This window comes from Pygocentrus nattereri, chromosome 7 (genome assembly GCF_015220715.1).
Source record: "Pygocentrus nattereri isolate fPygNat1 chromosome 7, fPygNat1.pri, whole genome shotgun sequence".
Lineage (NCBI taxonomy): Eukaryota > Metazoa > Chordata > Actinopteri > Characiformes > Serrasalmidae > Pygocentrus > Pygocentrus nattereri.
In genome coordinates, this window is record NC_051217.1 from 22992135 (window position 1) to 23136313 (window position 144179).

Genomic DNA, 144179 nt, shown 5'->3' on the forward strand with positions numbered 1-144179 from the left:
TCTCTTTCCATCTTTTTTCCCTTTCTCCCTCTCTTTTTCCTCTCTTTCCCTCTCCCTCACTTTTTTCTTCTCTTCCCCTCTTTTTCTTTCTCCTCTTTTTCCCTCTCTCTTTACCACTTTTTCTTTCTGTCTCCCTTTCTCTCTCTTCCCCTCCTTTATTTTTTCTTTCTCCCCCTTTCTTCCTTTCTCTATCTCTTTCCATCTTTTGTCCCTTTCTTCCTCTCTCTTTTCCTCTCTTTCCCTCTCTTTTTCTCTTTTCCTCTCTTTTATTCTTTCTTCCTCCCTTTCTCTCTCTCTTTCCAACATTTCTCCCTTTCTCCCGCTCACTCTTTTCCTCTTTCCCTCTCCCTCTCTCTCTCTTTTCTTCTCTTCCCCTCTTTTTCTTACTCCTCTTTTTCCCTCTCTCTCTTTCCCACTTTTTGTTTTTGTCTCCCTTTCTCTCTTCCTGTCTTTCTCTCTTTTCCCCTCTTCCCTCTCTTTATTTTTCTTCCTCTCTTTCACTCTCTCTTTCTCTCTCTCCTCTCTCTCTCTCTCTCTCTCTCTTACTAACAGTTTGTCTTTTTATTATCTTTCCTTTTATGATGCTGAAAAGCACATTTTCTGTTACATTTTATAACATTTCCATTTTAATTATGATTGGAGGTCTTCTCCTTTTTCTTTTCACAGAAATGATGAATTGGAGTTTTAATACTTTATAATTCAATCACCTAACAGCAGCGCAAAGGAAGAGTCACGGCAGTTCAGAGTGTCTCACCCTCCTTTAGACTCTTGTAAATCGCGCGGTCTGCACTTCCTTCTCTGATGAGGGCGAGGAGACACTGTCGCTAAGCTTTGTATTGAATTTCTTCATTCATTGAAGAAGTTAAAGGACTTACGGCCTCCTTTAACACACACAGCACCTAAAATACTGAATCTGCATCACCTTTCCTGTGAAGCACTGACACACTTTACTGTTCATTTTTAGAACAATGCAGCTTCTGCAACAAGACAACTTCAAATAACCAGGATTTTCTCGCCATGATAGCTGGGAATTGTGTTAGAGGGGGTGCAACATGATATCACTGGTTAATGTTATTTGGCCCAAAAGGGCAAAAGTCATTATATTTAGATAGAAGTTTAGAGGAAAACATTTTTTTCTTTGAAAAATTAAATAAATGTTCCTTAATTAACCTCTTAAAATTTCAGATTATTCAGTAACTCCATGGACTTCAGTGGTATTATAACAAGGTGGAAATGATTGGGAATGATAGCAACTCAGCCACGAAGTGGTCGGTCACGTAAAATGACAGAGCGTGGTCAGCGGATGCTGAGGGGCATAGTGCACAGTGAATTCCAGCGTGGTACCGTGATCGGACACCACCTGTGCAACAAGTCCAGTCGTGAAATTTCCTCACTACTAAATATTCCACAGTCAACTGTCAGTGGGATTATAACAAAGTGGGAGCGATTGGGAACGACAGCAACTCAGCCACGAGGTGGTCGGCTGGATGATGAGGCGCATAGTGCACAGAGGTCACCACCTTTCTGCAGAGTCAATCACTACAGACCTCCAAATTTCATGTGGCCTTCAGATCAGCTCAAGAACAGTGTAAAGAGCTTCATGGAATAGGTTTGCATGCCCGAGCAGCTGCATCCAAGCTGTACATCACCAAGTGCAATGCAAAGCATGCAGTTGCGTAAAGCACCTCCACTGGACACTAGAGCAGTGGAGATGTGTTTGCTGGAGTGACTAATCGCAGTTCTCTGTCTGGGAATATAATGGACGAGTCTGGGTTTAGTGGTTGCCAGAAAACGATACTTGTCTGACTGCATTGTGCCAAGTGTAAAGTTTGGTGGAGGGGGGATTATGGTGTGGGGTTCTTTTTCAGGAGTTGAAAAACAGAGTTCCAGTAAAAGGAACTCTTAATGCTTCAGCACCAAGAGATTTTGGACAATTTCATCTTCAACTTTGTGGGAACAGTTTGGGGATGGCCCCTTCCTGTTCCAACATGACTACGCACCAGTGCACAAAGCAGGTCCATAAAGACATGGATGAGCGAGTTTGGTGTGGAAGAACTTGACTGGCCTGCACAGAATCCTGACCTCAACCCGATAGAACACATTTGGGATGAATTAGTGCAGAGACTGCGAGCCAGGCCTTCTGGTCCAACATCAGTGTCTGACCCCACAAATGTGCTTCTGGAAGAACGGTCAAAAATTCCCATAAACACACTCCTAACCCTTGTGGAAAGCCTTCCCTGCAAAGCTGCAAATAGCTGCAAAGGGTGGGCCAACATCATAATAAACCCTATGGATTAAGAATGGGATGTCACTGAAATTCACAAGCGTGTGAAGCCAGACGAGCAAATACTTTTGGAAATATAGTGTTTGTGAGGAATGAAAGACCAACATTGAGAGGCCATTTGATGCTTGCACCACATAAAAATTGCAGGTTTGGTCTCTGACCAAAAGCTTGAACATTCATTTTTGCACAGTTTTGAGCGAATGCTTTTGATGCAGTGTCTAATTATGAGTACTAAAATAGAATTAACTCTTCTTCAGAATTTGCACCAATGCCTGGAATATTCTGGTGTATTTTTGTTGCACTCAATATTACAGGCACAACAGCATTCTCCAGTACTGCACCTAGCAGAGGATGTAAGCTCGCTGAGTGACAGCGCAGTCTTGACAATTTGACAACTATGCCCTCAACTGAAGCTGACAAACATGAATAGATTATACAAACACAGACATATACTTCGTTAATTACTCACATAGCTGATTTCTAGGTAGAGCAGTTTCCAGAAAAGGCCTGCAGCCACATAGTTGGCAGGCAAGAATGAACTTTAAGTATACTATTTAAAGAATACTAATGCTGAAGTGGTGCTAGATTGCAAAATAACTTGTTAAAGATAGCAAAAAATTATACAGAATGTGATGATACTATAGGGAAGGAGGGACAGCATGAAGGAAGACCACACCAGAGGTCCAACAGAAGCAAATATGCATGCTGTGATGTATCGAGTCACAACAGTTTGGGCTCCGGCTGAGTGACTGACTCTCGCTCTGCTCAGCCTTGTACACCAGACATGCATATTTAACCAGAAACTGATTAAAACCCTCCACTCTCATTAGCCAGCTATAACAGCAGCAACCCATCGGCTCCCCTGAACCTCAACCACACACGGACATACGCGCAGAAGCGATGCACTGTCATTTTGAGCTGCAGGGTGGTTCACTGTTTAGACATTTACTCTTACAAGCTCTCAAGGAGGCATTTGCCGTGAGATGAGAGACGACAGCCTGCAGGGAGCTTCATTTAGCAAAGGTGAGGGTAGTAAATTAAAGAGGCCATGTTCTATATTATTTCCTTGTACTTTACTTTTGTTTCTCTGAAGCTTGTTTACAGTGTTTGTTTGGGTTTATGCAACAAAAACAGGCATATTTATGGCATTGACCACATTCAGTGGGTATTAGGAGCTAGGCCTTCAGTTCAGGCCATAAACGTCCAAACACCTCTGCGATAATGTTAGTTTCTGCTAGCACACCTATGGGAATCTAGTGGTGTGTTAACATGATTTAAACTGCTATTTTCTAACATTTGAGTGTATACTGTATGTTACGGCTCCAACACACATGGACGCCACTTCCCAGAATCCTGTTGGAGATCACATGCCTGTTGAACTTCCTCAACTGTCTAATCAGTCTTCACAATCACCAGAATACTGATGTTTTGTTCTATGTGTCAGACGACCAGTCAGGTTTAGTTTAAAAGCCCAGCCTTTTAGATTAGGTTAGTTGTGAGGTTTTGCTTCTCATTGTAGAGCTACTGAGTGTTTTCTGTTTGCCATTTTTGTGTATTAGACCCTGCCCTTTACAAGTAAAGCCTCATTTCTTGATTTTATTGCGAGTGTCTGACTGGCTCAGTCACGTTACAGTATATTACAAAAGCAATCTTGTGAAAATAAGTCATTTTTTCGCCCTAATGAGTCACAGTTTGAACATCTTACTTCTAGAAATAGACTTTAATACAAGGGGCAGGTGAGCCAAAGACATGGTAATATTACACTGGTCATATGTTAATTGTGAGTTGCACCTGTGTTCATTTGCTTGGAAGTCCTTAGAAGAAGTAAAAGAGCAAAATTTGCTCCTGCCATCAGCATAAAGTGTCAGTATGCATTACTGTTGGTAATGAGTGCCTATCTTAATAAATTAGCCCCATTTTTCAGACGCTGGGAGGAGCGACTCTGCCTCAAAATAAGCCCGTTTGACCTGTTGCGTGATTATGATATATTGCTGGAACTTCAACAATGAGTGCATTTACTTCATACCACTTCAAACTTAAGGCCAATCTTTCTTTTTGGTCCCACTTTATATTAAGGGTCTCTAATAACTGTGTGGTTATATGTGAACAACATATGCAACAAGAATGTAACTACTAATGATTTAGTAACTGTTAGAGATGGATTACAGAAGTACAGTAAAAGGAAGTGTGTAATAATGTACATTAAGGCATTATTATACTGTATCTGCCAGCTTTCCTAACATTTAGCCAGCATTTATGTTGCTATTGCTGAGACACTGTAACCAGTTTCAGCTGTAAACCAGTCTGTAATGTGACGGTACAGCAGATGTCCTCTTAAATTAAAATGCATCTTTTATAACATTCATTAAATGTGTTGCATTAAACTATGTCATTAAAGCAATGTCTATATTACCACTTCTTTATTACACAGTAACTACATAACAACTACACAGGAGCTGTCCACTTATTATAAAGTGTAACTTTAACACTGCATTACAGGAAAGTTCCTCTGTGGAAGATAAACTTGTATAAGTACATGGGCTGTACTGCTGTAATCTATCTATAACACTGGCTAAATCTTCAGTAGTTACAGTGTTGTTGCATATGTTCTTCATGTGTAATTACACAGTTAATCGAGACACTTAATATAAAGTGGGACCTTTTAAAAAAAAACGTGCTACTTTACCTGAAAATATGAACGTACATTATCTAGAAGATGAAGAATATTTAAATCCTTCATGTCGCTGAGATTGTAGTTGGTTTCATTATTGAAACAATAGTGTTTTGCTGCATCTCACAGTGTACCCCCATCTATTTTCACACATGCTCAGACTGAGAAATCTGACACAAATCAGAGTAAAAGTTTACAGCACTGAGAAATCTGAAAGAAATCAGAGTAAGAGTTCACAGCACTGAAAAATCTGAAAGAAATCAGAGTAAGAGTTCACAGCACTGAGAAATCTGAAAGAAATCAGAGTAAGAGTTCACAGCACTGAGAAATCTGAAAGAAATCAGAGTAAGAGTTCACAGCACTGAGAAATCTGAAAGAAATCAGAGTAAGAGTTCACAGCACTGAGAAATCTGAAAGTAATCAGAGTAAGAGTTCACAGCACTGAAAAATCTGAAAGAAATCAGAGTAAGAGTTCACAGCACTGAGAAATCTGAAAGAAATCAGAGTAAGAGTTCACAGCACTGAGAAATCTGAAAGAAATCAGAGTAAGAGTTCACAGCACTGAGAAATCTGAAAGAAATCAGAGTAAGAGTTCACAGCACTGAGAAATCTGAAAGAAATCAGAGTAAGAGTTCACAGCACTGAGAAATCTGAAAGAAATCAGAGTAAGAGTTCACAGCACTGAGAAATCTGAAAGAAATCAGAGTAAGAGTTCACAGCACTGAGAAATCTGAAAGAAATCAGAGTAAGAGTTCACAGCACTGAGAAATCTGAAAGAAATCAGAGTAAGAGTTCACAGCACTGAGAAATCTGAAAGAAATCAGAGTAAGAGTTCACAGCACTGAGAAATCTGAAAGAAATCAGAGTAAGAGTTCACAGCACTGAGAAATCTGATTGCTGAGCTGAAATCCAGCCTCTTTCTCAGATTTCTTAATCAGATTTTTAGATCAGAGTGAGCTGTTCACATGGCTATTTGCATAAACAGATAACTGCAGAAATCTAATTATGATCAGAATATTGAGTGCATGTGAACACATTCAATGTTTAAGTCTTTTATCTCAACAAAGGAAGGAAAAGGAGTCGGGCCCTTCAAGATCTGTGCCGTATCCTTATCCCTAACCTCTGCAGTGTTAGCACTAGACAAAACATGCAGCTGTTGAAAAATATGCACATTAAAGCTTCACACTTCTTTCTGTCACTCAAGTAAAAAACCAGCTCAGAGTTCTTGTGTTTTCTGACACTTTGGGGAAAGGCCTCAGGGTTTTTATCTCCCTCACTGAGGTAAAGGCGCTTTAGCAAAGTTACAGTGGAGGGAGGTGAGTTCAGACTGGGGGGAAAGATAAAAGTTCTCAGTTTTCACTGCTACATTGATGAGTGCAGAACCAAATCTCAGATACGAGCGTATAAGAACACACAAGACTTTGACGTCTCTCCAAAACTCTGCTTTTGCCTGAAATACTCGCATTAAAATGGATCTCAGATCAAGTTCTACCAGGTCCTTCAGTACTGGAACTGTATTGACTGTAAGCTTTGACTCATCAAAACCTATGAACATGTCTTGGGTGATCAATGGAGAACCATCAAAGCCTTCAAGGCCTTCAGATAAGAACATTTCTGGAAGCTAAAAAATAATGTCTTATTTTCTCAAGAAAAATGATTATGTTGAAATAACAGCTTATTTTGGGATTCTGTTAACATAATGTCTTGTTTTCTTAAGATTTTGACTGATTATGCTGCAATAATGTTTACATTTTTGAGATTATAACTGATTATTCCAAAACAACGTCTCATTTTCTCACATTCTGACTATTATCTTGAAATTAATTATGAGTTACCTCATTATCTCAAGATAACCACTTTGTTGTCTTGAGATCACAATATAATCAACTTTATCTCAAGATAACAGCTTTATCTTGAGATTAAAAGACAATTAACTTGCTATCTCAAACTACCATTTTAATCTTAAGATCAGAAGATAATGACTGATTATCTCAAGATGACAATCCAGAAAATTATAAATCATTTCATGGCCTCTCCGGACTTCCATACTTTTGACTGTTTATTTTCTTGAGATTTTAAAAACTTCGTAATAATAGCTCGTTATTTTGAGGTTTCGATTGATCATATTGAATAAATGGTTTTATGGCCTTAAAATTATGATGTATCCGTGCTGGTGCGCAGTAATGTTGGAACAGGAAGGGGCCATCCCCAAACTGTTGCCACAAAGTTGGGAGCATGAAATTGTCCAAAATCTCTTGGTGCTGAAGCATTAAGAGTTCCTTTCACTGGAACTAAGGGGCCGAGCCCAACTCCTGAAAAACAACCCCACACCATAATCCCCCCTCCATCAAACTTTACACTTGGCACAATGCAGTCAGACAAGTACCATTCTCCTGGCAACTGCCAAACCCAGACTCATCCATCAGAATTCCAGATGGAGAAGCGTGATTGGTCACTCCAGAGAACATGTCTCCACAGCTCTAGAGTCCAGTGGTGGCACTTTACACTACTGCATTCCACACTTTGCATTGTACTTGGTGATGTAAGGCTTGGATGCAGCTGCTCGACCATGGAAACCCATTCCATGAAGCTCTCTATGCTGTTCTTGAGCTGATCTGAAGTCCACATGGAGTTTGGAGGTCTGTAGTGATTGACTCTGCAGAATGTTGGTGACCTCTGCGCACTATGCGCCTCAGCATCCAGCCGACCATTTCGTGGCTGAGTTGCTGTCGTTCCCAATCGCTCCCACTTTGTTATAATCCCACTGACAGTTGACTGTGGAATATTTAGTAGTGAGGAAATTTCACGACTGGACTTGTTGCACAGGTGGCGTCTGATCACAGTACCACGCTGGAATTCACTGAGCTCCTGAGAGCGACCCATTCTTTCACTGATGTCTGTAGAAGCAGTCTGTAGGCCTAGGGGCTTGGGTTTATACACCTGTGGTCATGGAAGTGATTGGAACACCTGAACTCAATGATTTGGATGGGTGAGCGGATACTTTTGGCAATATAGTGTACCATGATCGTGTATATGTTGACCAGTATTCAGGTCAGAGCCACTTTGTTTGTAAGTCTTACGGCTTTGCACACAGACGGCTGAAGTCTGGAACATGAGTTGAATTGTGGGAAGCAAAGACATATTGCACTGCTGTGAATTAATCATCTTCATTCTGTTGTCTTAGGGGGAACCTGAAGCATCCGCATGCTGTGTATGTTGTTGCGTGAATGTGTTTGTTTATTTGCTCAGGTTTCCTGCCTGTGCGTTTACGCCGGTTGGGACATTTTGTTCCCTCCGACTTGAGTTAAGTAGTACAGGATGTTTATGATGGAGAATAACAGGCGTACAGATTGTGTAGATGGCCTTCACAGAAACTCATTAGCACAGAGGAAGAAACTAGGGACCCCGTTCAAAGAGTTTGGATTTGTTTACGATTCTAAAACATGCCGATCAATAACTTCGCAACACGTGGAAAATCAATATGGATCTTCATGGAATGTCTGTTTCATATCAAATAATACGAAATAATTTATCATGTTCTTTAACATTCTTTAACGTGTCAACAGTGGTGGGCAGAATACTTTGGAAAAGTAGTGATGGCAAAATACTGAAGATACTGTCCGAAATTTATTCAGTAATGTTTTAATAAAATAATATAATACATAAAAATGTAACATATCGCTGTTGTCGGAAGAAAACCTTATATCTCCAACATGAACTTTACAGGAGAAGGAAAAAACCTACTTTAATTTTAATGTAAGTCATTTTCCAAGTCATTTTGGGCCATTTCCTTTGCTCCATTCATCACGAAATTTACACATGATGTAAAGGACAACAGGTGTTTTCAGATTATGTCAAAAAACTGAAAAATGCCAAAAATGGAGATACAAGGTTTTCTTCCAACAGCATCGATATTCAGAATACATTTGGAATGCATATTGTTAAAGCATGTGGGAAAACTCTGCTGTTTCATTTTTATTCAATTCAAGCTGTTATTGTAGTTTTCTTCTTCTGTTAATATGCTTGTTATGGTGTTACCATAAGGTAGCGTATTAAAAGGCCCCAAAAGCAGCACTACGACAATAACTCCATCTGCAGGTGCCAAAAATGCTCAGTTTATTAAAACCAAACACAGAAATATTTACACTGGCGAGAACAAAAAAGAAGTAAAAGAACGTAAACAGTTGAAGAAAAACCTATTTGAGACCATTATTGGACAAAGGAACTAATCAAGATCTCCAAGTCTGGGGCTGCGAAGCCACATAGAGCTCTCACCATCAAGAACTAACTGGAACTCATCTAATATCCCTTTTTAACAGATTTGCTCCTCCCACCTACGATCTGGGCCAACCCATGTTTAGACTCTGGGTCACATGAGCATATAATAAAAGGCATAATCATACTCATACAATACAGCCACATTCCTGCATCAGATGAATGAATGTATGAACAGATGTCATGGTACCATTCGATTATACTACCAGATCCACACGCTTTTATCTTTACACGTGTGTCTGTCTTCACAGGTTACCATTCCCATGGATCACTATGGGCTCTTCCAAAGCCAGAAAAGAACAAGCTCACCTGGGCTCCCACTCCTATAGTGTCCTTTCATCAGGTAAGGAACATGTATGCCTTACAATGTCTGTTTTTCTGATACATACTGCTATGATAGTATTCAATAGTCTCTATCTGACATCATCACAATGTTTCATTAAACATTCACCTCGGAATTTCACTCTCAATAGTGCTTTAGCTCAAAACAGGAAACAATTTGCCTTGTCCTAATAACAGAATCTGACTACAAAGTGGGCAGATATCTCATTTGGAGTTAATAATGTATGTAACCTGCAGTGAAGACATGCACGAGTCCAGTACAACAACAATGTTGAGCCTATTAGTTGTGAAGTTCAACCATCTCTCAAAAAACTAGTACTCCTGAGACTAATAACCAATCACATTGATTTATCAGTCTACTCAGGCTTTAGCAGAGCTCAGTGACACTGAGATTAATAGCTGATCACATTGATTTATCAGTCTACTCAGGCTTTAGCACAGCTCAGTGACACTGAGATTAATAGCTGATCACACTGATTTATCAGTCTACTCAGGCTTTAGCAGAGCTCAGTGACACTGAGATTAATAGCTGATCACACTGATTTATCAGTCTACTCAGGCTTTAGTGGAGCTCAGTGACCCTGAGACTAATAACTGATCACACTGATTTATCAGTCTACTCAGGCTTTAGCAGAGCTCAGTGACACTGAGATTAATAGCTGATCACATTGATTTATCAGTCTACTCAGGCTTTAGCAGAGCTCAGTAACGCTGAGACTAATAACTGATCACACTGATTTATCAGTCTACTCAGGCTTTAGCAGAGCTCAGTGACACTGAGATTAATAGCTGATCACATTGATTTATCAGTCTACTCAGGCTTTAGCAGAGCTCAGTAACGCTGAGACTAATAACTGATCACATTGATTTATCAGTCTACTCAGGCTTTAGGAGAGCTCAGTTACACTGAGATTAATAGCTGATCACACTGATTTATCAGTCTACTCAGGCTTTAGCAGAGCTCAGTAACACTGAGACTAATAACTGATCACACTGATTTATCAGTCTACTCAGGCTTTAGCAGAGCTCAGTGACACTGAGATTAATAGCTGATCACATTGATTTATCAGTCTACTCAGGCTTTAGCAGAGCTCAGTAACGCTGATACTAATAACTGATCACATTGATTTATCAGTCTACTCAGGCTTTAGCAGAGCTCAATAACACTGAGACTAATAGCTGATCACACTGATTTATCAGTCTACTCAGGCTTTAGCAGAGCTCAGTAACACTGAGACTAATAACTGATCACACTGATTTATCAGTCTACTCAGGCTTTAGCAGAGCTCAGTAACACTGAGACTAATAACTGATCACACTGATTTATCAGTCTACTCAGGCTTTAGCAGAGCTCAGTAACACTGAGACTAATAACTGATCACACTGATTTATCAGTCTACTCAGGCTTTAGCAGAGCTCACTAACACTGAGACTAATAACTGATCACACTGATTTATCAGTCTACTCAGGCTTTAGCAGAGCTCAGTAACACTGAGACTAATAACTGATCACACTGATTTATCAGTCTACTCAGGCTTTAGCAGAGCTCACTAACACTGAGACTAATAACTGATCACACTGATTTATCAGTCTACTCAGCCTTTAGCAGAGCTCAGTAACACTGAGACTAATAACTGATCACACTGATTTATCAGTCTACTCAGGCTTTAGCAGAGCTCAGTGACACTGAGATTAATAGCTGATCACACTGATTTATCATTCTACTCAGGCTTTAGCAGAGCTCAGTAACACTGAGACTAATAACTGATCACACTGATTTATCAGTCTACTCAGGCTTTAGCAGAGCTCAGTAACACTGAGATTAATAGCTGATCACATTGATTTATCAGTCTACTCAGGCTTTATCAGAACTTCACAAGCTGTGCACTGAGTTTAAAGTAGTACATGAACAAGCATTGTGTTTATTTTGAAAAAAATAGTACATTTGTATACTGAGTGGGTCAATATACTGTTACTGTCTTCTGAATACTGCCTTTACAAAATGAAACTAAAAGTGAATACAGATACTTCATTTTCTATAAATAAACATGGACAAAAGCATTTCATGCTTTAGTGATGCTGCTTCAGTGAGTATGTTATGTACTATAGTTCATGTTTATTGATATAGTGTCCGAAACCACATAATGAAGTCTATGAGAGATACTGAATAAATACACACAGTTTGAAATGATTTAACAGTAGCATTTATATCATATGATACCCTGTTTTGGGGGGCCCTCAGTTGAACTAATTGAACTATCCATCCATCCATCCATCCATCCATTTTCTAAGCCGCTTCTCCGTCAGGGTCGCGGGGGGGTGCTGGAGCCTATCCCAGCAGTCTTCGGGCGGAAGGCAGGATACACCCCAGACGGGTCGCCAGTCCATCGCAGGGCCTAATTGAACTAGCAGTTTTTATTTAATAATGTTGTTGGAACATACAGTCATCCGCAAAATGATGATGGAGGTTCTGTTGATTTTCTGAGTGAGAAAATCACTCAGACAATGTTTCCCACAAGTACGTTGGTAGACACCTCCATGGACATCTGCTCACAACGGCCGCGGGCCCAGAGGTTTACCCAGCCTTCATCTACACAGTTAGGAAGAGGCGAATTGGCGTATTATAACCTTCCATCACTACATAAGCTACATTATCCTCGTTGCTCCAGTGCATTTTCAGGTGCTAAACATGCCGTGGCTGATCGACTCCATTTGGGGCATAAATACTGGGTGTAAATTGGATTTTCCACCATTTTGAACACCCATCACACTGCATGGAAGAACGTCTAGATATTCATGTGCTAGTCAGAGCCTGAGAGGTGTGTGGTTAAGGTGTAGGCAGAGGAACAGTTTTTTTAACATGACGAGCACCAGAAACTTCAAAAACAAAAACATGAGAGCCGATCCGCGTCTGTCTGAATGTGAGGAACTTTGCCAGGAGCAACAATCCTCACATAGAAGTTCAAACAGGAGACACAGAAATTTCTTTGCCTGTGTGCGAAAAAAGCAACATGACTGTCTCTGGCTTGTGTCGAGTCAATTTTGGAGAGTCGGACTGGTTCACAGAGCATCTCCTTTCTCTTTGTGAAGTCTTGCACGTTATGGTGTCATCTCAATCTCACATTCAGAAACAGATGATGCGTCAGGTCACAAAGCTAACGAAACAAAGCATAACTTTGCCTACCCAGCAATTAGCCAGGTACGAGAAAGCCACTGTGGCTGGGATGTGGAAATATACTCGACTCATAAACCTTTGTAGTTGAGCTAGGTTGCCAGTTCCAACAGGTAACAGATTCAGATGAATTCTGTATGTGAAAAGGTGCAACCACAAGTTTTACAAATGAGTGTGAAACTCACTTTTGGGAGCAGGTTTTCCACTTTTGGGAGCAGATTTGAGCATCTGGTTACACATATAGCTGTTTTTTCACTCAATTTTGAGAAGAGATGGGATCAACAACATGGAACATTAAATAAAGTTCCTTTATGAATTGCGAAATACCCTTCCTGGCCACTTTATCAGAAACCCCTCTCTTGTAGCTTCACCTTGTTGATGTATAGTTGGGGACTGTAGATCATCTATTGATACCTTATTTGTGTCAGCCATTCTAGTAGAATGGTCACCAAACTTGGTCTTGGAGATCAACATTCCTGCAGAGTGTAGTCTCAACCACAATCTACCACACCTGCTCCAGTATTTCATGTGCTGTTGGTGTAAAAAATAATAGCATATGAAATACTGCAGGTCTGATAAATGCTGGGCTACAGTCTGCTACTGTACAAAGTGTACCTGCATGGTGGGTGTTTCTGATAAAATGGCCGAGTATGAGTATTTCATGTGATGTTTGTATGATTAAGCCATTCAGATTGTATTTGTATTAAAGTAATACTATGTCATTTTAGGGCCATTTTGAGGCAAAGTATACAGAGAAACAGGCGAACTATAGAGAGTAGACCTATGCAGTGCACTTGAAAGGGACAATGAGCGTAGAAACACACACACATCTTCTAAACTGCTTCTTCTTCTGGGTCACAGGGGGAAGCAATTTAGCATGTCTAAACAGCCTGACTGCATGTCTTTAGACTGTGGGAGGAAACCCACACAGACACAGAGAGAACATGCAAACTCCACACTGAAAGTACCCTGGTCACCCGGCCGACTCGACTCGAACCCAGGCCCTCCTTGCTGTGAGGCGACAGCGCTACCCATCACGCTATCGTGCTGCCCACCGTAGAAACAATACAGGTGTAATTATTGGAGTAGCCAGTCCATATATATATATATATATATATATATATATATACACTATATGGCCAAAAGTATGTGGACATATGACCATTCATATTAAAGCAAAACTGTGTAAGTTTGTGGCTGTTTTGAGGCTGAGGAAAATGTCCAAGCCAATTTTATATGCTCTTGTAGTAAAGGGGAAAAGAGTAAACAAAAGTAAAACCCAAACAACGTATGTGCTGACATGTTTTTACACAGGAAAAGTATCTCATCTAGTCACACTGAACTGCATTTCAGTGAAAAATGTAAACTAAATCGGCCTAAAAGTTAATCCAGATACAATACAAATATGTTAACGCAGAGTGTTGTGAGTACCTTGTCACAATGCTGTATATCCATTTTAACAGTTTAAAATATAACAGGTTTTTAAAAAGAAAAACAGCTGACTTATATTGTAAGATACAGTTTTATTTCTCTAACCAGGGTGGTATTAATCATAATATAGCCCTGATATTTCTGGTATGTGAAGCTCACCCCAGCAATGTATATTATAAAATGACATTTTTTGTGAAAGTGGACCACAATGCGTTTTCCAGTGAGCCCTTCATTCATTTCTGAATCTGACTTTTTTAGATTTCCATTACAGGCTTTTCAATTCATCCCTGTCCTTCACTTCCTCCAGCTTCTGCATAGTTTGATTCATCCCTTTCACTCCTTCTTTTGAGCTTTCGCTCATTCCCTCCCCTCACTTTTTTCGTCCTTACTAACGTTCCAGCTTTTACCTAAAAGTCTCCTGCTCTGTCTCTCTCTTTAGCTTTAGAGAAAGAGAAAAGCAAAGGACTTGGGCTCCTTTTGAGCCTCACGCTCTGAAGAACAGACTCTAATTCCAGCGAGAGGAAGTCCTTCAACTGCAGTTCTCTATTTTGAGGAAGAGAAATGAAAACATGTTGGATAGTTAACCAGTACCATGGATGTGGAACCTTATTAGAGTGATTCAGGGGAGCCACGTTTGCCAAACTGGGCAACACTGAGGTGATTATTTTCCAGCTTTCTGAGAAACTCAGGACTAGATTAAGCAGCAATGGTCCTAGTGAAATAAGTTGATAGCCTCCATTCCGAGAAGAAGAACAAAGATTGTTGAGGCTCTTTGGTGGGGAAGCATGTGACCACATGGAGAGGTCAGGAAATTAAATGATTCTATTCTGTTTGTATCTGCAGTACGTCTTCACTTCTGTATCAATTCCTGAACAATACTTTGTTCAATATATGCGTTCTCAGCACTGCAGTAACACTGACGTGGTGGTGGTGGTGTGTTAGTATGTTGTGCTGGTCTGAGTGGATCAGACACAGCAGTGATGCTGGAGTTTTTAAACACCTCAGTGTCGCTGCTGGACTGAGAATAGTCCACCAACCAAGAACATCCAGTCAACAGTGTCCTGTGGGCAGCGTCCTGTGACCACTGATGAAGGACTAGAGGATGACCAACACAAACTGTGCAGCAGATGAGCGATCGTCTCTGACTTCACATCTATAAGGTGGACTGACAAGGTCAGCAGCACTGCTGTGTCTGATCCACTCGCATCAGTGCAAAACACATTAACACACCACCACCACGTCAGAGTTACTGCAGTGCTGAGAATGACCAACCGCCCAAATAATACCTGCTCTGTGAGGGTCCATGGGGGTCCTAACCACTGAAGAACAAGGTAACAAAGTATCAGAGAAACAGATGGACTACAGTCTGTAACTGTAGAACTACAAAGTGCAGCTATACAGTAAATGGAGCTGATAAAATGGACAATGAGCGTAGAAACAATATAGGTGTAGTTAATGAAGTAGTCTGTCGATATGTATATACACACTATTTGGCCAAATGTATGTGGACACCTGACTACCATACCTATACGAGCTTGCAGGACATCTTATTCCAAAACTATGAGCATAATATGGAGCTGGTTCCCTTTGTGGCTATAAAATTCTCTATTTGAGTCATTGTTTCACTACAGTAATGACACTTTTATTCGAATATGGGCTCAGATAGCTCTTTTCACCTCTTCTGAATGACTGGAAAAAGTTAAACCTTCATATAATTGATTGCTTTTAATAACTTGAGGTGACAAATTACCTCCAATGTTTTGAATAAAGTTAAAATGTACAGTGTTGGCTCACTGTCACCGAGACTCTTTAGGTATTAAAATTTGATTTTGAATGAGAGATTTTGTCGCTGCTTGGTTATTCGGTCGGTACTATAAAAGCACTGAGTGTTGATCCCCAGCTGGGCCCTGCAGAGAGTTTAACGCTCCCTTGCTATCCCTCAACACACTCTACTGTTCAAAGCTCAGGGATTTAGAAAGCTATCGCTGCACTTTCTTTAGAGATTAGCTGGGTGGAGGAGGTTGCTTTGGTTTGGTTGGGTTGCTGCTGATGTTCTGCCAATGTAATAAAAAAGAAAATTTCTGAAATACAAAAAAACATTCACTGTTTAATACAGAGAGATACTCACACTGGCTGTGTTTACATGCAATTACACATTAAGACTGAGGTTTTTATTTTCATTCTACTCAACAATCTTACTGTTTGTAAGATGTAAATGCTTACTACAAATAATCCGATCCAGAATGACACGTGGAGAACCACTTAGAGCAGCGGTCACTAATAGGTGGAACACAGTCAGAGTCCAGACCCAGATGCTGTCCTACGCAGACCTGGACCTGTAACCACGAAACTATGGAGAATTATTCCATTTTGATGGGGTGGTCATATTTTAGCTGGCTTTTCTATTTTTATGGTCCCGGTATAACGGCATGGGAATCTCACAGACCAATCACATGCATTGTAAATATCACACGTGACACTACTCAGCCAATCAGAGAGATGAGCATCAGTGAGCAGTGCTTGTGTTTTTAATTGCTTTAAGATTACGTCAGACTCAGGAAAACGTCCTTCACACGTCCTTATTAAAGAAGGCTGAGAGGAAGATGTCGTGTTCTGAGACACATAAGCTGAACGTCCGTCCCACCGCCGTCTTTTAAAGATCAGAGCATGAACTTCGTCTCCTCTGCAGACCAGTTTCTGCTCCGCCGTGTTGAACGGTATAAACCCTCACTATGACGTGACGCACATGTAGAACGGACTTAAACTTTCCGATAGGGAATGTAATCAGATACAGGCGTTTACATGGATATTATTCTTATATTCAACAGATTATTTACAGGATTACCCACCTCATTCAATCAGATAGAAATTGTATTCCGAATGGCCTCAATCGGACTAGACTATTCTATGAGGTGTACAGATGGCGTATTCAATTCCAATTGAGCTATTAGTCAGATTATTAATGGATATGGATTATTAGGCTGCATATAAAGAGAAAGAGAGAGAGAAATTGAGGTGCAGAAGAGCTTTTCAGCCGAAGACGTGAACGAGGTCTGAAGTTTGCTTCTTTAATTTTGCACTGGAGCTGTGAGGCTAATGTAGCTGACAAGTACTGTAGGCTTATGTACAATTAGCACTTCAAACTGTGGGGAGCTGTTGAGTATCTCTAATGACGTGATTTTGTGGTTTCTGACACTGTAGGACTCCTTGTTCTCTCTAAACATGGACTAATATGTTTCATGTTTTCAGCAATTCAATATTCATTCCCCTCTGCTTCTATTTGTTTATGGATAAACTTTATTGTTGTTGTTTATCTGTTTTTCAAACACAAGAACTTCATTTACATTGCTAATTACAGCATCACACCAACAATTATCCTCATATTCAAAGCAGATGTGCGGAAACAGCAAGCAATTAAAATCCAGCTCGTTACTGAGGGTTACTGAAGAGCAACCCCGCTGCACTTCCGAACCGGAGGTAACGAGGTATGAAACGACTTCTAATAATCTCCATTTTGACCTTTTGTGTCTTACTGTTTCGGAGCTTATCTGCAGAGCTGGCACTCAGACCTCTGGACCTGTTGTATTCTTTTATTTGATGAACATCAAAGACGAGAAAACTGCATCAAATCGTTTGATTAATGACATGGAGGAATTCTTAACGGCTCAGGAAAGCTGCTCACGCCTACGGCTGAACCTCAAAACAGGCTGCGCTTCTTATTATACATAAGCACGATCAATAGATATGTAGCTTGAAAGCTAGAAATCAATGAACTTTAGCTTTGAACAAATCACATTTTTGTTTCTCTCAGAGATTCGGCTATAATGTTAACCTCTTCACACTGTAAAACATGAGAGGCATCTGTAATCTGACCAGTCCACCAAAAGAATCTCAATAAGGTACATTTTCACTTCATTTTATCGCCCTGTTAGAGAGTGAATTTTACGAGACTGTGCGACTTAAAAATGACTGGCAAGCCACTTTGAAACCATTTGTTGTACTTCCAGCAGTGACCACTTTATTAGAAACACCTACCAAAATATTTGTGAGTGTGTGACACTGTTAGTTTTGTCCATTCTAAAGGCAGCTGCCTAACTAGACACTGCCTCTCTCTTATTGGGCAGCACTTTAACTAAAAAAGAACCTTAGCAGGCATCACATTCAGAACTAAGCTTCAGAGCCATTACACATCATAACTTTCACTGCGCTGTACACATACAATCTGTTTTGGTTCTCTATAATCGTGCTCTAGTGTAGGGAAAAGTGATTAGGGGGCATTTTGAACACAACCCCTAAGACTGAGGGGAGAACAGTAGGTATGATCTCACTGACAGTAGAGCGAGCACCGTGATACAAACACAAAGATGGAGATGAGACCCGAGCGGAGGCCGAGGAGAGGCCAAACGCAGGAATGAAAGGAGAGCAGACAGAGGAAGGCAAGTTGGAAGTGCCTGTGCGGAGCTGTGCCTGTTTCAGCCCCACTGCTGTGAATACAAATGAAAACAGTGGGAAAGCTCAGGGGACTACAACTCCACCACGCCACGCTTCAAAGTCACATCAAACCGTGCTCAAACACTTCCGCTGTGCGTTTGTTCCACTGTGTGCTTTCCCCAAAACAGAGAGGGGAAGCAGATGGCAGAGAAAAAAAGTTAAAAATCAGGAAAAAGGTTTATGTAATGATAATCTCGTTATTCAGATCCATTCAGCTTGTTAGAGTAACATAATGCAATAAGAGAGATCTACAACACTGACTCACCTCAGATAAACACCAATAACACCAACAAAAATACTGAAAAATCTGCAGATACATGTTTCAGTTTTTTCTACTGTCAGTTTATTATTAGTTTATCTTGAAGTGCTTTGTGTTTGTTTTTTTTGAGGGTTTAGAGCTCTTTGACAAAGAAGTTGAGATGTGTTCTCCTCTTCTATATTTCTATAAATTGGTATTTTTACTCTTTTGATAATTTGAGCCATTGCGATTAAAGCATAGACCTTTTATATTTTTTAATTGTAAAAAATTATTTTAGAATATTTAATTATATGCAGGGTTGGTATAGCTACTGAAAAATTAGTAGGTAGCTACTTTGTAACTAATTTCCCAAAATTTGTAGCTGCTGCTTTTTAGCTACTTTTAGAAAAGTAGTGCACTACTTTTTAGCTCCTTTTTTAAAAGTAGTGGCTACTTTTAGTTACTTTTCCAGAAAGAGTAGTCACTACTTTTTAGCTACGTTTTGAAAAATAGTACACTACTTTTTAACTACTTTTTCAAAAGTAGTGGCTACTTTTTTGTTGCTTTTTAAAAGTAATGTGCTACTTTTTAGATACTTTTTGAAAAGTAGTGTGCTACTTTTTATATATGTTTTGAACAGTATTGGCTACTTTTTAACAGTTTTTTTTTAAAGAAGTGGCTACTTTTTAACTATTTTTTTAAAAGTAGTGGCTACTTTTTAGCTACATTTTGAAAAGTAGTGTGCTACTTTTTGAAAAGTAGTGGTTACTTTTCGGCTACGTTTTAAAAGTAGTGGCTACTTTTTAGTTACTTTTCCATAAAGAGTAGTGGCTATTTTTAGCTATTTTTAGAAAAGTAGTGCACTACTTTTTAGCTACTTTTTGAAAAGCAGTGCGCTACATTTTAGCTACTTTTTGAAAAGTAGTGCGCTACTTTTTAGTTACTTTTCCAGAAAGAGTAGTGGCTACTTTTTAGCTACTTTTTGAAAAGTAGTGGCTACTTTTTAGCTACTTTTCCAGAAAGAGTATTCACTACATTTTAGCTACATTTTGAAAAGTAGTGCCCTATTTTTTAACTACTTTATGAAAAGTAGTGCCTACATTTTAGCTATTTTTTTAAAAGTAGTAGCTACTTTTTAGCTATTTTTTAAAAGTATTGGCTGCTTTTTAGCTATTTTTTGAAAAGTATTGCCTGCCTTTTAGCTACTTTTTTAAAAGGAGTGCGCTACTTTTTAGCTACTTTTTGAAAAGTATTGGCTATGTTTAGCTATTTTTTGAAAAGTATTGCCTGCTTTTTAGCTACTTTTTTAAAAGGAGTGTGCTACTTTTTAGCTACTTTTTGAAAAGTATTGGCTATGTTTTAGCTACTTTTTGAAAAGTAGTGGCTACTTTTTATCTACTTTTGAAAAGTCATGGCTATGTTTTAGTTACTTTTTGAAATGGGGTGGCTGCTTTTTAGCTACATTTTGAAAAGTAGTGCGCTACTTTTTAGTTACTTTTCCAGAAAGAGTAGTGGCTACTTTTTAGCTACTTTTTGAAAAGTAGTGGCTACTTTTTAGCTACTTTTCCAGAAAGAGTATTCACTACATTTTAGCTACATTTTGAAAAGTAGTGCCCTATTTTTTAACTACTTTATGAAAAGTAGTGCCTACATTTTAGCTATTTTTTTAAAAGTAGTAGCTACTTTTTAGCTATTTTTTAAAAGTATTGGCTGCTTTTTAGCTATTTTTTGAAAAGTATTGCCTGCCTTTTAGCTACTTTTTTAAAAGGAGTGCGCTACTTTTTAGCTACTTTTTGAAAAGTATTGGCTATGTTTAGCTATTTTTTGAAAAGTATTGCCTGCTTTTTAGCTACTTTTTTAAAAGGAGTGTTCTACTTTTTAGCTACTTTTTGAAAAGTATTGGCTATGTTTTAGCTACTTTTTGAAAAGTAGTGGTTACTTTTTATCTACTTTTGAAAAGTCATGGCTATGTTTTAGGTACTTTTTGAAATGGGGTGGCTGCTTTTTAGCTACATTTTGAAAAGTAGTGCGCTTCTTTTTAGCTACTTTTTGAAAAGGAGAAGATGCTTTTTAGCTACTTCTTGAAAAGGAGTGGCTACTTTTTATCTTCTTTTTGAAAAATAGTCGCTACGTTTTTGCTACTTTTTGAAAAGGAGTGGCTGCTTTTTAGCTACTTTATGAAAATTAGTGGCTACTTTTTATCTACTTTTTGAAAAGTAGTGGCTACATTTTAGCTACTTTTTGAAAATAGTCACTATGTTTTTGCTACTTTTTGAAAAGTAGTGGATGTAGAGGAAAGCACTGAAAAGAGAAAGAGATAACTGAGAACAACAGACTGAGGGAGAGAAAAAAAGATAAACGGGGGGAGAGAAGACAGGAAATGAGCAGAGAAGAAGAGAGATAAACAAGCCAAGAGAGGGAAAGATGAAAAAGAGAGAGAAAAAAAGAAGAGATAGAAAGATGTCAAGATGGAAAGAAAGAAACAGAGAGCTGAGCAAAGAGAAGACCCTCACACAGCTGGTCCTGACGTTGAGTTCACTAACACTGTTACCCAGTGGACACTGGACCAGCCTGTGATTCACACCAAACCAAATTATAATAGTCCCAAAAAGGGGCAGTCGTGGGCTGGCGGTTAGGGAACTGGCCCTGTGACCCGACGGTTACTTGTTCGATCCCCCAGAGCTGACAATCCATGACTGAGGTATCCTTGAGCAAGACACCTAACCCCCAACTGCTCTGCGGGCGCTGCAGATAGGGCTGCCCACCACTCTTGGCAAGTGTGCTCACTGTGTGTGTGTGTGTGTGTGTGTGTGTGTGTGTGTGTGTGTGTGTGTGTGTGTGTGTGTGTGTGTGTGTGTGTGTGTGAGAGAGAGACAGACAGAATAACCTCCACACAGAGTTTGGAGGTGAAATTTCCCTGTTGTGGGACTAATAAGGGTCACTTAATCTAATCTTAAAACAAAACTGCATCACCCACTGGAGGACACATGCACAATGAAGTGCTGTCTGGCCCTAAAACCACAGTACACTGTAGCAAAATACCTGAACACAGAACCACCCTGTCAAAGTACAGACTCAGTGACCACAGCCTGGCCGTGCAGACCGGCCGCTATAAGAGATCCTGGCTGCCTAAAGAGCTGAGACTCTGCCAGCAGTGTGACAGTAACACTGTAGAGATGGAGCTGCACTTCCTCACTGAGTGTGATAAATACAAACAATTATGGGAAATTTAATTTCATAAATTTGAGAAGATTCAAGATCCAATTTAGCCCATCCTGCTAGGTGAGAAGAAAGAGAGCAGCACCTTATCAGCGCAGTACACACCTGCCTGCCACAACATGAGGGACAGCAAGTGACCACACACACACACACACACACACACACACACACACACACACATACACACACACAAAAGATATCAAAAACTGCCCTGCTTGTAATCTTATGTATCTATTTAAATTTCTATTGTTTATTATTTTTTCCTCTTAATTTTCTTTACAACTTAATTCCAAACCACCATTCTTACTGTTCTTTAATCTGACCCTTTCATAATTATTATTTTTTATATACCAAATAAAATGAAGAGTTCTTATACTCTTAAATGTTCTAAATGTTCTTTTTTCTTTTCTTTTCTTCCTTTCTGATGACACTTTGGCAAAACTGTAACTGAATATGGTCATGCCAATAAAGTTTATTGAACTGAACTGAGAGAGAGGGAGAGAGAGAATGAAGGAGTGAGAGAGAGGGGGAGGGAGAGAGAGAGAGAGTGAGAGAATGAAGGAGGGGGGGGTAGAGGGGAGAGAGAATCCCCAGTCAACCGCCACCCCCCCCCCCCCCACCCCCCTGCTCTCTCTCTCGCTCTATCTGTCTTGCATTCACTCAGCAGATTCAGCTGCTGTGAGACCTCTCGGCCTCCAGGGGTCACTGTGGACATCTAATGAGCAATTAGAGGCAGCAAGAGAGACAGGACAGTGTTTCTAATGAAAGCACCCACGTGCAGAAGACAGAAGAAGGCCTTTCGAGGTTTTCACCCTTTTTGTAAATAAGACGTGTGACGGTGAAAAGCCTTTTTTACATGTAAAGGACTTTCACTTAATGCAAATGTTGCATACTATTCAAAGGTTTTTGATAAAACAGTGCATCCAAGCCAGGAAGCACTGATGACCTTAATCTTTAAAGAGGAATTCCAGTTTTTCAAAATTTCTCTGCAGTTTAATCATTGAGATATGAACAAAATCATTCAGACTGGTTTGGTGTGAAATGATTGATTTATAGAGACTCTTAACAATGGTGGTGATAGGAACCAGGGGTCGCCATGACTACAACACAAATATAGACATTTTAGTTACTATTCAAAACCACCAGTGAACGTACACAAGTCTTCGAAGTTTATATGTGGAATGTAGACAATGGTAAAATACTCATAAACCTGAAACAAATAACTTTTCTTTGGGAACTTATTTGCCCCACAACACCCTGCATGCATCCCTCCACCATGAATGGATCTTTTAAAGGCCAAAAGCAGTGCATTCATTCTTTATTCTTCAGACATCTGGGTCCTATCACTACCACTGTGAACACCTCTGACTCTAAGTTTTCACATCAAATCTATGATAAACCAGCGTCTCAGAGATCAGACAGATTATTCATAACCATTTAATGCAATAACTTTCTGTGAGGGGCATTAAACTCTTCAGACGTCTGGTTCCATTCACCACCACTATGAATAGTTCACAATAGTGTGAATGATTTTGTTTACATCTTGACCATTTACATATGCAGAAATTTTTTTTAAAAATTGGAGGAATTCTCCTGTAGCCTGCCCGGCAATGGACTGGCAACCTGTCCTGGGTGTATCCTGCCTTCTGCCCGATGACTGCTGGGATTGGCTCCAGCTCCCCCCACAACGGGAGGGAGAAGGAATGTGTGTGTGTGTCTCCTGTAGCCTCTTAAACTCCTTGGAACCATCGGTGGTTCCAAAATGCACTTCGCCATATTCTTCATAACTTTCATATTTCACAAGCTACATTCGGAAGCTGGGCGTCGTATGAGGCTGTAACTCTTCTCTCCAGTCAAGTAGATGGTGATGTCATTTTAAACCCTTATAATAAAAGAAGCTGAACTCAGTTTGTTTTTCTACTGAAAGTCGACCCGTTTTTCCCCAAATCTGGGCTATAAACTATAAACAGACGGCGTCTCTTCAGTGATTCTGCTCTGTAAACATTACTTTTATAAAATAACACAAAGAGTGTCTGAGATTTTTGGCTTTCAGCACTAAATTGTGAGCTTATAGTGACGTGTGTAGATCATAAAACACATGTTCTGTTAATTATAGGGCAGATTTTACAAAAATAAATAAATAAATAAATGCATTTATTTCATGCAGTTACTGAATAATTTTCCTTATGATTTGGTCACGAAAATTCAGATGGACAAACCAAAATATACCCTGGAGAACAAGAGGTTAAGAGTGAGCTCGGTTAGTGTTACATCTGACCATTGAGTCAACTGCGGCAACAAACACACACGGCCACCTTTTGACAAGACGCTCTCTAGCATGTTTTCTTGTCTCCTTGATGGCTGTCTTGTGTCGTCCTTGTACTTGCCTGACACATTTCAAGTTTTTTTTTTGGTATGGAGCTGTCTGTTGCACTCTCTCTCTCTCTCTCTCTCTCTCTCTCTCTCTCTTTCTCTCTCTCATGTTTGAACTTGCTGGGGTTTCAGTGTCTGGCAAATCGTGGCCTCCTTGGACTTCTTGTAGGACTTTTAAAAGTCAGCATGCAATGGCAACGTCTCCTGGGGCCTCGAACATCAATAATAACCCCACAGAATCTCGCTCAAAGTCCCATCACTATCTCCATAGGACCTGAGGGAAAAGAGGAGAAGACAAAAAAAAAAAACACAAAGAGAAAATCTTGACTCGAGCCTTGTTTTTCTTTTCTCTTACTCTCTGTCTCCATATACAAGTACAAACATAAAAGTGATCAAAGTGTCTGGATTGTCAAAAGCGAGGGACCAGGCGGACGTGGAGAGAAGGGCTGATGAGCTGATGGACGGCGTCTCCGTTATCATCCACATGAGTCGGGAGTAATTATTAGGGTCCGCGACTGGACTGATAACCAATTCGTCTGTCAATCAGTTCTTTTGACTGATTTTCTGAAATGAAAGGGTTTGCTGTGGTATGTAAACAGTTCATATCTTACATTCTTAAAGGGGGCCAAGAGGGCATTTGACCAGTTTCTAAAGCACGGGGACGACGATCCACCACTATCTGACTGAGTTCAGGATGATGATGATCAAATTAGAAACATCCACTTTCCCTAAACTGTGTGGAGCGCTGACCCCCGGGAACAGACAAAGTAAAGTTCAGCATCAAAACCAATTAGAATCTCCCTTTCAGCTGAGGGACAGGACATTTCTCAAACGGTAGCTGTGTCTCAGTTCAGGGGCTGCATCCTTCACAGGGCTGGTTGATAAAATAATGGTAATTATCACGATATAACTTTCCACGATAGAGCAATAAGAAAGGTTTGATAAATTTTCTATGTAATACACCACTCTCACACTTCCACGTGCTAGAGAAAGCACTGGTGGCATTTTCTACTGCAAGGAAAGCAACACAACTCTATTTTCACCAAGGGGGGGGCACTTCCGAGGTTTTCGACATGACTGGGGGGCGACAAGTAGAAGAAGTCGCCAAATATACTTTAGCAACGTTTGAAACATGGAGTTATACATTCCGTGTTTGAGTGGAGCGACCAGCGATCTGTTCTCCAGTGGCCGAGTGTGAGTGGCGAGATCAGCGATGTAACTATACTGTCCTACAGCGAGGTCACTTCTTTCTGTACCTCCTAACAAGCTTTACCAGCGTTAAATCATGCCTGCTTCTCACAACTAAAGTGCTGTTACAGTCATATTTTAGTATTAGTGCATTCCCAAACAGTGAAAGTGAAAGAAAGCAGTGAGTTCATGCAGTTACAGCTTGATCTAAAAGAAAGTAAACTGAGGAAGCTGTGAGGTATTAGAGAGCGGGAGAGCGCTGTCTTCCCAGGCTGGCTGTTTTTAGCAGCTGGCTCACACTCGATCACTCACACAACAAGGCGAACTGATGGCACTGGAGATCAAACAAGATGCTAAACCACCGCTTTCAGTTTAAACGTAGCTAAAAGGAGGACTCTGTCTGTCTGGTGTTGATATATTGCAGTTCACCCCTCAAACACTATGGTAGAGTAGAGAAACCCAGTCGTCTGCTAGCTGGTGTCTGAGTACTGTGATAGGCTCTGACATCAATATGGTAGGAGTGACGGCAGTGAGGCGGTGTGACCCACCACTGACGTACCGAGCCAGCTAATGTTTGCTGTTCGCACTAAGTTGACGTTGTTGAGAAATTAAACAGTTTAGCTGTTGTTGGCCACTTGTTTAGTGTTTGTAACGGGACAGCCAAGCGCTCGTCACCAGACTTTCTTAAATTATGACTATTATAAAATCTGCAGCTGTGCTTTTCCAGCTGGTAAAAACAGCTAATCAGACACTTTCTCCCACTGTCCCATGACAGATCTGTGAAACGTTCCACTGTTTGGTGAGTGTTTGTCATGTTCTGGCCATAAAATGCAGTTTAAAACAGCAACTGACCACTCAGGAGCAAAAAATCAGTCTTCAAACTCGAAAATAATAATTTCACATTTATGACGGTATGTATTGATATCGAACGATAAGAAATTTTTTATCGTGTTAAGATTTTTGGCCAGCTCTAATCATTCAAAAGACACAATCTACAAAGGCGGCGTAGACCCGCGAATGCTGAACAGCTTTTTTTAGTTTGTGTCACAGCACCTCTGTTCCTGCTCATACCACTGCATCAAACGTCGCTCCTGTCAAGTTCTTTAAAGGCAGAGCCACAAACTTTGATTTAACTTATTTTATTTTTTCATTCAATACAGCTGGAGAAGCTTCTCGCTGTCTACTCTTTGCTCCCTGAAACAAAACATAACATTAGCATAAGTTTAGCTTCAGACCACGTTGGCTTTTTTTAATAACATTTGTATCATTAGCTTTTCGACTCAGTTTAAACCCAATATATTTAAAAGTGAACTCGTCGGCCAACGTTCGCTCCTCTGCTGACACCACCAAGTTCTCGAATCCTTGCCTTGAACCTCAGGATATGTTGGCTGGCGAAGGATCCACCCATTGGACACGTTTCTCAGCCGCATATGAAGGAGCCTTCGAAATGTGGCACAGTCAGCCTTCAAATGCAGCCTCTGCATTGGGACACAGCTTATAAGGCCTTTGTGGGTTGGTGCGCAGTTGGAGCTGCACTAGTCCAGTGAAAATGCTTTTTACTGCAGTACACAAGTCACGGTTTATGCTACTGCAGAGCACATTTTTGGCTAAGCAAACAACCTGGTTGGTCCCATTTAAATTGGTAAACCAATCCTCCTGATCCAAAGTGGCACCGTGCTAGCGGCAGCCGATTGCAGCAGCTCCATCCTGAGTGGTATTATTTTTAACTTATAGATCTGCTACTTTTCTTTTAGCTTGTTTTTAGTCCATTTATCTGTTTTATTCGTTTTTTCCTTTTATTTCTTAGTTTTATCTTATTTACTGGACAATACATCACACCGCCTACATGAGCTACTGGTCAGACAGTGGAACACCTTCAGAAATAGACTCATTCAGGTCCACTGTAGTGAGGAAGAGGAGTACCAACAGTGATCACACTGTCCAACACCTCATCACTGTGCTGGGACATTATTGTATACTGAGCCACTGACAGGACAGGCTCACTGGGCACCAGCTGGACATTACATTATATCACACATACACACATTTTCTAAGCTGCTTCTCCCTCAGGGTCACGGGGGGTGCTGGAGCCTATCCCAGCCGTCATCGGGCAGAAGGCAGAATACACCCTGGACAGGTTGCCAGTCCATCGCAGGGCAATTACATTATATCTCTCTGCTCATTGTACTATGCACTGCCACTTTGTTTATGTATCTCTTGCATATGAATTCAGAACCATTGGCCAATGTTGTTTGTACACAGAGGAATTTGTCCATGCCCATCTGTGGAGTGAAAAACCCACATACATACATTAGTGAACACACACATACACTACAGGCAGTCAGCACACTTGCCCGTAGTGCTGGGCAGCCCTATCCATGGCTCCCACGGAGCAGTTGGGGGTTAGGTGCCTTGCTCAAGGTCCTGTCAGCTCAGGATATCAAACTGGTGACCTTCTGGTCACAGGGCCGGTTCCCTAAACTCCAGCCCACAACTGCAGTGCCACATTGTTTATACATGCATAAATATTTCATATTACACTGCCTAGTCACTCGGTTCAGTCACTGGAGGGGACACGCACCACTGCATTGTAAACTGCACAGTATTTATTCGATTTTACTACTTATGTTTGTACCTCGCATTCCGTTTTATATTGTGTTGTCGTTTTAGTATAATTTATTGTTTATCTTCTTCCATTTATGCTTCTGTAAATGTATTCTGGTGTGCTGCAATACTTTTGCTCCTGTTTTGCTCTTTACTGTACTGCTCTGGGTTTAATAATATGATCTATCTACAAAGACGCTGATGTCAGGTGAGGTGTATTACAACTGCTGATTGTAATAAACATAGACAACAACCTTCTCTATTTTCTGTTCTTATGGTGGCAAATGTGAGCGCTTGCTGGGTTATAAACAGCCTGACATTCTTCAGAGATGTTATCTAGCTGAGTTTACCATCTGAGACTGAACCCAGTGAAGCCCAGATTTAAAGCAAACACTGACCCTATCCATGAATAGTTTTATAGAGACATGTTTTAAGATGAAGTTAAAGGTACTTTAAGTCAGTGACCTGGCATTTGTTCACTTAGCCAACCACGTTGTTTTCCTTTTCGGAAGTCCACGTATAGCATTTGTGAAGTTTTATGGACCAAAAATGTCTTTTCCAACCTCTTTAGGCCCCAGAATGAAATGGGCTATTTCTGTTACTGTGCCTTTAAGCCTGATGCATGGAAATGATTGGTTGCTCTGTACAGCACCTCATTCAGAAAGCAGTCCAGGCTGAAACACTTCATATGTCAATTTTTTTCATGACAATAATAATAATTGCAGATCAGTTTCGATATATGGACTGTATGAACTGGAGTGTCAGTGGTTTTAAACTCTTACAATGTTTAAATTCAATAAAATTCTTTTATTGCAAATAAGTCATTTTCAAAATCTAATGGATTTAAAAGGAAAACTTTATAAGCCAAATCCTTCTCAAAACTGTCATGAAACAATATTTTAGACATCAGGCAGGAAAATTCACAACCAATATCTTCCTCTTAGGGAGCTCTTAGAAACTTTAGCTATTTAATTATGCTGAAATGTAAAAAATTGGGTGGAATCCACCTGGAAGTACATGCAACTGAGTAATTGAAAGTAGTTACCAGCCACAGACACTCAAGCTGACATGAGCAATCTTCTCCAGGTGTGCACCGTCGAAATCACGCCTGACTGTCCTTGTCTCAGTCTCTGTTCTCTCACCTGAGAACGTGAGCTGTGTCGAGCGTCCCGTACGTAATTTAGATCAGACAGGAACGATTGTGGCACCTTGTCGAGTCGGATCCCTTCACAGACCATTACACACACTCGCGAGGAACGCTCTGTCACCACGAGCGGCAGCCAAAACTCATAAATGTGTGATAGATGAAGGCGAGGTGAGGTCGGTGTTGCTTTTATGCTTGCACGCCACAGCAGAAGCTATTAGGATCAGGATCGATGCAGATGCTGTGCAGACAGCTGTTGAAGTACATTATTGATTAAACAGTGACACCGACTCATGTAAGGAGCCATAATTTGATAGACACTCCAGGTCAAACATGAGAAAGAGAGAGAATGACATACATTTCAGAAGCTCTTAAAGGCTCCTGAAGGCCATAGCTGTAGCATGCAAGCTAATTATCTCTTTGGGATGATTTAGCAGCGTAATAACGGTTCTTAGGCTAATGATGGTCCATTAAATCTTCCTTTATTTGGCTGTTTGTGACTTTTCAGAAAGGAATTTGTATTTTATTGTTGACTTCATTCCTCACTTCTTCCTGAAGTGGAGCAACGTTTCCCTCTAGTGGTACATCACTGTAACAGCAGAGGGAGCATTTTCCATGGCTGTACAGTATGCTGCGAAGTCTGCTGTCCTAGCTGTAGGCCTTAAAGACAACAACTGACACCATCATGCTTTCAGATTGCAGGGGAATTCTGCCAATTTCTCAAAATTCCTGTACAATTAAATCATTCATGTGTAAACAGAGTCGTTCACAGTGGTTTGGTGTGAAACGCTCTGTTCTAGAGAAACTTACAGTCAGAATTGTTCACAGTGATATTGATAGGAACCAGACGTCCGCCTCTAAAAGTTCCCTCACTGAAAGTTACTACATGACATTGTTGTACGATAGTTTTGCGCTAAAGTTTTGGCTTAAAATGTATTTTAATTCATTCATGGTGGAGAGACACACAAAAGGTGTTGTGAGGCAAAATAGTCATCAAAAAAAACTTTTTTGTTTAGATTTATCAGTATTTTCCCATCATCAACAAACTGAGAAGACACGTGTAGGTTCACTGGTGGTTTTGGATGGTAAATGTCTATATTTGTGTTGTAGACCTGGTGACCCCTGGTTCCTATCACCACCTCTGTAAAGACATCTGAGTGTCTACAATCGACCATTTCACCCCAAAGCGCTCTGAATGACTGTGTTTACCTGAAAAATACGCTGTCCTTCCCTCTCTATCCACACACTGATATTCTGCATAAAATCACTGTCAGACCAATAGAAGTGCTCCAAAATAAAACTGGGGAAAAAAATCTTTTTCCATTAACTTCTATTCAAAGTTAAGTATGTTTTTTCCATCTGATCACCACATTAAAATCATTCTCCTTTGATCAACCAAAGAGGGTGCTGCTCATTACCAGGCATAATAATAATAGTAATTCTTATTATTATTATTATTATTGTTGTTGTTTTTGAGGACACATGCCCTTTAACAAGCCGGTGGCAGGTTGACCTGAATTTCAATTTTGCAGTTAGTCTGAAAAGCAGATAGATAGATAGATAGATAGATAGATAGATAGATAGATAGATAGATAGATAGATAGATAGATAGATAGATAGATAGATAGATAGATAGATAGGTAGATAGATAGATAGATAGATAATGTGGTATAGTATGCTGTTTTAGACACATATTGATATTTAGATCACAAGTCTAACCTTGTGAAATACAGGGCTGAGGTCAGCTGGAAGGACACTGCTGCACCCACACTGCAAAAAAACAAAATCTCATTTCTCATTTCTGTGACAAATTTCACCAAGAACTGTGAGTGTAAGATTATTTTGTCTATTTTAAGAACAATTAACCTTGATCACTCTCACTTTTTGACTTTACGGCACAAAACAAGCACAAAGAGTCACTGATCAAGTTGTGATTACTGTGTCAATAGTGGTGATGTTTAAGGGTCCATATCCTACATGTTTCTTGCTACTCTTTTCCTTTGAGGTCCACATGTCTGTGGTTGTATGTACCAAAACTAGTCAAATTTAATTTTTACATCACCATTTTAGGGCTATTTTTGTTACTGTAACTTTAACCTGTACGCCTCACTGAAAAAGTAGTCTGGGCTGAAACATTCCTTATACCTTCAGCATGAAAGCTGATGTAGGCTAAATAGGCAGATATCTGTGACTTCATTCAGCCAATGAGCTGCTCAGCTCGCCAACCAAAGCACTCAGAGCTGGGACACTCCTTGTAACTTCAACGTGAGTGGGCAGGGCTACACTGTAGCAGGCAAAATGTCTTTTGCAGTGTGGATATATGTAAATGAGTCACCTCCTATGACATCGCAGAAAATTCAATTAATTCAAAAAAGGGACTGTTTTGCACTTTCCATACATGTAGACTGCATGGTCTGAGGAGTGAGCAACCCAAATGTTAAGAAGAGCCATTTTGTCCTTTCAACAAAAATCAAACCACAACATTTTACTATCTTGGCTGTAGGTCTCAGTATAAGCTGATGTCCTAGTATAGGATAAAAATAACCTACAAATGAAAACGCGGACTCACTTTGCTCTGCTTTAAGCTTTAGTTCAGCTGCTTTTCTCGCATCTCCAGCAGGAAACTTCTCCAAAAGTAGAACAGTTTCTTGTAAACGTCTCTCAACGTTTGATTTTTTACGAGGCTGAAATCGCTTCTTATTCGCCAGCTTCTTGTTCAAATTTTCCCGTTCCACCGTAAATGGTGCCTGAGGCGGCAGAATGTAACAGCAGCACCACTTAAGGCGGAAACGAGAAGCTGGCGAATGAGAAGTGACTTCAGCTTCACAATTTTTTAGTGCTTGTCCATTTCTCATTGCAGATTAAACGTATCAGGAAACCAGCTGGACTGATTATAAACACTAATCAGTCCATTCGTCTCCAAATTATCGATGTTCGTCTTAAATCGCTCTCTTTGTCGTTTCGTAGCTACTAGCTGGGCGAGACTGTCTGTGTTGCTATGGTGACCAGCAGTCTGCGCTGATCGTCAGGGTTAAAGGGTGAATCAGCAGTTCTACCTTATCTCCAGCGTTTAAGACCATTTACTGTTAAACTGTGTTGAATGATCAGCAGAGCTTTATTTTCCTGTAAAGGAGGATTATTTTATTATTAAACTACTAATCGAATTCAGCTGTGGAGCCACAACAGGGCAGTAAAAGACGTGTTTCTCAGCCTTGATGGGGAGTGAGTGATGTGTTTTAAAACTTTAACAATGTTTGCATATAAAACTTCAAACCATTTTTAGTATGGTGCTTTTTATGGTTTTCCATGATTTGGGCCCTATAAATTAGGGATTGTTCACCTTGTTTTCTTTTAAACATTTTAAACAGTATTTGATGTGATTCGAACACCTCGAAAAATTCACAAAAATGAGAAAAAAATCTATTGAAATGAAATGTAAACGCTTATAAGAAGCAAAAATCTTCCAAAATGATAACCAATATTAACTTAGTAAGTTGGTTTAAAATAAGCAGTGACATCTAGATCATCACATTGCTTCAGAATTGATGAGAGAAAAAGACTTTTTGAGTCTGTGTTTCTGATTTTCAGGGGAAACAGAATCTTTGATGCGTATGTCATGTTTACAATGTACCCAAAAAAAGTTTTAAAAAGTAAAAAGTTTAAAAAAACTCATACACATAAGTCGTGTTTTGTTGATTTTCTAAGGGATAGTGAGTTAACATGGGCGGCAAGGTGGTGTGGTGTGGTGGGTAGTGCTGTCACAGTGCCGTGAGGAGGGCCTGGGTTCGATTCCCTGGCTGGGTGACTTCTCTGTGTGGAGTTTGCATGTTCCCCCTGTGACTGCATCCAAAGACATGCAGTCAGGCCACTTGGATATGCTAATCACCCCTGGGTGTGAGTGACTGTCTGTGTCTGTCTACCCTGCGATGGACTGGTGACGTGTCCAGGGTGTATTCTGCCTTCCGCCCGATAACTGCTGGGATAGGCTCCAGCACTCCCCCCGTGACCCTGAGGGAGAAGTGGCTTAGAAAATGGATGGATGGTGAGTTAACACATCTTCTACAGAGAAAACACTCAAATATGATATTTTTCTGAAAGTTTTTGGGAACAATTTCAATTTATTGGAGTTAAACACAACCTTGGCACAGGCCACATTTTACGTTTCATTGTTTCTCCCCACAATATGTCAAATTATAAAAATGTACAGTATTTTTGTATTAAAAGGTGCAGAGGTGTGTTCTCTGTAGAGGATGTGTTTCCTGATTTACGCTTAGAAAATCAGCAAAAGATCAATTTTATCTGGCCCAAACTATTGAGAACAAATGTGTATTTATATATTTTCATCCTGACTTAAAGATATTTATGATGATCTCAGCGTGGATTCATAAAGAACCTCTTTAACTCAAATATGATTCAGGATTATTCAATAACTACTATGAACATGCATTAAGGGGAATTCCACCATTTCTCAAAGTGTCCCCATAATTGAGTGGTTGAGATGTAAACAGAGAGATTCAGAGTGGTTTGGTGTGAAATAGTTCAGGTGCCTTTACAGTGGTGGTGATGGGAACCAGGGGTCGCCATGGCTACAACACACATATAGATATTTTATTTACCATCCAGAACCACCAGAGAACCTACACGAGTCTTCTGAGTTTATATGGAATGTTGATGATGGGAAAACCGATTAGTCTGAAAAGGTACGTTTTTTGGGGGACTATTTAAAATGCAGAAATTTGACATATGGATTTTAAAAATCTGTTTCAGGACAAAATCTTCTGAAAACTGTCATAAAATCGTGTGAGACATCAGGCAGTGAATTCATAACCATTTACTGTAGGAACTTTCTGTGAGGGAGCTTTTAGAGGTGGACGTCTGGTTCCTATCACCACCACTGTGAGCAGTTGTGACTCTGTTAGTTTCTCTAGAACAGAGCGTTTCCCACCGAGCCGCTCTGAATGATTCTGTTTAGATTTCAACCTGTTATTTAAGAAGAAATTTAGAAACATTGGTGAAATTACCCTTTAAGTCTACAATGTATGTGACGGTGTTGGCCACTAGATGGCGGTGCAGTGCTTCCTCCTCACTGCGGCTCAGGCTGAACCGCTCTCTGTGATGTAGGAAAGAAAACAGATCATCACGGGCTGGTAAAGAGACAGTGCAGAACTCAGGAGGCTTCATTCAGATTTAAAGCTACAGAGCCGTAAACAAACATGGTTCACTGCCCTATTTGGACACCGGACAGTGAAAAACTCATGTAAGGACAAAAGCTGCTCCGAAAAGAGCCAATTTAACTCAACGTGACACAGAATTTGATCATTTTTACCTCAGAAATGTCACAAGTTTAGCACAGCTCAATAAATAGGCTATGACTGTGGCCAATGATGTCAATGAAATGATCATATCTTGATCTATATTTGTGCCGAAGCTCAGCAACTCATATATGAATAAACATGAAGTGATTTAGAAGCATGAATATAAATTACATTAGATATCAGCGCTCAGTAGCAGTAATGCCAGCCAATCAGCGCTCAGTAGCAGTAATGCCAGCCAATCAGCGCTCAGTATCAGTACTGCTAACGCTCTACTGCCTAAAATCCGTTTGCTATAGAAAAAGGGAAAATGCATTTATTTATTTATTTATTTATTTATTTATTTATTTATTTATTAGTGAAATACACTCTTGTGCTGTGTACGTAAGGCACGTCCTGGATAAGCGGCTCTGTTCACCCCTATTCATTTAGGTCTTGCTCGCGTGCGCCCTCTGGCGTTTAGCAGCCGCATTTCTGCTATAACGAGAGAAACGGGAAGTTTTAAACACAGCCGGCCAACGTCACCGCGTGGCGTCCACAACAACAACAACAGCGGCGGCGCGCTAGTGCTGCTGGGATTTGTAGTCCGGTCCGTGTTCCAGTCCAAAAAGTCATTCTGCCTTTTATAACGCCTCTGGTGTGATTTAAGACTATTTTAGCGTGCGTCCATTTGTAAAAACAATGTGTATTTGAAACTATGGGCTGTAAACGGCCGCGTTCATTTATCTAGTTTTTGTTATATTTTACATTTATTTAAACAATCAGGTAAATGCACAGTTCTGATTACATCCTGGAGGAATTAAACAAACAGATTTTATTAAACGTATTCAAATTAGAGCACGAGAGCATATATATATATATATATATATATATATATATATATATATATATATATATATATGTATGTATGTGTGTGTGTGTGTGTGTGTGTGTGTGTGTGTGTGTGTGTGTGTGTGTTAATAAGCTATCATAAACAGTGCAGTATGTCGTGTTAGACGGAGCCCGCGAAAGTGCCTCTGGGAGGTGTAGTTTTCCACGCCTGCCGTGTCCCTCCCCTGCTCGGCTTTGATTGGAGCTCCTCTCGGAGATACTTTGTTGCAGTGACATTTCCTCCCACTGTGTGTTTGCGCCCCCCCTCTTCCCTTCTTCTCTCTCTCTCTCTCTCTCTCTCTCTCTCGTTGCACCCTCCCACCCCTTGGTATCTGCACCATCCCCCACTCTCTCTCTGTTTCCATCCCGCCTGCAAAAAAGAGAAAAAGCCCCCGAGATCACTGGAGCCTGTCGAAGCCGCAGCAACAGCAGCAGCAGCAGCAGCGAGGCTGCCTTCAGACTCGAGCCACAAAGGAGCCGGACACATTCGCCTCTGAATCCAGAGATCGAGACCCAGCTGGTGAGTCAGGCCGTGCACGGTGCTGTTTTTCCTTCCACGACCTTCCTTTCTCTTCCTAAGCCCTACCTTTTTCCAGCTGTCCAGCTCTGGGGAGACGAGGCTGGAGTTTGGCTTCCTATTCGCCAGCTTCTTGTTCGAATTTTCCCGTTCCACCTTAAATGGTGCAGCAGTTACATTGTGGCGCCTGAGGCAGACTTCTGAAGAAAGACCTCGACGTTGGTTTGCTGGTGCTTTGCGCTCTCGTGTGCGCCCTTAACCCCCTGGAAGGTGGCGGAGAGTTTAAGCGTTAAGCGATTTATGAAACGGGCCTTTTGTAGCACCATCAGATGAGCCGTCAGGATGCATGAGAAGGATGCACTTCTCTTTCTCTCCCTCTCCATACAGTTTTCCACTCCATGCAGCATGGAGAGACACTCAAAATGGTGTCTTTTTGGCTTTGGGGGGGTTTAAATGTTGTGAGGCTGAGCTGTTCTGGTCATGGGATCACCAGGCCTGGGTCTAAACGCATGGGATCAGTGGATGAATATGGCATGTAGAGTGGAGGGCCCATCCAGCCAGCTAGGGCTCTGCTCTTCTGCTGAAAGCTCAGCAGCTTTTGTTGGTGCCAGTGTGAGTGGAACTGACCACGGCTCGCTGTAGAGGGACAGCATCACAGGCAGGGGTTAAGGTGGGGGATTTAGGCCTTACGGCATCTGATCTCGGAGAAATTATGGCCCTTGTTTATGTGGCAGAATCTCAGCCAGGAGACAGAAATAGCTCTTTTGTTTTCATTGATTCACTCTGCATTGCATCGCAGCACTTAGACGTCTAGAGCAGGCCGCCTTGTTGCACCGGTCATGCATCTTTCAGCTGTGCATGTGTGATTTTTATATATATAAAATATGGACATTATTTCGTTGGACTACAGTACAGCATATTGTGGCACATATTGTCAGAAGTGTAGAGGAGACTGCATTGTTGGGTGTTTTGCATGTGTATTATGTGTGCTTGTGTGATTTATGTGTGTGTGTGTGTTTGTGTGTTACATATACATTGCATATGCATTACATAATTTAAAGCCCAGATAACTTGCCAAAGATCAATAGCAGGCTGAATTACTGTGTCATTTATGTCTTTATCATTAGTGCATTAAGAACTTGACATTTCTACATTACGTTACTTTGTTTCATGGCACATATAGTAGTCAAATATCTAGAGCAGACTGCATAATTTTACTGTTCATACATCTTTTGGATCTGCATTTGTGTTTTTATATACATAATATGGACTCTGTTCATTCTGCAATGCATTATAGTACAGCATATTGTGGCACATATAATACGTCACACGTGTAGAGCAGACGGCATTGTTGGATTTGTTTTGGATGTGTTTTATTTATATAATATATATCTCACATATATCGACATTTTGGTCGATTTTCAGTTTTTCACAAAATTTGAAAATGCATGTTGGCCTTTATATTGTGTGTAAATTTCATGAAGGATGGACCAAAATAATCAGCCAAAAATGACTTGGGGGGGGGGGGGGGGGTTCCAATGGTTCCATTGGTTCCATTGGTTCCATTGGTTCCATTGACTTACATTGAAAGTAATGCATGTTTTTTCCTTCTTCTGGAAAGTTACCATTTTGGACGTTTTGTTCCGACAGCAGCGAGATATATATATTGTGTGTGTGTGTGTGTGTGTATGTATATATGTATATGTGTGTATGTGTATATATGTATATGTATATGTGTGTGTATGTATATATGTATATGTGTGTGTGTGCATGTATGTATATAATCTCATGTAACTCACAGATAACTTGCTAAATAGCAGGCTGAATTTCTGTATCATTTGTGTTTATCATTTGAGGATGTGCATTAAGAGTTTGTGATGTGTACATAACGTTATAGTGTTACTCTACATTACATTACTGTGCTTTATGGCACATATAGTAGTCAAGTATCTAGAGCAGACCGCATAATTTCACTGTTCATACATCTTTTGGATCTGAAGTTGTGATTTTCACAAATATAATATGGACTCTGTTAACTATACATTGCATTACAGTGCAGCATATTGAGGCACATATAAAACATCAGAAATCTAGAGCAGACTGCATTATTGGATTTGTTTTGGATGCGTTGTGTGTGTTACCTATACATTGCATATACATTACATCATTTTATAGCAGCAATAACTTGCTAAAGATCAACACCAGGCTCACGTACTGTGTTATTACTGTGTTTAGAGGATGTGCTATAAGAGTTTGTGATTTCTACAATACATTAATTATGCATTGCATCACATTACAGCATACTGTGGCACACAGAAAACGTCAGAAATCTAGAGCAGACTGCATTATTGGTTTGTGTTAGGTGTGTGTGTGTGTGTGTGTGTGTGTGTGTGTGTGTGTGTGTGTTAGATACACTATATTTCCAAAAGTATTCACTCGTCTAGCTTCACACGCATATGAACTTGAGTGACATCCCATTCTTAATCCATAGGGTTTAATATGATGTCGGCCCACCCTTTGCAGCTATAACAGCTTCAGCTCTTCTGGGAAGGCTTTCCACAAGGTTTAGGAATGTGTTTATGGGAATTTTTGACCGTTCTTTCAGAAGCACATTTGTGAGGTCAGACACTGATGTTGGACGAGAAGGCCTGGCTTACAGTCTACACTCTAATTCATCCCAGAGGTGTTCTATCGGGTTGAGGTTGCTGAGTTGCTGTCGTTCCCAATCACTTCCACTTTGTTATAATCCCACTGACAGTTGACTGTAGAATATTTAGTAGTGAGGAAATTTCACGACTGGACTTGTTACACAGGTGGCGTCCGATCACGGTACCACGCTGGAATTCACTGAGCTCCTGAGAGTGACCCGTTCTTTCACTAATGTCTGTAGAAGCAGTCTGCAGGCCTAGGGGCTTGGGTTTATATACCTGTGGCCATGGAAGTGAATGGAACACCTGAACTCAATGATTTGGATGAGTGAGTGAATTATTTGGAATTATAGTGTGTATTCAGTATGATAAAAATTATTCTTAGAATGATTAATTGTTGCTGAATGCTTCCCTGACTATATTGTGGTAATCATCAGAACTTCCTAACTACATGCTTGATCACAAAGAAGGCATAATTAATTTAATTGGATGTTTTCACAGTGTGTGAAATGTTGAATATCTCACTATATTCATAATTTTTCATATTATTTTAAAAATATTTTTTAAAATGTCTCTACTTTGTCTGCTTTAACTTATCAGATGTTAAAACTAATGGATATAGTGACCTTGCGTATCGTCAAAACCTCTCAAAGTGTCGTGATATTACATTTTTGCCATACATGCTTGCCTGTATATACATATATAAACACACATTGCAGCCTTAGTCTACTACATTATAGTGTTACTCTAGATTACATTACTAGAGCAGGCTGGATTGTTGCACATGACGAGATTTATCACGATTGTGATAGATTACCCCACAGTACTCTTTCTTGCGTATGTCTTGGGTGTCAGCAGTGGTTAAAGAACACTGACCAACTGCATGTTTCAACACAGGGAGGGTTCCTCTTTTGAATTTAGTGCGGAGCAGCAGGTGGAGCTATGAACACAAACCATTGTTTTCATTGTTTTTTAATAGTATTTTTTGTGGCAACACTGAATTTTTTATTTTTTTTTGTTATTGATGTTGCATACGCTGTCCACAACTACATATACAGCTTTTAGGCCCCTAAGAACATTGGATTTTTAAAATACTGTTATCTGGGAAGTATATTGCTATTATACACACTCATTGCAATTAAAAACAAATAAAATTAGTACATTTAATACAGTTATGTGTTTGTTTATGACCCTTTCCAAAGCTGACCTGTCCTCATAGCAGCCTAGTAAGGACTGCAATTATGTAATGTGTGTGTGTGTGTGTGTGTGTGTGTGTGTGTGTGTGTGTGTGTGTGTGTGTCTCCGATTTTGTCAAGGTTTATTTTTCTCCATCAGTTGTGTTTAACTTTATGTGAAAATTTCATGATGATTAGACCAATAAAAAAAATGGAACCATAAATTTCTGCCAGTTTATGCACATTTTATAAACGTAGATAATGATGCTACATCAGTCTGGATCTATAGAAAGTAACAAAGTAAAGTGAATAAAATACTGGTATTATAGCACAGTAACACAACATGGCTTAATTTGCTTTGCTTTACTATAAACACCATCAAACATTAGTCAAATCTGAGCCAAATCCATTCAGAGAGGATAATGTTTTTAAGTAACATCACTGATACTGTTATAATTCCAATCACATCGATATAATTTGAAATCTGTGAACAGAAATGCAGAGGAGGCCGAGAGTTCCACCTGAATCAGTGTCGCTTGTAGAGTTCCACCTATAGCTGTCAGTGCTGTCGGGGATCAGACGGTTCTCTCTGCTCTCACATGGAATGCATATTCATTTATTAATGCTGAGAAATGCTTGAAATTGTGACTATAATCTGTGGAGCAGGAGAATGTGGGTACTCTTTCTCTCTCTCTCTCTCTCTCTCTCTCTCTCTCTCTCTCTCTCTCTCTCTCTCGCTCGCTCGCTCGCTCGCTCGCTCTCGCTCTCTCTCGCGCTCTCTCTCGCTCTCTCTTGCGCTCGCGCTCTCTCTCGCTCTCGCTCTCTCTCACACTCTCTCGCTCGCTCGCTCGCTCTCTCTTTCTCTTTCTCTCTCTCTCTCTCTCTCTCTCTCTCTCTCTCTCTCTCTCTCTCTCTCTCTCTCTCTCTCTCTCTCTCTCTCTCTCGCCTTGTATAAGCACATCATTTCCCTGTTTTGTCCTCATTGTGTGACCCTGATTGTGTCCAGATTTGCTTACACGCTCTCCTCTTCTTGTTCCCTCCCTTTATTCTCTGTTTCAGCGCGTTTTGTGTGAGTGGGCAGTGTGGTGGTCTCTCTGGGGGCTTTTGTAGTGCCGAGTTTGGCAAAGAGGAATCTCTATAGCTGATCTTATAGCCTCCCTCACAGTAAACAAGACAGGGCAACAAGAGATTCAAAGCTTTTTATTAATGATAATAATAAAAAATATTAGATATTTATTTATTCATAACAAAGCACTTACGTTTTAGCAGTGAAGTGTTTTACACAGGCAGATAAGCTGAAACCGAAGCTATGCCCAAATCATGGAAATCCAAGAATACTTTCACGTGTTATGTAAACTGATAAATTCACAAAGCATTCTGAGTGTGTTTACATGTAATTAGCAGTCTGATAACTGCAGAAAATCAGGTTTTGTCAGTAATCTGATCAACTCGTTTCCATGGACTTGAGTAATCAGATAATGGGGAAATGCCACCGATGATTGATGTATGTATATGTGTTATGTATCATTTTGGAGGTACGAGGTTTTCTCCTGAGGTTTGCTGAGGTTTTCTTTTTCTTTATATATATAAAACACTATATATATATTATATATATATATATATATATATATATATATATATATATATATAAGTGGTGGACGAAGTACACAAATCATGTCCTGGAGTTGAAGTAGAGATACCCAAGGTAAAATATTACTCCAGTAAAAGTAGAAGTCCCTCCCTTTAGACCTCCACTTGAGTAAAAGTACTAAAGTATTTACCTTCAAATGTACTTAAGTATCAAAATAAAAGTACTAAAAGATTAATTCTGGCTCTGATGTCCTGTTATCATTTTTATAACAAGACTCGCTTCATGAACTCATTTTAGGTGAAAATCCTCCAGCATCTCTCTTGGTAAACCAGTCTTTTAATAGAAGGTCATTAATTAGTGACGCTGACGTCTATTAAAATGATCATAAGCACAAAATACTTTCACGAACAGTTTCCATCAGGGAGAACCGAGTGGCTCTGAAATCACTTTTACAAACAAGCAAAGTTGAACCGTCTGCTGCACTGGGTCGGTATGACCAACAGGTCAGAATAAGCTCAGAACAAAGTGACCGCTGTGCCCTGATTGGTGCTCTTGCTTTGCGCTTCTTTCGTTTTTGACATGTTACGTTTTTATACACATAGAAACCAAAAGGAACGACAGATTTCTCAAAATGTAGCAGAGGAAAAATTCTGATATTAGACTTTGAAATGTAGTGGAGTGAAAATAAAAAGTCGCTACTTAAGTACAGAAACTAATTACATTTACTGAGTTACTGTCCACCTCTGAATATAATATAATATTAAAGAATCACGTTGTATCTCCAAAATGGTAGTTTTACAGGAGAAGGAAAAATGGAGCTTTAATGGAGTCAGACGTCTTTCCAGGTAATTTTGGGTCATTTCTTTTTCTCATGAAATTTACACACAATGTAAAGATCAACAGCCATTTTCAAATTATGTCAAAAACTGAAAAACAACAAAACTGGAGATACGAGCAAGATAACGAGACATGAGATAACAGCAATATATACATGTATGCAAACACACACACCTGTTTTTGTCAATTTTTGTTTTTTTAAAACATCAGTTGTCTTTAACTTTGTGAAATGCTCAAAAAAAACACACACATATATAGTGTGTGTGTGTGTGTGTGTGTGTGTGTGTGTGTGTTATTATATGACGTGATGTAAACATACTGTTGTCTGTTTTCGCACATGCTCAGACTGAGAAATCTGAAAGAAATCAGAGTAAGAGTTTACAGCACTGAGAAATCTGATTACTGAGCCAAAATTCGGCCTCTTTACCAGATTTCTGGAACAGAGTGAGCTGTTCACATGACCATTTGAATAATCAGATAACTGCAGAAATCCGATTATGATCATAATATTGAGTGCAGGTAAACGCACTCAGAGTTGTATTCGCTGTGCATGGAGACTGAGCAGCAAGCACAGCCCATTTTGAATTCACTGTTTATGTAATGTAGTAAAAGTTAAACCCCGCCCACTCACACTGAAGTTATAAGGAGTGTTTCAGGCCTGACCGCTTTGCAATTCTGGTCATTTATTTGGTTGCAGCAAACATTTCTCCCTCCAGACATACAGAACTAGACACACACACACACACACACACACACTCTTACCCTGGGGGTGTGTTTGTTTCCCCAGATAAACGAGAAATGTGAGTGGAGGATGCTGTGGGACTCCACATTTCTGCTGTTGGTTTTCGCTTTCATTGTGAGCTGTTTCTGTCTGAAGGCAATTTTTAATGTACTCAGTCCAGACAAGTTTCAGACAAGGATCTTACTCCGTTGGGAGAGGGTGAATTGTTTGAGTGAATTAAATATTTTATGTCTTAACCTCTTAAACTGCAGCCTTATTATTCATTTATTACCCACAACAGTAGCTGAATTATTTGGTTCAGCTACTTTGAAACCAATAGTCTGTGTTGGTTTTGGTATTTGTGGCCAGCTGCTCTGACTTGCGATTGCGTTGGCTTTGTTTCTGTTTGTAACGCACTGTGAGGGGGAAAAAAAGGATTTCATCTTTTAATAAATGTGATAATGTGACATTTTAAAGGCAAATTTATATGTTTTCCTGCATAATTAACTCATTATTACAGTGTCAGCAAAGTCGTTCGTAGCCGCGAGAAATGCAACATTCTGAAGTCTGAATTGTTCACAGTGGTTGCCAATGGAACCAGACGTTCAAAGCCTCCATGGCTCGAACACAAGCCAGGCCCATGACACAGTCCTGTTCAGCCCGCGAAATGATTTAAATGTTTTATTCTTATTAGCCCATTTCACCCCGAGTTGCACTACAGTCCCCATCATCCACTGCAGCACTGTGCGTTCTGACCCCCTTCCCCCAACAATAATCTCTAGGCATGTGGTTACACAAAAAGAAAAGATGCCTGGTGTTTAGTTTAAGCAAATGGGCAGTTAAAAATTATTAAATAACAATTTGTTTTTAAGTGACCCTTATTAGTCCCACAATGGAGAACTTTCAGCTTCGCCTTTAACCCATCCGTGCAGTGAAACACCACATACACACTAGTGAGCACACTTGCCCAGACCAGTGGGCAGCCCTATCCACAGCGCCCAGGGAGCAGTTGGGGGTTAGGTGTCTTGCTCAAGGGCACCGCAGTCATGTACTGTCGCCTCTGGGGATCGAACCAGCAACCTTCTGGTCACAGGGCCAGTTCCTTAACCTGTAGCCCACGACTGCCCCGATGTCTATTTTGCTGTTGCAGTTTTGGCAGATTCTGAGTGAAGGTTAAGTAAAAATGAAATAAACACCCAGCTGGCCCATGAATTTTCTGAGATTTCTTAATATGGCCCTTTTAGTGGTTGAGTTTGACACTCCTGCTCTAAGGCATCAGAAACTTTCGCTCTAGGCTTTGTACTAAACAAATCTTAGTTCTCGGTCCGCTTCCAAATGAATTCTGGTTCAGTTGCGGTCCTGGTTTTGGGGAATATTTGCACCAAAAAAGGATCATCAATCTCAGAGCATGCTTTCCTCTTCTTCCAGCAGCGCATCAGTGCTGTACTGTCCACGTAATTTGTCTGTTTCAACATCTGATTTATAAAAGACACTCATATCATTCTTGCAGCACAAGCTGCTGCTAATAAAGGCAGATCAGCAATTAATTAAAATAGTAGCAAATCAGTCCCTTAGATTTCAGCACACAGATTGCATTCTTGGCCAAGCATCTGAGACACGGTTCGATTCAAATTGACAAACCATTCAGTCTTAAAGATCAATTTAGGTTTGGTTTTATTGGCTCTTTATTGGTAACAGGGTCCTTGTATTTCCGACCAATCAGCGAAAAAAAAACATGTATCATTTTGAACTGCCATGAAGTGATAATGAAACTGATGCACGTCACAAAAACCCCAACTGCTTTTTTTCTGGTCAGAATGTTTGATTTTGAGGTCAAGATTCAGTTTTCTCAATAACAATAATATTCGCAATCTCTAGAGTTTATAGGTGATCTCAGGAAAAAAAGGCATTTGAATGTGGGTGCGTCCATAGAAGAAGCCCAGTCCCCTGCTCCGCCTACTTCACACCCAGATGCCTACATTTGGTCATTAGCCACGTTTACATGCAGGTCGATAATCTGTTAATAATCCAACAAGTTGTTCAGTCAGAATAAAATAGGTCCAGGTTAACACCTCAATCAGAATAGTCTAGTCCTATTGAGGCCATTCAGAATGCAGTTTCTATCTGATTGAACAAAGTGGGTAATCTTGTAAATAATCCGTTAAATAGAAGAATAATATCCGTGTAAATGGCTGTATCTGATTACGTTCCCTATCGGAAAGTTTAAGTCTGTTCTGCATGTGTGTCACGTCATAGTGAGGGTTTATACCGTTCAACAGGAGCAGAAGGTGTGCAGAAACTTCAGGTGGAGCAGAAACTGGTCTGCAGAGGAGACGAAGTTCATGCTCTGATCTTTAAAAGACGGCGGTGGGACGGACATTCAGCTTATGTGTCTCAAAACACGACGTCTTCTTCTTGGCCTTCTTTAAGAAGGATGTGTGAAGGACGTTTTCCTGAGTCTGACGTCATTTTAAAGCAATTAAAAACACAAGCACTGCTCACTGCTGCTCATCTCACTCTGACTGGACTCACGTGATGCTTGTTGTCATGGTAACATCCACACGGAGGCCCAAACCCATTTCTTCTTTTTGCCCCTACCCCTTGTTTTCAAGTGTATTTTTTGTAATCTTACCCTACAAAATGAAGAAAAAAAAAAACCATTATATTGCTTTATTAACAGCTACTAGCGCTGCTCTGTAGATTCTTGTTCGAAGTTTCCCGTTCCACCTTAAATAGAGCAGTAGTTACATTCTGGTGCTTCAGTTGTCAGAACTGCTAGACTATTTAAGGTGGAACGGGAAAGTTAGCTAGCTAGCTACCGAGATATTAGCTTGTTATGAAGAAAACGACCAAAATACACTGAAATGACATTAAACTAATATAATACAGTGGTTAACGTAATTTTTTAATGGAGGAAATACTTACAGGGTTACATACATTACTTATGTTGGTTTCTTTGGTCTCTTGTGCTCCATCTTGCCGGTTTTTCTATTTTTCTCATAACTCTCCGTTTGCAACCTCTGAAAAAGCTCCATTTGGAGGGCCAAACACTTCGCCCTACCCCTCTATCTTAACAACAGTCAGGACACGCAAATGGAGGGCTAAGGGCTGAGTGGTAGGGGTGAGGTGAGAAGTGGGATTGGGCCTTAGTGTTGCTCTATGCATGCACAGAATTTTGGATCAGATTCCTTGTAGTGAGCATGTAAACGGAGATTTTCCATCAGATTGTTGAGTAGAGTGAGAATAAAGACCTCCTGTCTTAATCGATAAGCAGAATGCATTCGATTGAATTGCCAAAAATCTTTGCATGTAAATGTAGCCACTGAGAGAGAAAGACCGATTATTCAAAGATTATTAAACTCATTACACCCTTAATAGTGAATAAGTACCGTCAACTCTAATGAGTAAGTATGTGATGAATATGGTGTGCGGCTAATATGTAATACCACATAGAGCACTCAGATGTCAGATACGTAACTGTTTTAATCAGCACTGCGTGGAGCTGGCATGCGTGTCATGGTTATTCTGGGTGTAGCGTATCGGTGTAAACTCTTTGCTATGTTGGGTTTGCTCAATTGTCCGTGACCTGGTGAAGGTAGCACCTTATCACCACTATGGGCTGAGATATCGCTCTCTCTCTCTCTCTCATTCTCTCTCTCTCATTCTCTCTCTCTCTCTCGCTCTCTCTCATTCTCTCTCTCTCTCGCTCTCTCTCATTCTCTCTCTCTCTCGCTCTCTCTCATTCTCTCTCTCTCTCGCTCTCTCTCATTCTCTCTCTCTCTCTCGCTCTCTCTCATTCTCTCTCTCTCTCGCTCTCTCTCATTCTCTCTCTCTCTCGCTCTCTCTCATTCTCTCTCTCTCTCGCTCTCTCTCATTCTCTCTCTCTCTCGCTCTCTCTCATTCTCGCTCTCTCTCGCTCTCTCTCATTCTCTCTCTCTCGCTCTCTCTCATTCTCTCTCTCTCTCTCGCTCTCTCTCATTCTCTCTCTCTCTCTCGCTCTCTCTCATTCTCTCTCTCTCTCTCTCGCTCTCTCTCATTCTCTCTCTCTCTCTCGCTCTCTCTCATTCTCTCTCTCTCTCGCTCTCTCTCATTCTCTCTCTCTCGCTCGCTCGCTCGCGCACACACACACACACACTCTCTCTCACTCTCTCTCTCTCTCTCTCTCTCTCTCTCTCTCTCTCTCTCTCTCTCTCTCTCTCTCTCGCTCTCTCTCACACACTCTCTCTCTCTCTCTCATTCTCTCTCTCTCACACACTCTCTCTCTCTCTCATTCTCTCTCTCTCACACACTCTCTCTCTCTCTCTCTCTCTCTCTCACTCTCTCTCTCTCTCTCTCTGTCTCTCTCTCTCCCTCCCTCACTCACTGTCTCACTCTCCCTCACTCACTCACTGTCTCACTCTCCCTCACTCACTCACTCACACTCTCCCTCACTCACTCACTCACACTCTCCCTCACTCACTCTCCCTCACACTCTCACTCTCTCTCTCATTCTCTCTCTCTCACTCACACACTCTCACTCACTCACTCTTTAACTCTCTCATTCTCACTCACTCACACTCTCACTCTGTCTCTCATTCTCTGTCACTCTCACTCACTCTCTCATTCTCACTCACTCTCACACTCTCACTCGCTCTCCAACACTCTCACTCACTTTCTCACTCTCACTCTCACTCACTCCCCCACCCCAGGGAATCATAGTAAGTGTTTATTGTGGGGAACGCTGGCGCACTAAAGATCAGCCCCGCAGCTGAACAGGCCCGAGACCGAACCAGTCCGTGGCTGGGGGTATTTTTGGACTGCGTGTGGGCAGACGCTCAAAATCACTTTCTTTTCTTTCTGCTGCAGAGAGAAAAAAAGAAAACCGCCCAGTTGGTTTAGTCACTTTGACCCAGCTGATGCCGTTTCTGTGCCTGCGTGAGGGTTAACCCCTTAAAGCCTGGGGAATTATGGGAATACGTGCACTTTTCAGTCTGAACGTAGATGTGGAAGCACTTTTCAAAACTCCAGTTCAGCAGGTCGGCTCTCGCAGCACAGCTGTCGTATTCCTGATGATGGAAGTGGGATTAACACACTGACTGATAAAAACCTGCTGTCTCTCTGTGGGAAGCACCTGCTTATGCTACACCCATTTTTCGGGGTTAGGCTACACGTATCCATGGTAACACTACACCCATTTCCATGGTTACAGTATACACATTTGCGTAGCTATGCTACTCTAAATTTCTATGGTTACACAGCTCCACAGTTTATTGCAACCCCCCCACCCCAAACTGGAAACCAGCACTACTCCCATAACTGCACACTTAAAAACGTAAAGACAATGGCTCTATATATAACCATGAACACTCGAAGAGCCACTTGCATGCTTAACCCCTTCAATAGTCAGAGCCCTGAAGTTTTTATACACACTTCTATAACCTAAGAACAGTTCAACCAGTTTGCATTTAAGTGCCTGTAGTTACTGAATAATAGGCCTTAGGCCCAATCCTATTTCTTATTTTTATCTCTACCCCTTGCTTTCAGGTATCACATTGCCCCTTAGAACTGAGTTACAGGGCAGTGGTTGAGATCTTCCCTCTGAAATGAGACCCTCAAATAAAGAGCATCACTTCATTAACAGCTACTAGCGCTGCTCTGTAGGCGACCCTGCCCGTCTGCAGTGACAGCAGAGGAGGGGAAAGTTCAGCTCCTCACTGCTGGGCTTTAGTTACTTTTAGGGCATCATGCGCCTTCAAAGAGGGGGCAATTATTTATTATCACCCACCCCTAATTCTTCAGTGATATGAAGCTGAATCAGATATTCACCAGATTCTTGTTCGAATTTTCCCATTCCACCTTAAATGGAGCAGCAGTTACATTCTGGAGCTTATGGCATCAGAACTGCTGGACTATTTAAGGTGGAATGGGAAAGTTAGCTAGCTAGCCACAGAGACGATAGCATGTTTTTTTTTTTGTTTTTTTTTATGCTTGTTATGAAGAAAAAGGACCAAAATCCACTGAAACGACATTAAACTAAGATGATACAGTGGTTAACTTAGTTTTTTAGCAGAGGAAATACATATGTGGGTTTCTTTGGTCTCTTGTTCAGCTTCATGTTTGAATTTAGCTAGCATCCACTGTAATTTTAAGGTGAAGTGGGAAATTTAGCTAGCTAGGTACCGAGACATCAGCATACTACTAGAGATTTGTATGCTTGTTATGAATAAAAGGACCACAATACACTGAAATGACAAACTAAGATAATATAGTGGTTATTATCATTTTTTAACAGTGACAATTCTCACGTTTGTGGGTTTCTTTGGTCTCTTGCACAGCCAACTTGCTGGTTTTTCCTTTTTTTTTCCTGATATCTCTGTTTGGAGTCTGTTAAAAAACTTTGTTTGGAGGGTCATGTAGCCCCAGCAATTCACCCCACCCCCTCTATCTCAACAAGAATCAGGACACCCCACGCATAGACATGAACGCACAAAACAGAGCCGTAGGGCTAAGTGGTAGGGGTGAGGGGCAAAATGGGACTGGGCCTTGGTGTATAATAAGCCTGGGATTTTAAGGGTTTAAATAGTTCTTTGCATGGTGAAATGGCTCTTTAGATGGAGAACGGGTTACATATGGTTCTATACAGGACATTCGTTTGAAAGGGGCTCTATCTAGCACCAAAAAGCATCCTTGTATTGTAGTGATGTTCATGGCTCTATGTCCATGTCCACATTCACAGGGAAAAGAATGCGTGGTTCTGTGGTTCTAAAGGGTTTAAGGTGTAAATCTTCGTAGAGAAGTAGAGAAGGTGCTTCAGTTGGGTCAAAAAAACTATTATTTGAACCATTTGGAATGTAGTGCACACTTTACTGAATATCATTAGAAGCAATTATTATTACTTTGAATTACCACCGTGACTCTCACTGTTAGATCACAGAGATCTACAGTACTGTGCGAAGTCTTAGGCGCCCAAGACACATTTTCAAAATCTATTTATTTGTGTAGTTTGGTTTTTATTTGCTGAGAAAAGTGTTATTTGAATAAACAAAATTTATAAAATATTCATTAATAATGTTAAAAAGCAGCTCCTGGTTTGACCAATCAGTGCGTCAGTAAATTGAGCTCATGATGTAATTGATGATATTAACGAGTCTCTGTGGCGGCTGTGAAGGTGTCGAGGAAAAATATGGACCCAAGAAATTCTTGTTACTTTTTAATGTTTTTATGTTTATTTGAATTATGAATACGACTTTATTCTAATGTATATTGTGTAAAACTCACTGCTGAGGTCAACTGTTTAAAAACCTGCTTAGATGCCGAAAACTTTCACACAGTACTGTGTATATATACCTGACTCGGATGTGTACATCATTTCCACATTAACAAAATATATTAATATGTGATCAACATAATTATTCCCTGAAGTAGCTGCACTGATATGTGCTTGCATTGGAAATGTATTTTATGGGTAAATTCAGAGCATCCCCTCTTTCACCATAGAGGCTGATCTTAATGCACTGAGTCTGTAGCGAGGCCTGCAGTGGGGTGTATGGAGTGTCTGCCGTCTCGGTGGGGGGAGGTTTGTGCTTGTGTATTGTGTGTTGTGTGTTTACTCTCAGGAGTGGGAGTTATTTCACTGCGGGAGTGCTCGGCGTACTACACTCTCACCCTGAGGCAGCACTCACACTCGCACTGACGCTGACTCTGCTGGTAGGTGGGCTGCGTATGATCCAGAATTAGCATGTCCACCAGCTGCCTGTGTGAAAGTGTGGCTGTTCCAGAGGTGATAATGAGGGGCCGTTGCTATGATGAAGGGCAGAAGGACGGCACTTGTTCCTTGCTGGACACAGCTTTACATTTCCACTGCAAACAAGTGCATTTCTGAGCTCTTCACGTTGCTGCTGGACTATGTGGACAAAAGAATACACGGCAGTTACATTGCTTTATATATTGTAATTGCGATATGTTTGTACAGTACATGGAGACTAGGATGGCATTGATTAGGTGCTAACTATCTGGCGGATATCAGCAGAAAATGCTGGATTAAAGTGGGAGGAAACATGCGCACTGATATGGGAATAATGCTGGAATCATGTCGATGTCAGCAGATAATTGCTTTAAATGTATTACAACTAGCATAAAGCACTCAAGACAAAGTAGAGATTCAGGGCAGCTGGCATAGCAACGTACAAGATAGTAGAAGCTTAAAATTCAGCCAAATGGTGTGCCTGTGTGCGTGCGTGGGTGCTGTGTGTGGATGCCAAATGTGCTTTAATTTAGCATCACACTCTGCACTGGAAATGTCCAGCCAGAATTCACTCCATCTCCACCAGCTCAAGGAATGCAGGGGTCTGTCTGTGTTGGGGTGCTGGGGTGATAAGATGATGGGATGCTGGAGTGCTGGAGTGGTTTCAGGTGATGAGGTGTTGGGATGATAATGATGAGGTGATTGGGTACTGGAGTGCTGGGGTTTTGAAGTGCTGGCATGTTGGGGTAATAAGGAGATGGAGTGCTACAATGCTGGAGTGTTGGGGTGATGAGGTGCTGGATGGCTGGGGCATTGGATATTGGAGTGATGAGGTGCTGGAATGCTGGGGCTTTGGAGTAATGGAGTTTTGGTGGAGTGTTGGAGGGCTGAGGTGTTGGATGTTGGAGTGTTTGAGTGTTGGGGTGTTGGGGTAATAAAGTGATGGAGTTCTATAGTGTTGGGGTGATAAGGTGCTGGATGGCTGGAGTGCTGGGTTTTTTGGAGTGTTGAAGTGCTGGGGTGTCGGGGTAATAAGGTGATAGGATGCTATAGTGTTGGAGTGTCTGGTGATGAGGTGCTGGAGTGCAGGGGTATTGGAGTGATGGGGCACTGCGGTGTTGGGATGATAAGGTGCTGGGGTAATGAGATGATGGGATGCTGGAAGACTGGAGTGACTGGATTGTTGAATATTGGAGCGATTGGGTATTGGAGTGATGGGGCGCTGGGGTGTTGGGATGATGATGTGCTGGGGTGATGAGATGATGGGGTGCTGGAAGACTGGAGTGACTGGAGTGTTGAATATTCGAGTGATGAGGTACTGGAGTGCTGGGGTGTTGAAGTGCTGGCATGTTGCAGTAATAAGGTGCTGGAGTGCTACAGTGCTGGAGTGTTGGGGTGATGAGGTGCAGGACGGCTGGGGCATTGGATATTGGAGTGATGAGGTGCTGGGGTTTTGGAGTAATTGTGGAGTTTTGGTGGAGTGATGGGGTGCTGGGATAATAAGGTGATAGGATGCTGTAGTGTTGGAGAGGGGTGATGAGGCACTGGGGTCTTGAAGTGCTGGGGTGTTGGGGTGATAAGGTAATAGGAATCTATAGTGCTGGAGCGGGGTGATGAGGCGTTGGAGTGCTGGGGTTGTTGGGGTTAGGGTTAGGTTATGATGGGCTGCTTGAGTTCTGGGGTGCTGGAGTCCTGAGATTTTGGAGTACTGGGGTATTGGAGTGATGGGGTGTTGGGGTGATGATGGGCTGCTGGAGTGCTGAGGTTTTAGAGTGATGGAGTGCAGACAGATGGGAGGAGAAGAGTTGAGGCAAAGCGTTTGATTCATCTTGAGCTAATCTTGTGCTGCATGTACATGTCGGCATTGACGGAGACGTGATCATGTAAACATCGTCATGGTGATAGTGGTCAGTGATTCAGTGATGAGGCAGCAGTGTTGGGTGCTGTGCTCCTATGAAGTGTTTTAAACCTGCGCACATTTGTCAGTAGATGTAATACTGTAAACTACAGAGGCAGGAGATAAAGATTAGGTCGAAAAACAATTGTTTTCCTTTAAATGTCGAGGCTTATGAATTCAATAATTACTATGAATTATTCAGTAATTACTCCTGTGAATTGTTCAAATAATGCTATTCATTTTTCAGTAACTGCCATGACATAATTCAGTACTTCCTAGGAATAACAGACTATTCTTCTATGAATTATTCATGAACTACTACAGATTATTCTGTACGTCCTGTGGATTATTCAGTAACGCCCACACATAATTAATCTACTACTGTGGATTATTCAGGATCTGCTGTAGATGATTTAGTTATTTTATGTTAATTAATGTCTTTAGTTGACATAAAACATTCTTTAGTTATGAGAATGAGGAACTGAAGTGTCGACCCACTTACAGACCCTCAGGGTTTTAAGGGGTTAACGGTGACCACCAGGGCGTCAATGGAAGGCCTAGGGGGGTCGAGTTCTCTCCTGGCTGCATCTCAGCACACCCATGTTGGTTTTTACCCAATTGTTCAGGGGATAATGGCCCATACAGAGCGGAGGTGGTGTCGTGCTGAAAAGCAGGATTGGAGCCAGAATAGACCTTTTTAGAAGCCGAGAGAAAAAAGCACTCATGGGCCACTTAAAACAATGGCATTTTTAAAGAGAGGGACACTCCCTCTCTCTTTGGGCTTTCACTCGGGTCTGGTGAGGGTGTGCAGGAAGGAGCAGGGTGTATTATGTGCCTGTTGTTTCAAGTGTGTTAATTAAGTGTGTGTGTGTGTGTGTGTGTGTGTGTGCACGTGTGCTTTTGGTTTCCCGTTATTTTGGACAAAATTATGCTGATTTTAGTAAACCTGGAATTGAACTGAAAGAGAAAACCTCCATAATAAACGGTTAAGGTTATAGTTAACACAATATAAGGCACATACAATGTTTTGCGAACGTCAGTGAACGCCCTACATATATTATATTATTTCTGAGAAGATTAGATATGAGACATTTCACTTGGAAGTAGAAGTTGAAAAAACTGGAGTTAAAAAAAAAAAAAAAAAAAAACATATTAAGAGCTGCATAGAAAATGTGGCCCCTAACAACCACCTGGAAGACCTGGTCGACCCCAAAACTGCCTCATCAGATAAACAGCACTTGAAGCTTTGATCTTTGAGAGAGAGGAGAAAATGAAGCTGCTTCAGATCTGAAAACATTCACAGGTGTTTCTGTAATGTTTTTATATATATATATATATATATTGGTTAGTATGTAACTGTGCAGCAGTGAAGGTGAAGCTAGAAGTGAAGGCTTTCTAATAACGTAGTTTAGCCCTACTTTAAAGTTGAACCACAGTGAGGACGTCTGAGGTCATTTACAGTAGAATGTAAAGAGCGCTGTGTGATTTATGAGCTGGATATATTCAACGTTTCTGGCGCAGCTTCCATCCATTCTGTTAAATAAATGTTTTCAGCTCTTTTTTTTTTTAGATGCTGGAAAATGAATAACATGCAGTAATTGGCCGTTCTGACAGGAAATTGAATGAGTGAAAGGAGGAGCTGTCTGACTTTTGCACAGCACTGTATGACCCCATGTCCTGGCATGATACACACACACACACACACACACACACACACACGTTTTTGTGTGTGTGTGTGTGTGTGTGTGTGTGTGTGTGTGTGTGTGTGTGTGTGGTTTAAGTGCACATGCAGCAGTTTTTGAGTATGAATGGAAAGCAGTAAACAGCTGTGAAATGCAGGAATGCTAATTTTGCAGGTGCAAACCTCTTTTAGCCTCTGCGCATGTATTTGAACAGCAAATGATCATGTCTCCAGCACCTGTACTTCACTTTTATGTGCTCTGCACTCACCTAGCCACATTATTTGAAACACCTGCTTTGTACTTGCACTAACTGGCCACTTTTATTAGAAACGCCTACCTTGTACTTCCACTCTCTGGCCACTTTATTGGAAACGCCTACCTTGTACTTCCACTCTCTGGCCACTTTATTGGAAACGCCTACCTTGTGCTTCCACTTACTGGCCACTTTATTGGAAACGTCTACCTTGTGCTTGCACTCACTGGCCACTTTATTGGAAACGCCTACCTTGTACTTCCACTCACTGACCACTTTATTAGAAACCCCAGATTAGTTTGTAGCTGTGCAGCAGTGAAGGTGAAGCTAATAAAGTAGTTTAGCCCTACTTTAAAGTTGAACCACAGTGAAGACGTCTGAGGTCATTTACAGTAGAATGTAAAGAGCGCTGTTTGATTTATGAGCTGGATATGTTCAACGTTTCTGGCGCAGATTTTCTCAGGTCCTAATGTGACCCTGAAATGAGGGGAAGCAGGTGTTTGTGTGGAATGCAGCTGCATAAGGAAGTAAAAGTTCTATATTAATTTCTGGATTCTTATGTAATTAAGGATATTCTGATATTTTCCCTCTGAATGTGACATTATACAGTAGATTCCATCTTCATCTGTCTGTTGACCTTGTTTTCTTTCTTTCTTTTCAGTTTTCCCTCACACACACTCTCTAATTCTTTCACAGATGTAGGTTCCTCTGTCCTCTGAGTTACGCTCTGCCACTTAGATCTCAGACACGGCCTCATTAAAGCCTGGAGAACACCGCCATCATGGACAGTGAGAGAGGGGGGAGGAGACATGGGGGGGGGAGAAGGAGACACAGGGGAGGGGGGGAGAGGGAGAGAGAGGGAGAGAGGGAGAGAGATGGAAAGAAAGGGAACTGGAGAGAGAAGGAGATATGAGAGAGAGAAAGAGAGAGAGAGGGGGAGACTGAAGAGAGAGAAAGACATGGGGAGTGAGGGAGAGATAAGGAGACACAGGGGGGAGAGAGAGAGGAGGGAGAAGGAGATATAGGGAGAGAGGGGGGAGAAGGAGATATGGGGGGAGAGGGAGAGAGGGGGGAGAAGGAGATTATGGGGGGACATGGGGGGGGGGGAGAGAGAGGGAGAGAGAGAAGGAGACACAGGGGAGGGGGGGAGAAAGAGAGAGAGGGAGAGAGAGAGGGAGAGAGATGGAAAGAAAGGGAACTGGAGAGAGAAGGAGATATGAGGGGGGGAGAGGGAGAGAGAGAGAGAGGGAGAGAGATGGAAAGAAAGGGAACTGGAGAGAGAAGGAGATATGAGAGAAAGAGAGAGACAGGGGGAGACTGAAGAGAGAGAAAGACATATGGGGAGTGAGGGAGAGAGAGGGAGAGAGAGAGGGGGGAGAAAGAGAGAGAGGGAGAGAGAGAGGGAGAGAGATGGAAAGAAAGGGAACTGGAGAGAGAAGGAGATATGAGGGGGGGAGAGGGAGAGAGAGAGAGAGGGAGAGAGATGGAAAGAAAGGGAACTGGAGAGAGAAGGAGATATGAGAGAAAGAGAGAGACAGGGGGAGACTGAAGAGAGAGAAAGACATATGGGGAGTGAGGGAGAGAGAAGGAGATATGAGGGGGGGAGAGGGAGAGAGAGAGAGAGGGAGAGAGATGGAAAGAAAGGGAACTGGAGAGAGAAGGAGATATGAGAGAAAGAGAGAGACAGGGGGAGACTGAAGAGAGAGAAAGACATATGGGGAGTGAGGGAGAGAGAGGGAGAGAGAGAGGGGGGAGAAAGAGAGAGAGGGAGAGAGAGAGGGAGAGAGATGGAAAGAAAGGGAACTGGAGAGAGAAGGAGATATGAGGGGGGGAGAGGGAGAGAGAGAGAGAGGGAGAGAGATGGAAAGAAAGGGAACTGGAGAGAGAAGGAGATATGAGAGAAAGAGAGAGACAGGGGGAGACTGAAGAGAGAGAAAGACATATGGGGAGTGAGGGAGAGAGAGGGAGAGAGAGAGGGGGGAGAGAGAGAGGAGGGAGAAGGAGATATAGGGAGAGAGGGGGGAGAAGGAGATATGGGGGGAGAGGGAGAGAGGGGGGAGAAGGAGATATGGGGGGACATGGGGGGAGAGAGAGAGGGAGAGAGAGAAGGAGACACAGGGGAGGGGGGGAGAAAGAGAGAGAGGGAGAGAGAGAGGGAGAGAGATGGGGGGAGAAGGAGATTATGGGGGGACATGGGGGGGAGAGAGAGAGGGAGAGAGAGAAGGAGACACAGGGGAGGGGGGGAGAAAGAGAGAGAGGGAGAGAGAGAGGGAGAGAGATGGAAAGAAAGGGAACTGGAGAGAGAAGGAGATATGAGAGAGAAAGAGGGGGAGACTGAAGAGAGAGAAAGACATATGGGGAGTGAGGGAGAGATAAGGAGACACAGGGGGGAGAGAGAGAGGAGGGAGAAGGAGATATAGGGAGAGAGGGGGGAGAAGGAGATATGGGGGGGGGGGGAGGGGGGGGAAGGAGATATGGGGGGACATGGGGGGGAGAGAGAGAGGGAGAGAGAGAAGGAGACACAGGGGAGGGGGGGAGAGAAAGAGAGAGAGAAAGAGGGGGAGAGAGAGAGGGAGAGAGAGAAGGAGACACAGGGGAGGGGGGGAGAAAGAGAGAGAGGGAGAGAGAGAGGGAGAGAGATGGAAAGAAAGGGAACTGGAGAGAGAAGGAGATATGAGAGAGAAAGAGGGGGAGACTGAAGAGAGAGAAAGACATATGGGGAGTGAGGGAGAGATAAGGAGACACGGGGGGAGAGAGAGAGGAGGGAGAAGGAGATATAGGGAGGGAGTGGGGAGAAGGAGATATGGGGGGGGGGGAGAGGGGGGGAGAAGGAGATATGGGGGGACATGGGGGGGAGAGAGAGAGGGAGAGAGAGAAGGAGACACAGGGGAGGGGGGGAGAGAGAGAAAGAGAGAGAGAAAGAGAGAGAGAAAGAGAGAGAGAGAGAGAAGGAGACACAGGGGAGGGGGGGAGAAAGAGAGAGAGGGGGAGAGAGAGAGGGAGAGAGATGGAAAGAAAGGGAACTGGAGAGAGAAGGAGATATGAGAGAGAGAGAGGGGGAGACTGAAGAGAGGGAAAGACATATGGGGAGTGAGGGAGAGATAAGGAGACACAGGGGGGAGAGAGAGAGGAGGGAGAAGGAGATATAGGGAGAGAGGGGGGAGAAGGAGATATGGGGGGGAGAGGGAGAGAGGGGGGAGAAGGAGATATGGGGGGACATGGGGGGGAGAAGGAGATATGGGGGGATATGGGGGGATATGGGGGGACATGGGGGGGAGAGAGAGAAGGAGACACGGGAGGGGGGAGAGAGAGAAAGAGAGAGAGAGGGAGAGAGAGAAGGAGACACAGGGGAGGGGGGGGAGAAAGAGAGAAGGAGATATAGGGAGAGAGATGGAAAGAAAGGGAACTGGAGAGAGAAGGAGATATGAGAGAAAGAGAGAGGGGGAGACTGAAGAGAGAGAAAGACATATGGGGAGTGAGGGAGAGATAAGGAGACACAGGGGAGAGAGAGAGAGAGAGATATGGTGGGAGAGAGAGAGAGAAGGAGATATGGTGGGAGAGAGAGAGAGAAGGAGATATGGGGGAGAGAGAGAAGAGAGAGAGAGAGAGAGAAGGAGATATGGTGGGAGAGAGAGAGAGAAGATATGGTGGGGGAGAGAGAGGAGAGAATGAGATATAGGGGAGAGAGAAGGAGAGATATGGGGGAGAGGAGAGATATGGGGAGGGGGAGAGAGAAGAAGATATGGTGGGAGAGATAGAGAAGGAGATATGCAGGGAGAGAGGGAGAGAGAAGGAGATATGGGGGAGAGAGAGAGAGGAGGGATATGGGGGAGAGATAGAAGAGGGAGAGGAGAGATATGGGGAGGGGAGAGAGAGGGGGAGAGAGAGAGGGAGAGGAGAGATATGGTGAGGGGGAGAGAGAAGATATGGTGGGAGAGATAGAGAAGGAGATATGCAGGGAGAGAGGGAGAGAGAAGGAGATATGGGGGAGAGAGAAGGAGAGATATGGGGGAGAGGAGAGATATGGGGAGGGGGAGAGAGAGAAGATACGGTGGGAGAGAGAGAGAAGGAGATATGGTGGGAGAGATATGGGGGAGAGGAGAGATATGGTGAGGGGGAGAGAGAAGAAGATATGGTGGGAGAGATAGAGAAGGAGATATGCAGGGAGAGAGGGAGAGAGAAGGAGATATGGGGGAGAGAGAGAGAGGAGGGATATGGGGGAGAGATAGAAGAGGGAGAGGAGAGATATGGGGAGGGGAGAGAGAGGGGGAGAGAGAGAGGGAGAGGAGAGATATGGTGAGGGGGAGAGAGAAGATATGGTGGGAGAGATAGAGAAGGAGATATGCAGGGAGAGAGGGAGAGAGAAGGAGATATGGGGGAGAGAGAGAGGAGGGATATGGGGGAGAGATAGAAGAGGGAGAGGAGAGATATGGTGAGGGGGAGAGAGAGAAGAAGATATGGTGGGAGAGATAGAGAAGGAGATATGCAGGGAGAGAGGGAGAGAGAAGGAGATATGGGGGAGAGAGAGAGAGGAGGGATATGGAGGAGAGATATGCAGGGAGAGAGGGAGAGAGAAGGAGATATGGGGGAGAGAGAGAGGAGGGATATGGGGGAGAGATAGAAGAGGGAGAGGAGAGATATGGTGAGGGGGAGAGAGAGAAGAAGATATGGTGGGAGAGATAGAGAAGGAGATATGCAGGGAGAGAGGGAGAGAGAAGGAGATATGGGGGAGAGAGAGAGGAGGGATATGGGGGAGAGATAGAAGAGGGAGAGGAGAGATATGGTGAGGGGGAGAGAGAGAGAAGAAGATATGGTGGGAGAGATAGAGAAGGAGATATGCAGGGAGAGAGGGAGAGAGAAGGAGATATGGGGGAGAGAGAGAGGAGGGATATGGGGGAGAGATAGAAGAGGGAGAGGAGAGATATGGGGAGGGGAGAGAGAGGGGGAGAGAGAGAGGGAGAGGAGATATATGGTGAGGGGGAGAGAGAAGATATGGTGGGAGAGAGAGAGAAGGAGATATGGGGGAGAGAGAGAGGAGGGATATGGGGGAGAGATAGAAGAGGGAGAGGAGAGATATGGTGAGGGGGAGAGAGAGAAGAAGATATGGTGGGAGAGATAGAGAAGGAGATATGCAGGGAGAGAGGGAGAGAGAGAAGAAGATATGGTGGGAGAGATAGAGAAGGAGATATGCAGGGAGAGAGGGAGAGAGAAGGAGATATGGGGGAGAGAGAGAGGAGGGATATGGGGGAGAGATAGAAGAGGGAGAGGAGAGATATGGTGAGGGGGAGAGAGAGAAGAAGATATGGTGGGAGAGATAGAGAAGGAGATATGCAGGGAGAGAGGGAGAGAGAAGGAGATATGGGGGAGAGAGAGAGGAGGGATATGGGGGAGAGATAGAAGAGGGAGAGGAGAGATATGGTGAGGGGGAGAGAGAGAAGAAGATATGGTGGGAGAGATAGAGAAGGAGATATGCAGGGAGAGAGAAGGAGATATGGGGGGGAGAGAGAGAAGAAGATATGGTGGGAGAGATAGAGAAGGAGATATGCAGGGAGAGAGAAGGAGATATGGGGGAGAGAGAGAGGAGGGATATGGGGGAGAGATAGAAGAGGGAGAGGAGAGATATGGGGAGGGGAGAGAGAGGGGGAGAGAGAGGGGGAGAGAGAGGGGGAGAGAGAGAGGGAGAGGAGAGAGGGAGAGGAGAGATATGGTGAGGGGGAGAGAGAAGATATGGTGGGAGAGATAGAGAAGGAGATATGCAGGGAGAGAGGGAGAGAGAAGGAGATATGGGGGAGAGAGAGAGGAGGGATATGGGGGAGAGATAGAAGAGGGAGAGGAGAGATATGGGGAGGGGAGAGAGAGGGGGAGAGGGAGAGAGAGAAGGAGATATGGTGGGAGAGAGAGAAGGAGATATGGGAGACAGAGAGAGGGAGAGAGAGAGGAGAGATATGGCGGAGAGATAGAAGAGGGAGAGGAGAGATATATGCACTGCAGGTACTGTCCCCCAAATACACCCCCAGATATTTAACAGCCCCCCTCCCTCCACATCAACTCATCTGGATGCATGGGTTCCCCACCCTCCCATTCGCCAACTAAAACTGCTTCACTCTTGATCCAGTTTACTTTTGCAGACAATGAAACCTTAAAATTATTTAAAATTCCAGCTAAAACGTCCACATCAGTCTGGGTACTTGCTATCACAACAAGGTCATCTGTATATGCTGAGAGACACAGAGGAGTAGAACAGCCAGGTATAGACAAACCAGAGATGCAGTGTCTCAGTTTGCCCAACAGGTTCAATGGCTAAAGAGTACAACATGCCAGACAGAGCACATAAACCACCATTAACTTTGAGTACACTGTACAAAACTTTCATGGCTATAAAACCTGGGTTGAAACCGAAGTTCTCCAGAACTTTCCACAGATAGCCATGTTCAGCCTGGTCAAATGCCTTTTCCTGATCCAAAAAATGAGACCAGTCTTTAAGCCCAGTAGTCTGGAGACTCCCAGAACATCACGGATTAGATATACGTTGTCAAAAATTGACCTTCCTGGCACACAGTATGTCTGGTCAAAGTGAACCACCTGCTCCATCACCTTCCCCAGTCTTGAGGCTTTTGAGAGCAGCGCACAATCGGTGCACAACAGAGAGATGGAGGCGCCAGTTCAGTTCAGTTCTTGTGCTGACAAAATACTTTCCCCCTTCTTGGGTAGCAGGGTTAGAACGGCCCTCCAACAGCTCAGCGGAAGCTTCCCTTCTCTTATGCTGTTCTGGAGAACACCCAGCACATCCTGACCCAACACTGACTAAAATGCCTTGTAGAATTCAACGAGGTGACCATCAATGCCTGGCGCCTGACCATTCTCGTTGCCCTGCAGAGTCTCATACAGCTCGCCCAAGAGAGATCTGCATCCAGCACTGCAGCAGACTCTCGTGTGAGCTGGTCATGGAAGAATCCCTCCTCCAGCTCTCGTGCCTCTCTCCATTCGCTCTCGTAGAGCTTTGAGAAAAAGCTGACTGTCTGCTCGCGAATTTCAGAACGCTCAGATACGAGATCTCCTGATTGGGTATGCACAGCATGCATAAACCTTTTCCGTCCATTTCTGCGCTCAAGACCGAAAAAGAACTTTGAAGGAGCGTCCGTTTACGATACACACTGGAAAAGTGAGTGGACCAGCGCCCCCTGTGCTGGTACGCCCAGCAGATCAGCTAATGCAGTCTTTTTAGTTTTCAGAGCTTCAATATGCCCCCGACTTGCTGTGGCCTCTAGTAAGCCCTGGAGCTATATCCCACCAGTGCTGCAGGGAAGTAAAAGCTGTTTTCTTTGAACTAAAACCATCCCAAAAAAAAAAAAAGTAAAAGACTCTAAAATTGGCATCCTCTAAAAGCGCAGCGTTAAAATGCCAGTATGCACTCTGTGGAAAGTTACATTTCCTTGCTGTGCACTGGACCATACAATGATCTGAAAAACCAACTGGGGGGATAAAACAATGTGTAAAAGCAGACAGTTGATACCTAAATCCCTAAAATGGATCCAGCCTTGCCAATGAGAGTGCGCTCTCTCTCAAATGAGCCCATGTGTACTGTCTCTGCCCACCATGAAATTTCCTCCAGACATCACACAGGTCATGGGCCGCCAGCATCTCATGTACAGTTAAAATCCCCACTCAGTATTAAAAACTCATCACAGCCACAACCTGCAATTAGTGTCCAGAGCATCTGAAAAGGACATCCTGCCCCCCCCACCCCCCAGTTGGGGCATAAACACAAAAAAATCCATTTCAAAACACGCCGTCACCTTTAAAAGTCTACCATGTAAAATTCCATCCACTGAATAAGAACAATGAGTAAAACTGTGTGATGAAGAACAGCCACCCCACCACTAACAGAAGAGTTGTGGCTTAAACAGGCAAGCCGCTCCCGCTCTTTAGCCCAGTCAGCAGCACTGCTGACATCACTGTGCATTTCTTATACAAGTATAACATCAAGTCTCTTCTGCTTCACCACCTCAGACAGCTTCGCTCATTCACCACAGCCTCTCGCCCCATTAATGTTCAGACTCGCCACTCATCATTAAAACACCCATTAAAACATAAAATAGATTTTTTTAAAAAAGCCCTTAAAACAGAGGCCAGTCTGAACCAGGGAGGGCAGGAGGTGTCTGACCTCATCCTCAGTGCTCACTTTTATTAAGTCTGGTCAGGATCTTCTTCAGCCTGTAGACTAGGGGTGAAGGACCCTTCCCTCCTAAAATGTCTGACATTATGTATGAACTGTGAACTATTCGGGAGATGCTCTTCAACACGGACTCACTTTTGACCTTTACTGACCCGCAAGAACTTTCTTTTATCATCAACTGTGTAGACCACCGACACTTCCTGCGAGCACACTGATCCACCCCCACATTTACCTCCAACCACAACTCACTCACTCACTCACTCACTCAAACTGCAGAAACAGACTGACAACGACGCAACAACAGAAAAAGGTCTGGCAAAAACAGCTACCGCTCACTCTGCCGCTCACACCTGCGCATGCGCAAAGAGAGAGATGGGGGAAAAAGAGAGAAGAGAGAGGATTGAGCAAGAGAGACAAGGAGACAAGGAGATAGTGAGGGAGACAGAGATGGAAAGAGAACTAGAGAGAGAAATAAAGATATGGAGCGAGAGAAAACGGGCAGAGCGGTCAGATTTTTAAGCGCTTTCAAACGACGTTTAAACGACGCCTCATGTATGTTCATGATGTCTTTGAGCATGAACAGCCAATGAGCTGCTCCACTCCTCAACCAGTCAGCACTCAGTATCAGTAATGCGAACGTGGTAGAATGTTACGAGTGATTAGGATTAATTTTAACTGTTCATTTTTAGCCATTTCACTCCCATTGAGGCGCCCTCTGCTGTTCAGCAGTCATGTTTTTGATATAACGGGGGAAATAGGAAGAGGCCAGGCTCCTCATAAACCGGCTCTGGCAATGGGAGCTTATACCCTGCCAGTTCGCATGGTGCTAACTGCATGGCTGATTCAGCAGAAGTCTTTTCTTTCCTCACTTATTTATTGGTTATACAAATAAAGCCGTGCTGCAGCTTTTCACACTCAGCACGGCTTCATTCGCGAAACATCAGTGGGGCTTTAAAAGTGTCCTGGTTAATCTGATGACAGTTATTTATATTTATAAAAAATAAATGATTTCATGTGTAAATACATATATATATATTGATTTAAAATTTCAAAAGTCAAAAGAGGCTACAGGACCCTTCATTTTATTCATTGTGTTTGTGACGTCACAAAACTAACACGTGACATATATAAGCCTATTCAAACTACAGCAATAGAGTGTGTGTGTGTGTGTGTGTGTGTGTCTCTCTCTCTCTCTCTCTCTCTCTCTCTCTCTCTCTCTCTCTCTCTGTTTTCTCTCTCTGTCTCTGTCTCTCTGTCTCTGTCTCTCTATCTCTGTCTTTCTCTCTCTCTGTTTTTTCTCTCTCTCTCTCTCTCTCTCTGTCTCTGTCTGTCTCTCTCTCTCTCTCTCTCTCTCTCTCTCTCTCTCTCTCTCTCTCTCTCTCTCTCTCTCTCTCTCTCTCTCTCTCTCTCTGGTTGGCTTGTCTCTCTCCCACTGTGTGCTCTGTTCTCACAGCTGGACCTCAGCAACTCGTTTTGTCTCCACAGCACGAACGCGCACACACACATACACACACACACACACACACACACAGGGTGCAGTTGTGCTCCATCTCACACAGAGCGTCTCTTTAAACTCGTCTCGTCATCATAAATAATTCAGATCTCTCTCTTTCTGCCCTCTCTTTCTCTCTCTCTCTTCTCTCAAAGACACAGGAGCTACTCTACGTATGCATCGTTCACAGGGTGAGAGCACGAAGAGAGAGAGAGACGAAGAATAAGAAGAGAGAGGGCAGGATGAAGAGGGTCACGGAGGAAAGAGATAGAAATAGAGAAAGGAAAAAGTTAGAAAAAAGGAGATGAATGAGAAAGGAGAGGGAGAGAGAGAGAGAGGTGATGTGTTAACAGTGGAGACTCAGTGAAGCTAATGTAAAATGAATGAGTGATGAATTAAAGAAGGGTAAAGGCACAGCGAGCCGATCAGTGACTGTATGATGAGTGCCTGTTGACTGACTGTCTCACACTCTCATGAGTGAGGTGTGTAATGAAGGTGAGGATGAGAACCGGCTCCATGTGCCAGAGAACAGCGTGAGGACGGTCCTGTCTGGCCACGACTGTGAGTGTCTCTGTTTATGCTGTCCAGCATGGTGGACTGATGGCAGTCTCCTCTGGCCTCTGACTGAGAGCAACCAAAGAAAAAAGAAAAAATAAGTTGAAACAGAAACTTTAGAGCTACATATGAAACACATACAATAATAATGATATTAAAACCACAACTACAGTGACTGTTGTAGAAGCTGCACTGCACTAGATCCAATAAAACAGGCCTATTTATGCTCACATTGTAATGCAACATGTAGCTAATCAAGCACTGACTCTATTTTTACATAATTTGGGCTTCCAGCTCATAAAACCCACGAAAACAGGAATTCAAAAAATTAGAATACTGTGGAGAAATCAGCCCAAACTACTTCTCAGGAGACTTTACAGGAGAAGGAAAAACATACTTTCTTAATGAAATTTCTTAATTTCTCTCAATGTCAGTGGAACAGTAGCCACATATAAAGTATTTAGTGTCACTCGTTCCCTTTATTCCACTTTCAGTTCCTCAAAGAATCTGCAGACACGCCTTCAAAGCTCAGTCTGGGAAGCTGGGTGATCATTTCCTGAAGTGAACAAACCCATTCAGTGGTGCTGAGGTCTGGACTCTGGGGTGGTCAGTCCATCGTTCAGCTTCTTTGCTTGATGTGTCCGTCTCCTTTTCTCAGTGAGGTTCTTCTTGATCAGCTACACATCCTTTCAGACCCATAGCGCTGAGTGGTCTTCTCACAGTGGAAGGATGGACAGAAACACCTGTGGATGTTTTTAGATCTGAAGCAGCTTGATTTTCTCCTCTCTCTCAGTGATGAAAGCTTTGAATGCTGTTTAACTGATGGAGCAGTTTTGGGGTCGACCAGGTCTTCCAGTTGTTGTGAGACACATTTTCTCTGTAGCTTTTAATTTGATTTTTAAACTCCAGTTTTGGGAAGTTCTGCACATATATTCATATAGTTATGTTGACATTGTGCAGTGTAACATGAAGGGCTATGTTATGTGACTGTGTGTCACTGATTCACACACACACAGACACACCCACTCTGGAGCCCAGCTGTGACCTCTGGATGAACTCCGCTCCCATTTCCACTCTAAAAGAATGGCTGTCATGACCATCAAGAGGTCAGATTCATCAGCGATAGGACTCGTCAGTTATGATTACACTTCTATACACGTATGAATGATTACAGTTCATGAGTGAGTGATTATTTGCTGTTATACACATGGCTGCACAGGTCTGACCTCAAAGTGATACCATTTAAATACAGTTCTATAAAAAATTATTCAGTGGTTAATTGGGTTTGTTTAGGCTCAAGGAGAGGCCAGCGTCCAACTCACTAGCGCCACCAAGTGCCCTGTATTGTATTATTATGAATGTATTATGAGGCAGTTATATTGTATCATTATTATTATTATTAATTATTATATACAGTACTGTGTGAAAGGTTTTTAACAATTGACCTCAGCAGTGAGTTCATCACAATATACATTAGAACAAAGTCATATTCATAATTCAAATAAACATAAAAACAATAAAAAGTAACAAGAAACTCTTGGTGTCCATATTTTTCCTTGACACCTTCACAGCCGCCACAGAGACTCGTTAATATCATCAATTACATCATGAGCCCTATTAACTGAAGCACTGATTGGTCAAACCAGGAGTGTTAATATTTGAATAAACAAAATTTATAGAATATTTTATTAATAATATATAGGTGGACATGGAGATGGTTGGTGTAAAAGTAAGAAGAAGATAGATAGATAGATAGATAGATAGATAGATAGATAGATAGATAGATAGATATATGAATGTGTGTATGTGTGTGTGTGTGTAATAAAATATAAATAAAAATATTCTATACATTTTGTTTATTCAAATATTAACCCCTTTTTTTTTTCAGCAAATAAACACAAACTACACAACAACAGATTTTGAAAATGTGTCTTAGGTGCCGAAGACGTTCACACAGTACTGTATATACATATATATATCATCATCATCATCATTAACTGCTCAGTCCAGACAGGGTTGCAGTAGCAGTTGGGAGATATAATCCCTCCAACAGGTCCTAGGACAACCCCAGGGTCTTGTCCCGGTAGACTGTGCTTCTGATACATTTAGGCCTGTCACAGTAAGTTTAGATGATTGCAGTTGTTATTATTATTTATAACAATATTACATATCCACGGGTTAGTGGATGTACATTAAAAGGTTATGACTGAATTTCATGTAAAGATCAACCGTCCTGTGGTGTCCTACACATTTCGGCCTGTCACAGTTAATCACAATTATTCGAGATGATCTTAATTACTTTACTGATAGTTTTCCTCAGTTAGATTTTGCAGTCATGAGGAAAAGGCCATTAGGATTTAATAAGATAAGATGCCTTTATTGTCATTCCACAGCGTACAATCATTCCACAGCGTACAACGAAATTGAGCAGCAGTCCAACGGCACTTTACACACCAAATAATTAAACATACCTAATTAAATGTAAATCAATGTAAATTTAGTGCAGCACATCATGAATCGCATGAACACTTGACAGTTGACGCTTGACGGTATGGCTGAACAATTTCAGGAAAAATATGTAATGGCGACTATTTTGTATAAATTCACCTCTTGAATTTATTTAGAATAATAAATTGAAGCAGCTCAAAACACCATTTTTTCGTTCCATTCAGCAGTTCGTCAAAATTCAGCCAACTCGAAATTAAAACAGCCAGAAAGAAAAACTTTTGTCTAAGAAACAAACAAAGCTATAATGCATTAGAGAGCACCACAAATAAAGTTTGTTTGTTCACTATGTAGCTGGTTTTAATGCTTGCTGCTGTTGGAAAACCTTGTATCTCCATTTTTGTCATTTTTCAGTTTTTTGGCATGAACTCACACAACATTTGTGTGAGTATGTGTGCAAGTGCATCATTCTGACAGGCCTACTGATGTCAACATGGTTAAGAAGCCAGATCAGCCAGTTTGGCCATTTCAGGTAATTGCTTAATTAGTTGCATGCAGTGAACAAGAAAAGACAGTTGGGTTCTTAACGGCAGTTAATAGGGCAGTTAATCGTCAGCTGAATTTCATGATCGTAGGAGGCCTGTATCCTCCTCCTCCTCGTATGCTCAGGCTGCGCTGACTCTTTCTGCTCTGAGCAAAATCAGTTCAAACACTACAGCGAGCGTGGAGCCCTGAGGCCAACACAACTCCGCTCTCATCCAGAGTTCCCTCAAACCCGTCACAGACCAAAGCACAGCAGCTCCAACAGCACTGTGCACACACAGAGACAGAGGCACTGCCCTGAGAAAGGAAATATGTACTAAATCGAGCTGCTTCAGATCTGAAAACATCTATAGGTGTTTCTGTCCAACCTTCCACTGTGAGAAGACAGCTCAGCGCTGAGGGTCTGAAAGGATGTGTAGCTGATCAAGAAGAACCTCACTGAGAAAAGGAGGTGGACACATCAAACAAAGAAGCTGAACGATGGACTGACCACCCCAGAGTCCAGATCTCAGCACCACTGAATGGGTTTGATTACTTCAGAAAATCATCAACCAGCTTCTAAGACTGAACTTTGGAGGCGTGTCTGCAGATTCTTTGAGGAGCTGAAAGTGAGACTCCTGGAAAGAATGGAAGCTGGAGTAAAAGAAAAGGGTGACACAGTAAATACAGAAACATTTATATGGTGTTGTATTAAGTTGCTGAGGCTGCTGTGTTATATTGTCTTAAATGTCACTGCTGTCAGAACAAAACCTCGTATCTCCAAAGTGGTAACTTTACAGAAGGAAAAGTCATGGAACCAGAGTTTTTTTCCCCAAGTTGTTTTAGGCCGTTTCTTTCGGTCCATTCACCAAGAAATTTATACCCAATGTAAAGAGCAGCAGGCATTTTCAAATTATGTCAAAAACTGAAAAATGACAAAACTGGAGATACAAGGTTTTGTTCCGACAGCAGCGATGTGTTTTAGGCTTTCCTGAAGCTGAAAAATGATTAACTCAAACTTAATGACTGTTCAGACTAGAAATGAAGTGAAATATGATCACTGATTTTGCACAGTGTTGTGTACAATAATATGTCACTGTTGTTGGAAGTTTTTTACATGATTTGAAAATGCCTGTTGTCCTTTACATTGTCTATAAATTTCATGATAAATGACCCAAAATTACATGGAAAAACTTCTGATTCCATTGCCTTGCATTAAAAGTAAAGCAGGTTTTTTCTTTGCTGTAAAGTTACAGTTTGGACATACAAGGTTTTCTTCAGACAGCAGTGATATGTAGTTTCCTTTTCAAACAATATTTTTACCAGTATTTCCATCATATTTGTTTATGTTAAACTGGTAGTTACTGTCGACCTTTTACTCTCCTTCAGGCGAATCGCTGTTGTTTACACTCTTTGTTTGACTGCCTGCTGTTATTGGATCTGACTCTATGTGTATATACAGCTTGTGGATAATGTTATCAAAGTGTTCTTACAAACGCTCTATTTTAAACGGCAGCAGGCGTAACGTTCGCCCGCTCAGTGTCGTAACACTCCGCTCCACTGGGATTATCAGCTTTTCTCGTTTCTGTTCTTTTTCGACGCTCCGAGGCAAAAAATAATGAGCAGTAAGCAACGGCACCTCTCAGTGGCTCGTGGAGAATGAGAACCGGATTACATAACTGCAGCATAACCACATCATTCCTTCAGAGAGAGAGAGAGAGAGAGAGAGAGAGAGAGAGAGAGAATGAGAGACACAGAGACGGAGAGAGTGAGGGGGGAGAGAGAGAGAGAGAGAGAGAGAGAGAGAGAGAGAGAGAGAGAGAGAGAGAGAGAGAGAGAGAGAGAGAGAGAGAGAGAGAGAATGAGAGACACAGAGACGGAGAGAGTGAGGGGGGAGAGAGAGAGAGAGAGAGAGAGAGACAGACGGAGAGAGTGAAGGAGAGAGACACAGAAAGAGAGTGAGGGAGAGAGACACAGAAAGAGAGTGAGGGAGAGAGACACAGACGGAGAGAGTGAGGGAGAGAGACACAGACGGAGAGAGTGAGGGAGAGAGACACAGACGGAGAGAGTGAGGGAGAGAGACACAGAGACGGAGAGAGTGAGGGAGAGAGAGACAGAGACGGAGAGAGTGAGGGAGAGAGAGACAGAGACGGAGAGAGTGAGGGAGAGAGAGACAGAGACGGAGAGAGTGAGGGAGTGAGACAGACGGAGAGAGTGAGGGAAACGGACACAGAGACGGAGAGAGTGAGGGAGAGAGACACGGCGACAGAGACACAGAGGGATGGAGGGAGAGACCGAGAGAGGGAGAGGGAGAGACAGAGGGGGAGAGGGAGGGAGAGAGTGAGGGAGAGAGAGACAGAGACGGAGAGAGAGAGTGAGGGAGAGAGAGACAGACGGAGAGAGTGAGGGAGAGAGAGACGGAGAGAGTGAGGGAGAGCGAGACAGAGACGGAGAGAGTGAGGGAGAGAGAGACAGAGAAGACAGGAAGACAGAGAGGGAGACAGAGAGAGGAAGACAGAGGGAAGGAGAGAGGGAGAGAGACACACAGAGGGGGAGAGAGAGAGAGAGAGAGACAGAGGGAGAGAGAGAGAGAGACACGGAGAGAGTGAGGGAGTGAGACAGACGGAGAGAGTGAGGGAAACGGACACAGAGACGGAGAGAGGGAGGGAGAGAGACACGGCGACAGAGAGACACAGAGACAGAAGGGGGGAGAGAGGGAGAGGGAGGGAGAGACAGGGACAGAGAGTGAGGGAGAGAGACACGGAGACAGAGGTGGAGAGCGAGAGAGAGACAAAGAGGAAGACAGAAGGAAGGAGAGAGAGGGAGGGAGAGGGAGAGACAGAGGGGAGAGGGAGGGAGAGAGAGAGACAGAGAGGGAGAGGGATGGAGGGAGAGAGAGACAGAGGGGGAGAGAGACAGGGACAGAGAGTGAGGGAGAGAGACACGGCGACAGAGAGACACAGAGACAGAAGGGGGGGGGAGAGAGAGAGAGAGAGAGAGAGAGAGAGAGAGGAAGACAGAAGGAAGGAGAGAGGGAGAGAGACAGAGGGGGAGAGGGAGGGAGAGTGAGAGAGACAGGGACAGAGAGTGAGGGGGAGAGACACAGAGACAGAAGGGGGGAGAGAGAGAGACAAAGAGGAAGACAGAGAGGAAGACAGAAGGAAGGAGAGAGAGGGAGAGAGACAAAGAGAGACAGAGGGGGAGAGGGAGGGAGAGTGAGAGACACAGAGACAGAGAGTGAGGGAGAGAGACACGGCAACAGAGGGGAGAGGGAGGGAGAGAGAGAGACAGAGAGGGAGAGGGATGGAGGGAGAGAGAGACAGAGGGGGAGAGAGACAGGGACAGAGAGTGAGGGAGAGAGACACGGCGACAGAGAGACACAGAGACAGAAGGGGGGGAGAGAGAGAGAGAGAGGGAGAGAGACAGAGGGGGAGAGGGGGGGAGAGGGAGGGAGAGTGAGAGAGACAGGGACAGAGAGTGAGGGGGAGAGACACAGAGACAGAAGGGGGGAGAGAGAGAGACAAAGAGGAAGACAGAGAGGAAGACAGAAGGAAGGAGAGAGAGGGAGAGAGACAAAGAGAGACAGAGGGGGAGAGGGAGGGAGAGTGAGAGACACAGAGACAGAGAGTGAGGGAGAGAGACACGGCAACAGAGAGACACGGAGGGAGAGGGATGGAGGGAGAGAGAGACAGAGGGGGAGAGAGACAGGGACAGAGAGTGAGGGAGAGAGACACGGCGACAGAGAGACACAGAGACAGAAGGGGGGGGAGAGAGAGAGAGAGAGGGAGAGAGGAAGACAGAAGGAAGGAGAGAGAGGGAGAGAGACAGAGGGGGAGAGGGAGGGAGAGTGAGAGAGACAGGGACAGAGAGTGAGGGAGAGAGACACAGAGACAGAAGGGGGGAGAGAGAGAGACAAAGAGGAAGACAGAAGGAAGGAGAGAGACAAAGAGAGACAGAGGGGGAGAGGCAGGGAGAGTGAGAGACACAGAGACAGAGAGTGAGGGAGAGAGACACGGCAACAGAGAGACACGGAGACAGAGGGGGAGAGAGAGAGAGACAGGGACAGAGACACAGAGAGACACAGAGGGGGGATAGAGAGAGAGACAAAGAGGAAGACAGAAGGAAGGAGAGAGGGAGAGAGACAAAGAGAGACAGAGGGGGAGAGCGAGGGAGAGCGAGAGACACAGACATAGAGTGAGAGAGAGAGACACGGAGACAGAGGGGGAGAGAGAGAGAGACAAAGAGGAAGACAGAGGGAGAGAGAGAGACACGGAGGGAGAGGGAGAGAGAGAGACACGGAGGGAGAGGGAGGGAGAGAGAGACAGAGGGGGAGAGTGAGGGAGAGAGTGAGAGACACAGAGACAGAGAGTGAGCAAGAGAGACACGGCGACAGAGACGCAGAGAGAGAGAGAGAGAGAGAGAGAGAAAGACAGAGGGAAGGAGGGAGAGGGAGGGAGAGAGAGAGAGAGACACAGAGAGAAGGAGAGGGAGGGAGAGAGAGAGACAGAGGGGGACAGGGAGAGAGAGAGAGAGACAAAGAGACAAGGAGAGGGAGGGAGAGAGAAACAGAGAGGAAGACAAGGGAGAGAGACAGAAGGAAGGAGAGAGACAAAGAGAGACAGAGGGGGAGAGGCAGGGAGAGTGAGAGACACAGAGACAGAGAGTGAGGGAGAGAGACACGGCAACAGAGAGACACGGAGACAGAGGGGGAGAGAGAGAGAGACAGGGACAGAGACACAGAGAGACACAGAGGGGGGATAGAGAGAGAGACAAAGAGGAAGACAGAAGGAAGGAGAGAGGGAGAGAGACAAAGAGAGACAGAGGGGGAGAGCGAGGGAGAGCGAGAGACACAGACAGAGAGTGAGAGAGAGAGACACGGAGACAGAGGGGGAGAGAGAGAGAGACAAAGAGGAAGACAGAGGGAGAGAGAGAGACACGGAGGGAGAGGGAGAGAGAGAGACACGGAGGGAGAGGGAGGGAGAGAGAGACAGAGGGGGAGAGTGAGGGAGAGAGTGAGAGACACAGAGACAGAGAGTGAGCAAGAGAGACACGGCGACAGAGACGCAGAGAGAGAGAGAGAGAGAGAGAGAGAAAGACAGAGGGAAGGAGGGAGAGGGAGGGAGAGAGAGAGAGAGACACAGAGAGAAGGAGAGGGAGGGAGAGAGAGAGACAGAGGGGGACAGGGAGAGAGAGAGAGAGACAAAGAGACAAGGAGAGGGAGGGAGAGAGAAACAGAGAGGAAGACAAGGGAGAGAGACAGAGGGAGGAAGACAGAGGGAAGGAGAGAGAGGGAGAGAGACCGAGGGAGGGAGACAGAGAGGAAGACACAGAGGGAGAGGGAGACAGAGAGAAACACAGAGGGATGGAGAGACAGAGAGAGGAGGACAGAGGGAAGGACGGAGAGAGGAAGACACGGGGGGAGAGAGAGAGAGAGAGGGAGACAGAAAAGGGGAGAAAAGAGTGAGACAGAGGGAGAAATGAGTAAAGAAAAGGGAGAAAAGTGTGAGAAAGAAAAGAGTAAAGAGTGAGAAAGGAGAAAAGAGGGAGAAAAGCAAATGAGAAAGAAAAGGGTGAAACGAGAGAAAGAAAAAGGGAGACTGAGGAAAAGAAGGAAAAATTGAATGGCAAATGGAATTGGGTAAGAGGGTAAAAGGGAGAAATAAGGGAAAGAGGAAGAGGAAGAGAAAAAAAGAAAGAGCAAGGGAGAAATGAGAAAGAAAAGGGGAGGGGAAACATGCTAGCAAGAAAGAGAGAGAAAAATAAAAACGGAGGGATAGAAGATGGAGAAGAGACGCAGGCTCAAGGGCACTGCAGCAATGTTCAGTGCAACACATTCACCTCGATTAAAAAAAAAAGCAGGAGAGAGAGAGAGAGAGAGAGAGAGAGAAGGGGGGAGAGTTATTCATAGCCACTGGTGAAGGAGGAGGCGGACAGAGGCGATTAAAATGTAAAAGGAGTGGAGGAATAAAGAGAGAGAGAGGAAGACTATTATTGATTTAGTGGAAGGAGGGATGGAGGGAGATTTAGTGATGGAGAGAGAGGAAACGAGAGAGGAGAGAAGGAGGAGGGAGGAAGAGAGATAGTTGTTTAGGAGAGAGAGACAGAGAAGAGAGGTGGGAGTGATGAGAGAAAGGAAGCCATCTGTGATATAATCTCTCTCTCTCTCTCTCTCTCCCTCTCCCACGCACATGCATTAAGTTAGCATCAGCAGCGTTGCTGTTCACAGTGTGACCTCCTGCATGCATTAAGCTCACGTCATGCTGCAGTGTGAGGCACAGGGAGCCATCTCCCCGGCCAGAGGGAGAAGAATGGTACTAAAGGGATGGAGTGAGTGCACTAGAATGAGAATCGGGGAGTTATAAAGAGACGAAAATGCTCTAGAAAGGTAGTAGAAATGAAGCAAGGACACAAAGGCTACAGCAAAGACAGCAAGTGTGCTGAAAACAGGGGGAAGGGTACTAGAAAGGGAAGAAAGGAACTTTAAAGGGAGCAAGAAGGGGAGGGAAAATGCCAGTAAGGGTACTAGAAAGAGTGAGGGAACCAGGAGGAAGGGCAAGAGGAGACAGGATGGTAGAAGGAGAGTAAGGACAGTAGGAGGAAAGTAAGGGCATTAGAAGGGGAGCAAGCTCACTAGAAAGGGAGCAAGGACACAATTAAGATAACGAGGGTACTACAAAAGGAAGGTCAGTGCTAGAATATGAATCTATGAATATAAACTCTGTTAAAATTACAATAACCACTGTATTGTCTTAGTTTAATGTCATTTCAATGTATTAATGTCCTTCTTTTCCATAACAAACATAAGTCACTAGTAGTGCCGTTGTCTAAATCCCTTAAATGGTGCAGCAGTTACATTCTGGCACCTCAGGAATCAGAACTGCTTCCTAAAAAGGGGAAAACCTAAACAAGAATTTGGAGAACATCTGATTCAGCTTCATATCACTGAAGAGTTAGGGGAGGGTGATGATAAATAATTGCCCCCCCTCTTTGAAGGCACATGATCCCTAAATGTAACTAAAGCCCAGCAGTGAGGCGCTGAACTTTCCCCTCCTCTGCTGTCACTGCAGACGGGCAGGGTCGCCTACAGAGCAGTGCTAGTAGCGGTTAATGAAGTGATGCTCTTTATTTGAGGGTCTCATTTCAGAGGAAGATCTCAACCACTGCCCTGTAACTCAGTTCTAAGGTGCTCTTTTTTATCTGAGGGTCTCATTTGGTAGGGGAAGATTTTAACCACTACCCCTTGTAAAGGGCAACGTGACACGTGAAAGCAAGGGGTGGGGGTAAGTTTAGAATTTAGTGTGGTGGCTAAAACATTGGAAACAGCGTTTGGAGACGTAAAGCTGTATTGCTGATCCGGTTCTCTCTGCAATGTGTCTGATTTTAATAGGTTTGCAGGGAGAGGCAGCAGCCGCTGATTCATCTGGGTCACGCCAACCTGTGTGGGGTATTATTAGAGCTCTGTAGGACAAGTATATCTTAATTTATTTAAATATCGAAAGTCAAACCTTGACCACAGAAATCGGAAGTCTTACTGAGCCTGAAAATGCCATTACATGAGTCTTGGACGGAGAAGAGCTGGACAGCATGTGGCAGTATATACTGCAGGTGTACAGCCTCAGATTTGTTTACACTGGTTCATTTAGAGCAGCTGTCGTCCATTCGCTCCTCAGGGAGCCGCAGTTCTATTCCGTTTCAGTGCTAAACGCACCTGAGCCACTGCTGATTTACCTGCCTCAGGTGTGTTAGGAAACGGAACACAACAAAACATGTGGACCAGCTGGGCATCCCTCAGGAGAGGAGTGAGAACCCACAATACACCCATCAGGCGTAACATTATGACCACCTCCTTGTTTCTACACTTATTGTCCATTTTATCAGCTCCACTTACTGTGAAGGAGCACTTTGTAGTTCTACAGTTACAGACTGTAGTCCATCTGTTTCTCTGATACTTTGTTACCCCGTTCTTCAGTGGTCAGGACCCTCATGGACCCTCACAGAGCAGGTACTATTTGGGTTGTGCTGCTGGAGTTTCTAAACACCTCAGTGTTGCTGCTGGACTGAAAAAAGTCCATTCACCAAAATATTCAGCCAACAGCGTCCTGTGACCACTATCGTCTCTGACTTTAAAATCTACAAGGTAGGAGTTTCTAATAGAGTGGACAGTGAGTGGACACTGTTAAAAAACTCTGATCCACTCAGACCAGCACAACATACACTCCAACATCACCAGTGTTACTGCAGTGCTGAGAATGACCCACCACCCAAATAGTACCTGCTCTGTGAGGGTCCATGTGGGTCCTGACCACTGAAGAACAGGGTAAAAGAGGGTAACAAAGTATCAGAGAAACAGATGGACTACAGTCTGTAACTGTAGAACTACAAAGTGCACCTATACAGTAAGTGGAGCTGATAAAATGGACAGTGAGCCTAGAAACAAGGAGGTGGTCAGAATGTTATGCCTGATGGGTGTATAGGTGCTAGTATTGTATGTGTGAGGCTTTTTCTCCTTCACAGACCGACTGCTTTGTGCTACCAGGGTAAAAATGAATGTTTGCAAGAATAGAAAAGCAAATATTGAGCCGCTGATAATGAAACTGTTAACACGTTGTTTGAGTGGCCACTTCTGAAGGTTAAAGCACTGGTGAAAAATCCAGTTCACATAATGTGTCCTCTGACCCCAAGGCTCAGTCCCATTTCTTCTTTTTACCCCTACCCCTTGTTTTCGAGTGTCATGTTGCACCTTAGAACTGAGTTACAGGGCAGTGGTTGAGATCTTCTTCTGAAATGAGACAAATAAAGAGCATCACTTCATTAACAGCTACTAGTGCTGCTCTGTAGGCGACCCTGCCCGTCTGCCGTGACAGCAGAGGAGGGGAAAGTTCAGCTCCTCACTGCTGGGCTTTAGTTACATTTAGGGATCATGTGCCTTCAAAGAGGGGGGGCAATTATTTACTATCACCAACCCCTAATTCTTCAGTTTAGGGGTATGAAGCTGAAGTCAGATATTCACAAGATTCTTGTTCAAATTTATCCGTTCCACCTCAAACGGAGCAGCAGTTCTGAAGTCTAAGATGCCTTTTAAGGTGGAACGGGAAATTTCACAAGCTAGCTGCCGAGACATCAGCAAACTACTAGCGTTTTTTTGTGCTTGTTATGAAGAAAAAGGACCATAATACACAAACGACATTAGAGTGAAAAGATGATACAGTGGTTATTATACTTTTTAACACAGAAAGCACTGTTTGGAGTCTCTGATCAACCTCCGTTTGGGGGGGGTCACTTTGACCCACCCCTCTACCTCAACAGCAATCGGGGCACCCTACCCCTAGACGTGAGTGCTCAAAACGGAGGACTAAGGGCTGAGTGGTAGGGTGAGGGGAGAAATGTGATTGGGCCTAAATGTAGTTGATTATTGTCGTATTATATCGATGCATTATCTCATCTTTAATAGACTTTAATCTGACGCTGTGTGACTCGCTGTGCATTAGCATAGCTAGAAAGTGCAGCAGCCACCCAGAAGCCTGAATTCTGCCCCTGTTTATAGAAAACCACGTAACCCAGTCTGTTAGTTCACTGAGTGACTCCACATGGGTGGCTATGAGCATGTCATGATTTGGGGATTCAGTTAGCACAGAGTTAATTGGTGGAGAATAAGCTTCCATTCATCTTTCTCTTTCTCCCTCTCTATCTACAGAAGGAAGGAAGAAAGAAAGAAGCAGAGAGTGAGAAAAGGGGAGAGGAAGCAGAAAAGGGGAGTGAGGGAGAGAGAAAATGATAGCAAGAAAGAGAAATGGACTGGGGAAAGGGGAGAAAAAGGAACGAGCAGGTAAGGGAAACAGAAAAAAGAGAGGGAGAGATGGAGAAAACGAGCAAGAAAGAGGAGACGAAGGACGGTAAAAGAGAAAGGCGATAGATATGACCCACAAAGAGAAATGAGAGGGAGAAGAGACAGAAATGGAGAGAGAGAAGAGAAAAAGAGAAAGATGGAGCAGAGAGAGAGAAGAGAAAGAGATGGAGCAGGTAGAGAGGGAAAAGAGGAGGGAGAGAGAGAGGTGTAGTGTTTTGTATGAGGAACACCTTCATTCTGCATTAGTGGGACAAGGTCATTCTGTCAGTCTGATTAATGATTCTACACAACAGCAACACACATACACACATACATCTCTCGCACACACCACACACACACACACACACACACCACACACATCCCTCACACATCTCACACACACCACACATACACACCACACCTCTCTCTTTCACGCACACACACACACACACACACACACACACACATCTCTCACACACACACCACACATACACACCACACCTCACACATGCACATCTCACACACGCGCACCCACACACACACCAAACCTCTTACACACACACACCTCTCACACATGCACATCTCACACACACACACACATTTCTCCCACATGCACATCTCACACACACACACAGCACACACACACCACACCTCTCACGTACACACACATCTCTCACACACACACACTAGTCTTGGGCTGATTCAGTTTGTACCTTCATTCTAATGAGTGGTTAACAATGTAAGCATGAAAAACAGCACTGAATTATCAGCTGCTCGAGCAGAGCATCACCAGCTGATTACCTTCACACACACACGCTTAGGAAGATTATAACATTCACCATTAAAAATGGTTCTTCAGGGGTTCTTTGGTAAAATGGTTCTATAAAGACCACACAATGAAACTCTGATACTTGAGATCTACTGTCCAGTAGATGGTGAACTGGACAAGCTTGTCCAGAAGACGGTTATCAAGTTTGGCAGCATTTCCAACTGAACGCCAAGAACCACTGGATGATAACAGTGCTGCTTCCCATCTGTGTAAAAATCGGCGTTAGAAGTGATTAGGTGATGTCAGAAGTTAGCCCAGATGGCCAAACGATTAAAATGATTAATCATGATTAATCGCTTTCTTTTGGGTAATTATGTATAATCGCATTCTGCATATGGTTCTGTATAACAGAATGGAGCGCAACTATGGATGGGTTGAAGGGTCAGACTATAGTAAAACAGTGAGCTATGAGAGGCTGTGCACTACTGTGATTTAATCATGGGAAGGGTGGGGCAGTTGTGGGCTGGAGGTTAGGGAACAAGCCCTGTGACCGGAAGGTCACCAGTTCAATCCTCTGAGCTGACAGTATATGACTGTAAGTGCCCTTGAGCAAGACACCTTACCCCCAACTGCTCCCTGGGCACTATGGATAGGTGTGCTCACTGCCCCCTACTGTGTGTGTTCACTTGTATGCATGTCTAATTCCTCTGTGTGCAACACAGTTGGCTATAGGTTTTGAATTCTATTCAGTTCTGTTCTATTCTTAGACTCAAAGTTATGATTAATAATAATCAACATAAACAAGTACTCCACCACGAAATGTAGTTCCTTTAGAGTTGGCATCATTGCCAAGCAACCATGGAGAACATTTGGTTGCCCATCGCTGTAAACTGCAGTCATTTCATGAGCCTTCTTGGTGTATAAGAATAAACATGTGATAATAGCGCTGTTTAAGGCGAAAGCTTTTACTATATAAGCGCTTTTTGGTCACCAAATCACCACTACGAGTCTTATTTCACACCAATCCAGCAGCTCCCCTGTTCTCACACTGGGGCTGAGTCTGAAACGGCTCCCTGCTCCCTACATAGTGCACAACGCAGGATACTGGATCCTGCAGGCCAACAGAGCAAAATACAGCTGTGGTATACTCATTAGGGACTCGGACACATCCACACTCAATAAATCATGCACTGTTTTATCTGTAGAGGCTAGAATTTCTAAACTTCCATAGCTAGAACACTGTTTAGGGAGTATGGAGCTGTTTGAGATTCAGTCTGGGTTTAACGCAACTTCTGACTGAAACACGAACAGTAAGTCATACCGTAAGGACTTTAATTCAAGCCAGTAGGCACTTATATTAACAGCAGGGAAAGCTAAGCCATGGGTAACTGCTTCATAACAGAAAGAACACAAATATAGTCTATTACGATAATTTTGCAGAGGATATCTGTAGCTCTATGTGTGTGTGTGTGTGTGTGTGTGTGTGTGTGTTCCTGCTGCTGCTTCATGTCCACAAGTTCTGTAAATTGTCACTGTGTAACTGACCTGTCCAGGCTCTGCCCACAAACATGTTCTTTCATATCAAGCTAGGGTTAGAGAAGACTTACAGACATAGGTCTTCTTAAAAGTCTTCTAAAAAGACTTAAAATCTCATTCAACCTAATGAGAGATTCAACCTCACAACCCTGCGAACATAAAATTAATGTTTCATTTTTCATTAAAGTCTGTTCTACAGTTTCTTGTTAGGCCGAATGAATAACTGACTATTGTGTGATATAAACTGAGTCTGTTCTACAGTTTCTCGTTAGGCAATATTGTAAAACTACCTAGCAACGAAGCTGAAGAACACATTTGTGGACACACACTCTCTCTCTCTCTCTCTCTCTCTCTCTCTCTCTCTCTCTCTCTCTCTCTCTCTCTCTCTCTCTCTCTCTCTCTCTCTCTCTCTCTCTCTCTCTCTAACCAACCCCTTAGTTTGTGCTGCTGCTATGCTTTGCCGTCTTGCTTCGTGTATGTTTTATTTTGCTGTGCTGTGCTCGATGGTGCTTCTCTTGATCATGACCTTGCTCTCCTTTTTGTTTTCTTTTTTTTTATTTTGTTTTTTTTTTTTATTTGTTTCATTTTCAGATTTGCATATCCATTCCTCCTCCTCCCTCCTTCATTTCCCTTTCCTTCCTTGAGAATGGCAGGCGGACCCCCCACTGACAAATACAGTTTTCTCTACCAGACAGACAGCAGCCACTTAAAGAGGTCAGTCTAGTGCATACATTCACCTGCAGAGAGAGAGCGAGTGACTGAGAGAGAGAGAAAGAGGGAGAGGGAGAGAGAGAGTGTATGTGTGTGTGTTGACCCAGATATTATGTTCTTGAAAATAATGTGTTTAATATTCCAGATTTTTTCCTGTTGTTTTCTACTGTTTGCTGATATAACTGCATAAAAGCCAAATGTGTACTGAAATAGAACCTACATAACCAGTAAAACTCTCCTGACTTTGTAGTAGAACCAGAGAAAAACAGTTCTAACCTACAGAACCAGTAAAACTCTCCTGACTTTGTAATAGAACCAGTCAAAAAACAGTTCTAACATACAGAACCAGTAAAAAAACAGTTCTGACCTACAGAACCAGCAAAACTCTCCTGACTTTGTAGTAGAACCAGAGAAAAACTGTTCTAACCTACAGAACCAGTAAAACTCTCCTGACTTTATAATAAAACCAGAGAAAAACAGTTCTAACCTACAGAACCAATAAAATACCTCCAACCTTGAAGTAGAACCTTTGTGGGAATGTTCTAATTTAAAGAAAGAGTAAAATATTCCTGACTTTGTAGCAGAACCAGAGAAAAACAGTTCTGACCTACAGGACCAGTAAAATACCTCTGACTTTGTAGTAGAACCTTTGAATAAATGTTCTAATCTAAAGAACCAGTCAAACACTACTGGCTTTGTAGTAGAACCAGAGAAAAACAGTTCTGATGTACAATACAAGTAAATCTCTCCTGACTTTGTAATAGAACCAGAGAAAAACAGTTGTATCCTACAGAACCAGTAAAATACCTCTGACATTGTAGTAGAGCCTTTGCAGAAATGTTCTAATCTAAAGAAAGAGTAAAATACTCCTGACTTTGTAATAGAACCAGAGAAAAACAGATCTAACCTACAGAACAAGTAAAATACTCCTGGCTTTGTAGCAGAACCAGAGAAAAACAGTTCTAACCTACAGAACCAGTAAAACTCTCCTGATTTTGTAGCAGAACGAGAGAAATAGTTCTTCAGAACCAAAAAATACTCCTGACTTTGTAGTAGAACCTGTGAAAAACTGTTCTAAACTAAAGAACCAGTAAAATACTCCTGATTTTGTAGTTTCACCTTTTGAAACTGAAAGAGCAAAAGCATTTCTTTTGGTTCCTTATCTTGAGATTAGGGTTATGGTTAAACTTCTTAATACATATAGATACCCATAGATAACTTTTCAAGTAAAGAAAAATCCTTTAATGGAAGTTGATGAAAATATTTTATTCTAAGTACAAACCCATTTCCAAAACGTCCAAAAGTTGGGACGCTGTTCAAAATGTAAATAAAACAAAATGCAATGACGTGCAAATCTTTTAAACCCTATATTTCACTGACTATGCTACAAAGACAACAAATCAAATGTTAAAGCTGAGACATTTTATTGTTTTTTGAAAAATATTTGCCCAATTTAAATTTGAATTTAATTCCAACAACACACTCCAAAAAGTTGGGACGGGGCCGGTTTACCGCTGTGCTTCATCGCCTCTTCTTTTAACAGCACGCCGTAAGTGTTTTGGAACTGAGGAGATTTTGCTGTAATTTTGGAAGTGAAATGTTTCTGTTCTTGTTTGATACAGGATTTCAGCTACTCATCAATTTCAGGGCCTCCTTTGTCATATTTTTCATTTCATAATGTGCCAAATGTTATCAGTGGTGACCGGTCTGGACTGCAGGCAGGTCAGTTTAGCACCGAGACTCTATTAATATGGAGCAATGCTGCTGTAATACATGCAGAATGTGGTTTGTCATTGTTTTGCTGAAATAATCACGGCCTTCTCTGAAAAAGACGTCGTCTGGATGGCAGCACAAGTTGCCAAAACATGTATATGTCGTTCAGCATTAATGGTGCCTTCACAGATGAGCACGTCACCCATGCCATGTGCACTAATGCCCCCCCCTAAACCATCATGAATACTGGCCTCTAAACTTTACACTGATAACTGAGTGGTCTTTAGCCCGCAGGACACAGTGTCCATGATTTCCAAAAAGAATTTCAAATCATCAGACCACAGGACACTTTTCCCCTCAGTCCATTTTAAATGAGCTCAGGCCCAGAGAAGGTGGCAGCATTTCTGGATTTGTTTTCTTCTTTGCATTTTAGAGTTTTAATAATTTGAGGATGCAGTGGTGAACTATTTTCACAGCTTTTTTACAAGCTGGTAGTTGACGATGGAGGAGAGATTTTGTAATTGACTGTTTAGCCTAATGGTTAAGTCACTCATTGAGAGCAGCATTCAATCCCCTCATCAGGCTTCAAACGGTTTGTGCAGGTGAATGTACTGACGTCTCTTTGGCTCTGTGTGTATGAGGTTATTCGATCTGTTCGGTCATTGCCGTTCAAACGATGTGTTTATGGTGGAAACTCATACTATTTATCGCACAGCCTGACCTTACTGTGAATTTTTAATGAAGTCCTTTGCTTGAGATCTCTTATGCTCAGTGAACCAATTTTAAGATCACCCATTCAAGTTCATCTTTACAAGCTCACTACACAAACAGTGAAGTAACCTGTTCCTTCTTCTTTCTCTCTTTCTCTTTTCTCTCAGTAAGAGCAGGCTGTCTTCCACCATGAATCCGGTCTACAGTCCCGTTCAACCTGGGACTCCATACGGGAACCCCAAAAACATGACCTACACAGGTAAGAGAGACACTGATAGTCTGTTTACAGAGAGACCATCTGTAATAGGACAAGCCAGCTTTATGTCACAACAGCAAAGCACCTACATCAGGGTGGGTAACCCTGCTAAAAAACAAGAAAGCAAAAAACAAACATACAAACTATTAAAGGTTTCTGCTGGTTTCTGATGGTGTCCAGTAGTCCAACCTGTTGGGTTGGTATGTCTCTGTAAAAAAGGGGTGTCCAATACATCAATCAGAATCTACCAGTCGATCACACAGTACACATTGTTAGATCCGCTCCTCCTTCAAAGTGGCTATCAAATATTTTCTTACTGCTTTTGGTGGCAGGCAGGTCAACGTGATTGACTGAGGTGAAATGTGGCAACTGTCTCTTTAATTTAGTGCTTGTTACCATAGCTACGCTACAACCACTGCCTCTCTAGCAATCTAGAAAGTTTTCATTTATCGGTAGCCAGTTGTTGCTCCATTTTTGTATTTTTTCCTTTCGTAACCTACAATGAGTGAGTTTACAGGCACTTAATAACCCGATAACGGAAGAAAATCAGATTTTGTCAGTAATCCAATTACATGCTCTTCAGTAATCAGATAATGGGAAACTCCGGGTCGAAATGAGTCAGACAGTAATCAGATTTCTGCTTTACAACCAGACAATGTACTCAGAGATGACAACGTGACAAAAATGCAGTGTAAACTTCAAGCCGCAGCTTTTTTTTACGTCACGACGCTTTACCTGAAAATATGAACTTACAAGAATATTTAAATCCTTCATTTCATGTTTGGTTTCAGCGCCACTCAGTGTTTTTCTGCCATCTGGCAACATCCACCGTCTGTTCTCGCACATGTGCAGACTCTGAAAGAAATCAGAGTAACAGTTCACAGCACTGAGAAATCTGAAAGAAATCAGAGTAAGAGTTCACAGCCCTGAGAAATCTGAAAGAAATCAGAGTAAGAGTTTACAGCACTGAGGAGTCTGATCTAGAAATCCAATTAAGAAATCTGATAAAGAGGCTGGATTTCAGCACAGCAGTCAGAGTATGGTGTTTACAGGACCATTTGAATAGTCAGATAACTACAGATATCTAATTATGATGCGATTATTAAGTGCATGTGAACGCACTCACTGACCGTTTCAGAGGACGAGTGCGAGACCGGCACAAAGGAACCGAAAACTTCCCTCCTCCATGCGGAGCAGGAGGAGGACTGTCTTTTCACAGTGTCAAACTCCAAATGCATCTGCTTGATTTGCCCAGTAGCCATTTGCCCAAAGAAGGGGAATGTCGAGAGGCATTTATGAACTAAACACAGAAACTATGACGATGAATTCCCAGCTAAAAGTGAATTCAGTAAGGAAAAGTCCAGACTACACAAACCAACTTAGACCTTTCAGTGTAAATCATCAGAATCAGGTTAGTGTGATTTTTTTTTTTTTTTTTTTTTTTTTTTTTTTTTTTCTTCTTTTCTTTTTTCTCAGTCATTTGCTCTGTGAGGCTGAACATCAGTACAGGATGCTGATGTGCATTAAAAAGCTTCAAAGCTTGTAAAAAAGGATGAGGTCAGCCTTTTTCTTTGGACCTGTCCACTGGAACAGGTAGATCTCAAACCACAAATGTATGGGCACCCTGGTTGTAAAGGTCTCTAATGGTTTAACAGGTGCTCTGATACTGATTATAGATGCATCTGCTGGTTTCCTAATGGTATCTAAAGAATAGACGACTAAATTCCAACAGGAAATTCCAACTGCTACAGTAGGACTTGTACTAGTACTGAGACTTTGGAAAAAACATTTTTTTGATCTTCCCAGGTCAATAACTTCATGACTTTGTGTCATTAATATTTGTTCTATAATCATGGATACATTTAATTTGAGGGTTAATTAAAGAAGCATTCACTCTAGGATAGTAACCCCGATTAACAATTTAATGGTGTTTTCGGTCATTATTGTCACAATAAATGGTCTAATTTTGCTATTTAGCTGCTTTTTTTTGCCATCTGGCTATGAAATGATGCTTTGCACTGTTCTGCGCTCACACACTCACACCAACGTCTACATAGAATCAGATGCAGAAACAGACCAAGCTTCAGTTTTTTGTATTTGTTCAAAATATGAGCAAAAGTACTGGTTCTCTGGCTGCTAGTATAAATGCTAATAAAACTTGCATAACTAATTTGTGTTGCCTTATGTTGAACTGCACTCACTCACAAAGTAATAATCAATAATAATTATTTTATTTACTCTCCAAAACCACCAGTGAACCCACGCGTGTCCTCAGAGTTTGGTATGGAATGTTGATGATGGTGAAATAAAGGAAAATCTGATAATGTTTCAGTATGTTGTTTGTAAATGATTCTATCCTTCAAAAAGGATGGTTGAATCAGCACCTTCTGATTGATTTATCAAGACACGCTGATGCAGTTTAACACCCCGAGTGTGGTCCAGTGTGGTCAGCGTGTCTGTGAGCGCTCAGCAGCTGATGAGTTTGAGTCAGTCCACCTGCTGGTTCTGCTGGAGTGCGTATGTGTGTTGCTGCGTGTCTGACAGCTCTCCTCTCCTCAGTATGGGAGAGAGAGAGAGAGAGAGAGAGAGAGAGAGAGAGAGAGAGAGAGAGGGAGAGAGAGAGAGAGAGAGAGTTTGCACTCATCCAACTGTGTCTTATTAAGACAGACCAGTGGTAATGAACACCATCTGTGCTCATCCTGTTCAATCACTAACCTGCTTTTCTCCCTCTCTCTCTCTCTCTCTCTATCTATCTATCTATCTATCTTCTATTTACTTATCTATGAAAAAAAAAAAAAAAAAAAAATATATATATATATATATATATATATATATATATATATATATATATATATATATGTATGTATATGTGTGTGTGTGTGTGTCAGAACACGGCATTGTTTCTCCAATGGTAACTTTACCCGAGAAGGAAAAAAAATATTTTATCATTTTTAAATATTTTTTAATTTTATATTAATTAATATTAATTAATTTTTTAAATTTTATAATATTTTAAAATCTTTTAATGGAAGTCATAAATATAATTACAGTAAAAAGTAATTACTTTTTTTAGTGGATGTTTAAAGAACAACATTTCATTGCAAAAAATAGTATCTTGTCAAGTAAAGTTACGCTATATTGTCAAAAGTATTCGCTCACCCATCCACATCATTGAATTCAGGTGTTCCAATCACTTCCATGGCCACAGGTGTATAAAACCAAGCCCCTAGGCCTGCAGACTGCTTCTACAGACATTAGTGAAAGAATGGGTTGCTCTCAGGAGCTCAATGAATTCCAGCGTGGACGCCACAGTCCACTGTCAGTGGGATTATAACAAAGTGGAAGCGATTGGGAACGACAGCAACTCAGCCACGAAGAGGTCGGCTACGTAAAATGACAGAGTGGGGTCAGCAGATGCTGAGGCTGAGTGCACAGAAGTCGCCGACTTTCTGCAGAGTCAATCACTACAGACCTCCAAACTTCATGTGGCCTTCAGATCAGCTCAAGAACAGCGTAGAGAGCTTCATGGAATGGGTTTCCATGGCCGAGCAGCTGCATCCAAGTCTTACATCAACAAGCACAATGCAAAGCGTGGAATGCAGTAGTGTAAAGTGCGCGACTGGACTCTAGAGCAGTGGAGACGTGTTCTCTGGAGTGACCAATCCTGCTTTCCGTCTAGCAATCCGATGGACAAGTCTGGGTTTGGCAGTTGCCAGGAGAACGGTACTTGTCTGACTGCACTGAGCCAAGTGTAAAGTTTGGTGAAGGGGAGATTATGGGATGGGGCTGTTTTTCAGGAGTTGGGCTCGGCCCCTTAGTTCCAGTGAAAGGAACTCTTAATGCTTCAGCACCAAGAGATTTTGGACAATTTCATGCTCCCAACTTTGTGGGAACAGTTTGGGGACGGCCCCTTCCTGTTCCAACATGACTGCACACCAGTGCACAAAGCAGGTCCATAAAGACATGGATGAGCCAGTTTGGTGTGGAAGAACTTGACTGGCCTGCACAGAGTCCTGACCTCATAAACAATTCTCATAAACACAGTCCTAAACCTCGTGGACAGCCTTCTCAGAAGAGTTGAAGCTGTTATAGCTGCAAATGGTGGGCCGACATCATATTAAACCCTAAGGATTAAGAATGGGATGTAACTGAAGCTTATATGGGTATATATAGACGAGCGAATACTTTTGGCAGTATAGTGTATATCATAGAGAAATGGTTAAACTAACACACCGACAGACATAAAATCACTTCTTAATTTATTGCATTAATGTTATTTATATTTATTGCAAAATTTATATATATATATATATATATATATATATATATATATATATATATATATATCCAGACATTAATGCTTTCCTCCAAGATGAATTGACTTTTAAATGTTTAAATGTTTCTAAGGTGCCTAAACTTATCAAATCGAGCAGCTTTTAACAGTTTAAAACACCGTTAGCAATTCTACCCCCTTTTCCGCCATAACAGCACTTTATCTAGATTTAATTTTTTTATTTAATCATGTTTTTTTTATTTCTATTCTTGTTTACTTTTTTCAAACAACTCTGTATTTTCTGACACATTTGTAAAGCACTTTGAATGACACCAGTGTATGAAAGGAGCTATATAAATAAATTAGACTTGCTTTGCCAGAATTTATAAATGCAAATGTTTCCAGGCCAAATTGTGTTTTGTTAATTTTCTAATTGAAAATATGTTAGCAAATCTATATATTTTTCACAGGCCACATTTTATGTTTATTTTTTTCTTTTTTTTTTTATTATGTCGGATGCAGCGAACACACAGCGATTTTACACTGAAATGTGCAGAAGTGTGTCAGAAAATCATCAAATCATGTCTTTTGACCTGGGGCACCCAGGCTTTTTCATCCAGCTGTACCTTTACATTCATGGCATTTGGCAGACGCTCTTATCCAGAGCAACTTGCAGCTTGATCATTTTACACAGGTAGGCGAAGGCAGTGTTGGGAGTCTTGCCCAAGGACTCTTATTGGTATAGTGTAGGGTACCCAGGCGGGGATACAACCCCAGTCTACAGCGTAGAAGGCAGAGGTGTTACCCACTACGCTATACACTGTATAGCTGTATATGGTGTATATCGCTGTTGTTGGAAGAAAACCTCATATTTCCAAAATAGTGACTTTACAGGAGAAGGAAAAAACCTACTTTACTTTTAATGTGAGTCAGTCGAACCAGAATTTTTTACAGGTAATTTGAGGCTATTTCTTTTGCTCCATTCTTCATGAAATTTACACACAATATAAAGAGCAGCAGGCATTTTCAAAATATGTCAAAAACTGGAAAAATGGTGATACAAGCTTTTCTTATGACAGCAGCGTTATGCTGTATATATTTGTAGGTACATACTTTTATATTAATCTCTTGGCCTGTCTCTCTTTCTCTCCTCTTTTAGTTCACATCTTTCAGTTACCGTGGGAGATTTACATCAGATGCAAATGAGTCAAGTGCATTAGTCACCAGCTTTTTAAAACCTATATAATCCCACGTTGGCCTTCAGTTCACTCCACACAGCCTTGTTCCCCCAGTACTTCAGGTTCTTCCCTCTGTGTGTCCTCAGGTTACCCAGGAGGTTATCCCACCGCTGCTCCAGCGTACACACCCAGCCTCTACCAGACGGGCAGTCCAGGGTACCCCCCAGGTAAATACAACCCACTTCACTCACAGATATTCACGAGGATTCACACTTGATTGGGAACAGGTAAGTGGGTGAGTGAGTTTATTAAGACACGCGCCTCACTTTCATGAGCATGTGCGTCTTCTGTTGTTCACACGTGTCCGAGATGTCAGTGTGGTCGGTAAGGCAGATTTTTTTAGATTTGTCTATAAATCCTAGAGCAAATATTATAGAACAATTCTAAAACCTGAATGGTTCAGTCAGAGTGTTCAGTAGATTACTTTTTTATAAATGCAACAAGTTATTAATAACCATAACCATAGAGTCATAGATTACCTAAATACATTAAGAGTAGTTGTGTTGCGTAGCAACCACAGCCTACTGGTAGTGACCAGCACTGCTTGTCATGCAAATTGCTTATTGCAACTGTTGAAATGAATTTAAATGCCGCTTTATAAGGACTGACAGATTGATCACATTTATGCTGAAATCGCGATTTGAAAGAGTGCAATTTTCAAACCGCAAGAGCAGAAATTTTAATTAAAGCCAAGGTTATTCAACATTAATGTAACCTAATAACATTGAGCTTGTCAACTACATGTAGATCAGTTAGACAAGTCAGAAATAGCCAAACGTACATGACAATTACAAACAGCTTACAGGCCATAAACGGCAGGGTTCAAGCCTCAAGCCAGAAAAGTGGACAAAATAATAATAATAATAAAGCCTGGACCTCAATTTATACAAAATAAGTGCAGAAAAATCACAATAAAAAAATTACAATTAGAAATTTTCTACAAATCATTCAGCCCCACGGTCTAGAGAAATTAACCAGAGCTCAAAAACCACTCCGCTCCAAACCCTAGCACTGGGAAGCCTACCGACAGTTTATAAAATAGATAATTTACTAAACAATTGTGTATCTGATACTGGCAACTTGCAAAAATATCACCAATAAAAACCCTCATAATTACTGTCCAGGGATGCATGTCCATCATGGTTTTTATGGCTAATTCTTATTCCAATTACTTTAAGCCAAATTGGCTTAAAAAAGATGGTAAAAAAGTAAAATAAATAATAAACATAAGAAAAGTGGACATATTAGTAATTGCAATTAAAAAGATAAAAGTATATATAAAAATGACAAAAATACAGTAAAATGCGACTGACAGGAAAAGTATTATTAATATTCCAACAGAGGTGAACAGTAGCAGCTGGACAATGAACCTCGAAACTGGACTGTTTGTTCCAAAACCGAACACCTGGCAGCCCTGCCTAGTGACCTATTCTCAGGCATGACGAGAGGAACAAAGTGGGAAATTTGTGCGTCAACATTTTTGACTTGAGTTGACGTTTATGAGCAGCTTTCAGGCCTGTCATAGTTTTGAATTGGTGTCTTTAATCATTGGGGTATAAGCTTCTGTTGCGTGTTAGCAACATTCACCTTTCGCTTTAGTGCAAAACTGTAGTGAACTTCAGACACCAGACATGTCTTTCCACATCATTTACATTTGAGGTAAAGGAAGGGGAGGAATCTGGGTTTTTTGCTGAGCTGTGGCTCTACAGGCTGCACTGATGGAGAATGTGCAGTAGATGGTGCTACATAGAACCTTTTTGAAAATGGTTCTATATAGCAGCCAAAAGCATGCTTCTATTATGACAGTATTTCAGCCTGTAACCATTGCAGAGCGCCTTTGTGTGCCAAATAGAACCATTTTACCACATATAGCACATTTTTCATCAGCTTAAAGAACTCTTTCATGATGCAAAGAACCCTTTAAAAGGTTCCTGGAGTGTTCATGGTTCTATATAGAACCATTTTCTTTACTGAAGAACCCTTGACACACCGTCTTTTTAAGAATGTAATATAAACTACAGAAACTAGTGGAGGCATCAGTGTGTGCTGAGCTTGTTCTGCTTGGCCGTTGGATTAGACTCTGGTGCCTGACAGGCTCTGGGTGGCGAGAGAGGCTGTCTTCTTCTAACAGATGGGTGTGAAGGGGTTTAGGTAGATTTTGGGCTACACATATGGGCAGCGTGCCTCGTCTGTGCATGCATGACCTGCTGCGCTCACGCCAGTGCCTGTGGAGATTCAGGCTGGCAGAGAGCGCTGGAACATGCGGCTCTGCGTCTTTCCCAGGGTTGCTTGTAGTTAGAGACAAAGACTCTCCAGGCATCATACCAGCGGGCAGCATCATGCTGCCTTCACGTGCTCATCACCATCGCAGCACTGTCTTTCACATCTAGTCCAAAACTGACAGACTGCGATGCTGCGCGATGAGCCTACTTGATTTTCTGCGTTGTGCAGATGCATTAAAAATCAAGCTGACCCATCAGAGCTCTAGCTGTCGTGGTTGCAACCCAAACAAATGTGCACAGAAGTTGCAACAAGCTAGCTATAAAAATGCAGAGGTTAAAGAAAATATTGGGTGGGCCAGAGCTGATAGGCTGACAATGACGCTGAGTATGTTACAGCGACTGACATACAGTATGTCATTGTGTGTGGGTGTGTTATTTAAGCTATGTACATTACAAGCCTCACTTTTCAAATCCGATTTTTTGCTCAAATCCGATCTCTCTGACACAACAGTTCACACTCATTTAGGTCAGTGACTCAAATCTGTCATTAATGTGATGAACCGGCTCCTGAAATGAGCCTCATGAGCTCATCCTACTCAGTAACGTCACGTGACTGAATCACTGCATCATCAGCACAAACTAACGAGCAGAACGAGCTTCACTGAGAAGATCATTAAGTCTGATCAGCTCTCAGCTTCATTATTAGAGCCAGACGAAGGAGAAAAAGGTGAGGTGAGCTGCTTTTCCACCGTTTACAGGCTTTAACTTCTGTTCAGTGCTGTTGCCATGGTAACGCTGATTGATGACGCAGTGGGAAAAAAGCACATGAATTCCGATGTGAGCGTCACATTAAGGTCACATGGCCACGACTAGGATACGTATGCGATCTAGGACCACATATGAAAAGCCAGGTTGAAGTGGCACAAATCCGATTTTTGGCCCTAATGTGACTCAGATCTGATGTTTTCAGGGCTGTGTGGACACATCTGATCTTTTCAAATCAGACCTGAGCCACTTTTATATGTGGTCCTAGATTAGATACGTATGCGACCTTAACGTGACTCTCAGATCGGAATTCATGTGCTTTTTTTTTCCTCCACTGTGCATGCGCCATCATTCAGCGTTACCATGGCAGCAGCGAGGAACAGACATTAAAGCCTGTAAACAGTGGAAAAGCAGCTCATCTCACCTTTTTCTCCTTCGCCTGGCTCTAATAATGAAGCTGAGAGTTGATCAGAGTTAATGATCTTCTGAAAACATCAGATCTGAGTCACATTAGGGCCAAAAATCGGATTTGTGCCACTTTATCTTGGTAACGTGAACGTGTGCACAGTTTCTGTAATAGGGAGCGAATCCGAACAGATCAAGTTGCTGTTAGAAACACGGTTAGCTAGCTGGGTTGCTCAGCTATCCTAGCATTTCCCTCATTGTACAAACACACATATTGCAGTACTTAAAGACTTAAAGCAGATGTACGGCTTAATCAGTGACTGTGGATGGCCAACATGGCAACAACCTCACGATACCTGAATACATTTTCACAATATGTGATACACATAACCATATTTTGTTTTTTGCAAGCACGTTGGATGAGACAAAACACACTGGCACCTTTAATTTGGACAAAAGGCTATGGCCGTTGTTTTTTTTTTTAGACAAGGCAGGTTTATTTGTAGAGCACATGTCCTGCTCACTAGCAATGTAAGATGATTTACACAAATAAAAGCTAAATAAAAGCAGCATCAAAAATAAGAAGGAAATAAAATGAAATTAGATTAAAAAAATAAAATGTAAATAATGAATAAATCCTTAAACTAATTCACGTGAACCATTTAAGAAAGAACGGGCAGAAAAATCAAACTATCCGTGAAAAATGAAATGAATAAAATAAGAGGACGTCACCGTGGTCCGATCTCAGCTGTTACTAGGCAATTTATACAGTTTATCACGGTATCAGTCACAGATAGTCACAGTGCCTACACAATACAAAAAAACAACAATCAAAAATAAAATAAACAAATAATAAACAAAAGAAAGGGGGATTTATAGGACATGTAGCAGCATTAGACCATATTTTCCTTCACCTCACTCTTCCAGGCAGAGAGAGTGCAGTGAAGCGTGTCACCCTGGCTCGATAAAGGGGAATTCCATCACTTTTTCAAATATTTCTATATACCTAGAAGGTTATGATGTAAACGCAGTCAGTCCATAGCGGTTTGAAAGGCTCTGCTCTATAGAAAATTGCTGAGTCAGAACTGTTCACAGTGGTGGTGATAGGAACCAGACGTCCACCTCTAAAAGCTCCCTCACAGAAAGCTGTTAAATGAATTCACTGCCTGATGTCTGAGACATGGTAAGATTCAGGCTTAAAATGTGTTTTAATGCAAATATTGTCATGGCAGAGGGGCACATGAAGGGCGTTGTAAGGCCAAATAGTCCCCAAAGATTTTTAAAAATATATATTTTCCACCATTTCACCATCAGCATCATATAAAAACTCAGCAGACACGTGTAGATTCACTGGTGGGTAAATAAAATGGCTAGATTGGTGTTGTGACCCCTGGTTCCCATCACCACCACTGTAAAGAAAGAAGAGTCTTTAAGTTTCTCTACTATGAACCATTTCAAACCACTCAGAATGACTCTGTTTACATCTCAAGGACTGAATTATTATTACAATTTTAAAAATTGGTGGAATTCCCCTTTAACCCAGTGAGAGCATGCTTTTATTTTGCCTGTGTCTTTTATCCTGCTGGCTGTCAGGCTCTGATTGGCTGCTCTGCTGGCCGTCTCCCTCCTGCACTGGGCTGTGGATGTGAGGGAACGCTCGTGTTTGTCTTTCCGAGCTGAAGGCCTCGGCATTGTTCACGCTGCAGCCACTCTCTTTGTTCCTCTGCATGTTTGGCAATGAGCTCTGACTCGGCATCTGCAGCGTGCCGCTGCCTCCTTGTGGCTGTGAAGGGAAAGTGCTCTTTTGTGAAGGGATTTTTATGGTTAGGTGCAAAATGGTTCAGAATAGTTAAGCACAACAAATCCCCTTAGTGACCCTGACATGTTTGCTGTCCAAGGTTTGCTTCTGTAGTTTTGCACTGGAACTATGAGGTTAATGTAGAATCACAATAACTTTATTTTACCGAGTATACCACACATATCAGGGATATACACTATACTGCCAAAAGTATTCACTCACTCCTCCAACTCATTCAATTCAGGTGTACCAATCACTTCCATGGCCACAGGTGTATAAAACAAAGCCCCTAGGCCTGCAGACTGCTTCTACAGACATTAGTGAAAGAATGGGTCGCTCTCAGGAGCTCAGTGAATTCCAGCGTGGTACCGTGATCAGACACCACCTGGGCCAGTCGTGAAATTTCCTCGCTACTAAATATTCCACAGTCAACTGTCAGTGGGATTATAACAAAGTGGAAGCGATTGGGAACGACGGCTACGTAAAATGACAGAGACCAGAAAGGTCAGCGGATGCTGAGGCGCATAGTGCACAGAGGTTGCCGACTTTCTGCAGAGTCAATCACTACAGACCTCCAAACTTCATGTGTCAAGAACAGCGTAGAGAGCTTCATGGAATGGGTTTCCATGGCCGAGCAGCTGCATCCAAGCCTTTCATCACCAAGCGCAATGCAAAGCGTGGAATGCAGTGGTGTAAAGTTCCGCCACTGGACTCGAGCAGTGGAGACATGTTCTCTGGAGTGACCAATCACGCTTCTCCATGTGGCAATCCAATGGATGAGTCTGGGTTTGGTGGTTGCCAGGAGATCGGTACTTGTCTGACTGCATTGTGCCAAGTGTAAAGTTTGGTGGAGGGGGGGATTATGGTGTGGGGTAGTTTTTCAGGAGTTGGGCTCGGCCCCTTAGTTCCAGTGAAAGGAGCTCTCGTCAGGCCTTCTCGTCAAACATCATTGTCTGACCTCACAAATGCTCTTCTGGAAGAAGGGTCAAAAATTCCCATAAACACTCCTAACCCTTATGGAATGCCTTCCCAGAAGAGTGGAAGCTGTTACAGCTGCAAAGGGTGGGCCGACATCATATTAAACCCTATGGATTAAGAATGGGATGTCACTCAAGTTCATATGCGTGTGAAGACAGACAAGCGAATACTTTTGGCAGTATAGTGTATGTCTTGTTGAGTGCACACATGCATGACATGTAGCATAGTAAACAGACCAGACATGTTCACAAACTACACGTACATAAGTATAAAAAAAAGATTTAAACAGAAGGATAAAATAAAAACAAACTAGAAAAGTCATTTTGCTGTATAAAATATGTGATTGAGCAGCTTAATCAGTTCCCAGACTTTTCCAAGAGTGTTTCCATATGGTTACTGTTGTATCCCAGGTGGCTGCTATGGTAACCCAGGTGGCTGGTAGGGTGTTTACAGGCGGCAATTGTGGTGTCCCAGGTGGTTGCTATGGTAACCCAGGTGGCTGGTAGGATGTTTACAGGCAGCAACTGTGGTGTCCCAGGTGGTTGCTATGGTATCCCAGGAGGCTGGTAGGGTGTTTACAGGCAGTTACTGTGGTATCCCAGGTGGTTGCTCTGATATCCTAGGGGCCTGGTAGGGTGTTGCTAGGTGGTAATACAATGTTATTATGGACTTGTATCATGTGAAATGTTGGGTGCACAAACGTTTGTCTCATTCATTCCTTTGGAAAAGAAATTCACTATTAACGATAATTCTACACATTAACACACCATACCCAAGCAGACCGAACACACTGCAGCTGGAACGTTGTCGATATTTCGATAACTGCAGGACAAATTGGTAAAAAAATCTGATGGAAAAAGTAAAACAATAGTGTTGCACATTGCTTTGCAAACGCTAATAATAAAATATGAGTAGAAAAAGAGACGAGAGAGTAGATAAAAGGGTGTAATGATGCAAAGGAGTGTAATATATGAGTATGAATATATGGACAGAGTCGGTAGGATAATGATATGAATGGTATATACATTTGCCCAGTTGTGCAAGATGCTTTATGGTGCAGAGTAGAGTTCTAGGTCACTGTAAGGGTTTGCAAGGTTTGGTTTAAAAAGCAGGGGTCCACTGTGGTTAACGAGCACCAGGGCTTTGGTGGAAAAAGTCGTTTGCATGTCCAGTTATGCTGACTGTGATGGAAACTGATGGAAGCCTATATGCTGCTAATGCGCAAACAGTCTCTGATAGACTTGATTAAGTAGTATCTGATGCCATATGACACACTGTTATCCATAAACATGTACTAAAGTACATAAGCTTCCCTTATTAGGCTCGTAGCTCCAGTGCGAAACTAAAGAAACAAACCTCGGACACCAAAGATGTCGTGACTGATCAATTTTGGCCAAACTATCACTTTAACCATTCCATTGTAGGGGCTGGTGGCAGCTTGCATGGGCTTTATAAGTGTGTCAAGACAGACAGTAAGCCAGGAATAGCTTGTGCGCTTTGAGTTTGCGCTGTAATGTACAGCATGGTGCAGTACTGTGTGTGTGTGTGTGTGTGTGTGTGTGTGTGTGTGTGTGTGTGTGTGTGTGTGTGTGTGTGTGTAACCCTCCTTGTTCTGTGTGTGTTGGGACAGTGGTGCTGGTGAAGCAGGGCTGGCCCCAGACGGTGTCTGCCACAGGGCCTGCTGAAGGCTCCTTTGACCTGGCCATGGACGCGGGCTCAGAGAGCAGGCAGTTCCAGGCCTCGTCCACTGCATTCAGTAAATATACCATTATACCATTACACTGTACCAACACACACACAGACACGCTCCATGTGTTTTATGTGAAGATACGAGTACCTATAGGTAATAATATTGTGTTCTGTATGCATTATATATATATACCGATGTGTGTGAATACCTATACGTAATAATGTGGCCCGTAGGCATTATGTATGTGTAAGAATCTGTATGTAACAATTAAATGTCCCAAAATTGTATATATACTTGTAAGTAACTGTAAGTAATAATATGCCCCATATGCATTTAATGTGAGTACATATATGCCATAACAATATAGACCCTATGTGTTAAGTGTATGTAAGAATCTATATGTAATAGTATGCTATGTGTGCGTTGTATACATCTAAGTACCTTATGTAATATTATTATGCCCCATATGTATAATATATTTTAGAATATATATATATGTATCATGAATAATGAATACCATGAATATTGTCCCATAATTGTGTTACCAATTATAATGTCACCCATTATATAGGTAAGTATCTCTTTGTAGTAGTAATATGTCTCGTGCATCTCTGGCAGGAAACCTTTCTGTGCAAGTGAAACAGTTTCTTGTAAAGAAACAAGGATGAAGTCGCTTCTCATTCTCCAGTTTGTTCTTTGAATTTGGTGCAGCAGTTACATTCTGGTCCACAGGCACCTTTTAAGGCAGGACAGAAAACTTCAAAGAACAAGCTGGAGAATGAGAAGCGACTTCAGCCTTGTGACATGTTAGTGTTTGTCCGTTTCTGATTGCAGATTGAATGGATCAGCAAACCAGCTGGAGTGATTATAAACACAAATAAGTCCATTCGTCTCCAAGTTATCTATGTTCGTCTTAAATCTCTCTCTTTGCTGTTTCGTTAGCTACTATCTAGGCGAGACTGTTGTCTGTGTTGCTATGGTGACCAGCAGTCTGAGCTGATCTTCAGGGTTAAAGAGTGAATCAGCAGTTCTACATAAACTCCAGCGTTTAAGACCATTTACTGTTAAACTGTTGAACGATCAGCAGAGCTTTATTTTACTGTAAAGGAGGATTGTTTTATTATTACCTACTAATCTAATTCAGCTGTGGAGAAGGGCAGAATTAGGAGCCACATGTTGCCAATTCCTGCTGTATTCAGTATAAACTGAGGCAGCGTTTGTGTGAGGGTGGATGAGTTTGATGGCGTGCGCTGCTTTGTTTGTTTGTTTGGTTGGTTGTTTTTATTGTCCTGTCAGTGACGGCTGTATGTTTGCACTGTTCAGTGAGCTTCACTGTGCTGTAAAGTGAGGAGGTCAGTCTGTATTATTATATCTGACCACTTCCAGAAGGTGGAGGCACTCAGCTTTTAATAAACCCCCCTGGTGATAAAACAGACGTGAGCAAACGAGTGTAGGTGATCGTTATCACCTATTTATATCAGACCATTAGAGTCTGTTTGAACAGACACTCAAACTTTTACAAGCTGTTTTAGTCTGTCTTATGAGTCCTGACCTGAAAACTAATCAGCCTTTCTTTCTTTCGTTCTTACTTCTCTGTCCTTTCCTTTCTCCCTCTCCCTCCTTTTTCTGTCTCTCTCTCTCTCTCTCTCTCTCTCTCTCTCTCTCTCTCTCTCTCTCTCTCTCTCTCTCTCTCTCTCTCTCCCCACATTCTTCTCCTTCACTTTCTCCCTCTCCCTCTTTTTGTGTCTGTCATTTTCTTCCTTTCTCCTGCTCCCTTTCTTCTTTCTCTCTCTCACTATTGCTTTCGCTCTCTCTCTCTCCTCCCCCATTCTTCTCCTTCACTTTCTCCCTCTCCCTCTTTTTGTGTCTGTCATTTTCTTCCTTTCTCCTGCTCCCTTTCTTCTTTCTCTCTCTCACTATTGCTTTCCCTCTTCATTTCTCTCTCTCTCTCTCTCTCTCTCTCTCTCTCTCTCTCACTCACTCTCTCTGTGTAGGATACACTGCAGGTACTCCCTATAAAGTGCCCCCGACTCAGTCTAATGGAGCCCCACCTCCGTACTCCCCCTCTCCGAATCCATACCCCACGGCCATGTACCCCATCCGAAGTGCCTACCCTCAACAGAACCTCTACGCACAGGTAACGAAACTAGTAGATTCTGTAAGAGATCCTGATTGGATTATTTGCCCTTGACCAGTTTAAGAATTTAACCCTTTTGTTTTCAGCAAAAAATGTGGCAATGAAATAAGAGCATTAGTACAATACTTACAGAGTGTAAATACAACAATAATGATTATAATCACTGTTGTTGGGGAAAAAAACCTTGTATCTCCAAAATGGTAACTTGACAGGAAAAGGAAAAACCTTCTTTACTTTTCAATGGAACCAGAGTTTTTTTACAAGTAATTTTGGGCCGTTTCTTTTACTCCATTTATCATGAAATTTACACACAGTGTAAAGGACAACATGTAGTTTCAAATTGTCAAAAACTGAAAAACAGCAAAAGTGAAGCTACAAGGTTTTGTTCTCAAAAATCGTTAGGTCTCTTCTGAAGGCCTGCAAGGCCCTGAAGGTTCTCCACTGCTTAAAATTCTTTAAATGAAGCTGTTACATTGCACTTTAAAGCATTTGAGAAAAAAATTGCTTATTTGACTTTTAAAGATGTAAAACAGTGATATAAATGACTAAACGGCATATTACGTCAAAAGACATGATGCAATGACCCTTTTTCACTGTCATTGATGACTAAGTGAATAATACTTGGCAAGCTTAAGGGTATGAGGTTTTAATGTTTTGCTATCTTCTTTGGACAAGCAACAGACATAATGACTTCTGCTGCAGTTCAATCATCTGGTTTTCATAATAAATAATAAATTAAACGGGTTTTAAACCAGGATTCTGCGTATTATCCAAAAGAATGTGTGTGACTATAAAGAAAAGCATCTTAAGAGCACTTGATCCGTCTCATGCGCCCGTGATAGATGATTAAGCACTCAGGCTGGAGCGATAATGAGTCGTGATCCTTTAACTGTAATCTAGAGCTGCGTATTACAGCAGCTAATCTGACTCTGTAATTACACTCATTCATTAATTACACTACTCTTACCTCGCATGCCTCTCTTGCTCTCCTCCTCAGGGAGCTTATTACACACAGCCGGTGTACGCTGCCCAGCCGCATGTAATCCACCACACCACGGTGGTCCAGCCCAACAGCATCCCCTCCGCTATCTACCCCGCCCCCGTCCCGGCACCCCGCCCCAATGGAGTGGCCATGGGAATGGTGGCAGGAACCACAATGGCCATGTCAGCAGGTCAGATGGTCCAAAGTTTCATATGAGAGTTTCTACAGGAGTTACATAAGCATTAAATGACTTTACACCAGATCTGCTGAATGTTTTGGTGATCATATAGTTCAAGTAAACCTAGGTCTCGTTAAGTTACAGTCATATGCAGAAGTTTCAACCTCTTATTGACCAGGGTATATTCTGGTTTGTCTTTCTGAATTTTTGTGACCAAATGGTAAGACGAATTATTCAGTAACGGCATGAAGTAAATGCAAATTTGTATTTATTTATTTATTTGGTAAAAACCTGAAAGTAACAAAACATGTGTTTTATGATCTACACATATCGCTATACACTTACAATTTACTGCTGAAAGCCAAAAATCTCAGACGCTCTTTGTGTTATTTTATAAAAGTAATGTTTACAGAGCAGAATCACTGAAGAGACGCCGTCTGTTTATAGTTTATAGCTCAGATTTGGGGAAAAACGGGTCGACTTTCAGTAGAAAAACAAACTGAGTTCAGCTTCTTTTATTATCCATCCATCCATCCATCATCTTCCGCTTCTCCGGGGTTCGGGTCGCGGGGGCAGCATCCTGAGCAATGAAGCCCAGACCTCCCTATCCCCAGCCACTTCCACTAGCTCCCTGGGAGGGATTCCGAGGCGCTCCCAGGCCAGCTGGGCGATATAGTCACGCCAGCGTGTCCTGGGTCTTCCCCGGGGTCTCCTCCCCGGTGGACTTGCCTGTGACACCTCCCAAGGGAGGCGTCCAGGAGGCATCCTAACAAGATGCCCGAACCACCTCAACTGGCTCCTCTCGACGTGAAGAAGCAGCGGCTCTACTCCGAGTCCCTCTCGGATGACCGAACTTCTCACCCTATCTCTAAGGGAGAGTCCAGCCACCCTGCGGAGGAAACTCATTTCAGCCGCTTGTATTCGCGATCTCGTTCTTTCGGTCATTACCCAAAGCTCATGACCATAGGTGAGGGTGGGAACATAGATCGACCAGTAAATCGAGAGCCTTGCCTTATGGCTCAGCTCTTTCTTTACCACAACAGACCGGTAAAGAGCCCGCATCACTGCTGACCCAGCACCAATCCGCCTGTCAATCTCCCGCTCCCTTGTACCATCACTCGTGAACAAGACCCCGAGATACTTAAACTCCTCCACTTGAGGCAAGAGCTCATCCCCGACCCAGAGAGGGCTCTCCACCCTTTCCCGCGTGAGAACCATGGCCTCGGATTTGGAGGTACTGATCCTCATCCCGGCCGCTTCACACTCGGCTGCAAACCGATCCAGTGAAAGCTGAAGTTCACGGCCTGATGTCCCCAATAGGACCACATCATCTGCGAACAGCAGCGATGTGACCCTGAGGTCACCAAACCGGACACCCTCCATCCCCTGACTGCGCCTAGAAATTCTATCCATAAAAATTATGAATAGAATCGGTGACAAAGGGCAGCCCTGACGGAGTCCAACTCTCACTGGGAAAAAGTCTGACTTACTGCCGGCCATGCGAACCAAGCTCCTGCTTTGTTTGTACAGGGCCTGAATGGCTCGTAGCAAAGAGCCATGTACCCCGTACTCCCGAAGCACCTCCCACAGAATACCCCGGGGAACACAGTCGAATGCCTTCTCCAAATCCACAAAGCACATGTGGACTGGTTGGGCAAACTCCCATGAACCCTCGAGAATCCTGGAGAGGGTAAAGTGTTGGTCCAGTGTTCCACGACCAGGGCGGAACCCGCACTGCTCCTCCTGGATCCGAGGTTCGACTATAAGCCGGACTCTCTTCTCCAGTACCCTTGCATAGACCTTACCAGGGAGGCTGAGGAGTGTGATTCCCCTGTAGTTGGAACACACCCTCCGGTCCCCCTTTTTAAAAAGAGGCACCACCACCCCAGTCTGCCAATCAAGTGGCACCACCCCCGATGTCCACGCAATGTTGAAAAGGCGTGTCAGCCAAGACAGCCCCACAACATCCAGAGCCTTGAGGAACTCGGGACGGATCTCATCCACCCCTGCAGCCCTGCCGCCAAGGAGCTTTTTAACTACCTTAGCGACTTCGGCCTCAGTAATGGACAAGCCTATTCCTGTGTCCCCAGACTCTGCCTCCTCACTGGAGAACGTGTCGGTGGGATTGAGAAGGTCCTCAAAGTATTCCTTCCACCGCCCAATGACGTCTTCAGTCGAAGTCAGCAGCACACCATCTCCACTATATACAGTGCTAGTGGCACACTGCTTTCCCCTTCTGAGTCGCCTGACGGTTTGCCAGAATCTTTTCGGAGCCGACTTAAAGTCACTTTCCAAGGCCTCACCGAACTCTTCCCACACCCGGGTTTTTGCCTTGGCAACGACTGAAGCCGCAGATCGCTTGGCCTGTCGATACCTGTCAGCTGCCTCTGGTGTCCTACAGGCCAACCATGTCCGGTAGGACTCCTTCTTCAGCTTGACGGCATCTCTCACCTGGGGTGTCCACCACCGGGTTCGAGGATTACCGCCCCGACAGGCACCAACTACCTTGCGACCACAGCTACAGTCAGCCGCTTCAACAATGGAGGAGCGGAACATGGCCCATTCTGAGTCAATGTCCCCCACCTCCCCCGATATCTGGTCAAAGTTCTGACGGAGGTGTGAGTTGAAGATCAATCTGACAGGTTCTTCTGCCAGACGTTCCCAGGAAACCCTCACTATACGTTTGGGTTTGCCTGGTCTGACTGGCATCTTCCCCCACCACCTGATCCAACTCACCACCAGGTGGTGATCAGTTGACAGCTCAGCTCCTCTCTTTACCCGAGTGTCCAGTACACATGGCCGCAAGTCCGCTGACACGACTACAAAGTCAATCATTGAACTGCGGCCTAGGGTGTCCTGGTGCCATGTGCACTTATGGACATCCTTGTGTTCAAACATGGTGTTCGTTATGGACAAACTGTGGTTTGCACAGAAGTCCAAAAACTGAACACCACTCGGGTTCAGATCAGAGAGGCCATTCCTCCCAATCACACCCCTCCAGGTCTTACTGTCATTGCCCACGTGAGCGTTGAAGTCCCCCAGTAGGACAATCGAGTCTCCAGGAGGAGCACTTTCAAGCACCCCTTCCAAGGACTCTATGAAGGCTGGGTATTCTGAACTGCTGTTCGGTGCATAAGCGCAGACAACAGTCAGGACCCGTTCCCCAACCCGAAGGCGTAGGGAAGCTACCCTCTCGTCCACCGGGGAAAACCCCAACATACAGGCGCCGAGTCGAGGGGCTATGAGAAAGCCCACACCTGCCCGCCGCCTCTCACCATGGGCAACTCCAGAAAAGAAAAAAGTCCAGCCCCTCTCTAGGAGATTGGACCCAGAGCCCAAGCTGTGTGTTGAGGTGAGCCCGACTATATCTAGCCGGTATCTCTCGACCTCGCGCACCAACTCAGGCTCCTTCCCCGCCAGTGAGGTAACGTTCCAAGTTCCAAAAGCCAGTTTCAGCAACCGAGGATCAGAACGCCAAGGCCCACGCCTTCGGACACTGCCCGATCCACAATGCACCGCACCCCTACTACTGCCCCTCCCATCGGTGGTGGGTCGATGGGAGGGGGGACTCATGTAGCTCCTTCGGGCTGGGCCCGGCCGGGCACCATGAGTGAATGCCCGGCCACCAGACGCTCGCTGGCGAGCCCCTCCCCCAGGCCTGGCTCCAGGGTGGGGCCCCGGTAACCCTGATCCGGGCAGGGTACACGAGTCCTGCTTTGTTGTCCTCATAGGGGTGGTTATGGATCACACTTTGTCTGGCCTGTCACCTAGGACCAGTTTGCCATGGGAGACCCTACCAGGAGCTTTTGCTCCAGACAACATAGCTCCTAGGGTCCTTCAAGCACACAAACCTCTCCACCACGATAAGGTGGTGATCCATGGAGAGGCTTCTTTTATTATAAGGGTTTAAAATTATGTCACCATCTATTTGACTGGAAAGAAGAGATAAAGCCTCATACGGCGCCCAGCTTCTGAATGTAGCTTATGAAATATGAAAGTTATAAAGAACATAACGAAGTACGTTTTGGGACCACCGGTGGTCCCAAGGCGTATTATTTTGAGTGAAAATAATAAAAGAACATTAAATGTTCAATACTTATGTTTATTTCACAGTTACTGTTTATTTTCTGGATTTAGCATATTGGTGAAAAAAGTTAAACATTATTAATAATAATAATTATTCATTTTTGCATTTTTTTCTATGTTCAACATCGCAAATAAATAGAAATCATACACTAACATTTTTTTGGAAAATGCCATATGTGTGTTCTCAGTAGAACCCATGTGTCAAATTCAAGGCCTGCGGTCAGTCGAGTCAGGCCGGTGGCACAACCCTATTCAGTCCTCAAAATTACTTACATTTTTTATTAATATTAGCCCATTTCACCATGAACTGTACTACAGTTTCCAGCATGCACTGCAACATAATGTGTGCTCCGACAGCGTTCCCTAACAACCATCTGTGAGAGAGCACCCCAAAAACAAAAATGAAAGAGATGCCAGGTGTCCAGTTCAAGCGAATGGGCAGTTTATAAACCTACTGTACATTGGGGGCATTTAAAGAGGTGTAACAGTGATCTACAGCTCATGTAGCCTACTGTGTTATATAAAGCAATTACTTTGATCTAAAATCATTTTTGAATTGTTCAATGTCTATTTTTTTGCTGTTGTGGTTTTGCCATATTTTGAACAATCAGTGGCCAGGTGGGGTCCTGGGTATGAAGCCCTGCTGTATTAAGGTGTGGGAATTAGACTGTACCTTATTAAGCTGTGGTCAAGGATTAATTACCTCATTCCCACACCTTACCAAACCATGGCCACAAATTAAGATCTTGTCACCAGGCCATACTAAGTCATAGCTATGACCTGGTCTCGTTCCCACACCTTGACAAGCTGTGGCCACACTTTAGGATCTCTTTCCAATGCCCAAGTTGTGGCTATGACTTAATTATCTCATTCCCACGCATTACTTATTTTTATTTATACAGGATGTCACCAAAAGGGCTACATACACTCCAATGTGTTAAGTGGAAATATAATAAAAGCACAGCTGGCCCAAGGATTTGGCCCTTTTAGGGGTTGAGTTTGAGACCCCTGCAGTAGAGGATGTGTTTTATTAGGGGTCCAAGCACAAAGTGCTGGAATTCTCTTGTAATTGTTAGGATTCTGCCCTGAAATGAATTGTGCAGACCAAACCGTAAGTCGTACAGACATGAAACTTGGTCAAATGGTAATAGTCCCTCACGCTTCTCAGGTGTTTGAGTTCAGCGCAGTCAGCCTGATGGTGGCGCTATAGCAAAGCTTTGCATGTTTAGGGCCGGCAATTCGGTGCCGTACGTCATAGAGACAAAATTCCTTCTTCTCCTGATTAGGTATGCCATGGCCCACAAAACAGCTATTTTGCATGTATAAAAAATCTCTATAGATTTTAAGGTAATTTGCATTTTATGCAAATTTACACAAATGTTTTAGCTTAAACTAGTCCCTGAGTTTTCATACAATCTGCACAAATCTGTCATATTTGAAGCCTAAGAAGCTGAACTTTAATAATTATGAAAAAAGTCTTGAAATTTCATCACTGCATATCGTCCAGGCCCCACCCAAAAAAGTGGGTGGAGCTCAAATTTCAAACATCATGCATATACAGCTCTAACTCAGAAACTCATTGACCATGGTGCAACTGCATCGCTAGATAGTGCAATAACAGGCAAAAAATTGTTGCACAACCATAGGTGGTTCGATTGACATGAATATTGGCTGGTTGCTACAAAGTGCTGTCCTGGATCAGGATCTATGAGACTGATGTCATATTCGGAAAAACATGGCCACCATCAGCCAGTCAAATTACAAGTGTTGGGCGAACTTGCAAAGCAAGCTTGGACCCTGCAAATTGCCGCTTGCGGCTATGTTTTTCACTTATTTTCACTTATAAAATCATCAGAACATGTAATTTCACCAGGGGTGTTCAAGCTTTTGCGTACATCTGTATATTTGATTTACATTGTATAATTACACAATGTTCTTGCACACAGTCATAATTTTTAGGTGTGTAATTGTAAGGACTGTAACAAAAGATATGTAATTGTATGTAGTTTAACATCATAAATTCGATCATACTGTTTTTAAAACCTGTTGAATTGTTTTGCATCTTTTTCAGTGTAGTCATGTCTACATGTCATAAAATGATATACATTAGAAAAATCACACAGACCTCTGATGTTGCGCATATGAAGGCTTTAAGGCTTAGGTCTTTTCTCTCCATCAGAAAAAAATTAATGCCTTTTTTTTAGAAAATCGAGGTAAACAAAAATGTTCCAAAATTGATACATTTTGTCCTGCACAAAAATGTACTCTGAATATCACTGCTTTAAAATAAGGGTAATTAAGGCATCCAAGTATAAATATTACAACATGAAAGCTGCACCTGGACTCCCTCATATGGGCATGAGTACAGAATGACGCTTGACCTCAGAGTCTGCACTCTGTATTTCAGTGAAAATGCACTTGGACTCTGTTAAAATATGAGTAAATTCACTGTGATGTGTATTGATCCGTCAGGTACGCTGTTGACCACGCCCCAACACACTCCCATTGGACCACACCCCGTTACCGTGCCAACGTATCGTCCACAAGGAACACCTGGGTACAGCTATGTGCCACCTCACTGGTAGAGCCCACCTGCCAATCATGTAAGTTATTTGCTTGTGCACAAGGCAAAAAGCAGGATCCTGATAAAACATTAGCACTTACTATAATCATTAAAATCAAACAAAATTTGATATTGATTTTTTTTATTTGGGATCAGAAGCAAAGGCTCGAAGATTGAATAATTGCTATTTCGGAACACTAGCTGGCACTGTGTGCCTTTCATTCTGTAGGTGGAGTGGGAGAAGAAGTCTAGCCGTTCACTCACAACAGCACAAACCACACTAAATAAAATGCTTTTTAATTTACTTTTACCCTCAAATTAGTACATCAGGCAACTTACTGTGAAACGTGTTTTGCATTATTTGATATGTCATAGAGAGTTATTTTTGTTTATTTATTTTTTTCACTATTATTTTCTTCTTTGATCAGCAGTGGGTTTATGGGTGCCATGGAGGGGGGGGGTATTGGGTACTACATTTTGTTGCTATGTCTTTTGTTGTTTACTGTATTTTGTATTACATTGAAGCACTATTTTAAAAAAGAAAAACATTTGATCGCAAAAAAAATTATACATCATTCAACACAAATGGAAGAAATTACAGCAACTAATATTTTTTTTTTTTATATTCATGTGAAACCGATATGCAAATTTCAAGTAAAAATTTTTTTAGCCTTTTTGGTTATTAGATAATAGATAACACTTAAGTTTACAGTCCCCCAAGTTTTAGATATTAAAAGGTGAAGCATGGAGTGCAAATTCCAGAGTACTGTATAGTCATTTCAGAGTAAAGAGATGGATTGTAGATTAATAAAGTACACACAAAGTACACAGAGTTTATACAGTATGTATCTGTTTATTATTTATAAATGAAACTGAATCTGGGCTGTAAAAGAAAATGCTCTTACTTAAGGGTTCTTACTGTTTATTTCAGAAAATTTTACTCCATATAACTTGACCACTACTTTCTGATTTACTTTCTTGCATAAATGTTTGAATTGCTGTGAAATGTACTGTATGTTTGTACAGTATTTACCACCTTATTGCTACAGATATTTTCTTTATCACCCTCAGGCTAGTTAGTCATTTCAGTGTAATTTAGTTAGACTGTCTCAGTACTTGGTACAAATTACCGAAAATAATTACGCAGTACTCTGTAGTTTGCACCTCACACTTACTCAGTTAATAGCTAGAATCTGTTGAGTATTTCATTGTAATTTAGTTAGATTTCTTGGTTCTTAGTTAGTCTTGGAATTTACCGTCATGTAAGCCAAAGTAATAATCGTTTGTCCGTCACATTTCCTTTAATACCTAGCACTTAGGGGACTGTAAATACATTATTCTTACATTTTTATATCTTTTCTTGAGTTCCCTGAATAATGTTTGTGTGGTTATATGTACCAAAAGACAGCTGTAATTAATTTTTACATGACCATTTTCAGCCTCTCTTTAACAGTTACAATTAAATAAGCTGTTTATTACTGTTCATTACTTTTAAGACTGATATATGTGAATAAACCCTGTTCTGATTGGCTGACCCATATTGTGCCTCTTTCAAAAAGCATGCAGAGCTGACACACTCTTTATAGCTTCAGTGTGAGTGGACTGGGATATACAGGTATATACACTATATTGCCAAAAGTATTCAGTCACCCGTCCAAATCACTGAGTTCAGCTGTTCCAATCACTTCCATGGCCACAGATGTATAGAACCAAGCCCCTAGGCCTGCAGACTGCTTCTACAGACATTAGTGAAAGAATGGGTCGCTCTCAGGGGCTCAGTGAATTCAGGCGTGGCAACGTGATCGGACGCCACCTGTAGTGCAGTCGTGAAATTTCCTCACTACTAAATATTCCACAGTCAACTGTCAGTGGGATTATAACAAAGTGGAAGCGATTGGGAACGACAGCAACTCAGCCACGAAATGGTCGGCCACGTAAAACAACAGCGCGGGGTCAGCGGATGCTGAGGAGCATAGTGCGCAGAGGTCGCCAACTTTCTGCAGAGTCCATCACTACAGACCTCCAAATTTCGTGTGGCCTTCAGATCAGATCAAGAACAGCGTAGAGAGCTTCATGGAATGGGTTTCTATGGCCGAGCAGCTGCATCCAAGCCTTACATCAGCAAGCGCAATGCAAAGTGTGGAATGCAGTGGTGTAAAGCGCCGCCACTGGACTCTAGAGCAGTGGAGACGTGTTCTCTGGAGTGACCAATCACACTTCTCCATCTGGGGTTGTTTTACAGGAGTTCCAGTGAAAGGAACTCTTAATGCTTCAGCACCAAGAGATTTTGGACAATTTCATTCTCCCAACTTTGTGGGAACAGTTTGGGGACGGCCCCTTCCTGTTCCAACATGTCTGTGCACCAGTCCACAGAGAAGGTCCATAAAGACATGGATGAGCCAGTTTGGTGTGCCAGGCCTTCTCGTCCAACACCAGTGTCTAACCTCACAAATGTGCTTCTGGAAGAACGGTCAAAAATTCCCTCAAACGCACTCCTAACCCTTGTGGAAAGCCTGCCCAGAAGAGCTGAAGATGTTACAGCTGCAAAGGGTGGGCTGACATATTGAACCCTATGCATTAAGAATGGGATGTCACTCAAATTCATATACGTGTGAAGGTAGTTGAGCCAATCCTTTTGGCAATATAGTGTATGTGTAAATGAGAGAGTTTGCATAAAACACAATCAGCGAATTCAAAACAATCTGTTTTGCAGCTTAGGTTCCACACATGCACTGGAGAGTGAGTGATATATTTGGAAATTTTATCAATGTTTACACACCTCCTCAAATTCTTTTAATCCAAAAAAGTGAGAAAAATGCATTGTTTTGTAAAATCCCCACAGTGAAAAAAGACCACACATCTGCCGTGCTGGGCTTAGTTTGATGTGTTTTACACCAACTGGCCACTTCATTTAGATCAGTTGCTTGTTTCTACACTCGTTCTATCAGCTCCACTGACCGTATAGGGCCGCTCTGTAGTTCTTCAATTACAGACTGTAGTCCATCTGTTTCTCTGGTACTTTGTTACCCTGTTCTTCAGTGGTCAGGCCCCCACAGAGCAGGTATTAATTGGGTTATGTGGTCAGTCTGTGATTTATAGAGCTACAAAGTGCTTCTGTATTGTAAGTGGAGCTAATAAAATGGACAATGACTGTAAATACATGCAGGTGTACTTAATGAAGTAAGCCAGTGTATGTTTGTGTTAATAAATAAATCTATACATTTATGTGAAGTGAATTTATTTTGTTTGTTACATCAAAATTAACCTTTTTGGATACCACGCTGGCTTAGGATTAAGCTCTAGGAAATGCATTTTAATAAGTTTCAATGTATTATACGATAGTCATCATTCGTTGAGAGGTGTGTTTTTTTTTTTTGTTTTTTTTTTTACCATATCGCCCAAACGTTTTATTCACTGCTCTTATTTTCCCTCACAGATCTGGAGTCAAACATCGTATGCAACTACTCAAGTCTTACATTGGCACTCTGTGATCAACAGGGACCACGTCTGTTTGCAAGAACAAAAGAAAAACAAGGGTCACTTTATGCATTCTTAAGTGTTTTTGTAAAAGCTGCTTTTTTATTTTTTATTTAAATAGATTTTTCTTTTCTCTCGTGTTTTGTCTTATCATTTTGGGCCTACGTTGTTGCATTAGGTCTTTTTTTTTTTCTTTCTTTCTTTCTTTAATTCCACATTTCTCGATGATTAACTCCTGCAGAAACTCCAGAATGATTTCGACCAATCGCGACTTTGAAACGATCCGGGTTTTTTTTTTGTTTGTTTGTTTTGGGTTTTTTTGCGTAATAATGCCGGTGTGTAGGAATGTACGTGGCGCAATATCGTCATCACCATGCTCATCACGACTCAAGTTATGCTGCCAAATTTTATAACTTTTAGATATTAGCACAGGGTTGTTTCTTTTTTTTTTTTTTTTTTTTTTTTTTATTTATGTAATTTTGATTCAGTTCAGATTCCCTCATACCGTACCCTTCCAGAAGGGCTGTTTTTTTTTTGTTTTGTTTTTTTGATTTCCTCTTACATGCATATTTTATCCAGCTGTTTTCTGTTCATCTTCTAGCATCGATAACAAGGGTGTCTTCCAGCTTGTAGCAGTTTATTAGGTACATTTGTAATAAATATATCCGCTGTAGGGCAGTGCGACGTGGTTTTAAACTTCATTAGGACATTGAGTACTTACAGTAATCTCAGTTATTCGCTTAGTAGAGGATGCTGGAGTGAGCTGGTTTCTTTATTAGTTTGTTCATCGGGATAGAGTAAGCTTCTAAATTATGATGTGCATATTATATTTATATATATGTGTGCATTTATGTGCTCTTGCGGAGGCATGCAGCTGCATGTACGCACGAAAAGCACTGAAAAACACACGGGGGGGGGGGAGCAAAGACATGCCGAAGCGCGTGATGTAAAATATCGCGAGGATTTCTGTCTGTGGCACTTAGCTGGGGGATCCAGGTCTGATGGCAGGTAAACTCAATCGAATGCGTGCCAACACGGAGGACATGTGGGATGGACACTGCTCTGGTTCAACTTTCAGGATCTCCGTTAGGATTTAAAGGGATTTTACTGCATTGGGATGAGCGCAGGTAGCAAACAGGGCAGAGGAACAGGTGAGCCGAGGCGAACGGGAATGGATAAAGGTTCATCCTGCCTTTCTCTGACACCTGCTCCAGGTCGTAGGCTAAGTCTTAAAGGTGAACTTCAGCGTTTTCTAAACCTGATCTCATTCGGATGCCCCTGTACCGTACCATTGATTACCACTTTAAAAATTCCCCTGTCAAAAGAAAAGAACCGAAACCCATTTATTTGAAAACAGTTATAATAGAAGCAAATGGGCAGTCGCCGAATTCTGTGAATAAATGTTCGAAATATGTCACTGTTGTCAGAAGAAAACCTCGTATCTTCATTTTTTAAAGTTTTTTAGTTTTTGACATAATCTGAAAAGACCTTTTGGCCTTTACATTTTGTGTAAATTTCATGATGAACGGACTAAAAGAAATGACCCAAAATGACTTGGAAGAAACTCTGTTTCCATTGACTTACATTAAAAGTAAACTAGGTTTTTTCCTTTTCCTGTGAAGTTACATTTTTTTGAGATGCGAGGTTTTCTTCCTACAACAGCAATATGAGTACAATGGAGATTTTAACCCTTGTGTGGTGTTGATGTGTTTGGTACTCAGTAGTCTGTGGACCCACCACATTATTGGTTTTTAATTATTTTTTTTTTGCTAAATTTCCTTCAGGATCAATAAAGTATCTATCTATCTATCTGTCTATCTATCCATCTATCTATCTGTCTGTCTATATAGCTATCTAAATCAATATAACAATCTATGTAAAAATACCTGATGTTTAAATCATCACAAGTGTCCAGCGTAGGGCTCTCCTTTAGCAGCTGTAGCCAGTCAGCCGTCTGTCCATGTTGTCCACCCTCACACACACACACACATATACAAACATATACACACACGCACTAACAGCAGGTCATGTAGGAGGAGAACAGAGCGAAGGACCTAGCACCTCCACACTTTTACTCCCCGCTGGTTCAGCCCAACACCACACATGTAATATAAATGTGTGTGGGGTGAACCGTGTGAAGGCACTCAAAATGGTTATTTTATATGATCTTCACTGAAAGTGAGCAAAGGCCAAGAATATGAGGCTGAAATAATAATAAATCACATCACTTTTTTCTTTTTTTTCATAAAAATTGAAAATGGGGCCCACAGACCTGAACACCACACAAGGGTTAAACTATAGTCATTGCACAGTAACTACAACAATACAGCAGCAGTAAAAAAGCCAGTGCAAAAGACAAACACTAAGACGTTCATGAGAATGTTCTTAAATGCAGTTCTAAGAACGGAAGGTCTTTCGTTAAGATTTTCTTATGTAACCTTTAGGTTGTCATGTAGCCTCGATATCATATTCTGTTTTACAGCTTACCATGAATGACATGCGGTCATTATTGACGTTTTGAGCATTAAACAATGTGCGAAAGCTTGAACACCCTTGGTCAAAGTAAAGATTTTGTTGATTTTCTAAGTGAATGCATGTGAACACATCCTCTACAGAGAACACACTTCTGCAAATATTAGTGCCGTTTTCTACTTATTTGCTGATTTTAACATATTTGAAAAAATAGACTATAAAAGGTGCTGTAACTTTTACACAGGCTAAGGTTTGTATTTTTTGCCGTTGCAAATAAACAATAATTGTGCATGAAAATGTACAGAAGTAGAGGATTTGTTTGCTTATTTTCACTTGGAAAGTCAGCACAACGTCATAAGCAGCGGCACTTTTGCATGCGACTGAAGAATACACAATTTATCCTAACTGCATAAAGTTTATAGAAAAAGCACATTTAAGACCCCCTGGGTAGTTTCTGTAAGGTTTTCCAGTATCTATGGTGACCACTGCATTGTTAACGAATTACCACAAATTACCACAAACACATTTCTTAAAAAAAGCTAAATTGTCTGCCACTATAGTGAGAGAGTTTTAGTTGAAAATCACTTAAAACTAGTAAACAAAAGTTTGTATATAAGCTTACAACAATCTGAACAGGAGAAATATTGGATATATTGCCTACAATGAAGATTGACGAGATACTATGTTTTTGCAGTGTAGAAGATGTGTTTATGTATTTTCACTTAGATAGTCAGCAAAGCATCATAGGGTTTTAAAGTTTAGAGAAAAGACACATTTAAGACCCCCTGGGTACTCACTGTAGGTATCTATGGTCCTCTGAAAAACTAGTCCAATAAGTAAAGATTATACAGATTTACAGCTGAATTTACTTAATAATTCAACAAAGTGTTCTGTTCGTGGAATCCAGCAGCTGCCCTCGACTTCCATTGCAAGTCCACAGGTTTTCGGTTCTTTTCTGAGTATCGGAAAGTGCTTCAAAATGATTGTGGTAAATGACAGTGCACTACACATACAACAGATAGAGATTAGGTTAGAAAAGCGCTGAAATGTTCCTTTAAGCATTCCCCTCGTCCTCTGTGAACCGTTGGGCCTCTTGGCCTCGTTGCACAGACGTGGGGTTGTAGAGGAAACTGGTCATTTAATGCAATAATAAGAATGCCTAGACGAGTGGCCCTTATTTGTGAAGAGAAAGAGAGAATCCTAATTCATGACCTGCCCTGTAATCTGTAAACAGTGCACTATAGTACATATCAGTTATTCTATTGAACCATATCAGCGTAATGAAGCATTGCTTATTGACACATAGGTATAACTTAATAACCAAGTATACGGTACACTCTCTTATTTAATTACCTAATAAAGGACGTCAAGTATTTACTATGGTACCTGTTAGTCTTTTGGAAGTAATATTACTCTTAATAAACAGTATCACGTTTTTAAAGAAGTTCACTTTAGGCTATTCAACCACTATTGGAGTATATTTAAGCTGAAGAGGAAGGAAGGAGTTCACAGAGATTATGTGAAGCATAGTAACATAAGTATCGCATGTGTCATGCAGGAGAATGCAGTTTGCTATGTACATGAATGTGAACTGTGCCCTTTACAGCATGGTTGCATCATGTCGGATCGCAGCTTTCCGGTTGACTTAATAGAAGCTTGGAGAAAACATTCCTTTTTCTCGTATATCTAAAGAGGAGGGACGAAAGGAGGGGGGAAGAGAGCGAGAAAGCGCCAAACATTCGTTTAATATTCACAGTAAAGTGTACAAAACACCACAGACCATTGAGAGCCATAACCTGATGATGTTTCAGCTGCAAAAATATCAAGTATTTCCTCTTATATCGAAAATTCTGTATTAACCCTTAGAAGTCGAGTTATGACTGTCGATTTGTTGTGTAGTTCCATGTGTTACTTGTATAACTCTATTGTAAGTTACAGCACTGAGTTACAGATTCATATACATTCTATATCTGCGCTTCTGACTTTCTACCATTTATTTTGATATCAAAAGTGGCGTGGCAAAAAATGTAAAGAATGGTTTTCCTTCTGCAAAACAAAACGGAACTTCTTCAAAAGATAATTGATATCGGTAATGATTGACAGGAATGCCAGTGATGATGCTTGAGTGGACTAAATTTAACTTTTAACAGCTTGCTATATAATGTATTAATATGTACATGTGCCGTTTTATTCCCTTTTACGCTTAAAGCATGTGTCCTGATGGTTCTAATGAGTTGAAAATATAGTACTTTATAGTTTCCCACAGGCGCCTGTAGCTGAATTGCAAAGCACCCATGTAAAACACCTTGATTTGTTTTTTCTATATATGTAAAGCATGTGGACCTGGCTTTGGAGCTTACTCACTCACTCATACATGTTTAGCAGTCTCAAGATCAATTCACCTGTGTGTGTGCGTCATTTAAAGGGAAGAAACAGCTCTGAACCCACACCAGGAGGAGATGTTCGTTAAATTTGTTAGTGCTAAAAGCATACAACCTAACGAAGGAATGGAAAGTAGGTCTGAACTGAGTGCGTATAATCGATCATCCTGAATTTTTCACAAGAAAATATCAATTGAATTGAGAACCATTAGCGAACAGTGTTTGCACACTGTGGAATTAGACCTCCACATTTAACCCATCCGTGCAGTGAAACACCCACATGCACACTAGTGGGCAATGAGCACACTTACCCGGAGAGGTGGGCAACCCTATCCACGGCACCCGGAGTTGGGTGTACTTCAGTCATGGACCGTCAGCCAAGGGGATCAAACCAGCGACCTTCCAGTCACAGGGCTCGTTCCCTAACCTCCAGTCCATGACTGCCCCTTTCATACCATTTCATTTTTGTATAGCGCCGAGGCCTCGTGTTAGCAAGTAGAAGCCAAATGTGGTCTGGAGTGAAATTTCTCCTCTTTTTTCAGTGAGATTCGCTGAGTTATCGCTGGTGATAACTGATACTTCTAAGGGTTAAAATGGAATAAAATTGGGTCCCAATTCAATTGAACTTATTTCTAAGCTGGGGACAAACCACGAGAACCAGCTCTGACTGAAATCTGAACTGAAATGAATTCTACTCCCAGTGAAATTGCCTTTTAAACCTCATAAGTTGTTTAAAAATCCCTTAAAATGTTTAAGATTCAGGCTTATTCAGGTGTCCTGGTGTGAAGTCACACTGGTACATACCAGTATGTATTTTTAAATGAAACTTTCTTCCCCTCTCTCTCTCTCTCTCTCTCTCTCTCTCTCTCTCTCCACCAGTCACTTTCCTCTTTCTAACACTGAACTCCCCTCTAGTCTTAAGAACAGTATTATGGAAAAGCAGTGAAATATATATTTTGTATATCTTTGCAACAGATCAATTTGTAACACGAGACTTAATCAATGCAATTCAAAGTTATTATTGAGTTCACTGGTCCAGAACTGAAAACAGGTAGACTTTTGTTGGTTGTGTGATGAAGTTTAATTCTCTGAACATATTTTAGGATTAGAAATGGGTTCTTTTGGGTTCAGATATAAGCAGCTGATGTTTTACACTAAGAAGTAATGAAAGTTGAATACGTTTGAAAGGAAAGCTCACTGAAAAGGAGTCCACTCTGACATGTAATTAAAGCGCTTTTTACCGTAAGTGTTATTTAAGGTTTCATTGATGATTGATGTTCTTTTTTTTTTCTTTAATTAGATGGTCTTTACGGTTGATCTGGAGAGTGATGCGTAACAGAACGTGCGGACAAGGGACATTTCAGAGCACAAGTCTATAAGGTTTCTCTTCCTCCGGGTCTATTTTCCTTCCGTTTTCATGTGTTTGAAGGGAAATTCCACCCATTTTTAAAGATATTCTGCAGAACTCAATGAATTAGATGTAAACAAAAGTCATTCAGAGTGGTTTGGTGTGAAATGCTTGATTGTGGATACACTTAGCAATTTCTTTACAGTGGTGGTGATGGGAACCAGGGGTCGCCATGACTACAACACAAATATAGACATTTTATTGGTTATCTAGAACCACCAGTGAACCTACACGAGCCTTCTGAGTTTTATATTGAATATTAATGACAGTAACATAGTGATAAATAAAAAAAGAAAAAACATTTTGTGACTTTCATGTTTCACAATGCCCTGTGTGTACCTCTCCACCATGAATGGTTCTTTAGTAAAGAAAATGGTTCTATATAGAACCTTGGACACTCAAAGAACCCTTTGCATGATTAAAGGGATCTTTGCATCACGAGCAATTTTTTAGATGGAAAATGTGCTATAAACAGTTCTATATAGAACCTTTTTGAAAATGTAACACCCAAAAGGATTTGTCTATTGTTACAAGCTTGACACTGAAACTATAGAAGAACCCTTTTGGGTGCTCTATAGAAGCATCTTTAGCACCCTGTAATGGCTCAAAGAAATCTTTAATCGTGTAAAGCGTTCTTTGAGTGTTCACAGTTCTATATAATATAACATTTTCTTTGGTAAAGAACCCTTGGAACACCATTTTTTTAAGAGTGTGGGGGGCTTTATGCCCCTCTAGCCCACAATTGGCATTGGACGTGTTGACCTTATACAAGCTGCAGCTGAATGCACTTTAAAGGGGAACTCCTTTAGGTCCTTAAAGGTCGTTCAGGGTGGTTTGACATGAAATAATTAATTTTAATGAAACTTACAGACTCCGACTTGCTTACAGTGGTGGTGATGGGAACCAGGGGTCACGTCTTTTAGAGGTGGATGTCTGGTTCCTATCAGCAGTACTGTGAATAATTCTCACTCTCTGGAACGGATCATTTCACACCAAACGCATCTGAATGGCTTGGTTTACATCTTAACCATTTAATTATGCGCAGACTTTGGAAAATCAGTGGAGTTCCCCTTTAAAGTAGCTCGTTCCCCCATCATAAGGACTGTATGCTGGAGACGTTTGGGCATATGGTGTGTATTACATCGATACAGTTATAGCCAAAAGTAAGCTAAAAAGTGTAATTGTGTTGATGTGTTCTATGTGGAAATGAGGATTTGCATATTTAAATCAATGCAAATTTTTTTCAGTGAATACAGCAAATATGCTGCTTTTTCCTTCAGAAATAAACACTTTTTTGGTCTGTTATTTATTTACCTGGCGCCCAATCCCAGTTGCCTATTCCCTTTTCTTTTCCACTTGACGTTAACACGCCTTTCCTGCTGACACTTGTCTCTTTTTTAGGGCCACTTCAGTAGGAATAGCTGATTGATGTGGGTCAAGTGTGTTTTAACCCAGTCTGTTGTATTTGAGTTCATTATAAACTATCACTATGTATTATAAGGACAGTATGTACTGCTGTTCAGCTCCACTGAATCTCTCTTAATCAGATCCTCTTAAATGTACTTTATAGGACGTTGAAATTAAAATGACGCTACGGTTGTGTGCAAAAGTTTAGGCGCCCCAAATTAGCATATTGGAAAAAAAAATAGAACATAAAATGTGGCCTGTGCGAAAGTTATGGCACATTTTATGTTATTTGTTGCAGAGGTTGTGCACTACAATTAAAGAAATGTTATATTAAACTTATTTTCACTTAGAAACACAGCAACATATGTAGTTTGAACTTTTGCAGGTGACCGCATTCATCAAAGGAGGAACACTATTGTTTTGGAACAATGACTACACTGTATAAAATGATATATAAATAAAAATAGTAGCCTTGCTGCCTTCAAATTTGAGTTAAATAGTAACCTCTAGTAGTAAGTTAACAAAACAGCAGTTGGTCTTTTTATTCTGTTGTACGAAAGTCAGTCAAACCATGACTTTGCAGGCAGCCAGGTTCACTTTTTTACATTCAAACGTCAAAATACAGTGTACTCACATCACACTTATCAGGACATATTTATCTCATTACTGAATCTGGAGCAAAAATGGGGGAAAGTTGTCTCGTCTTCCAAATGTTTCTCGTCAGTGAGGTTCAGAGGATTCAATATTCCGTCTGACACCACCTTCTGGTCACCCCTTCCCTCCCTTCCTGTATAGTCTCACCTGGTCATAGCAGGTTTGACCGCAACACGTTTTCACTTGTATCTGTGCAGTAAAGACTCTCAGCATGCAACAACTAACGGTCTTAAGAGGCAAGAAGACCCAAATCAGGCTTGTGATATGAAGTGTAAATCTGTTTTTATGATTTTTTGTTTTTATGTTTTTATTTTTTATTTTATTTTGTTTTGTTTTTTTTCTGGAAGATCAGTTAGTGATCTCAGTGACAGAATTAAGCCAAGTTTGTAATTGTATAATATTTACTGTAAGATGTAGAACGTTCAATAACTATTAAAACTTTTCCCAAAAAAAGTCATGTTTCTGTGAATTTTATTGTTTGCATTCAAAGCAGCAGTTATTATTTACTGTTTAATTACATTTTATAAAATGGATAGTTGTGGTTCTAAAATCTGATTGGCTGAGCCATGTTTTAAGCTGTTGTAAAATCCACAATATAGGCACACTTATGACCACCTCACAGTGGCTGAATTGTATATTAATATGCCACGACACGAACAAACTCTCCTGCTGTTAATGAATTAATTTCATTATCTCTCATGCTGCTCACATGGACCACCGGGTGTACTGATGAAGTAAGAACCTGTTTTTTGTTTAAACTGAGTGGCTGATAACTTATGTTCTTAACTAGAACCAGGCTGGTCAGCCAGCTAACAGGCTAAACAACTCCATCATTAATATCACAGGCTTGAATTAAAGCACTTACAGTAATTTTTGTTAATTTTAAAATTGTTGATTTACAGTAAAACGGCAGAATAAAAGTCTAAACAATGTCACTCGAATGACTTACACACTCAGATGTCTGTGTTTCAGTCAGAAGTCTCATCAAACCCAGAATAAATCCCAAACGGCTCTGTACTCCCTAAATAGTGTTCTAGATATGAAAGTTTAGAAGTTGTAGCCTCAACAGACAAATCAGTGCATCATTTATCGAGTGTGGATGTGTCCAAGTGCCTAATGACTTTTTCTTAGCTGTATTTTGCTCTGTTGAGCTGCAGGATCCAGTATTTAAACTCCTATGTAGTGCACTCTGTGGGGAGCAGGGAGCCGTTTGAGATTCAGCCCCAGCACGAGAACAGGGGCACCACTGGATTGGTGCTAAATAAGACTCATGGTGGTAATTTGGTGACCAAAAACGTGTTTATAAAACAAAAGGTTTTGCATTAAACAGTGCTATTATCATATGTTCATTCTTATTCAACAAATAAGTGAAAAGATTAATTAAATGCGATGGACTGGCGACCTGTCCAGGGTGTATCCTGCCTCACGCCCGAAGATTGCTGGGATAGGCTCCAGCACCCCCCCACAACCCTGACGGAGAAGCGGCTTAGAAAATGGATGGATGGATGGATGGATTAATTAAATTTTTTACAATTTCAAAATTCAGCAGATAATGCTTTTATATACACTACACTGCCAAAAGTATTCACTCGTCTGCCTTCACAAGCATATGAACTTGAGTGACATCCCATTCTTAATCCATAGGGTTTAATATGTCGGCCCACCCTTTGCAGCTATAACAACTTCAACTCTTCTGGGAAGGCTTTCCACAAGGTTTAGGAATGTGTTTATGGGAATTTTTGACCATTCTTCCAGAAGTGCAAGGCCCCCCAGGAAGGGGCCGTCCCCAAACTGTTCCCACAAAGTTGGGAGCATAAAATTGTCCAAAATCTCTTGGTGCTGAAGCGTTAAGAGTTCCTTTCACTGGAACTAAGGGGCCGAGCCCAACTCCTGGAAAACAGCACCACACCATAATCCCCCCTCCACTACACATTACACTTGGCACAATGCAGTCAGACAAGTACTGTTCTCCTGGCAACCACTAAATCCAGACTTGTCCATTGGAGTCCCAGACAGAGAAGCGTAATTGGTCACTCCAGAGAACACGTCTCCACTGCTCTAGAGTCCAGTGGCGGGGCTTTACACCACTGCATTCGATGCTTTGCATTGCTCTTGGTGATGCAGCTGCTCGGCCATGGAAACCCATTCCATGAAGCTCTCTACACTGTTCTTGAGCTGATCTGAAGGCCACATGAGGTTTGGAGGTCTGTAGCAACTGACTCTCAGAAAGTTGGTGACCTCATCATCAATATCAAATTTATTTGTGTAGCGTTTTTAACAATGGATGTTGTCACAAAGCAGCTTCACAGAATTCCAGAAAAGACAGAATTTTAACAGTCTGAAACAGTCTGGCATCCCTCCGCTCCACCATCCACAAACCTGAGTGACCGCATGCGAGCAGCAGGACGAGAGCACCAGCGTCTCAGTTTACTATTATTCCTTGTGTTCATGGACCCCTGGATCTGCTGCCTTTATCTAAGAGGGAACATTACCTACCAAAAGCTAAACTGTGAGTTTACTAAAAGCTAAACTAAAGTGAGTTTTCAGCCTAGCTTTAAAGATTGAGACTGTGTCTGAGTCCTGAACATTTTCTGGAAGATCGTTCCAGAGTTTGAGTGCTTTATAAGAAAAAGCTCTTCCCCCAGATGCAGCCTTATGAATTCTAAGAACTATTAATAAGGCAGCACTCTGGGATCTGAGTAGTCATGATGGCTTGCAATAGGAAATAAGGTCTTGCAGGTACTCAGGAGTGAGCCCATGTAGGGCTTTACATGTCGATAAAAGAATTTTATAATCAATATGGAATTTAACAGGCAGCCAGTTAAGTGATGATAGCACTGGACTGATATCAAATTTTCTAGTTTTAGTGAGGACCCTGGCTGCAGCATTTTGGACTAGTTGAAGTTTGCTTAGATTTCCGCACGTACATCCAAATTTCACGACTGGACTTGTTCCACAGGTGGTGTCCAATCACAATACCACGCTGGAATTCACTGAGCTCCTGAGAGCGACCCATTCTTTCTAACATTTGTAGAAGCAGTCTGCAGGCCTAGGGGTTTAGCTTTATATGCCTGTGGCCATGGAAGTGATTGGAACACCTGAACTCAATGATTTGGATGGGTGAGTGAATACTTTTGGCAAAATAGTGTATTTGAATTTCATGAAAATCTCAGTAACACTGTATTTGGATAGTCCACTTTAGATGTGTTGTAGATGCTTAATTTACTTACAAGTTACATTCAACTAAGTATCTACTACATTGACCATGATGTTCTTCAACTCTAAACCTGCTCTAATCCTAATCTTGACCTTAACCTTAACCCAAAACCCAACCCTCACTCTGGTGGGTTAGGCCATAACTCTAGTCCAAATCCTAACCCTAAACCCACCAATATTTCGAATCGTCTGAGCGTCAACAGATAGTTTGTAAATAGTTTGAACATCTGTAGGTGATCTACAGGGGTATATAGTGGATTATCCAAATAAAGTAAGACCAAAATCTCAATTTTAAGGCAACCAGGTTTGACAAACTTTGTCATTTATTACATTTCCACAATTTTAGTCAGTTTAGTCGAGAGATTAGATGTTCATTGTGTCCTTAGTCTTCATCAAAATGATGAAGTATTTGCAGTACAGCAGTAGCGATAGCCAAAGTATCTAAATATTGTGTCTGCTGGGCTGAAGAGGAATGTGTTGAAACGTTCACTTAGCATGTTCCACTTCTGTTTTTTCATGGCCTCAGGCTTCCTGGATGAAGAAACAGTACAGCACTGCAGCTTCTAACCACCTCATCTGTCACTGTCAACCAGACTCTGCAGACATTCAGCAAGTGACACAGTCAGTACCTTACTGCCATAAGGCACAGTGCAAAAGTCAGAAACCACCCTTCAGTAACTCAACTGCCAGTTTAAAGAGCCATTAAGAACAAATGTGAAGAACATTCAGTGGTGTTGAGGTCTGGACTCTGGGGTGGTCAGTCCATCGTTCAGCTTCTTTATTTGATGTGTCCGTCTCCTTTTCTCAGTGAGGTTCTTCTTGATCAGCTACACATACTTTCAGACCCACAGCACTGAGTGGTCTTCTCACAGTGGAAGGATGGACAGAAACCCCTGTGGATGTTTTCAGATCTGAAGCAGCTTGACTTTCTCCTCTCTCTCAGATACGAAAGCTTTAAGCGCTGTTTATCTGATGGGGGGCAGTTTTGGGATCTACCAGCTCTTCCAGGTGGTTGTTAGGGGTCCCATTTTCTCTGTAGCTCTTAATTTGTTTAACTTCAGTTCTGGAAACTTGGAAGGTTTGAAAGCTTGAAACTCTGGAAGTAGTTTTTTTTTTCTTTTCTAATTTTCCTTTGACGTTCTCTTCCTTATGTAAGTGGATTATATTACATCTGATCCCCTCACAAATTTCTCTTGAAAAAGTACCAGAAATAAATGAAGAGTGGTCTCTGACTGTTCCCCAGTGCTGTATAGCATGTAAAATGTGCCAGAATATAAAATAAGTAAATAAATAAACAAATCAAAACATAAATAAATAATAATAATAATAATAAATTAATTAACATTTTATTTATTTCAATTATTTATTTATGGGACATGAGCCATATGTTTTAAGTACATGTTTTATTTATTCATGCATTTATGTAGTTCTACATTTATTTATTTATTTATTTATTTATTATTTTCCATTTCCTCATCCGGTGAAGACGGAAGGAAGAAGAGGTTTTAATCATAGAGAGCAGTGTGTTTGGTTATTCTTGCCTTCTGAAGCTTCACTGATCTCTGAGCTCATCAGTCAACCTGCTGTTTAACAGCATCTACTCCGCCTTAAAAGCCAGTTGCGTTAGTGTTGCTCACCTCATAAATGAAGACTGGAGGAAGAAACGCAGAAAAAAATAGATGGAGAAATAAATAAAAGCTGACATAAATCAAATATTAATTCATATATTTCAGTATTTCTGCTAATATGTACATAATTATTCATTATCTTGTGCATTTCTTACCCTTTTTTATATATTTCATTCATTCATTCATCAATTCATTCATTCATGGTTGTATGTCCCAAATTTCTTTATTAATTCAATCATTTATCCTTTCATTCATTCATTCATTCATTCATTCATGGTTGTATGTTCCAAATGAATTAATTAATTCGTTCACTTATCTGTTCATTCATTCCTTCATTCATTCATGGTTGTATGTTCCAAATGAATTAATTAATTCGTTCACTTATCTGTTCATTCATTCCTTCCTTCATTCATGGTTGTATGTCACAAAGTGATTTATACATTCACGTTTCTATGTCCCAAATTCATTCATTCATGGTTGTATATCCCACATTTCTTTTTTCATTCAATTATGTATTCATTCATTCATTCATGCATGCATGGTTGTATGCCCCAAATGCAATCATTCATTCATTCATTCAAGGTTGTATATCCCAAATGTATTTATTCATTGATTTATTTATTCATTCATTCCTTCATTCATGGTTGTGTGTCCCAAATTTCTTTCTTTCTTTCTTTTCTGCCACTCTTATATTTATTTCTGTTTTTTTTATTTTGTTATTGATTTATTTTGGCGTTGTTTGCCCACTATAATCCTATCCTTATAATGTTGTGTGATTAATTGAAGTTGTAATTAAGGAAATACAGCAGTGAAAATGAACTACATTACAGTTTTACAGTTCCAGTGTGTCGTGATTGTTATACGGCTTGAGTTTCACTGAAAACACACTGGCTGAATCAATAATGTAACACAGTTTAAGATCAGTCTGCATTGTGTTTGACCAAAATAATGAGCTTTTGATTAATTAGAAACTTCTTCATTCATCAGAACACCTACAGAAACTTATCTGGAGCTGTGATAGTGTGGTCAGGATGCTTACAGCACACAGTAAAAGCACTGATTGGTTAGAGAGCTTGTTTGCATATATTGCAGTAATATGAAACAAATTATATATATTTGGTTGCGGTTGTAATCCATGCACAAATTAGTTACTGTTGACTGACAGCAGCATGTCATGTGCACAAGTTGTGTAATATTTACATTGACCTTGGCCTGAACTGCCTGCCACATGTCAGCAGGATATTGAATTATCAGCCACTTTATTAGAAACCCCTACCTTTGAGTGCCACCTTGCTGGTGCACGGTTAGAGACCATCTGTTGGTGCACAGTTTGTGTTAGTAAGTCACTAGTTCTTCTAATAGTACTGTGTTCTTCTAATAGTATGTGGTCAATAGCAGTCCTGTAGTCAGAACTGACCAGTGATGAATGGAGTGCTAGGGGGTGATGAATTGTGAAGCAACAGACTACAGCTACAGTTTTCTATGATACAATTACATAGTGGAAGTATAGGTAGGTGTTTCCAACAAAGTGGACAGCGAGTGGAAGTACAAGCATGGTCCATCCATCCATCCATCATCTTCCGCTTCTCCGGGGTTCGGGTCGTGGGGGCAGCTTCCACTAGATCTCCGGGGGGGATTCCGAGGCGCTCCCAGGCCAGCTGGGCAATATAGTCACATCAGCGTGTCCTGGGTCTTCCCCCGGGGTCTCCTCCCTGGTGGACTTGCGAGGGAGGTGTCCAGGAGGCATCCTAACCAGATGCCCAAACCACCTCAACTGGCTCCTCTCGACATAAAGAAGCAACAGCTCTACTCCCTACGAGTCCCTCACGGATGACTGAAATTCTCACCCTATCTCTAAGGGAGAGTCCAGACACCCTGCGGAGGAAACTCATTTTGGCCGCTTGTATTCGCGATCTTATTTTTTCTGTCATTACCCAAAGCTCATGACCATAGGTGAGGGTGGGAGCGTAGATCGACCGCTAAATCAAGAGCTTTGCCTTGTGGCTCAACTCTTTCTTTACCACAACAGACAGGTAAAGAGCCTGCATCACTGCTGACCCAGCACCAATCCGCCTGTCAATCTCCCGCTCCCTTGTACCATCACTCGTGAACAAGACCCCGAGATACTAAAACTCCTACACTTAAGGCAAGAGCTTATCCCCGACCCAGAGAGGGCTCTCCACCCTTTTCTGCCTGAGAACCATGGTCTCGGATTTAGAGGTACTGATTCTCATCCCGGCCGCCTCACACACGGCTGCAAACCAATCCAGCGAAAGCTGAAGTTCATGGCCTGATGTCCAAAATAGGACCACATCATCTGCAAACAGGAGTGATGTGACCTTGAGGTCACCAAACTGGACACCCTCCGTCCCCTGACTGTGCCTAGAAATTCTATCCATAAAAATTATGAATAGAATCGGTGACAAAGGGCAGCCCTGATGGAGTCCAACTCTCACTGGGAACGAGTCTGACTTACTGCCGGCCATGCGAACCAAGCTCCTGCTTTGTTTGTACAGGGCCTGAATGGCTCATAGTAAAGAGCCATGTACCCAATACTCCCAAAGCACCTCCCACAGAATACCCCGGGGAACACAGTCAAATGCCTTCTCCAGATCCACAAAGCACATGTGGACTGGTTGGGTAAACTCCCATGAGCCCTCTAGGATCTTGGAGAGGGTGAAGAGTTGGTCCAGTGTTCCACGACCAACCCGCACTGCTCCTCCTGAATCCAGGGTTCGACTATAAGCCGGACTCTCTTCTCCAGTACCCCTGCATAGACCATACCAGGGAGGCTGAGGAGTGTGATTCCCCTGTAGTTGGAACACACCCTCCGGTCCCCTTTTTTGAAAAGAGGCACCACCACAACCTGAAGGCATAGGGAAGCTACCCTCTCGTCCACCGGAGAAAACTCCAACATGCAGGCGCTGAGTCGAGGGGCTATGAGAAAGCCCACGCCTGCCTGCCGCCTCTCACCATGGGCAACCACAGAAATGAATAAAGTCCAGCCCCTCTCAAGGAGATTGGACCCAGAGCCCAAGCTGTGTGTTGAGGTGAGCCCGGCTAGATATCTCTCAACCTCGCGCACCAACTCAGGCTCCATCCCCACCAGTGAGGTAACATTCCATGTTCCAAAAGCAAGTTTCAGCAACCGAGGATCAGAACGCCAAGGCCCACGCCTTCGGACACTGCCCGATCCACAAAGCACCGAACCCCTACTACTGCCCTTCCCATTGGTGGTGGGTCGATGGGAGGGGGGACTCATGTAACCCCTTCGGGCTGGGCATGGCCGGGCATGAGTAAATGCCCAGCCACCAGATGCTCGCAGGCAAGCCCCTCCCCCTGGCTCCAGGGTGGGGCCCTGGTAACCCTGTTCCGGGCAGGGTACACAAGTCCTGTTTCTTAATTATTTTCATAGGGGGAATTTTGGATCACACTTTGTCTTACCTGTCACCTAGGACCAGTTTGCCATAGGAGACCCTACCAGGAGCTTTTGCTCCAGACAACATAGCTCCTATGATCATTCAAGCACGCAAATCCCTCCACCACGATAAGGTGGTGATCCATGGAGATGGATGGTATGGTGTTTCTAATACAAGGATGGTGTTTCTAATAAAGTGGACAGCAAGTAGAAGAACAAGTTAGGTGTTTCTAATAAAGTGGCCAGTGAGTGAAAGTAGAAGATAGGTGTTTTAATTAAAGTGGCCAGTGAGTAGAAGTACAGCGTAGGTGTTTCTAATAAAGTCGCCAGTGAGTGGAAGCAGAAGTTAGGTGTTTCAATTAAAGTGGCCAGTTAGTGGAAGTACAGGGTAGGTGTTTCTAATAAAGTGGGAAGTGAGTGAAAGTAGAAGTTAGGTGTTTCTAACAAAGTGGCCAGTAAGTGTATTTTAAAGCGCAGTTCTATGTGTTCCTCGCCCTCGTGATTCATAAAGCATTCATTTGTAAAGCAACATATTTGGAATTAACAGAATTAACAGCTGCTGTTTATAACAATAACAAATGTAGGGTGGCTGTAAATCTGCTCAATGCTGATGTAATATTGCTCAGCATGGCGGATGTCCTGTTGAATTTGCCCCACACCAATACTTAGTAATTGGTTTGAGCAGTAAGCAATGGTCAATAATCTGTACTGAGTGTAGATCATGCTTTTGTAAATCCAGCCAGTGTCCACCTTCCATTTGTGTTTCCTTCCTCTCTTCGTCTGCATGGCCAGCACAATCCGATTTAACCGCGCCTGTGTGGGTCAATTAGTGGAACATGTGTGATCTCATATCCTTCAGAAAAGTTGAATCTGTTGATATTCAGAACCAGCTCTGCAGAGAAACAGTGAGAAACTGTACGAAAGAGCAATGAAATTTCACAGAGCAGCCATAAAATGCAGTTTCTGTATGAATACAAAAGCATGTAAATAAACCATACATATACTGTATTTTAACACTACTGTTAATTTACAGACATGGCATATAAACTCACAAAATCTATTACCTTTTTTCAGAGACATTTGCATTCATTTGAATGGTTATTATTGTTATTATTATTATTATTATGGTAAAATACTGTATGTCAGAATATCTATTTGAACTAGTGAAGCTGAAGAATGACAGCAAAAGGCAGTATTTATAAGAAATTACATGACTGTAATTTTACAGTTTTACCATCATTGAGAAAACATACTGTTAGTCTTAACAGTTTTTAAGGCACCCCTCCTGCCAGGCAATTTACTGTATGTTTACAGACGTTTTTTCACTGTAATTTTTGTATTTGCACCCCCACAGCGGGTCCAACGTTTTATTACACACTTCTATAACCTAAGAATAGCTCAGCCAGTTTGCACTGAAGTTCCTGTAGTTACTCAGTAATAAGCCTTGGTATGTAAACAGCCTGGGATTAATGGGTTTAAGATACATATAGTTATTGACTAACATTGCTGTATTTTATCTCATTGCAATCTGTTGCCATTTTATAAAGGCTTATGGATTTATTTTATCATACATCACAAGAAAATGTATTTATACACCTTTTGTGCAGGTAGCAGCTCTTACTTACAACCTAAATTTCTTTTAGCTATAATAATAAAACTTTAAATTTACTGACACATTAGATAATAATAATGATAATAATAATAATGACAAAAACTTAGAAATGTGTTTATACAGCACCTTTCACACAGGTAGCAACTCATTATTTTGTCAACCTAAATCCCTTTTTGCTACAAAAATAATAATGATAAAAATAATAATAATAGTAATAATAATAATAACAAGGACTTTAACAAAGTTATTTTTGTAGAACAGTTTTATTCAGTTAGCAGATCATGTTTATAGCAATTTGAAAACAGAAATAACAACAAGCAACAATAATGATAATCTTGATGATATTAATTCTACTACTACTAATAATAACATAATTGTATTTAATTTATAAGATGCTTTACAAACAAGTAATGAAATTAAATAAAGTAATTAAACAAATTAAGTGGTACTAAATTAAAACAATAACTTTAAAAATAAATGCACAATTTAACTTTAAATGCAGAGTAAATTTAAAAGCCATGTTTTCAGGAGTCCTGAGCGCAGCTTACCTTCTGTCAAGCTTTCTGACAGGGTGCATATGTAAATGTACCCGTCTATCAGATCGCATCTTTATGCTTCAATAATTTAAAGGCAAATACAGCACGAGCCGCTCGACAGGGCAGTAATGAGCTCAACGGTTAATTTCCCTGTAATAAAGAATAATCAGCATTGGAAACCACAGTTAAACGCATGTCAGTCAGCAGTGAAGCCAGTTGTTCTCCCTCACAGTGCAGTTGGAGAAGAGCCTGAGGGCAGAGGGTGGGTGTGTCTGTTGTAAAGGGGTTACAGGCTATAACGCCCCATGCCTCAGGCTCATACTCACTCCACGAGCACAAAGACTCTCACCAAAACAACACACTCCTGATAGATTACACTGTTTTAGTCCATACAGCAGACGGGATCAGGGAGAAGAGCCTTTGTGTACTTGTTCATTATACAACCAGAGATCAACAACACATTGTTTTCATTCTTTCACTTTTCATTCACTCTGCTCCTGTCACACAGTGATGGGAACAATTCTGATAAGCTTAGGGAGTTTTCCTTGCCACTGTCACCACTGGCTTGCTCATGCTCGAGTTCGGACCCGGATTTTTTCCACATATTTTCTCAGAATTTCTGCACCTTATATCCAGGGCTACCCTAAATGCAGCGCCACCTTAAATTCACTGCCGGCTCAAATTTACTGATATGTTAAATTCACTGCCACCTTGAATTCCACCTATTTTTCAAATTTTTTACATAATTCAATACTACCTTAAATTCAGTGGCACCTTAAATTCACTGATACATTAAATTCACTGCCACCTATTTTTCTGCACAATTAAATACTTAAGATTAAATGTGAAATGCTCTGTTCTAAAGGACTCAGAATTGTTCACAGTGGTGGTGATAGGAACCAGATGTCCACCCCTAAAAGCTCCCTCACGGAAAGTAATTATATGTAGTAGTTATGAATACACTGCCTGATGACTGAGACATTGTCAATGACAATAATGGCCTAAAACCTTTTAAATTGTTCATTTTCATAGTGGATGACGAATCAGCATATTTGTGTTGTGGTCATGGTGACTGCTGGTTCCTATTACCACCACTGTAAATATTCACAAAAATTCACCAACCATTTCACCAATGGAATTCAACTTTAAGAGTAAATGAACATCAAAATCAAAAAACTGAAGTGAAAATAAGTGCGTCCTGTACTGGAAAGGAACTTAAATATGGAATTTCCTGTTTATTTTAGTGCAAAGGCCAATTTTCTGCTTTGTTTTTTTTTTTTTTCTTTCTCCCCAACATGTTGAATTCAGTAAGTAAACAGTAACTGTGTGTTATAATATTTACTAAAGAAGTGTGTTCTCTGTAGAGGATGTGTTCACTTATTCACACTTAGAAATCCAACAAAATATGATTTGACGGGGGCGCACAAACTTTTGCACAACTGTACAAACTTTACAAGTTAATAATTGTTCATTTATAAAAAGTTTATAAAGTCTTCTGAGTTTTATATGACATGTTGTTCATGGAAAAATAGTGGAAAATCTGAAAATAAAAGTTTTCTGTGGACTATTTTGACTCTCAACACCCTGCATGTAACCCTCCACCACGAACGATGACTCAAAAATCCATCCAATTTTTTGCCCGAAACCTCTCAAAGTTATTATAAAACAGTTTCACCCTGCATGTAACCCTCCACCACGAACGATGACTCAAAAATCCATCCAATTTTTTGCCCGAAACCTCTCAAAGTTATTATAAAACAGTGTCTCAGTTATCAGGCAGTAAATTCATAACCATTTCATGTAGGAACTTTCTGTGTGAGAGCTTTTAGAGGTGGACGTCTGGTTCCTATCACTACCACTGTGAACGATCCTGACTCAGTAAGATTCTCTAGAACAGAGCATTTCACACTAGTCCTATCAGCCCAGTCTATAACCACTGCATTCAGTCTAGTGATGAAGTCAAAGCTTTTACAAAATGATTAAAATAATGTTAATAATAATATAATAATAATAATAAAATAAAATTATGTTTTACATAATAACACCTTCCTGCAGTGCTTGATGCAACTTGGCACATTATTACATTTCTTAATTCTAATCTTGGCTTAACATCTATCCTGCTGAATATAGTGCTCTAACACACCCATTTGTAACTCATTATGTAGTCAATCTTAAGCTGCTGAGTTGATTCCGATGTGGTAGAGCAGGTCAAGAGAAAAGTGTGTGAATAAACTTTAAGTTGACTTGACATCGCCAGTTAATAATGTTGAATTAATCTGTAAAGAAGTACATTTCACAGCTAAAGCAAGTCCCTGTCTTGTTTGGGGTATTGCTGGCTGGTTGCTATGGCATCCCAGGTTGCTGTTAGTAAGTGTATATATGCTATATGGACAAAAGTATTGGGACACACCTCTTAATCATTGAATTCAGGTGTCTAAAGTCAAGCAGCTAGCCATGCAGCCTGCCTTTACACACATTAGTGAAAGAATGGGTCGCTTTAAAGAGCTCAATGGATTGGAGCATGGTGCTGTCATAGGATGCCACCACTGCAGCAAGTCAGTTTGCAAAATTTCTTCCCTCCCTGATCTTCCACGGCCAACTATGAGTGGTATTACTGAAACGTGGAGATGTTTGTGGTCACCAAGTGCTGAAGTCTCCAACGCTCCGCTGTTCCAAACCTCCTCTGGCATTAATGTCAGCATGAAAACTGCACCAGCTTTATGGCAGGGCTTCCATGGCTGAGCAGTTGCACGCATGCCTTACATCACCACTGGAAACCTATTCTGTGGAGTGACGAATCAGTTTCACTATCTCTCAGTGTGACGGACGAGGCTGGGTTTGGTGAATGCCACCTGCCTGGACTGTACTGTGCCAGCTGTAAAGTTTGGTGGAGGAGGGATGATGATATGGGGTTGTGTTTCAGGGGTTGGCCTAGAACCCTTAGTTCCAGTGAAGGAAAATCTTAATGCTTCAGCATTAAGCAAGACATTTTGGACAATTCTACACTTCCAACTTTGTGGGAACAGTTTAGGGAAGAACCTTTATATACCTTTATATACCTTTATGGATATATATAGATAGATATAGATATGTTGTTGTTGGGGCAGTCGTGGGCTGGAGGTTAGGGATCCAGCCTCGTGACCGGAAGGTCGCCGGTTCGATCCCCAGAGCCGACAGCACATGACTGAGGTGTCCTTGAGCAAGACACCTAACCCCCAACTGCTCCCTTGGTGCTGCAGATTGGGCTGCCCACTGCTCTGGGCAAGTGTGCTCACTGCCCCCTAGTGTGTGTGTGCTCACTAGTGTGAATGTGGTGTTTCACTTCACGGATGGGTTAAATGCGGAGGTGAAATTTCCCCGTTGTGGGACTAATAAGGGTCACTTAATCTTAATTGTCTTTATAGCAACAAGTAACAAACAGTAAAAACCTTGTTAACAAAGTTAACTAATAATTAGTTCATTCTCTTCTTGTTACTTCTTTTCTTTAGTGCCTCTCCCTTTGCTGCTGTAACACTGAGAAGTTCCCCATGGTGGGGCTAGTAAAGGATTATCTTATCTTATCTCATGTTAAATAATCCTGCAGGTAGGAAAGGCCTTAAACCATTCAGTGATATTCACATTAACTCCTTTGAACACTGGCACCATCTACCATTTTCAGAATAGTTGTCATTCCAGGGATCTGTCAGAGCAAGTTTAGCTTAGCTTTTTTTGGAGGAGGTGAAACACTGTGACCTTTGAGCTCATTTCTTTGTCCTCAAAGACAGCACTGTTAATGTCATTTACACTCACAGGCTACTTTATTACCCCTCTCTTGTATCTCCTCCTTTGATGGTGTCCAGTTAGAGACTATAGAACATCTGCTGACGTGTAGTTTGTGCTGGCCTTCCTCTAGTTCTTCATCAGTGGTCTGTTTCTGACCATAGAGTCGTTTATGTTGGATATTTATGGGTGCTGGACCACTCTCACATTACCATATCAGTGGTATGCTCTGTATGGTCCACCACCTGAATAATATCTGGTCAACAGCAGTCACGTGGTCAGAAAGTGACCAAAGCTGAATGGGGTAAAGTTGGGCTGAAGCAACAGATGGGCTACATTCTGTAACTGTACACTGTACAGTGAGTGGCAGTACAAGGTGAGGGTTTCTAATAAAGTGGCCAGTGAGTGGAAGTACAAGGTGGGTGTTTCTAATCAGGTGGCCAGTATGTGGAAGTACAAGGTAGGTGTTTCTAATAAAGTGGCCAGTGTGTGGAAGTACAAGATCGGTGTTTCTAATAAAGTGGCCAGTATGTGGAAGTACAAGGTAGGTGTTTCTAATAAAGTGGCCAGTATGTGGAAGTACAAGATGGGTGTTTCTAATAAAGAGGTCAGTGAGTGGAAGTACACTATAGGTATTTCTAATAAAGTGGCCAGTGTGTGGAAGTACAAGATCAGTGTTTCTAATAAAGTGGCCAGTATGTTGAAGTACAAGATAGGTGTTTCTAATAAAGAGGTCAGTGAGTGGAAGCACACTATAGGTATTTCTAATAAAGAGGTCAGTGAGTGGAAGTACACTATAGGTATTTCTAATAAAGAGGTCAGTGAGTGGAAGTACAAGGAGGTGTTTCTGATAAAGTGGCCAGTATGTGGAATTACAAGATAGGTGTTTCTAATAAGGTGGCCAGTGTGTGGAAGTACAAGATAGGTGTTTCTAATAAAGTGGCCAGTATGTTGAAGTACAAGATAGGTGTTTCTAATAAAGTGGCCAGTATGTGGAAGTACAAGGTAGGTGTTTCTAATAAAGAGGTCAGTGAGTGGAAGTACAAGGTAGGTGTTTCTGATAAAGTGGCCAGTATGTGGAAGTACAAGATAGGTGTTTCTGATAAAGTGGCCAGTATGTGGAAGTACAAGGTAGGTATTTGTAATAAAGAGGTCAGTGAGTGTAAGTACAAGGTAGGTGTTTCTAATAAAGTGGCCAGTGTGTGGAAGTACAAGATCGGTGTTTCTGATAAAGTGGCCAGTATGTTGAAGTACAAGATCGGTGTTTCTAATAAAGTGGCCAGTATGTCGAAGTACAAGATAGGTGTTTCTAATAAAGTGGCCAGTGTGTGGAAGTACAAGATAGGTGTTTCTGATAAAGTGGCCAGTATTTTGAAGTACAAGATCGGTGTTTCTAATAAAGTGGCCAGTATGTCGAAGTACAAGGTAGGTATTTGTAATAAAGAGGTCAGTGAGTGTAAGTACAAGGTAGGTGTTTCTAATAAAGTGGCCAGTGTGTGGAAGTACAAGATCGGTGTTTCTAATAAAGAGGTCAGTGAGTGGAAGTACACTATAGGCATTTCTAATAAAGCAGCCGGTATATACAGTTTTTTATGAATAATAAAACTTCTAAAATGCAAACTTTTACACTCCGGATTAATTTTGTCATTTTCACTGTACGCTAGAGTTCCTCTCTTTTATATGTCATTAACTAAACATTCACCAGTGACCAAAGTGCATCTTTTCCTTAGAAGATAACAAATTCTAACCAACTGCATGACAAAGTGTTCTTCCTGTAACTGAACTGAGTCAGTAGGGGAACGTCTAAAAAGTGCACTTTCGTATTGTTACTAACACCTAAAAGAAGGATGAAGCATCCTTTAAGCCTGTTCTAGTTCTCCAAAATGTGTCTTTGTTTCAACCAATATTTTTTTATCATATTAAGAAACTGGCTGGAGTTTGGACTATGGGGTCCTGACTGGAAGCTCCAGAAATCTTTAAACAAGCTCAAACTGGTCCAGAATTTAGCAGCTAGAGTTAAATCTAGACTTAAAAACCCTGCATATTAACATAAGCTTTTGTTGCCATGACGTGAGCCAGTACGTCTACAACACAAATATAACCATTTTCTTACCATACAAAATCACTGGTGAACCTACACAGTTTTAATATGTAATGTTGATGGTTAAACTATGAAAAAATAAGTTTTCATTGGGGACTATTTTGGCTCACTGTGCCCTCCATGTATGCTTTTGTATTTTATTAAAATATGTTTTATTTCTTAAAACTACCGTAAAGCAGTGTCTCAGACATAAGTCAGTGAATTCATAACTATTTCATGTAGTATCTTTCTGTGAGGGAGCTTTTAGAGGTGGACATCTGGATCCTTTCACCAACATTGTGAACAATCCTGACTCCCTAAGTTTCTCTTCACTCAGAAAAAAAGATATGACATTGTCACTGGGATGGTATCCCTCTTGTCACTGGAGCGGTATTCCTCTTGTCACTGGGGTGGTATCCCTCTTGTCATTGGAGCAGTATTCCTCTTATTGCTGGCATGGTATCCCTCTTGTCACTGGGGTGGTATCCCTCTTGTCACTGGGGTGGTATCCCTCTTGTCATTGGAGCAGTATTCCTCTTATTGCTGGCATGGTACCCCTCTTGTCACTGGGGTGGTATCCCTCTTGTCACTGGGGTGGTATCCCTCTCGTCACTGAGGCGGTATCCCTATTGTCACTGGGATGGTATCCTTCTTGTCACTGGGATGGTACCCTCAAGGGAACATACTATAATCCATTGAAATATATATATGTTATAACATATAACCTATATATATGTTCCAAGCTGTACTGACTCCACACACCCTGTCCCGCCCCGTCTTACTGTTCTGTTTTAAAACATTCGGTTATGAAAAGATGCAAATACAAATTTTTCACCTGGAAAAACTGATTAAAGATTCACAATCAGACCTTAAAAACACTTTTGAGGGAACATTTGAGGGAACATTTACATTGTTTGTACCTTGATGACCGGAAAAAAGAAAAAAGACCCTTTATTTCTAAGAGTGTAGAACAGAGCACTTCACACCAAACCACTCTGAATGGCTCTGTTTACATCTCAACAATTGAACCATGGAGAAATGTTGAATAATTGGTGGAATTCCCCTTGAAAATCTGTTGATCTATCAATTCTATTGTTTTAAGCTCACAAGACTTTCTTGTATTCTTTAATATTTCTCCCTTTCTCTGTTCTTTCTCTGTCCTGCTAGATCCTCCCCAGCCTGTATTACAGACGCAGCAGGATTTCAGAGGAGGCAGAAAAACAGATTCCAAAATCTCTAACTGCCCCTCCTGCCCTGCTTGATGTGGGCGCTATATTGACCTTGACCAAGTGTATCTGCTCAGCCAGTTAGACTACCATGGAGACACTTGCATGAGCTCTTGACCTTCATTCTTATTCTTTTTCAGATAAGCAGCTGAGAAGCACTAGTAATCTGAACATTCCTGCTGTTTGACTCACTTTGAGTGTTTTTCTCATTATTCAGTGTTGTTTACTTAATAGACCAGTGGTGAATGACGACTATCAGTTCTAGGCCAGGGGTCTTTAATTAAAACTCACGAAGGTCCAGTTAGAGAAAATTTCCTCAAGAAAAGTTCCAGAACATTGTCTAACTTGCATCATGATTCAGTGCCATATACTGTTTATGGGGGTAAACAGGGTTTATGAGATTCAAAAAGCAATGAAACTACACAGCGAGCAGGGAGAGGTTCTCAGCTGACCTCATACAGCTGTGGCTCAGCCATAGACTGAAGTGCCCACTCTGTTTGTCTCTGTAGGAGATGCTACACACCCCAGAGAACCAGAGGAACCTTGATTTCTTGAGATGTTCAGGTATGCAGCACACGTGCTGAAGCTAACACAACATCACTATGGTAAAAATGTAGCTAGCTGAGAGTTTATGAGCACAATTAACATAGTAACATTGTAAAATGAAAACCCTATATGTCATTTTTTTTGCTTGGATGGCTCATAATGTTGCTAGCCATACCAGCTGCTTTAGTCCAGCTCCAGTAGCTGCTCAGTTTAGGCTGGAGGCTCTTTAGTGGGCTATGTTAGAGATTAGATGTGAAATTAAAGTTATATTATGTTACCTGTTCATAAGCAGCACGAGAAAGTTCACTGCTAACCAGCATATTGAAGGTAGAGTATCTTGTAGTGAACATTAAGAAATCAGCAGGTACATTCAACTGTATTTTGTCTCATTAGCTGTATGAGTAGCCACCTTTCCCTCTATTGAGTTTTGGTACAGACAGCCTTTTATAATATATGTTTAATATGTGCTTTTACAGTAATCAGTGAGGACAGAGATGCAAAAGAGACAAGCAAAGATAGAGAGAGAGAAGCAAATGAAACCAAATCAATTTGAAACTATCACCTGATTTAACGTAGGCCTAATGTGTTTTTTTTGCTGAAAATAAACATATAAATAAATAGTTAAATGATTAATTAAACTTAACCAGGACAAATTGAAGTCAAGTTTATGGAACATAAATAGCAGTTTATGGCAGAACAGAGGGATGAAGGAGGGACAAAGGCACAGAACTGTTACTGATGGGTAAAAAAGGAGCAGTGATTGAATAAAAAAAAACAAAAGCAAAAGCTTATTGTTGCTGTAATTCTAATATTTGGTAGTTATTTTAATAACAATCTGATGTGAGTAACATTTAAAAATAGACCTCATAAAAACTCTGATCCTGGTTATGGCCCTGTTAGCAGGTCTACATTAACTCCAGCGTTTAAGACCAATTATTGTTAAACTGTGTTACAACGATCAGCAGAGCTTTATTTTACTGCATTTTCGTAATATCCATCTATCCATCATCGTTGACCGCTAGTCCAGACAGGGAGCGGTAGCAGTTGGGAGAGCAGAGAATCCCAGATGACCCTGTCCCCACAACTTCCTCCAGCTTATTCCCGGGGATCCCAAGCCACTCCCAGGCCAACTTGGAGACATAATCCCTCCAGCGGGTCTTGTCCCGGTAGGCCGTGCCTGGAACACCCCCGCTGGGAGGCGTCCAGGGGGCATCCGGATCAGATGCCCGAACCACCTCAGCTGGCTCCTCTCAATGCAGAGGGGTAGCGGCTCTACTCTGAGCTCCTTCCAGATGACCGAGCTCCTCACTCTATCGCATAGCGTGTAGCCCGCCACCCTCCAAAGAGGCTCATTTCCGCCGCTTGTATTCGCAATCTCGTTCTTTCGGTCATTACCCACAGCTCATGACCATAGGTGAGGGTTGGGATGTAGATTGACCGGTAAACAGAGAGCTTCGCCTTTTGGCTCAACTCCCTCTTCACCACTACACTCCGGTACAGTGACCGCATTACTGCTGCCGCCTGTCCCAGCCTACGGCCGATCTCACGATCCCTCTTCCCATCACTCGTGAACAAGACCCCAAGATACTTAAACTCCTCCACCTGGGGCAAGTCCTTTCCCCTTACCTGGAGTGGGCATGCCATCCTTTTCCGGGCCAATAGAGTATTACTAATAGTACTCCACAGAGTCAGGGTCACTGGTAAAAGTTTTGAGGCCGAAATGTTACTGAAGTTTTAAGAGGACTCTGAATGTCATGTCTGCATCTTCCTGAAATGTTTAAATTGGAGCAGTTGACAGTGTTTTGCACAAAGTTGTTTGGTCTGTATTCTGTGATTTTTGTTGATTTTTGTTAGGAAATGATTGACTTTGCCTTTACTTAGTTTAGTTTTTTGTTGGAGATCACACGTTTGAGTGTGTAAGTTTGATTGTTGTTCACACTTAAACTCCCTTTTTGCTGATCTTTTTGTATGTTTGCAGCTTCTCAACTGTATTTTTCTTTCTGGCACATGACTAAATGCAGTGTCTTGTTCAGTTGGGCAGTTTGGTGTGTCAGGTGGAGTCACAAACATTCAAAAAGTAGCTAAAAAGTAGTGCATTATTTTTCAAAAGGTAGCTAAAAAGTAGCCACTATTCAAAATGTAGCTAAAAAGTAGCCACTACTTTTCAAAATGTAGCTAAAAAGTAGCCACTACTTTTCAAAAAGTAGCTAAAAAGTAGCCACAACTCTTCAAAAAGTAGCTAAAAAGTAGACACTACTTTTCAAAATGTAGCTAAAAAGTAGCCACTACTTTTCAAAATGTAGCTAAAAAGTAGAGACTACTTTTCAAAAAGTAGCTAAAAAGTAGCCACAACTCTTCAAAAAGTAGCTAAAAAGTAGCCACTACTTTTCAAAAAGTAGCTAAAAAGTAGACACAAAGAACCCTTTAATCATGCACACTGCAAAACACAGTATCTTGTCATGTAAAATGATCTTAAATCTACTCAATAAATCAGATTAAGATTAAGATTGTTTCACTTATTTCCAAACATTTTTTTTTCAATTTTAAGTGATTTTACATTACATTTGCTTCTTTTAAGAAATGACCTTGATACCAGTGACATTTTCTGCCAGTATAGTGAGATAACTTTACTTAATAAAATCATTTAAATAATAAAAATGTCTAATAAAACCTATAATACTGCGATGGACTGGTGACCTGTCCAGGGTGTATCCTGCCTTCCGCCCGAAGACTGCTGGGATAGGCTCCAGCATCCCCCCGCGACCCTGACGGAGAAGCGGCTTAGAAAATGGATGGATGGATGGATGGAAAACCTATAATAAGTGCACAACCATCTCCAAATAAGAAATATTAAATAGACCGACTAGAATTAAGATAATTTCATACTATTTTTGGCAGTGCAGATGTTCTTTGAGGTTTCCTAGTTCTATATAGAACCATGGTCTTTATTAATTGCTTTTTAGATTGTACTCCTTCTTACAAAATTAACCACAAATGGGGAACTTGACAAACTAACATAATGAATGGTCATAGTTAAAGTCCAAACATCCAGGTCCAAGCCCCCATGAGCGTCACCAGTGGCAAAAGTGGCAAGGAAAAATTCCCTAAAAGAGGAAGAAACCTTGAGAAGAACCAAGACTCAGAAGGGGAACTCGTCCTTCTCTGTTCCACACCAGACACCAAACAGCATTAATATAAAATACTGGAATGTAAAATGGGGAAAATCAGGCAGTGCAACAGTTAATTAGACAGTTTGAGGGTCAGTTAATGCAGGTGAGGTTTGCATAGTGTTGTACAGGCCTGGAGTGGTTCAAGGTTTCCTTATATACAATGAAAAGCTTACTTTGCTCCTCGCTAAGAATGCCAGATATAACATTAAAAATACAAGAGAGTATATATACAACCATATATATTAATCAAGTAATAACGCAATGTATAAATTACAGTGGTATGGATGGATAGTGCTGTGCCTTGCCAGGAACATGATTATCTGCAGCAGAAATGAGTAGTAAAGTGTAATAGTGCAATTGTAAACATGTGCTACAGTTAAAGTGACAGTAGTTGCAGGTTATTCCTGAGGAAAGAGTTCTTTACCAGTGGGATACACATCACACGTCTGTACCTAAGTCTGGCAGACCGAAGTGTGAATAGTTATTTCTGATTCAGAACTCTGATTGCGGTGGGGAAGAAGGAGTTCTTTAGTCTGGAGGTCTTGCACATCATGCTCCTATACCTCCGGCCTGAGGGCAGAGGTTTGAACAGACCGTGCTGGGGATGGGTGGGGTCTTTGATGATGGAGGCAGCCTTCCTTTGGACTCTATGGTTGTAAATGTTCTGCAGAGAGTGCAGTGGAGAATTGGTGATCTTCTCTGCAGTCTTCACCACTCTTTGTAGGCATTTACGATCCATCACGGTCAAGCTGCCGTACCACACCGGAGACATCCCAAACTTCCTCAGCCTCCTCAGGAAGTACAGCCGCTGTTGAGCCTTTCTGACTAGCTGCTTGGTGTTCAGTGACCATGTGAGGTCTTCACTGATGTGGACACCCAGGTATTTAAAGCTGCTCACCCTCTCCACCTCGAGCTACCGGATGAAAAGTGGCCGATGAGGTCTCCTCTCCTTCCTCATGTCCACCATCAGCTCCTTTGTCTTGTCCGTGTTGAGGATGAGGTTGTTATCATCACACCATGACACCAGTCTGCTCACCTCCCTCCTGTAGGCTGCTTCATCTCCACCAGTGATACGTCCTATCACTGCTGTGTCGTCAGCAAACTTCAGGATGATGTTGTCCTTGTGGGAGGCGACACAGTCATGGGTGAACAGGGTGTAGAGAATAGGGCTGAGGACGCAGCCCTGTGGAGTGCCGATGTAGGTGGTGATGCTGGCTGAAGTCCTGTTGCTGATCCTGACAGACTGGGGCCTGCCAGTCAGAAAGTCCAAAAGTCAGTCAGAAAGTCCAAAAGGTGGTGAAAGTAGGTGAAATAGATGCTTGATTGGACTGAGGCCAGGTGACTGACTCGCTATTGCAGAATGTTCATCATCTTTGCCTTAAAAAGTCCTAGGTTGCTTTCGCAGTGTTCCTCGGGTCACTGTCCATCCGCACTATGAAGTGCCGGGCAAATAGTTTTGAAGCATTTGGCTGAATCTGAGCAGGTAATATAGTCCTGTACACTGAGAATTCATCAGCAGCAGTCACATCATCCACAAAGACGAGGGAACCAGTTCCATTGACAGCGATACATGCCCACAACGCTGCCTCCGCCATTTGAGCTAATATTTGAACTCCAATATGCTGTGGAACACAGCGCTAAAATAACAACAACTTTGTCAGCTTGTCAATGTATGCACCTGACAGTATATATATGTAACGGGGAGCGAGGAGGCGGACGCATACGCTGAGATAAGCGAGATTTATTACGGGCAAATCCAGGGTCGTAGTCAGAACAGTCCAGGGTCAATGAGCCGACACGGACAGATCGAGGGTAAGACATCTCGAAAACAACCAGAACCAACACAAACAAAGACCAGGTACAACGATACAATGATACAAAGATACAATGATACAAAGATACAAAGACTGGCAAACGGAAGGGGCAAACACAGGGCTTAAATACACGGAACAATGAGGGACAGGTGATAACAATCAGGGGCGGAGTTACAAGACCAAAACATGAGCACATGGACAGGACTGGGAGGAGCCAACCATGACAGAACCCCCCCCAAAGGCACGCACACCGGGCGTGCCACACAGAACAAAACAAACCAACCCAACAAAAAAGCGAAACCCAGAGAAAGACAAAACTAAACTAAACAGGCACAGACACCGAAGCCAGAGCAGAGGCAGAAACGGGCGCAGAGGCAGAAACGGGCACAGAGGCAGAAACGGGCACAGAGGCAGAAACGGGCACAGAGGCAGGAACAGAACCACAAGGCACAGGAACAGAACCACAAGGCACAGGAACAGAACCACAAGGCACAGGAACAGAACCACAAGGCACAGGAACAGACACAGACGGAGACACAGGAACAGACACAGACGGAGACACAGGAACAGACACAGACGGAGACACAGGAACAGACGAAACAGAACGAGGACAAAAAACGGAGGGAGGACGAGGAGGCACAACACAAAACGACGCCGAACGAGAGACGACCGGAGACACAGGACGAGGAAAACAAGAACGAACAACAGACCACGCAAAAGACAGGGGAACAGGCACCAGGACAGACACGGGAACGGACACGGGCACGGAAACAGAAACAGGAACAGAAACAAAAGGAGACACAGGAACGGGAACCACAACAGGAACGGGAACCGAGACAGACACAACAGTAGGGAACAGGACAAAACCAGGGACTGAACAGGGCAGAAACAAGGGAACGGAAACAGACACAGGAGGCACAGAAGGACCACAGGGAACAGGGACAGAAACGGGATCCCCAGGGGGAACAGACACTGACGAGGGCGGGATGGGAGGGAACAAAGGGGATGTAATGTCCACGGAGGCAGGCGGGCCTGCTACGACGTCCACGGAGGCAGGCGGGCCTGCTACGACGTCCACGGAGGCAGGCGGGCCTGCTACGACGTCCACGGAGGCAGGCGCGGGGCCTGCTGCGACGTCCACGGAGGCAGGCGCGGGGACTGCTGCGACGTCCACGGAGGCAGGCGCGGCGACTGGCGGCGGATCCGGAGGCGCGGCGACTGGCGGCGGGTCCGGAGGCGCGGCGACTGGCGGCGGGTCCGGAGGCGCGGCGACTGGCGGCGGGTCCGGAGGCGCAGGCGTGCCGCGGGGTGCGGCCTCGGGATCAGGCGTGCCGCGGGGTGTGGCCACGGGATCAGAAGCGCCGCGGGGTGCGGCCACGGGATCAGAAGCGCCGCGGGGTGCGGCCACGGGATCAGAAGCGCCGCGGGGTGCGGCCACGGGATCAGGCGTGCCGCGGGGTGCGGCCACGGGATCAGAAGCGCCGCGGGGTGCGGCCACGGGATCAGAAGCGCCGCGGGGTGCGGCCACGGGATCAGGCGTGCCGCGGGGTGCGGCCACGGGATCAGAAGCGCCGCGGGGTGCGGCCACGGGATCAGAAGCGCCGCGGGGTGCGGCCACGGGATCAGAAGCGCCGCGGGGTGCGGCCACGGGATCAGAAGCGCCGCGGGGTGCGGCCACGGGATCAGGCGTGCCGCGGGGTGCGGCCACGGGATCAGAAGCGCCGCGGGGTGCGGCCACGGGATCAGAAGCGCCGCGGGGTGCGGCCACGGGATCAGGCGTGCCGCGGGGTGCGGCCACGGGATCAGAAGCGCCGCGGGGTGCGGCCACGGGATCAGAAGCGCCGCGGGGTGCGGCCACGGGATCAGAAGCGCCGCGGGGTGCGGCCACGGGATCAAGCCTTCGGGCTGGGGGCCTCTGCTCCAACCTGGAGGAACACACAGATACTGGACCCACTCGGCCGTTCCCAATGCTCACTCGAGCGATTGGCAGCTCGCAGTGACGCTTGCGAACGAGCCGAGTACCAAAAAACGGGTCATCTGAATGCTCCTGCCGTCTGACCCCGTCTTGCACTGCAGGTCGCTCCTCCCTGCAGTGGCGCTCAAGACAGGCAGACCCAAGGCGCTTACCTGAGCTCTCGTCGCCCGGACACAAGGCGGGAAGGTCCTCCGCTTTCTTGCGGGACCGACGAGACGCTCGTGTTCCCTCAGCGCCAGGGGATTTGCTGTCTCCGGCTTGGTGGCGTTGGGACACAGCGAACTCGGGCTGCTTCAAAACAGCCGGAGTTTCGTCCCAACGGAACAACCACATGCCGGAGTCTCGCTTACCTGCTGCGTCCTGTGGTGGCCAGTCTTTCTGTAACGGGGAGCGAGGAGGCGGACGCATACGCTGAGATAAGCGAGATTTATTACGGGCAAATCCAGGGTCGTAGTCAGAACAGTCCAGGGTCAATGAGCCGACACGGACAGATCGAGGGTAAGACATCTCGAAAACAACCAGAACCAACACAAACAAAGACCAGGTACAACGATACAATGATACAAAGATACAATGATACAAAGATACAAAGACTGGCAAACGGAAGGGGCAAACACAGGGCTTAAATACACGGAACAATGAGGGACAGGTGATAACAATCAGGGGCGGAGTTACAAGACCAAAACATGAGCACATGGACAGGACTGGGAGGAGC

The 144179-nt window shown here is 42.3% G+C and overlaps 1 protein-coding gene across 3 annotated transcripts; it reads left to right on the forward strand.

The window, feature by feature from the left end:
* The first annotated feature begins 35901 nt into the window (after positions 1 to 35901).
* Positions 35902 to 110616, forward strand: fam168a (family with sequence similarity 168 member A). Of its 3 annotated transcripts, XM_017704142.2 has the most exons (9): positions 35903 to 36134; positions 80571 to 80693; positions 83282 to 83373; positions 88968 to 89048; positions 96680 to 96805; positions 98734 to 98876; positions 99874 to 100048; positions 106595 to 106725; positions 110122 to 110616. In XM_017704142.2, the coding sequence occupies exons 2-8, from the start codon at positions 80626 to 80628 to the stop codon at positions 106705 to 106707; spliced, it is 798 nt and encodes a 265-aa protein (XP_017559631.1). In that variant the 5' UTR covers positions 35903 to 36134; positions 80571 to 80625; the 3' UTR covers positions 106708 to 106725; positions 110122 to 110616. The 3 variants fall into 3 exon arrangements, with proteins under 3 accessions (XP_017559633.1, XP_017559631.1, XP_017559632.1); XM_017704144.2 differs by lacking the exon at positions 96680 to 96805 and having other exon boundaries at positions 35902 to 36134; XM_017704143.2 differs by lacking the exon at positions 80571 to 80693 and having other exon boundaries at positions 35905 to 36134; positions 110122 to 110615.
* The last annotated feature ends 33563 nt before the right edge of the window (positions 110617 to 144179 follow it).

Bases quoted from the DNA above. Each gene is read 5' to 3' on its own strand.
- fam168a (XM_017704142.2), top strand. From the start codon at position 80,626: ATGGCAGGCGGACCCCCCACTGACAAATACAGTTTTCTCTACCAGACA. The intron at 83,374-88,967 runs GTAAGAGAGACA...GTGTGTCCTCAG, and splicing joins CAAAAACATGACCTACACAG to GTTACCCAGGAGGTTATCCC. The intron at 89,049-96,679 runs GTAAATACAACC...GTGTTGGGACAG, and splicing joins CAGTCCAGGGTACCCCCCAG to TGGTGCTGGTGAAGCAGGGC.